Genomic DNA, 143,013 nt, shown 5'->3' with positions numbered 1-143,013 from the left:
CACCATACGTAGTCAACTGTGATAACCGGAGTCATTACCTTTTGTTGTACATACGTATTTTGAAATTCATTCGCACCTTCCGTAGCCAAACCGTGCTAACCGAAGGTGCTAATCGGAGGTGTTCTGTACTTATTTGGCTAAATTCCAGCTCTAAAAATTAAAATACCGTACAGTATTCGTTCGAGAGTCATGTGACGACCATTACTTTCATATGGCAGAGCTGGTGGGAAAGTGCTGCCCGCTATCGTGTGTGGAATAGAGGTCACTTGAAGGAGGGATCTCGGAGGTAGCTCTGTGACGTCCGCTTCCGTGGGCCGTTCTCTTAACATGAAGGGACACGCACCGCTGCGTGACAGATCCGAACGGGTTCTTGGTCTCGCGATGCCACTGTCGGACAATCGGGATAGAAATAATACTGCACCAGTTTGTGTGAATATTGGCCTAGTGATGAACAGTCTGTGCATGTTGAAACGGTGTTTATCTGAGGGTGCATGCTCACAAGCATGCATACTACAGTAATTGTGAAAAGTAGAACCGAGTGCTACTCTTTCGCATGGCGATGGTAGCAGCAGCAGCGTGTTCGGGAGCTTAATGACAAAAGTCGAAGCCTGCTGGCCACGAGAGGGCTTCAGGAGAGAGTTCCTGTAGGTTTGCTCCTCCATTGAAAAAGCGCAGACTACAGTGGGTTTTGTGTATGCTCCACAGTGTGGGTTGCATGGCCACAAGCGCACTGCTATTGGCTTGTCTTGAATTTTCCATTCGGTTTGTACATTTTCCGATGCGGTTGTTGATTCCACCAGTGTCTTCGAGGAGGAACGTCAAAGTCAGGAGGTTAAACGATGTTTGTGTCTCGAACGAGGCGTTGATTCCGGACTCCCGCGTTCCACTCTTTTCTCCAGCGTTCTTCCGGATCTGGGCGAGATTCTTTGGGGGTTGGAAAAGCGCGATCCCAGACAGGGGGATTGGGGACTTGAGTAGAGCGGCGACGAGGTGACGTTGTTGAGGTGTCGGTTGGTGGCTGGGTTGTCGTCGGCAACAAAAGCACGGGATAAACTCCCTCGCAGTTTGCGTGAAATACCCCTCGTTGCTCTTCGTAGGATGACGAAGCGACTGCGGACCTCAAGAGAAAACTGGGTGCCGCGGAGCTGGAGGTCAGGACCCTCAGAGATTCCCTCCTGAAGGTCCAGAACGATCACTCGGCGCAGCTCAAGAAGATGGAGGAGAAGGTGCTGCACGTTTACCGAGGAAACGTTTGCAGAGCGGTTTTAGTGGCGTCGGTTTTTTTTAAGTTAACGCCCAGCAGGTTTTTTTGTTTTCAGCAGCCAGGGTTACTACGGTTGATTCATTTTGGGTTTTGCTGACTTCCTGATTATCGTTCCGATTCATTCAATCACTTTGTGTCCATCGCACCCGCTTATTCGTGCCTGAAGATGCTCCACGCAGCTTCAAGCGACACGCCGTATGCGATCGGCTGAATTTGGCTTTGAGAATTTCCATTTAACTCACCGGCGAGGGAAGCTTCAACTATAATAACTGCCGTGTTTTAAACACTCGTACACGTGACGCTTGATTCGTTTGACCGTGTCGGTAAAAAGGAGTTCCTAACGACACGAATGTGGTCAGATTATTACGTGGCCCTCACCTCCTTCTTGTCGTACGGCTGCTGACGTAGATGCAGAGGCAACGACTACAATTTCACATTCAGTCGGTCAAGCCACAGACAACAGCGTCAGCAGCAGCAGCGGAGTGCATCTTTAATGTAGTGGTTCTTAACTTTTACTGCAGCCTTGCACCCCTTTGGTTCTCAATCGTAAAAAAAAATATGTTAATAAATACATAGAGTTTGATTAAAAAAAAGTGGTTGTAACGTACGTGCCCATACTTAATTTGTGTTTTGATAATTTATCTTCTAAAACAATCTGCCCATGTCTGGCACCCCCAGGAAGGGCATATCGCACCCCCAAAAAGTGCAGCGTGTACCTCAGGTTAAGAACCACTGCTCTAATCTCTCCTTTGTATTTTTTGGATCGGGTATTGCATCATCATACGTTGTACGGTTTGTTCTGGATGACCGCAGTGGCCTAACCAATCAATTATGAATCAATACCCAAATTCACCCACAATGCAATTTTATCTGTTTTTCACTTGCAGGGCTCTTCGTGGCAAACGCTAAACCTCACTGGTTTTTTGTGTGCAGCTTAGGCCTTGCTTGGCCCGTGTGAACAAGTGCATGTGCTCCCAACAGATTAAGAACAGAGACAAGCACATGGAGTCCCTGAAGAAGCGCTGCCAGAAGAGCGCGGAGGAGCGTGACGAGAAGGAGCGGAAACTCCAGAGCATGGACAGATACCTCTCGGCGTTGCCCACCATGGAGGACCACCAGCGAGACCTTCAGCAGGTCAGCTGGACAATTAGGGATGTTTAAAACGATCAGAGCTATCGTCGTTTATTTGCTCGTTTACCCACGGAAACCTCGAAAGACTATTTCGGTCTTCGCAGCAGTAGAGGGATATGTTCGTGCCCTGTGCGATACCACTTGAGTGATTTGTAGGTTTACTCTTCAGCATTGGGATGTATCGGCCATACCAGTTACATTGTATGGGTTTGTATATATATTTATATATATATATTTATATATATTTATATTTAGCAAGCTATAACAGGAAATTCCAGAACCCGGAGGAAGCCCGTTCAGAACAGGGGGAGAACGTGGAAACGGCACCTGGAAAGGCACTCGAACTTTGGATTCGAACCCAGGGCCCTTTGCTCAGCGAGTTGATTCCTCTTCGCCGCCTCCACCCAGCCACTCAAAACTCCTCTCTAGGGGCAAACGGCAGAAGGGTTTTTGCGTGAAATGTACAGCCCTTTGACAATGCACTGCTGGATGAAGGCCTCCACACATCAATGGCACAGTCATACGTTGTTATTTGATCATTTTATTACGCTGGTCGGGTGAATTAATGAGCAACGTGCTTAAATCCCCGTGCCTCTGTCCACCCTGCAGTATGTACGTTGAACTTCTATCGCACCGTACGTAGCCAACCACGCTCATCGGAGGAGTCGTACGGTGAGGGTGAAGTGCGGGTAACTCCCCACCTCTTCCAAGCGTGGAAGAGTCGGCCAAAATACCCTCTGGAGGGAGAAATTTCTGGCAGCAGTGGTGTGGGCTAGCGCCTGCGTGGGCTAGCGCCTGCGTGGGCTGCGCTTGTGCCTGGAGAAAGAGAGGAGGGGGGTCACCGTGCATCGCCACGCGTCGGCGGCAGTTACGCAAAAGTCGCCCGCTTGGCTTGCGTCGCCGACGTTTTGAACGTGCCCCCCTCGGCGTCGCGTTCGTTTTCATCGCCAAACAGATGACGGAGCTGGAAACGTTGAGGTCGAGTTTGCAACACAGGGTGGAGGCCCTGGAGGGAAGGCTGCGCGACAGGGATCGCGAAATCCTGGACCGAAAAACCAAGGAGGAGGAGCTGATGGCCGCAGTGCAAAGGTACGCGCCGCTCGGGGAGAGAGAGAGAGAGAGAGAGGGCGTTCGTCCGTCCTCCACCGAGGAGGAGAGGAGGCACAACGGTCAGAAGTTGGCTCGGGCGCAGGCGCCGGGGTGGGTCGTTACGCCGCAGGATCGCGAAGGGGTGGTGTTGGCAGCGGCTTGGGAGAGGCCTTCCATCCAGCAGTGGATTGACCATGTTCTGATGATGATTTTGTCTGGCAGAAAATAGTCCTCGCCCAAGCCCATTAATCAAATGCTGGATGAGGGCCTCCCCATGAAGCGCGGTTCGTGGGGGTGGTTATTTGACGATACTGCACCATGCCGGTCAGTACGGGTTGGTGAAGATGGGTGGTGCGTAGCGGTTTATTGACGAAGGTCTGTTGGCTATTGCAGTTCTTTAAGTAACACGATGAGTGCTTTGTGCTTCACATGTGTGTTTTGCAAACCTGCAGCCTTCAGCACAAGCTGGACTCACTTGAGCAGTCAAAGAGTCCCCCGTCTGGAGTGGACGTGACGCAGCTACGGCAGGAGAACTGCAACTTAAAGAAGGTTCGTGTTCCCCATGTGCGTCACCTTCATGCGTCTCTCGCGTTGCAGACGCGATCGAAGCCTGCGGCCTGAGTCCGGGTCGGCTCCCGGGGCGACCGGTTACGTGACCGCATCTCCCGCGTAATCGCGCAGGTCAATCGTCGCCCGCAAACGCTTTGTCCACGTCCGAGCCAGCGGAGCGGCAAGCAAAGTAATCGGCCAATCGCAGCACGCGCGAATGTGTCACATGATGACGCACAAGCGTCGCCGAGCGGATGGAGGCTTGACAGCAGAGTCTGTCTCCACTGCGAGCAGCAACCGGTTGCGTGCAACTGCTCGCAACCGGTTACAGAGACAGACGTCCACACGTGAGCGGTTCAGTTGCGTCAACCGATTTGCATGCAACCAGCTGATGGCTCCGATGTTGGACCTGGCTCTTTCGCAAAAGGGTCGGTGCCGTCACGCGTGGTGTGCACATTCAGGTGAAAGTACAACGTGAGTGCCACGTTCCCTGGCAGGAGATTGTCGTGTGTGACGGCTGTGTTTGCGATCGTCTTGGTTGTTTGTAAGTGAGTGAGAATGGAAAACGTTGGCAAAGGCTGGCCGCCTCCGACCACTCTCACTCTCAGCTCCGTCGGAAGCTGAGCAGGATTTTGAGCCTGGATAGCGGGTGGATGGGTGCCCAACCTTGCGTCCGCTGCTGGGAAGCGACACTCTGTGGACAGCGCTGCACTCCCTACAGCCCTCGCCTCTACAATCCCCCGCCAGCGGCAAACCGCGTCGACTTCCGTGGTGGAGTACGGCCCTCATCCAGCAGCGGATTGGCGGTGGCGCCGTGCGTGCGGACGCTGGCACCCGCGGCGCGATGCGGCTGCGTTGCCGTGGCGGCGGTGGATGCTGCTACGCGCTAACCCCGCCGCGTTTTGTTTGCCAGATCGTAAACATTTTAAAGAAGAAGCTCGAAGCCCTCACCGAAGAGCATGGAGATAAAATCAGGGTGCGTGTTTTCAACCTCGTGGCTTTACCCTGCAAGTGCGTGTGTTCAGAGTGCATGTGTGTGTGTGTACTGTAGTTTGCTCACTAACAGCACTTGCCCCAACACTTTGTCAAGGCTATATGGGGGTTCTTTGTCTTTGCTTGTACTGGAGCGGTTAGCGCGCTGCGCTACAAACCCAGCGATCCGAGTTCGATTCTGGCTCACGGTCAATACCGGTGATGATTATGTGAACTGGTCCTGGGCCTCCCCTAGGTCGACTCAGCCTCAAATGAGTACCTGGTGCGGTGTGTAAACATCGCCACTGGGGAGACAAAGTTGACTGGGCGTGGTGCTGGCCACCCACCCCCTTGTATGCCGTGCAGGCCTTCATAGGTGCTCACAAACAGCACTTGCCCCAACAGTCTTTTTCAGGCTATATGGGGGATCTTTGGGTTTGTCTTTGTTCTGCAGTGGCATGCCGGATCACACACACACACTTTATTGGAACTCCCTTGTTGGCATTGAGGTCGCCATCGCTAAAGAAGCTCCCAGCTCGTGGGGCGAAACGTTGGACATCGGCGGATGCTCGGTGACGGTCAACTTAACACACAATGATTTCGCAGCCAATACGATTCATATTGCCCTTTGGGTTTAGGCTACAATGATCTGGTCAAATGTGGTTCGTAAGACCCTCCACCACCCAACACGTATTAAATTGTCACGTGGTGCACAAGCGTTTAACAACGCAGACGATTGTTATTGTTTTAGGTCCCCGACCGGTGATTTACGTTGTAATTCTCACGGCCACATTTAGCAATTGAGTATACGACGTTACGTCAAGCGTCATCAGGATAGAATCCAAAAAGTCAGAATAGCCATGTCACCTGACCCGGATTTTTAAAATTGGTGCCATAATTTCACAAGAGCAACTTGTTTAACGCGTTGGAACAACCAATCGGATTTCAGGCAGATATGAACCACTACGAAAGAATGCATCTGCATCCTAAGTTGTGTTGAGTGCGGCGGGTTACGTCGGCCCGACCCATAATTATTCACTGCTGTGGCCTTGTGCACGCTCTCCAGCTCTTAGAAGAGCAAGTGGTGCACGAGGAAGAGGAGAATGCGGCTCTAAGAGATGCGCTCGGGGAGAGAGACAGCGGCCTGCAGGCCCTGCAGAGCGCCGTCAAGGAGGTGCGTGAAATTACAGCGTCGTGTCAGCGTGGCGTGATGTCAGCGCGACGTCGCGCCGTCGTGTCGTTGTTGCGTCGTTGCATCGTGCCATTGTCATCTTTCCATTGTGCCATTATGCTATTGTTCCATCGTGCTATTGTTCCATCTTGTCATTTTCCATTGTGCCGCCATTCCATTGTTCCATCGCGCTGTCGTGTCATCGTTCCATCTTGTCACCATATGATCCATCGTTCTATCATTCCTTTGTGGCGTCGGCCCAGCGTGACAGCGGTGTCATCGTCGCACGATCCGCTGCGCCTTGAAGCATCCGCAGGCCACGTAGCCACAGTGGTAGTCGAGATGGGAGGCCCTGTGATTGCTGTTGTGTTGTTGTTGTTTTGCATCAAATTGCTTCACTTGCTCTCAATCCCTTTCAAAATATTTCCACCGTGCTTCGCTGGGTCAGTGAACTCACCGAGGCCAGCTGCAAGTCAAACAACTGGGAGGGTCTCTCTGCTCAGTAGTTGGGGTGTGCGTTCATCTCCGCTGGCAGTCCTGTTCCAGTGAATAATTATCACGTTTCTCCGCCACCGAGGGACGATGCCTTTGGAGATGCGTTGATTAATAATTATAGGTCTTTAGTGCATTTGGTATTTGTTCTGCTCACATAGCGCTGGGCTGCTACGAACGAATGCGCTGTGTTTCACAGATGGGTATCGTCGGCCAGAAGGAGGGCGATGTTGATATCTGGTGTTGCTACCTTAAAGTAGGCCACGTGTTGTGATATTTGATGTTGCTACCTGGTGTTTCTCCGTTGAGTAATTTGAAAGTGATTTTTTTTATTTGGACCGGTGACGCCAGCACACGTGGCCTACTTTCCTCTTTATGATGATCGTGTCTTTGATTTGTAACGAAATTTTGGATTAGGCCACGTTCATGATCTGGGTCAGTTTTGTGTCGTTCAGACCCCTTGACCACCCGACACGACCAAACAAATGAAATGGGTGTGCGTGGTCAAAGCGTTTAACAACGCGATAATTATTATTGCTTCAGCTCCCTCACCGGTGAGTTGAAGTGCAGTTCTCACAGATTTAGCTCCGTTGAGCTCGGTGGTTCTTAACTTGGGGTGCATGCACCCCCTGGTGGTGCCAGATGCCCTTTCTGGGGGTGCGAGGCAAAGTAAATAATTGAAAACACAAATTAAGCACAGGCACGTAAGTTACAACTACTTTGTTTCATCGAACCTATGTATTTATTAACATTATACACTTTTTTTACTGTTGAGAACCAAAGGGGTGCAGGCTGCAGTAAAGGTTAAGAAGAACCACTCGTTTAGATACGAAACGTTTCACTTGCCACTCTGCCCAGGACAGCATCCAGGAGTTCCGTTATGACTTCCTGATGTTTGGCCTAACCCCCAAAAGACTCAACAGCGAATCGTAGCCTTGGCCGTGAAAACCCACGTGGTTTTTGTCGTAGTTATTGTTGGTGGTGTTGTTGGTGTTGTTGTTGTTGTTGTCGTCATCTCACGCATGTGTGTTGTCAGCTCGCGGCTCAAAACCAGAAGCTGCTGGACGGGCACTTAAGCTTGAAGGAAGAGCTGCAGGAGACGATGGACGTGTCGCGCGATCACGATCGGCTGAGCCAAGTCGGCAGCGAACTCCAAGCGCAGCTGAGCCACTGCTTTGACGAGCTGCGGTCGCTGTGCCGGGTGGTGTGCCAGCGAGTCCACGGGCACGATCCGAACCTGTCGCTGCTGCTCGGGATTCAGAGTGAGTGCCCGGAGGGAGCGTACGCAGCGGCGGGGTCCGTCCGTGTGTCTGTGTGTGTGGTGGTGGCTGGTCACCCACCCCCTTGTGTGCCGTGCTGGCCTTCATAAGTTGCTCGCTAACAGCACTTGCTCCTTTAGTCTGTTCAGGCTATATGGAGGATATTTGTATTTTTTTGGTGGTGCTGGCCATCCACCCCCTTCGGGTGCAGTGGTCGGCCTTCATAGGTGCTTGCTAAAAGCACTTGCTCCTCCAGTATGTTAAGGCTATACGGGGATCTTTGTCTTCGTCTGTTTTTGTACCCGGGAGTGGCAGTGTAGGGGAGCGGTAGTAGTTAGCTGCGCTACAAAGCCGGCGATTCCTGCTCACAGCCAACACCTTTGACGCTTATCTGAACCAGTCCTGGGCCTCCCCTAGGTCGACTCAGCCTCAAATGAGTACCTGGTGCACTGTGTAAAAAACATCGCCACTGGGGAGACAAAAGCGGCCGGGCATGGTGCTGGCCACCCACCCCCTCGTGTCCTGTGCCGGCCTTCATAGGTGCTCGCTAACAACACTTGCCCCAACAGTCTGTTAAGGCTACATGGGAGGGGTAGGAGGAGGGGTCTTGATGTCCCCAGGACCTGCGGAGTCGAGACGCTCGCGTTGAGCACCGGAGCGCTGCACCAGCGGCCGCTTCGGGGTGGCGGTTGCTCCGTGCCGGCGTGTGACGCCAGCGGCGGTGAACACGAAAACCGGAGATCTCGCCAAATGTCAACGGTTGTGCCGATATGGGAGGACTTTAGTTGAGGCGGCGTTTAGCTGGAGGTAGTTAGCCGGGCCTACTGTTGCACGCTGGGCGGGCCGAACGTCTCGGAAGAGGAGGGAGTATACCCACACTATAGTCCACCGAGATGCGACCTGCGGATCGGCTAACTGCGATGAACCCGTGCACACCGCTGGGTGGACAGAGGCGGCAGTGAGGGGGAGTTGGAGGCGTGGGGGGGGGGAGATTTAAGAAACTTGGCACCGTTGTCTCAGCTGCCACGCCGGGAGATGGGATCGAACCGGTAACCTCCGAGTTGCAAGCCCGGTGTTGGAACTCCGTTCCTCCGCTGTGGCAGCGCCCCCCAGTTAGTCGTCGGTCCTGGCATTGGGGGGGACCTCGTTACACGTGGCCATCGTGGTTTGCGATTGGCGGCTCCTCTTCATAGGGCGTGCGTGTTCTCTCACCGCCCCCCCCTCCCAGGCCTCGCGCACGATGAGAGGGACGCCGCCGGTGGCGGCGGTGCCGACCGTCGCTCGGCGAGCTCCCCGCCCATGCCGCTCGCGTCCACATTGGACGGCGTGCGGCAACTGCGGCGCGAAGTGGATGAAGCGCGTGCCGTGCTCTCGGAGCGCTACGCCGAGGACGTGGGGGAGAACTGCGCCGTGCAGTAGGCGCCAACGCCGGTGCCACCATGCCGGTGACGAGCGAAGGGGTGCTTTTAAGAAGGTTTGGAGAAATTATCATTTGGATTAAAAAATATTGGGTTTCAGTCTTTGTTTGCACCTTATTTTAGTGATTTAATAATCCCCCGATTTGCTTATTAAGATTTCATCCTGCCCCGGTGGTAGCTCGGCGGTCAAGCGAGCCGCTCGGCAGCGGAAGGTTGCGAGTTCGACTCCTGGTTGGGGGTCTGACGCAGCCCATCATCCTTCTGGGATCATCAAAATGAGTACCACAGTGTGGCGAAGTTAAGTGGATGCGTCCTCTGGATCAACATGGCCCCTGCAATAGGAGTGTGGAATTTCCACGGTCACTGGCTCTACAGGGCAATAAGCAGGTCAGCGCACCGGTGCTCGTTTGAGCAGCAGGAAGTCGCTGACTTTTGCATGACGTATTTAAGTAACTTGTTTTTGCAGCATGTCGACAATAAAGAAGTGCGTTCGTACGATTTAACACGGTGACTGGAGTGCTGCACCGTCACTCAATGCGTCTGCGACTCACAATTTGCCACCAATATTTGGGAACGGGCCCCAACCCTGTGTTGGCTGCGGACGGCCGTGCCCCGGGTTAATATGGTGACGACATCGGCGCCATGTGCAGCTTAAGAATCGGAATGTTCATTGATACCGGACGGAATCCCATGAGCTATGGAGCTCTTTTCCACAGACGACCAGTCGGGGCGGGTCACTGACATCCTACCTTCTGCCCACATCGCCCCTGTTGGCACCATCCCAGCGGTCGGCGCGCTTGCGTTTGTGGCTGCCCCACAGGGCCGTATTATCCAATAGGCCACAGTAGGTACTGCCTAGGGCCTACGGAAACTAAAGGGGCCTACGAAAACTAATTTTGCCCGTGTTTTTTTGTTGTTGAATGTGTGATCTGTGATGAACGCCATCCTTTTAAAGCTGCGTTATCCAATTAAATTTTCGCTTAAATGTTTAGGCTTTCTTTTTTTCTTCAATTTAAAATTAAATCTGCTTGTCTGCGGGTCACAGCGCTCTCCCATCTAATTAGGGCACAGACTAAATAATGAACATAATCAGCAGTGATGACGTCCAGTGGCTGGACGAAGTACCGCGTCAGAAACAAGCGGATTGACAGCGGCAGTACCAACTCTATAAAGTTTACACCTTTGGAACCTCCTTTGCCAGTAGCAAAATATGATCATTTTTTTTTACCCTTTTATCTGGCAACAAAACTGACACCTTTTTTACAAGGAGTCATGTTTGCATTGACCACAATACCTGCGGTCGGATTGCAAACAAAAAACACAACTCTGATAATGTATGCACTGCAGATATTTTGGTCAATACAAACATGACCCCTTGTAAAAAAGGTGTCAGTTTTGTTGCCAGATTAAAGGGTAAAATAATTATTATTATTTATACAGTGTATCACTGAAGGCCTACGAATTAGAAGTGCCTCGGGCCGACAAGAACCTTCATCCGGCCCTGGTCCGCCTGGAGGTGTCTCTCCTGGTGGTCTGTCCAGCACCAGCTGTGGTGGGGGGGGGGGTCCCCCCATCTTGCCGACTCGCAGCACCGAGAGCCCCAGCCATGGAAACTCCTCCGCTCTCTCCACGACTGCCCCTATCGCTTGTGGCGAGTTGAGGGGGTGTAGTTTTTTTCGATGACGCAAAATACCCGGGGAAGGTGCTTCATTTTTGGTAGGGCTGATGGTAGCCCCCCGCTCCCCACCTCTTCATGGCACGCTTTAGGTTCACCCCAGGCATCGATCAGCCCTCCCACTGGTATCTGTACCAGATGGAAATACCTCTGGTACACCCATGGAAAGCTTCTGGAACTGCGCGGGCGAAAAAGATGTTCAATAATGTAGGAGCTAGAGGACATCTCTGTACCCGAAGGTGAACAGGGAATGGCTGTTCTATCCCGGATCACGCAGCTTTACCCGGGTCTGCCCACCATCGGCAATGTGAGCGTGGGTTGATGCGACGCATAGCTGGTAGTGGTACTTATTAATGGACTGACCACGTATCTGCGAAACGACGTTAAAGGGGGAAGACATAAATCGAGGTATTATTGCAATTCAGAATCTGAATATTCATACTGGAGGAATCCGTTGAGCTGTAAAGCTCTTTTTCACAGACGTCCAGCAATTGAGTTGCAGGTGAAGGGGTCACCCCCCACCCCTTCACACCCTTCCAGAGCCCTCATTGGCCACTGGTGGCCCTGAGGGTCACTGCTGGTTGAGATCGGCCTCCACCCCAATGGGATTGCTCAGTCACCACAGCGTTACCGACCGTCAAAGGAGGTTTTTTTGTTTTGTTGCCAAGTCATTACAATAACCCAGCGAAACAAACATCCGTCGTCTCCGAAGTTGTTTTAATTTGTGTGTATACTCTGTAAATGTGGTGCAACAAAACTAAACCGTAGATTTACAACCAATAGTGGATAACACGAGAGAGACGATACAAGATTTGTCCAGCCGCAGCGGTGTCGGCACCAGTCACCTCGACCGCCAGTTCTCTTCTTTTTCTTCTTCTAAATCGGCGACATTTCCTCTTCACCGTCGCACCGTGTTCTCATTTTTGTCTCGGCGTTTCCGTTTGTTCTGTTGACCTCGAAATGTCAAACACAACTTCACTTGCACAACTCTTAATAGATTCTCGCACGCACCGGTTCGTGGTGTACCCGCGAGCGGGAACCACTGCCATGTGGTTCCCACTCGTGGGTCCGTGGAATGGGCTCTGTGACCTGACGATGCCCCGTGTATGGTTACAGACGACGAGTGTAAATGTTTTGGGAGTTGTAAACGTATTTACACACGACAAATTACAACCGATACAATAAAAAAAACCTTTACACAATGTCACGTGTAAAAAAAAAAACATTCAAAAGAACATTTTAAAAAAGAACAAATTGTATTCACTTTGTGACCTTATTTAAGAAAGACAACTTTTAAGCCCACGTGGTCACAAGCGGAGCATTGGAGCAGATAAGTGCAGACACAGCATCAACATGGCAGGAGGGAGAACCCTGTAGGAGGATGAAACGCCCCCCCCCCGTTCCTGACCGAAAATTGTCATCGTCTGCGTCGCAGAAATGTTTGCTGGGTCGCGCCCGCTCGGAGTGGGTGGCATCGTGGCCACGACTTTGGCAAATGGGTGCGGTTGGTATTCTGTAGTGCAGGTGGCCGCGAGCATCAATCGTCACGGTAGGAATCCTCGTGAGTCACGCCAAAGATGAACCTCGCGGCACTCGGAGTCCGTCCGTTTGGGGGGGCAGGAGGAACACGAGAAATGTTCGGGCGGGGAGCGGTGGCGCAGTGATGAAACAAATAATAGGTTTTACCCTTTCTGGCAATGAAGCAGGTGTTAAGATGTTCAAACGTCAAATGGATACAGATTGCATGGCATCAAGTCCGCATTAACCACACACAGTACCGGTACTTGTTGCAAAAACAAAACAAACATGCTCTGATAATAACACGATGTAACACAATTTTTGTTCCTGGGTAGTAAGTGTTATTTCCTAATTGCTTATGCCTAAAAAGTAATAAAAATGGCTATTATTCCCCACAAACTTTGCTTTTGTGACCAGGACAGTGATATTTTGAAATGTACCTATTTTCAATGATTAAATGTGTCTTTTCGTTAACATAAATCAGAAAAAAACATGAATCAAAATTAACATGTATTTATACTAAAGTAATACAAAAATGACTTTAAAATATTTAGGAGTAGTTTTTCGAGATTTACGATGATACTGTAAATCACTTTAACGAATCAGCCCCTAAATGTGGCCTTCCATCGTGTTCTCGTCATACTGTCCTTGGTAGCGGCGTTCAAAGTCCAGTCTATCCTGGTGGAAGTGCTCGCCTTGCTCCTCCCGAGTATGCTCCCATGTTCTTGAATTTATCAAGATGAGCATCAAGGATATGGACTTTGAGGGACATCCTACAGCCCCCATTGTGCCGTAGTTCTTCACCAGAGTTTCAACCAGCTCCACATAGTTTTCGACCTTGTGATTGCCCAGGAAGCCACGAACCACTGCGACAAAACTGTTCCAAGCTGCTTTCTCCTTACTAGTGAGCTTCTTGGGGAATTCATTGCACTCCAGGATATTATTTATCTGTGGTCCGATGAAGACACCGGCTTTGACCTTTGCCTGAGACAGCTTAACGAAGAAGTCTTGAAGGTACTTGAAGGCTGCCGACTCCTTATCTACAGCTCTGACAAATTGTTGAATAAGGCCCAATTTGATGTGCAGTGGTGGCATCAGCACCTTCCAGGGGTCCACAAGTGGCTCCCACTTGACGTTGTTCCTCCCCACAGAGAACTCGGTCCACTGTGGCCAGTCCCGCCTGTGGTAGTGCATCTTGGTGTCCCTGCTGTCCCAAAGGCAAAGATAGCAGGGAAACTTGGTAAAACCGCCTTGGAGACCCATCAGGAATGCCACCATTTTGAAGTCTCCGATGACCTCCCAGCCATACTCATCATACTTCAAGGCGTCCAGCAAGGTCTTGATGCTGTTGTAATCCTCTTTGAGGTGCACCGAGTGAGCCAGGTGAAGAGACGGGTACCTGTTACCAATATGGAGCAGCACGGCTTTGAGGCTCCTGGATGAGCTGTCAATCAAGAGGCGCCACTCATTCTGGTTACAGGCGATTCCAATTGCCTCGAACAGACTGGTCACATTGTTGCAGAAGCAGAGCCCATCTTGACGGGTGAAGAAGCTGCAAAAAGGTTGGTGACGCTTCCTCTGATCTGCGACTTGCACACTTTTATCCAACAAGTTCCACTGCTTGAGCCTAGACATCAAAAGCTCGGCATTGGACTTGGTGAGACCAAGATCTCTGGTCAAGCCATTGAGGTCTTTTTGGTTGGGGTAGTATGGGTTTCTTTCCTCAGCCCCACCTCTGAAATTGTCATCTGGATCTACGTCTTCCTCGGTCTCCGACTTGCTGCTCTCTTCTAAAGACGGCTGCTCTCCGGAGGAGTGGGTACGGGGAGCTCATGGCAGTCTGGCACCGGGGCGATGGATTGAGGAAGGTCCAGATACGTCCAATCCGACGTTTGGAAGGGTCCACCATGTAGAAGTAGCAGTTGCTTGAGTGGTCAGTGGGTTCCCACCAAATTATTGGGATAGCGAACTTCATGGCTCTCTTTTCCCCTCTGTACCATCCTATAAAATACATTTCACCCATGACTAATGTGTAAGAGATTCTCGCAACATTTTTCATATATGATATATCTTTTCAATAACGTTGAAATTGTAAAACATTTTAAAATTAAAAACTTTTACAATTTTACAAATTTTAACACATTTTCTAACATAAAATGACGTGCAACAATTGTCCATCTTACCATCCAGAGTTTTTTTGCATTGCTCGCAGGTGAAATGAGGTGCCCAGGGTTTGTCTTGATCCCTGACAGGCATGCCAAAATATGCCTTGTTGGCCTCGCACATCTTAGCAGATGCTTCCACAGAGTGACTTTTTCACTCGTCTTGATAAATTGGCCGCAGACATCGCAAAATGCGTCTGCCGGATGCTTGCAGCCTCTTGATGCCCTCTCAGAAAAATGCAGATATGTATCCACTTAGGCAGCTGGAACTAAACTGAACTGGTGGGCTTAAGGCCCCTGTATTTATACCACTTTATATTACTGAAACGTTCTAGATTGTTCTAGAAGTTATTCCAAGTTTACTCGGCACTGAATCTATCTGGAATGTTCTGGTAAATCGGTACATTTCTAAATAGCACTGTCCTGGTCACAAAAGCAAAGTTTGCAGGGAATAATAGCCATTTTCTATACTTTTGAGGCATGAGCAATTAGAAAATAACACTTACTACCCAGGAACAGAAAATAAATAAACGTGTTACACATTGTCTTTGAAACTGATTGGCCTACAGCAGAAACAGCCTTCTTTATGGCCGAGTATCAATACCGGCGTTCGCCAAAACGCGATCAGCACAAAGGCAATGCACCTATCCAGAGCACGAATAGCTTCGGGTCGTGCAGTTATATCGATGGGTCCCTTTTTGCCGGAATCAAAATGACGAGAAAAAATGAAAAAAACAATACTCTATAGGTGTTGAGATGTTAAAAGGTCATTTTGATCCTAGCAAGAAAGGTCCCATAGGTGGGGCAGCCACAGGGCACCACGAACCCGGCGACCTGCGTTCGACTCCCAGCTGCGACCAGCAATGGGTAGGGCAAGTGGGACCTGTGAACCCGTTTGGGGATGACAACCAGACTTGAATAAACCCACACTGACCAGCGTGGGGAAGTATGGTTCAACGATCCCTGTGACAGACTGTGTGGGGAGGTAAAAAACTATTACGATATCTTACTACTGGCAAAGGAGGTCTCATAATGTAAATGCTTACCCCGAGCTCTCAATACTCTGATGGTGCGATGTCTTTGAGTTGTGTGCCTTTTGGCGTCATCTGGTCCAACACCATGTGAGACTAGTTTCTAAGAAAAGCTGTCTCAGGTGTGGACCAATCAATTTCAAGGACAGTGCATACATTATCAGAATTGTCTTTTTGTTTGCATTTTGACCGCAAGTGTTGTGGTTAATGCAAACATGATCACTTGTATAAAGGTGTCAGTTTTGTTGCCAGATAAAAGGGTAAAACAAACGTACTACTGTGTGGGGAGGCCTTCATCCGGCAGTGGATTGACAAAGGGGCGTAAATAATTATGATTGTTATTCGTCAATTTCAGACTGTTTGCAAATAAGATCTAACGGTGTGTGGCGTTAAGTTAAGACGACGTAACTGCATAATACACATTACATTCCATGTTAAATAACAATTCCTATGCTTATCCTATAAACAATGTTAATTTTTTTTTATTAAAGGGATCCCTTGGACATCTGCAAAATGCATTAATCCTACTTCGATGAAAAGTTTTTTTTACATTTAAATATTTAATGTTTAGAAAGTTTTGTTGTTAAGCTTTGCAGTTGCTGATAATAGCAACAGCAGGAGCAATAAATGCCAATTGGAAGAGGCGGTGGTGGTTGGTGGATTCAGCCTGAAGGTGACCGGCCGATGTCGAAATGCAAAGTACCGTGAACGTGACCACATGAAGCGTGCGGCTTACTGACAGCTGTGCACGATGTCTCAAGAGCAGAACATAATTATCCATAATACAGGTTTTTTTTTGTGTTAGATCGCGTAAATATATAAATGTGCCATTAAACCCACCACCACCTGACACAGCCAATTAGTGTAAACAGAACGTGCCAATTCGTTATAAGTGCAGCACAACGGTCTGTTGGAGAGCAAAGCCACAACATTCATAATCCGAGTTCGACGTTTCACCAATAATTACAACTAGCTTCATCAGGCAACAAGCCAAATTTGTGGGGAGATCCTCCTGTTTCGTTCCTGAAATAGAGGAAGATATGTGATGATTATCACTTGTGTGCCCTTCTTGCGCGAAGTGGGATGAGGGGAGGATTCATGAATACATATAAACCTGCATTATGGATGATACTGGTCGCGAAAGCCTACGTGTTAAACAGAAGGTAATCACGTACGCATGCTGTATGCATGTTGAACTTCTCTCGCACCATAGGTAGCCAACCGTGCTAATCGAAGGTGCGGCGGAAGGACAAAGTAAACACGAAAAGCAGTTATCAAGAAATGAGTTTGTCAATCTAAATGACGATGATTTAAAAGTGCATGAGCCCCAGCGGCTTCCTAAAATCGGACGGAAGAGCGTTCCAGACGGCTGCAGAAGCGCATCTCAAAGTGCGCGATGCAGTCGCCATCTTTGTTCGATGGACTTCTTTTGCACCGTACGTAGCCGTATGTGCTTGTTTTTTTTTACTTTCAGCGGCGTCTTGTTCATAAGTGCACCGCAACAAGCCTGTGAAGTATTATTGCAGCCTTAGAGGATGGTTCGAAAATTGTCAAAAAATAAGTGCCTTTTTTTAAAAAACAAGTGTCTTTTTTGACAAAGACTGGATTCGAGATCTGATTCTTAGATTGATCCGAGAACCGGGCCCAGAAAACAAGTCGTTGTTGTTGTTGGCGTTGCTTCCGCGCACTTTTCCACCCGAAAGCGACGCACCATTGGGGGGCGGCGCCGCCTTTGTTCGAGAGCGTGTTCTTCACCAATTTTAAGTTTCCCCCAAAAAAGAATGGTCCTCAACAATCCAATTATCGGACAAAAAATAAAATCTGAAACGCTTGCGACGCATCCGAAGCGCCCGTCCCGTGGCAACGTGGCAAGTGGAGTCGGACGTCGCCGGCCTCCATGGATTGCAGTCTCGCTCCCGAGAATCACTTCAAGTCCTGGGTGGTGGCCATGTTGGTGCGCAGGGGAAGGACGCCCTCCACCCACTCGCCGGGCCGAGACACCATCTCCTCGAAGAGGCGCTTCTCCTCCCCGCGCGAGTCCATCCACTCCACGAGCTGCCCGTAGCTCATGCCTGCCAAGCGTCGGCACAGGCGACAAACGCACAACCACGCGGTCATCGTGCAGCCATCGGTAGGCCACGCAGCCATCGGTATCGGTGGCTCACGGGTGAACAGGGAAAGGCCCCAGCCCCGCTCAAGAGGCCTACTCCTCTCTTTCCACGCCGGCCGGACGTCTCTCGCGAGAGTACCCCCACACTACAGCCTAGAGCACGCGACCTGCCCGATCGGCTGCCACGTACCCACTGGGGAATTAGGAGTCCCGTGCCCTTGCGGCAACTGCCGCGTCAGGAGATGGAGTTGAACCGGCGAAGTCCGGCGTGTTAACCGTGACACCGCTGTGGCCTTCACAGTTCTCAGACCAGCCTGTCAGGGTCAGGTTTGGCGCTGGACATGTCTGCTGGGTGTGGCAAAACCGCTTCCTCTGGTTACAGGTTCTGCAAAACAAACCAATTCTAACGACCCTAGCATCCGCCCAGGACACTGTAAACTTCAACCATAGGAGGCTAGAGTCGTCTTGGTGGCGGCTACGCACGCCTGTCACCCAGCGCTGTGGAGGCAAGCGAGGGTTGGTGGATTGCGCAAACGTTGCGTCTGTGTTACGGATGATATGGATGTCTATTGTGTTGGTGAGTTGATTGGGTGGGGGAGAAGAACATTCACAGCAGGTGGCGACTGATTTAGGTGGCCCAGTAAGTTCTTGAGTAGGTCCAGGTGTGGCAGCACCTATTGTGGAGATGAGTATTTAAAGCGAGCTGCGAACAGAGCTAGAGGATGGAGGAAGGCAGCCTTGGAAGGGGCCTCTCTCCAGCAGCGCACCCTCGAAGTAAGGCGAGCACCCCATGCTCTACCGCGCCCTTGTGGACTCCCTTTGTGGAGCGACGCCAACATCTGTAACCGGCTGGCTACGCACGCCTGTCACCCAGCGCTGTGGAGGCAGGCGAGGGTTGGTGGATCGCGCAAACGTTGCGTCTGTGTGGGATGAAATGGCTCCTCTGGGCCGCTCCGATTTCCTCCCATTTACTTTACTTGGCCTCAAGCACCTTAATATACAGGGTGCTTACATTTTTTTTAACACTTCTGAGAATTTGCAACAATACTACGAGAAATGTGCCTTCGGGCTCTGGAAACCACCTGGAGAAGATTCCAGGCAATGTGTTGACAATGATGGCCAACAAGTGGAGATTGACTTTTTTAAGCTATTAACATGACATTTGTTATCACGTTACAGTGTATCATTATTATCCGTTCTTTTTCCATTACAAACGATAGTCCCATATAAGTGTTAACATTGTTTTGAAGCACCCTCTATAGAGAGGGCCGCAGAGCTTGGGCACCGAGTGGCTGCCACCTTCCCAGTCGTCTGTGGTCCCCCCCCCCTCTCTCTAGGATGTAAAACGAATGTCTTTAGAACTTCTCTGCGTTTAGTTTGTCGATCCTTCCCCCACACCTCCAAAATAGCACGGTTGCCTACGCACGGTGCGGAAGAGGCTCAGCATACACACATACATAACAAGTGCGTCACAAGCGGACATTATTACTACTAGGGTCAATCGTCGATTCATCTGGCGGCTTCGCTGGGTGGGGGCGCCGGATTTATATAAGTATATAAATGTGTTGTTAAACCCGCCACCACCGGACACAGCCAATTAGTAAGGCTTGTCACGTAAACAGAACGTGCCAAGTCGTTACTAGTACAGCACACCGGTGTGTTGGAGAGCCAAGCCACAACACTTATAATCCGAGTACGACGTTTCGCCAGTCAACTAGCTTCATCAGGCGACAGCCACATTTGTTGAGAGGTCCTCCCTGTTTCGTTCCTTCGACTGTATTATTGCTCTTTGCGAGCGTGACCCCCCCCCCCCCTAAAAGGATTGGTGTGCGGGCGGGAGGGCGGGCCCGGCGCTCACCGGTTCCGTTGCCGAGCCGCACGCCGCCCAGGAACTGGTTGGTGGAGAACCGCTCGTGGTCCCAGACGGTGAGCTCCACGCACGCCTGCAGCACGTCCTGGTTGCGGAAGCCGTCGTACACCATCGTGTGGTTGTACTCCGGGTTTATCGACTTGCGGATCACCCGCGTCTTCTGGCGGCTCTTCCGGCTCGTGTCCGGAAGGATGTAGCTGAACGTCGGGAAGAGAGAAAGAGCGCATGTTGGGGTAAATTCAACTTTTTGTTGTTGTTGAAGATTCGAAGCTTAAAATCAACAGGTGAAAAATACGCGGCCGTCGTTGGGTCGGCAAGTCGGGAGGCAAGGGGGTTGCCAGATCACCACACCAATGACGTGAAACTCCCCGTGAGGGTCTTAGGAGATGCCCAGACCCCTGGCTCACCAGGAGAAGGTGGTACAGCAAGCGAATGAATCGTCATCTGTTTCTATCTGTATGGGTTTTATTTTGGTCCTCCGGTTTCCCTCGTCTTAGGATGTGCAGTAAGTGTGCCATTTGATGCGATAAACACGCTAAGAATATCCAGCACAATTGTGTGTGGACACACGGCTGGGACGGAGGGCTGGGGCGGGTGTGAGGGGGGGGGGGGGCGTAATGTCGGCGCACTAACCGGCCGTGTGCATGGCCGCTGCCCACGGTCGCGTGTCGGGACTCACCACTTGACGAACGAGTCGACCCCCTGCGCTCGGTGGGGCAGCACGTTGTTGGCCTGCTTGATCCAGATGTGGATCTCGCCCGTGGGTGGACTCTGGCCACCTGTCGCCGAGGGAGGAACAGTTAAAAGTCAAGGCGCCAGGAGGGCCCTGCAATTATCCCGGCTCGTGCCTCTGCTGGCCAGCAGAGGATATTTTTTGGGCCTAGTCTGCCACGCTGGTTAGCACCTTATTGGAAGAAGAGATGGGAGTACCCACACTTTACCTCATCACACGCGAGCTGCCTGTCGACCTAACTGCAGTTAACCCATTTGTTTTGACACTGCTGGGTGGACAAAGGCGTTGGGGCAGAGGGGGGAATTTAAGAAACTCGCCGCCGTTGTCTCGACTGCCACGCTGTGAGATGGGAGTGAAAGCAGTTCTGCTGACCGTTACACGGTGTGCTTGGTGGTAGTCGCGATGATGTTTCTGAAAATCTTTTCAGAGTTATGTGCGGATGTGTGGATATGGTTGATGTTGTCGGCGAATAATGCTTCTGATTCTGAAATAAAAAGTGGCCATTTGGCTTTTTAAAAGTTATAATACAAGTGGTTTTTGTGAAGGCTTGGCAGCATTGAGGGTCAACACAAGAGGTAGATGGTCGGACCTAAGGGCCGTAAAGACTTTCTAGTCGATTGATGAAAGGAGGTTTCCTGACGCTATTGAGATATCCGGTGAGGACGAAGGGCCAGGTGACGGAACTCTGGTTTGATTCGTTTTATTGATTACCCCATAGGAGGAGCCGTTCAAGATATCGGCAATGAGGTCACCACGTGCATTTGAAAGGGAAGAGTGCCAAAGTTTGTTGTGGGCATTGAAATCTCCAATAACAATTGAGTCAAATTTCGATTTAAAACTTTTGTGACTGCAGGGATTCATCTTCTTGGTTCTTTCGGTAAAGTCACGTAGAAGGGAAATAATAAAATTATAAAAATAAAACATAATAAAATAATTCTCACGATGTTTCGGCCACAACGCAAGCAGCCGTCCTCAGGTGAAGAACAGATGCCGCGACTCTAAGACCTGTTCTTCACCTGAGGACGGCTGCTTGCGTTGTGGCCGAAACGTTGTGAGAATTATTTTATTATGTTTTATTTTTATTTCCCTTCTACGTGACTTTACCGAAAGAACCAAGAAGAACAATTGAGTCGTTGTTTGGTAAAAGTCGATTTATATTGAACTGATATAGTTGCAAGGGCAAGAACTGGTCGGTGGGATGTAGACGTTGATTATAGTGAGTGGGCCTAGATGGGATTTTATACGGACGCTTAAAACTTCTGTGGTGATATCAGAAGGAGGCATTTGGATTTTAATTTCTTCAAATTGAATGCTGTTATGGATAAGGAAAGCGAGACCGCCACCAGCTATTGGTCGGTTTCGACGGAGGAAAGTGAAATTTTGAAAGTTGGGCAGGCGAGAAGTGGATTTTAATTTAGTTTCTTGGATGGGGGCTATATTAATGGAGTTTTGTTGTAGGAAGGTGCTGAGTTCAAGAGATTTGTTGTTGATGCCGTTGATGTTTAGTTGAAGGATTTTTAGGTCGTTTTTGTTGTGGACGTTTTGTTGTGGTTGAAACGGTGGTTGCAATGGATGAGGTGGTGGTGCGAGTGTGGTTGTGCAAGTAGGAGTTGTTGGAGTGGATGATGTACAATATTTGCAGAATCAGCTGGAATTTGAACTGGGGATGCAGGCTAAAGTACTGCAGCGTTTGTGTTACCAAGCTTTACAAACGTTGCATTGGATAGAATTTGCATTGACGTTCTTGCCGCAGACGCCACAAGGGAAAAACGGGGCCTGGATTCAATTCGACGTCCCCAGCAATAATGAGAAGCCAGCTCCAGTATTTCGGGAGGCCTGGGCTTGGCTGGCGAAAAAACAGGAAAGTGCGAGGAGTGATGTTGCCATTTGCAAGTGCTTTCGTAGTACTTGGTCTCTCTACTTCGAACAAGCGGCAACACTGGAGAGGCGTCATCATCATCGTCGTCGTCGTCATCGTCATCAGCCATGATCTATCCACTGCTGGACGAAGGCCTGCCTGAGCCGTCCGCCACCTGGTGGTGTTGCTGTCGATTCCCCGTCGGAGCGGTTTCAGTGCGGGTCGCGGATTCAGTGCTTACCAATAGAATTTGCCGGAATGAACTTGAGCCCAATGAGGATCTGGCCCCTGGTCTCTGCCGGCTCTGTGCTTGTGAAGTCCTGAAACGGACAAGGCAACGTCATTCTGTTTAACATGTAGGCTTTGTCAATGTTGCAGTGGGTTTTACTCTCCAAAACATACCGGTTTAGTGCTGCACTCGTAACGAATCGGCACGTTTTGTTAACGTGAGAAACCCTCACTAATTGGCTGTGTCGGGTGTGTGGTGGGTTTAACGACACTTTTTTTTTACGCGATCTAACCCAAAATCCTCTTGCTCTGCTCACCGTCATCATCGAAGGAAGGCAAAGATCCACCATGCGGCCTAAAACGGACTGTTTGGGGCAAGTGCTGTTGAGGGAGCAGCCCCCATGAAGGGCCAAACCTCCGATGAGTACGGTTGGCTACGCAGGGCGCGAAAGAAGTTCAACATACGTACTCACAAGGCTGGCGCGCCACACAAAGTGGTGGGTGGCCAGCACCACCACGCCTGGCCGCCTTTGTATCCCGAGTGGCAATGTTTACACACTTTACCAGGTACTCGGTTGAGGCTGAGCCGACCATCAAAATGCCCTCTACATATTCATCTTACAAACCCTGGTTAGGAGGGGGTGGGTTGACTCAGCCCACATCATCCCTCCAGGGCGAGGAAGATCAACAGTAGTTGTCCCCACCCACCATAGGAATGTGGAATTTCCATCACTGGCTCTGCAGCAGGGTTGTAAACGGGAAACGGACACCTATGCCTCGATGCGGCTCATTTGAATGGCAGGGCATCACCGACTCGACCTTTTACCATAGCACGTGGGTGTGTATGTACGTTGAACTTCCTTCGCACTGTACATAGCCAACCGTGCTAATTGGAGATGTGCAGGGAGGGGAAGGATGATAAACTAAACACAAAATGCAGTTCTAACATCGGGAAGGTAGAGCGTTCCAGACGGTCGCGGAAGCGCATCAGAAAGTGCTTGCGATGCGGTGACCATCTTTGTTCGGTGGTCAGCCAGATTCCACGGAGAGGATGAAATGCGCACACAAAGCAGGAGGGCCGCTTATGTCTCGTGGTGGCGCACGCATGCACGCACGCACGCACACACCCGCGCCACCACGCCTCACCTTTGGCTGCAGCGTGTACCAGTTCATGACGTGGTTGGCCCAGTCCCAGCTGTTGAGGATGAGGTTGACCTCCCCCAGGAAGATGTTCCTGCCGAACGTGTCGTTGTGCCACACCGACAAGTTCAGCACCCGCTTCCTCAGCTCCGTTCTGTCCACCTTGTACTGGCGCGGGGTCACACACAGTGGCAGTGGCAGCAGCAGCGGTAGCGGCAGGGTTACGTTGCTTGCCAGCTCCCATTTAGCAACGACGATGTCAACTTGTAACGCTGTGCCGCCGCCACACAGTGTCCGCTCACTCTCGTAGAGAGAGAGGGTATGACTCAGAGGCGCCAGGAGGAGGAACCTCACCTACCCACCCATTCAGTCACCCACCCACCCACCCATTCAGTCACCCACCCACCCACCCATTCAGTCACCCACCCACCCATTCAGTCACCCACCCACCCACCCATTCAGTCACCCACCCACCCACCCATTCAGTCACCCACCCACCCACCCATTCAGTCACCCACCCACCCACCCATTCAGTCACCCACCCACCCATTCAGTCACCCACCCACCCATTCAGTCACCCACCCACCCATTCAGTCACCCACCCACCCATTCAGTCACCCACCCACCCATTCAGTCACCCACCCACCCACCCGTTCAGTCACCCACACACCCATTCAGTCACCCACCCATTCACTCACTCACTCACTCACACACCCACCCATAGACGAGCGAAGATGCAGCAGCAGCTACGCAGTGGGTTATCGGCCAATTCATATGGGAGGAAACCGAAGCACCCACAGAAACCCCAGGCGTGCGAGAGGGAAACACTCTATCCCATACAGACGGAGCAGGTGGAGTCCACATTTTTGCTGTGCCGCCTTCTCCTGGCGAACCAGGGGTACAGCTCCTCCTCGACGCACACGGGAAGGGAGTTTCACAACCCATCTGCGTGCGATCCACCAACCCTCACTGCTGCATGGACAGTGCTGGATCACAGGGCAAGTGCAGCAGCAGAACCACCATCACCCATAATCTCGAGATTACAAAATGCCTCAAAGTAAGACCACCCCCCACCCCCGAAACGTACGCACGGTGTCAATAAAGTCACACAAATCTGGTCTCACGCATGCACACCAATATCCGCTACTAAGTGACTGACGTCACCACGGCACCTGTGCCAGGCCAGGTGCACTTTGAGGCCACATGAAGTGTCGAAGGCTCGCTGACAGAAGGTTTCGGGACAGACCCAGGTGCCATGGGTTGCCTGACTGAGATGACCGGTAGATGTACCAGCTGTACCCCGTACTGTGCCAATTTGCTGTATTTTATCCGCCCGGTGCTCCGCTCGTTGTTGTAAGCATCACTCCTCTGCCCTCCGTTGTTGCTGGAGGGCGACTGCCTCCAACTGCCCAGTAGCGTCCTTCACGAGCCTCCTCCACAGAGGCCGATGTTGACACCACTGGAACCAGTCGTCGGCAAGTCCACTCCGCTCCACATCCTCCCGTACCACATCACTCTATATCGTGCCTGTTTAGCCCCCTCAATGCGGATAAACAGAAGCTGCTTGGGCATGTGGTGCCTGGGCATGCGGGCAACATGACCCAGCCAAAGGAGGCCTTGCCTGCCGAAGGAGCTCACGAATGGGAATGTGTCCAGATTTTTCAAGGATTTGTAAGCTCCTCACACAATCCAGCCTGGTTAAACCCAGTTTCCACGCACACACACACGCACGGACACATACACACATGCACACACAGGCATGCATGCACGCATGCACATGGCTATCGATTATAAGACACATCCCAAACTCTCACTATAGAATACGGGGAGAAATGTGGATAATCTGGAGGATATGGTAATTTGTGGTGGTGGTAGAGTTGGTGGTGGTGAGGTGGTTGTTGTGGTGGTGGTGGAAGCGGTGGTGGTGGTGGTTACGCACGCGCAGAACTTCGCTGTACATGGGCTCCAGGGTTTTCTTTTTCACCATCGTCTTGCGTTTGCTCTGCCGCGATTTGTCTGGCAGGAGGTAAATCTTCACGTAGCTGTTGGCAAGGGGGGAGAGGGAAGAGGCATCTCATTGTTCCTCTTGTTGTGGCTTACTCAGGCACACAGTCTCGCCGAGTCTCAAGACTCGTTTTCACGAGGGTCCAGCCAAACGTGATTCTAGTAAGCGGACTGCTCCACTCAGCTACCCCAATACAACCACGTGCACTCTGGTGGAGCAAGCGAACTGCTCCATTCAGCTACCTAAACACAACCACGTGTACTCTGGTGGAGCAAGCGAACTGCTCCATTCAGCTACCTCAACACAACCACGAGTACTCTGGTGGTACAAGTGGACTGCTCCACTCAGCTACCCCAATACAACCACGTGTACTCTGGTGGAACAAGCGAACTGCTCCACTCAGCCACCACCCCGGATGCCGTGGAATGGCTCACATTAACCACACGACCGTAGCCCCGCTGACTCCATGAAAACACCAGGGCACTCCGCCCCAGCCAGTGTTTGGTTAACGGTGTAATCATTATATTTATTCACTGCTCCTATGAAGTGAATGTTTATTTTATTCAGCAATGAGTACCGTTATTGTGATTTTGCTCATTTGGTCGTGGTGACGGTGGTGGCAGTGGCGGTGGTGGCAGTGGTCGGGGCGCGGCAGTTACAGTGTTGGTAGTGGTGGCGGTAGTGGTGGTGGCTGTGACAGTGGTGGCGGTGGCAGTGGCGGTGGTGGTGGTGACGTAGGTGGTGGTGTTGGTGCTCACGGGTCGGAGCGGTTCTTCTTGCCGTGTGCGGCTGCAAGGCCACGGCAGCGGTTCACGTGGACAAGCAGCTCGCCGCGGCGGTCCTCATAGGAGAGCGAGAACTCCACCTCGCCCGTCACGCTCACGCTCCCAAAGTCGCCCGCCTCGCTGTACAGGCTCATCATGCTGCTGCTCACCTGCACACCGCGTGCGCACCGCACACGATCTCAGCATCATCGTCCTTATTAATTATAATTCGTTATTTTTATGCTGCGGTTAATGATGTGTGATGATGATCCCGCCTCACGCCCCGCCTCACGCCCCGCCTCACGCCCCGCGTCACACCCCGTGCGTCTCACCGACGCTGACGACGACGTGAAGCTGGACACGGTGTGGCTCGTCACGGTGCTGCCGGTCTTCCGGTGAAGTCGGAAGTTGAAGTTCTCCGTCATGGAGTCGGTCTCGTCGTCCTTTTCACTCTGGGAACGAACACACAATCACCGTCGTCACCATCAGCCTCCCCCACGCCGCCGTCGCCACCTCCCATCTTCATCGTTCCATCTCCGCGGGGGGCGTCCGCTAGGCCGCCACTCCGTCATCGCGGCCAGCGGCGCGCGTCCGGTCGTTTAAAACCTGCGTGGCGTTGTCTCGTCCATGAGCTTCGTGACCGGCATACACCGCCGTGACATCACACCGGTGTGCCGCCGTGGCAAAGTACCTGGTGTGACGCGACATTTTGGGAGTTACACAGGCAAGGCAGAAATCTCGCTGTTCACTCGGACAGACGGACAGATGGACGGACGTACGATCTCTCCCCCGTGCCACTCAGGGTCCAACCCAGTACCAAGATGCCGATGCACGATTGCCGACTCTTTTCCAACGGCGTTGCCAGGACACTGACGTCCGCCGCTGCATAACAGCAGATAGCAGATGTAGGGGTTTGCGGTTAACGTAGCTGCTGCAAGAACCGCTCGGCTACATTGAGCACATCCCAATATTCGTTTGCCACATTGCACGCTGGGCATTTGTTCACGAGTTGTCATTTGGGAAGACAAGTTTCAGCCGTTCCCAACGAGTCTTACCTCGTCCGATGCCAACAGATCTGGCACAGATCGGCTCAAATTCACCGATTCCGCAGGCTCCGGGTCTTGGCCGTTACCTGAAATGCAAAATAACGAGACGCTTATATTACCGTCATCATCATCGTCGCTGCCGTCATCGTTATCATAATCATCATCATCGTCGTTATCATCGTCATCATTGTCATCATTGTCGCTGTCATCATCATCATCGTTGCTGTCGTCGTCATTATCAATCATTATCATCGTCTTCGTTGTCATAGTCATCATGATCGTCATCATCATCGTCGCTGCCATCATCATCAGTCATCGTCATTGTTGGCCATGGTCAATCCACTGCTGGATGAAGGCCGCGCATCGCGTTTCAGCTTTCATTCCGCTCTGTTTTGCGCACGGCCACGTTCCTCGCACGGCTGCCGACGTATCTGCGTGTGTGTGCGAGCATGCGCGTTGAACTTCTTTCGCACCGCACGTAGCCAACCGCGCTGATCGTGTGCGTGCCGAGCGCCGTGCTCACCCGTGGCGGCCGACAGGTCCTCCACGCTACGCGTCAGCAGCTGCTTGTTGTTGGTGTTGCTCTTGTTCGCCCGAGCGAGCATCCTCGCGACGGGGCTCATGCCGTTCCCTGCGGCATAACGCACACAACGGACGCGGCGTCAACTCGAGGCTAAGCTCACACAGATACTCAACACATGCTGTGGCAAGCGGACGCGTCTTGATAGGGGTCGCCGCCGGAGCACGGCCACGAAGCCACAGGGTGCCTTGCGCGATCCGGGATTGTGCACGTCGGGAAGCTCTCGGCTCCACCGAGACGCCGGCGCAGTGGACACAGTGGCGGCGTGAACGGCCGTCGAGAAACTCACAGCGGCGGCGGCTTTTGGCTGACCACCATCGCGAGCGCTTTCGGATGCGCTTCCGTGGCCGTCTGAAACGCTCTTCCCTTCCGAATGTTGGGAAGCCACTTGAGGGCCATGCACTTTTAAATCATCGAGATTTACAAACTCATTTCTTTAGAGCTGCTTTTTTTGTTTAGTTTGTTGTCCTTCCCGCGCACCTCCGATTAGCACGGTTGGCTACGTATGGTGCGAAAGAAGTTCAACACACACAAACATAAACAGACCCATAGACTCACGCAGAGACCCATAGACTCAAGCAGAGACCCATAGACACAGAGACCCATAGTTTGTTGTCCTTCCCCCGCACCTCCAATGAACACGGTTGGCTACATACGGTGCGAAAGAAGTTCAACATACACGGTACATATGTAACGGGTTCCGGAGACACTTGTAGAGGTAACTCCTTTATTACAATACAACACTCCAACAGTCCTGATACTCTGTTACAGCCTAGGTACACAGCCTAGATACTCTACTCTGGCTACGCTCTGGAACTCGCCCTCACAAGGTCGTCGAGTCGGGAGTTCCAGAGTCCCACCACTGGCTCTCACATCGTCCCAGGGTCCTCAGATGGCTGGTCTTGGGTCTTGGGTCTTGAGCTACGACTGGCCCCGATCGTCCAGGGAGCTCCGCTTTTATAACTAGTCCCCAACGAGGGGTGGGGCCGTGTGCGCCCCCAGATCTCCCACAGAGCACACACAGCCCCCCCCTTTGGCGGCGCCAAGGGGATTAAGCGTCTGAGAACCCAACGCCTGGTGCCAAGGGGCTTAAGCGTCTGGACCCGCCCGGGAACCCAACGCCTGGTGCCAAGAGGCTTAAGCGTCTGGCCCACCCAGGGTCCCAGAGCCCCCAGCAGCCCCTCCCCTCCCATGTCACTACACATACTAAAGCTCAACAAGGCCTCCGTGGAGACACCGGGACACTCCGCGGGGCCCCAGCCGATGTTTGGGGGGGGAGGGGGGCGGTGTAATAACGACGTTCCGTTAACTCCGTCTAACAAAGCCAACGATTATTTCGGCCGGCAGCGTTGTTTCTTACCGACGCTCGCCCTGCCCGGCAAAGCCTCGGCCAGTCTCAAAGACTCGTCATTAGCAAGATGTCCTGTGAGGTTTTCACAGCAGGAGGCGCGGTGTTTGCTGCTGTGCTAGTGCGATCCCAGTTGAGCAAGTTTGCAGATCATCTCTCGGCATTGTGATGTGGTTTGGGGCTCCACGGTGGCTAGGAGATGTTAACTACCTCGCCTGGTATACAGGAGGTCGTAGGTTCGATCCCAACCATGACGCCTGTTTTGGATTTGGAGTTTACGGTCTCTTTCCCCCCATTTAGATTCAACGTGCGTTTAACTGCTATAAATTTGTGATAAGCCGCTTCATTGTGCTATCATTTGTGATAGCCAGGTCGCTTCTGAAAACGAGCTACACAGCTCAATGGGGCCTTACCTGGTAAAATGGTTTAGTCAAATGGTTTTGAGATGTTTTTTTTGGTTTGTGATAGGATGAAACTGGAGAATCCGGAGGAAAATCTATGCTGAACAGGGGGAAGAAAATACAAACTCCACACTCAACGGTCCTTTTCACAGACTGTTGGGACAAGTGCTGTTATAGTGAGCACCTATGAAGCCTGCTGGCACGGCACACGAGGGGGTGGGTGAACCAGGCTGAGTCCGACCTCGGGCTAGGCGCAGGACCGGATCAGACATTTGTCACCGGTGTTAGATGAGCGTGGGAGTTAAACTTGGCTCCCTCGCACTCACTCTGCAGAACTGGTGGAGAACTGGTGGAGAACTGGCGGAGAACTGGCGGAGAACGTGCACGTACCACACAGGAATGGTGCCGGGATTTAAACCCGGGTCATTGTCTCATTCAGTGCCACATTGCCATCCCGATCAAGCCACAGTGCCGCGCCGGTCACCGACACATTCAATACCATGATGCCACCCTGCCGCCCCGATCACAGATTCATTCAGTACCATGGTGACACCCTGCCGCCCCAGTCACGCCAAGGTGCTACCCCAGTCACCGACTCATTCGCTCGGTCAGCCTCACCGGACACCTCGACCGGTCCACTCACCCATGACGGCGCTGCCAATGTCCAGGGTGCCCGCTCTCGGCATGCATCCCGGCCTCCCCGGCGCTGCCAGGTCGTCGTCATTGTCCGACGCATCTCCAGGCAATCTGTGGTGGTTGGCAACTTCTTCAAAAAACATCACATTTCTCTCGGCACGAGCGAGGGGGCTGCGCCAGTAGCGTCGTAACGAAATCCTCAGTGGCATAGTCGCTACATTATCAGTGGCGTAGTAACTACATTATCAGTGGCGTAGTAACTACATTATCAGTGGAGTAGTAACTACATTATCAGTGGCGTAGTAACTACATTATCAGTGGCGTAGTAGCTACATTATCAGTGGCGTAGTAGCTACATTATCAGTGGCGTAATAACTACATTATCAGTGGCGTAGTAACTACATTATCAGTGGCGTAGTAGCTACATTATCAGTGGCGTAGTAACTACATTATCAGTGGCGTAGTAGCTACATTATCAGTGGCGTAGTAACTACATTATCAGTGGCGTAGTAGCTACATTATCAGTGGTGTAGTAACTACATTATCAGTGGCGTAACTACATTATCAGTGTTGTAGTGATTACATTACTCGTAGCATAGTAACTACATTATCAGTGGCGTAGTAATGAAATCTTCAGTGGCGAAGTAACTACATTATCAGTGGCATAGTAACTACATTATCAGTGGAGTAGTAACTACATTATCAGTGGTGTAGTAACTACATTATCAGTGGCGTAGTAACTACATTATCAGTGGTGTAGTAACTACATTATCAGTGGCGTAGTAATTACATTATCAGTGGCGTAGTAACGAAATCATCAGTGTAGTAACTACATTATCAGTGGTGTAGTAACTACATTATCAGTGGCGTAGTAACTACATTGTCAGTGGTGTAGTAACTACATTATCAGTGGTGTAGTAACTACATTATCAGTGACGTGGTAACTACATTATCAGTGGCGTGGTAACTACATTATCAGTGGCGTAGTAACTACATTATCAGTGGTGTAGTAACTACATTATCAGTGGCGTAGTAACTACATTATCAGTGGCGTAGTAACTACATTATCAGTGGCATAGTAACTACATTATCAGTGGCATAGTAACTACATTATCAGTGGTGTAGTAACTACATTATCAGTGAGGTAGTAACTAGATTATCAGTGGAATAGCAACTATATTATCAGTGGCATAGTAACTATATTATCAGCGACGTAGTAACTACATTATCAGTGGCATAGTAACGACATTATCAGTGGCATAGTAACGACATTATCAGTGGCGTAGTAACTACATTATCAGTGGTGGAGTAACTACATTATCAGTGGTGTAGTGACTACATTATCAGTGGCGTAGTAGCTACATTACCAGTGGCGTAGTAACTACATTATCAGTGACGTAGTAACTAGATTATCAGTGGCATAGCAACTATATTATCAGTGGCATAGTAACTATATTAACAGTGACGTAGTAACTACATTATCAGTGGCATAGGAACTACATTATCAGTGGCATAGTAACTACATCCTACAATAGGAATGTGGAATATCCACCAATTGGCTATAGAGGGGCTGCAAATGAGATCAATCGGGGACAAGCGATAGCACTGCCTCAATGTGGTTGATGTGAGCAGCAGCGGCGGCACCAGCGGCGGCAGCAGTGACAACAGCAACAACACCAGCAGCAGTGACAACAGCAGCAGCAGCGGCGGTGGCGTTGGTGGCAGCGGAGTGGTGACGGGCGCTGTCGGTGTCCATGAGTCTCAACGTGGCCGCTCTTTACCTGGACGCAGGAGAAGCCTGCGGAGGAGTCTCCTTGGCGTTGCTCACCGTGATTTCCGGCACACGACGGCGGCGATCGCCGTGATCACGGCCACCATCGTGATTACGGCCACCATCGTGATCACGGCCACCATCGTCGTGATCACGGCCACCATCGTGATCGCCGCCGCTATCGTCGTGATCGCCGCCGCCGTCTCGGTCGTAACGGGCGACCTCGACGTCGTCACGTCGTTCTGATCTCTTCCCCCGAGCATCAATTGTCGCATCACGCTCCTCAACGCTGCCGCCTGGTGAGGGTGCTCGACGAGGGTCGTGGGCCTGCCGCGAGACGGTGCTCCTCGCTGCATCGCTCGTCTTCGTCGCGCCGCCGCCCCTCACCGTAACATCCACCTCCTCCTCCACCTCCTCCTCTACCTCCTCCACCTCCTCCACCTCCTCCACCTCCTCCACCTCCTCCACCTCCTCCTCTACCTTCTCTACCTCCTCTACCTCCTCTACCTCCTCCACCTCCTCCACCACCTCCACCTCCACCTCTTTCTTCACTTCCTCCTCCACCTTCTTCTTCACCTCCTTCTTCACCTCCTTCTTCACCTCCTTCTTCACCTCCTTCTTCACCTCCTTCTTCACCTCCTTCTTCACCTCCTCCTCCTCCTCCTCCTCCACCCCATCCACCCCCTCCACCACCTCCTGCTCCAATTCCTCCTCCACCTCATCCACCTTCTTCTTCACCTCCTTCTTCACCTCCTTCTTCACCTCCTTCTTCACCTCCTTCTTCACCTCCTTCTTCACCTCCTTCTTCACCTCCTTCTTCACCTCCTTCTTCACCTCCTTCTTCACCTCCTTCTTCACCTCCTCCACCTCCTCCTCCAACTCCACCTCCAACTCCACCTCCTCCTCCGAGACAAAATCTCCTCTCTCGTCTGGAGACATGGCACGCTTGCCTTTTGGAGAATTCCCGCTCCCGATGCTCGGCGCGTCCAGAATCGCTTTCGCCATCATCACTTCCACCTTGTCTAGGAGAGATTCGACGTTTTTGGAAATCATCTTTGGCACGAGCGGAGCCGGAGCCGCCGCCGCTGTCCTACGTTTAACGTTCCGAACGACCGGCTCCCCGTCTTGCCCGAGCGCGCCCTCCCTCAGGGAGCCGGAAGGAGAATTCCCACCAAAGGCATCGCTCCGGATGCTCACGCTGGCCGGGCGCGCATCGTTGGCCGGACGCGCGTCACTGGCCGGATGCGCGTCATCATTGCTGTGGCGTGACCTGTGCTCCACTTCGTACTCGACTGCAGGTGATATCGCCTCAACCCTCAAGTCGCCTTTTTCTTCAAGCGTCTTGGCATGGGACTGCGATGATTTTGCTTTAGAATCCATGATCTCAGTCGTTGTCTCGCTCTCCTTTATTCCCCTGGAATCACCTCGTGCCGGCAGTTTGGATTTTCGTTCTGCTTTCAAAGGCTCCTTTCTTGGATACTTTCTGGAATAATCATCATCATCGGCCACCACCACCTGCATTTCTTTCGGATAATTTTCCCCATTTCCTTCTTCTTCCACCGCTTCGTCAGCGGTGGAAGCCCAACGTGACCCACCTTCCCGACGCCTATCGTTTGCGTGTTTCGTTTCCCCATTGTAATAATCTCCGTCCCTCTGCCGCGCCAGCGAAACACCGATGACGCCACCTTTTGGCGCCGCCTGCGGAGCCTTGGAGCGATGTTCATCCTCCTCCGCCGCCGCCCGCACTTTACGCACCTCTCGATGACAGTCGACCCGGGGTCGCGTCACGCCCTCCACTCGGCCGTCGTCTGTGCCATCGGGCTCTCCACTCCCTGTCGCCTCCGCCGCCGCCGGTGGTGGTCTCAGTTGACTGCTGGAGACGTCTCCTCCCGACGCTTCATCGCGAGGCCGACGAGGCCGCGGCACCGGGGCCGCCGGTTTCGGCAGCGCGACGGCGTCAGCGTCGTCCATTCTGCCGCCGGGCGGCGACGGCAGAGATTTGTTCAAATGGGGCGTCGCATCGGGGAACCGATGTGCGGCGTCGTCTTCGTCAGGACGTCCGACTATATCTTCCGCACGCGTTTTGCTTTCGACGCGGCAAGGCTCGTCCGAGCGAGAGTGGTCTTGCTGTTGTCTCGGAGAGGATCGATGCCTCTCGCTCGATGCTTGTCTGGTTTTCTCGCGGTGGCGCAGATCTGGTAACGCCGGCTCTGCTGGCGAGTGGCCACCCTCCTCCTCCTCCTTCAAACCCCCACGACTTAAGGAAGTTCCCGCAGCTTCATGGGGAGACTTCCCGCATTCCCGGCGCGTGGGAACGCTGGGGGCGACGGTCCCCACGTCGGCATCCTCGCGATCCGCCGATGGCTTACTGGCGGCTCGCGGGCGATTGCGCTCGGAGTCGCCGCCTCCGTCGCCTACGGCATTTGCTGAAGGATCAGAGGCGGCGGTAGAGCCTCGTTCATCGGAGCGACCGGGCGACGATTCGCCCCGACCAGTTTCGCGTTTCTTGAGCGCCTCCGACTTTGCTGCCGCCTGTGCGAGCGGTGGATGTTTGTCTCTGACAGGAAGCTGTCCGCCAGAAGGTGGTCGACTCGGCTGAATATTTTCTCCCTCTTTGCGGCTCGCCCCTGTCCGATGTTTTTGCGGAGTCTTCCCGTCGTTGCTCTCTGGAAGTTTGGCGGCGGCGGCGGTGGCGGCCCGCGGTGATGGTGCCGACGTCCTGGATGCTTCTGACGAAGGCCGTGATGGTGGCGGAGACAAGCGCGGCCTGGTCTCGCGTGGAGGGACCTCGCCGGCGTCATCTTCCGAGAAACTGGACGCTCCGATTCCGTCAAACGGATTGCTTCTCATCTACAAGCCAGACGTCGCAGTCACCACACATGCAGGACAGACCAACCTCAAGGTCATTGTTGCTCAACCGACCGGCGGCCCCGTTACTCGTCTGACACATCGACGGGGTCGGGAAGGCAAATGAAGATATGCGAAGGCGATAATTTGCATTTGCACATCCACTGCTAGATGAAGGCCTCTCAACGCTATACGAGCTGATTCCGCCACTCCATCTCTGGAGCGGACGAAAAAACCACCATCGCTTCCGATGATTCGGCCCTGCCCAGGTGTAGCTCGCCCTCAAGCCGACGAGATACCTCCGCTCCACGCCGGTTCTGTGGCCGCGTACGTGTCCCTCCCGCCATCGGCCGCGGTTGCCAGCACACTTTTCTCGGTGACGTGCGGCCAACGTGGCATGATCACCGGAATGTTACTTGCTCATTATCAAATTTAATTCTCCCAAAAAACCTCCTCCCCCCCCCCTCTTGCCCTACTCTCACCTCGCCTCGTCAACAGGTGCCCTGGGGGCATCCTCCCTCCATTATTTCCGTCTGTTCAGGGAACCTGTTTTCTGCACGGACTCCGTGTTGCTCCTCTCTACCAGCAGCCTTCCCCCTGCCAAGTTCCTCCGATCGCTCCCCACACCTCGTCACCATCACCCCACCTCATCACCTCACCTCCTCACCCCAATATATATATATATAAAAGGAAAAAAAATTGAGTTTGTGGGTTTGTTTGTGGTCGCTCGCTTGGCTCTCCAACGGTGGGGTTTGTGAAAAAAAATAGCCAGGCACCACGCCATAAGTCCCCCGGTCAGCAAGCGCTATTCCTTTTTCACACCCGTCAACTTTCAATTAGTTTAATTAGCGATTTAGTGCGATTTTTTTGCGCTAAAATATTATTTTATTACTTATGACGTATGCACGACCATACCAACTCACACGCCTTTGGTGGGGGAGATGGCCCATACCAAGTCGCACGCCTTCGGTGGGAGTGAGGGGGACTTTTTCTTTTGCGTTAAAATGATATAAACGCTCACGTAAATTCTTAACTGTGTGATGTCCCCCCCACCCAGATGCGTACAGTTATTACTACTATACAGTCGCTAGATGCTACCACTATAGGCCGTAGATATTACTGTCAGGGGTAGCAGCCCAGCCCGCCAAGGTGCCACCTCGGCCAGCTGGACAATCTAGGCGAGGCCTGAGGCTCTGCACCGAACTAGGCCTCACCACACCACTCTGTCAAGTGAGTACTTTGTGCTATAGAGTCGATAAATACTGCCATAGAGTCAGCATGTACTACTGTAGTGATAGCAGGTACCACCACAGTCGGTATGCACTGCTGTAATCATAGCAGCTACCACCACAGTATGCACTGCTGTAATCATAGCAGGTACCATCACAGTATGCACTGCTGTCATCATAGCAGGTACCACCACAGTATGCACTGCTGTAATCATAGCAAGTACCACCACAGTATGCACTGCTGTCATCATAGCAGGTACCACCACAGTATGCACTGCTGCAGTGAAAGCAGGTACCACCACAGTATGCACTGCTGTAATCATAGCAAGTACCACCACAGTCAGTACGCACTGCTGTTACATTTTTAAGAGGAGCTTTGAAATATTTTTAAGACCCGGGCAACGCCGGGTACTTCCTGCTAGTGTGATGAATAAAAAAGCATTTTTTTCATTTTACCATGTAAGGCCCCACACTCACTAAGCTATTGTAGCTCTCTTTTAAAAGCGACTTGTCCACAAAAGCATTGCGGTGATGTCACCGCCACTTGGCAGCAAACGGCTGTTGGTGTTGTGAGAGGGGACGTGTGTAACGTCGTAACGCTGTGGCCACCGGAGCACAGACGCGCTTCGCCACGCGTCGCTGTCACGCGTTTCCGTCACGTGTCGCCATCACGCGCTTTGCTACGCGTCGTCACATGTCACCACGTATCGTCACGCATCGTCACGTGTCATCACGCGTTTTCATGCATTGTCACACGTCGCCACACATCGTCACACGTCATCACACGTCACCACACGTCGCCACACATTGTCACACATCGTCACCCGTCATCACACGTCGCCACACGTCATCACGTGTTACCACATATCGTGACACATTGTCACGTGTCGTCACGCATCGTCACGTGTCGCCAAGCGTTTACCTGCACGGCAATGGGATCGCTCACGATGATGGGATGCCCCGCGTCCCGCTTTGTTTTTGTCGCGATGGATCTGTTGGGAAACGCAGCACAGCTCGTCGCACACGTGTGCATGCACACACACGTAGCCATGCTGCAATCCTATGCGTTCCATTCTGGCCACCAGCCCGGTGCACGACCACCCAGGTTCAGCTCCGCCTAGCTTGCATGACCCTGGTGAGGCCGAGCGAGTTGCTCGCCGGTTGACAACCGGTGCGGAGCGGAGGCCGTGACACCACCACCGCGGCTACCGACGAGACAACAACGCAAGCGCCAAGTTTAGTAGTAGTAGTAGGAGGCTTTCACGACCAATATTATCCATGAGATGTTTTTTTTCGGTTAGGTTGCATAAAATATAAATGTGTCGTTAAACCCGCCACCACCGCCAATTAGTGAGGTTTGCCAAGCAAACAAAACATGCCGATTCGTTACTAGTTCAGCACTAATCAGTTGTTGTGTTTGAGAGTAAACCCTTTACAACATTTACACTTTGAGTACCGTGACGTTTCGCCGGTAATTACAACAACCACAACCACCAGCATCATCGGGCGACTGCCAGAGTTGTGGAGAAATCCTCCTCCTTTGTTTCAGGCCTTAAATATTGTTGGGGGATAAATGTGATGTCGTCACTTGTGAGCCAATCAGGTGGTAAGAACAGGGTGGGGGGGGGTTAATGTAGTCATTAATTACAATGGATCTCTATGATTGGGCCGGGAGCTTACGGTTCATCGGCAGCCTTGCGAGGAACCGGCTTCCTGTGCCGGGGAACGTCACCGACCGCCGCTCCGTCTCCACGACGCTGGGGTCCTCCTGGGGACACGAGGGGGCACGCGCACACACACACACAAGGCAAAGATCCCCCGTGTTGCCTTAACAGACTGTTGGGGCAAGTGCCAGCACCAGGCCCGACCGCCTTTGTCTTCCAAGTGGCGATGTTTTTACACACCGCGGCCAGGCACTCGTTTGAGGCAGTCGAGCTAGGGGAGGCCCATGACCGGTTCAGACAATCGTCACCGGTGTTTGCCATGAGCGGGAATCAAACTCGGGTCACTGGGTTCATAGCGCAGCGCGCTAGCCACTACTACACTACCGGTCTCCCACAAGTGGTAGTGTAGTGGGGGGGTGAGGAGGGGGGCACACGCACGCACACACACACGCGCGCGCACGCACACACGCGTGCACACACACGCGCACAACAACATGCAGGCGACATGACCCAGCCAACGCAGCCTTGCCTGCCAGAGGAGCTCACCGATGGGACTTTGTCCAGATCTTTCAAGGATTTGTGAGCTCCTCACACAATCCAGCCTGGTTAAACCCAGGAAGGATCATAGGCAGGCCAACCTAAATGTTTCTAACTGGCGAAGATGTTCCATTAGGGGAGTCCACGTTTCGCAAGCATAGAGAAGGTAGGAAATGACCGTGGCCGAGAAAACCTGCAGCTTCGTGCGGAGCTACAGACCAGGTAAGCTTCCACATCGTGTTACGCAACCAATGAAAAGATAATGGCGCTCGACTGATTCGGAGTGAGACCTCTGCTGTCAAACCGGAGCTGGTGATGAGCACACTGCCCAGGTATGGGTAACTCTTCACTCACTCCACAACTGCCCCATCACCAATTGGTTCTGATGATGAGAGTAGGCCTTTCAAATTTTTTCAGCCATCCTGAACACCTCCATCAGCCAAGGTATCTCGGGAGGTCTGGACCATGTACCCAAAGCAGCCATTGCAGCTGCATGAGTCACAGTCCTAAACCTCGCCCATTTCCCCTCGACATCTGGAGGAGTGGGGGACGATGCCAACCCCAGCCGCAAGCGATGATTACATTTTCGCTTGCAACTTTCATCAGCTAGCTGACACCAGGTCACCTTGGGTTTGAATGGGGTCCTGGGTGTACACCCACCACCAGAGTTAAAGAATGGCAGGCGCATCTTACAGATGACAAGTCGATGGTCACAGTGGGCAGATCAGCTCCACAGTAGGTCCTGGTATCAAGGACATGGGCCCACATCCGCTGTTCCATCACTACGTAGTCCAGTAGATGTTCTTGGTTGGACCCGGCATGCATCCATGATGTTGTGTGGATGTGCCGATGCCAGAACAGAGTGTTGGTAATTATAAGCCCATTGGCTGCACAAAAATTTAGCAGCCTCCTACTGTTGTTATTGAGCTGATCTGACCCATGTCTTCCAATTACTCCGGCCCAGGTGCCAGCATCATGACCAACTCAGGCATTTAAGTCGCCCAACAAGATGACTCTATCCCGAGGGGCCACTTTAGCTAGCACCTGTGACAGGAGGCCATAGAAGCCACCTGACTCATCGGCCTTGCCTGTATCCCCTTCACGGATGTTCGTCTTTGGTGGGGGCATAAGTAACCACGACCACCATTCCTCGCCTCCGGTTGATGGGAAGGCGAGCCCAAAGTAGTCTGGGGCTTACCGCTTCCCACACTTCACCGCCACGCTCCAACTTCCCCCTTCATTCTTTTGTTCAGAAGAAGAGCCACACACTGTTGTTTGGCAGTCTCCTGCCCCGAGTAGAGGACTGTCCACCCCTCATGGTGGCAGGAGCCAGAGCCGGTCGACCAGACCTCCTGAATAGCACAGAAATCCAGGCGGTACCGGTCCAGCTCCCGACAGAGGAGTGGCAGCCTCTACTCCACAGTGAGTGTTCGAACATTCCACGTGGCCATCCGAAATGACTTTTTGTTCTATGAGATCTCTTTTACCAGTGGCAAAATATAATAGTAGGTTTTTACCCTTTTAACTGGTACAAGGGTAAAAATTCAATCTCCTGGCTCCGCCAAAAGGGATTTGGCCAGGAAACGTCATAGACGCCTGTCCCCCAGGGCCTCCGGCACTAGCTTATTAAGTAGATATTTTATACGTGGTTTTGTGGTAATTAATTGAAGGTGGAGGGGTTACCAGCCCCTCGCACCCATCCAGAGCCCCCATTTGGCCTCTGTGGTGGTTACAAATGTCATGAAGGGAACGGTCAATCTAAATTGGCCCTCCTCCCATGGCACTGCCCACCACAGCATTGCCATCCGGCACCGTGAGGAGGTCGGAGGTTGTTTTTGCTGGACACACGCACACACCAATGCATATGCGCACACATGCACACACACACGCACACGCACACATATGCGCGCACATACACACGCACACGTGCACACACACACGCGCGCACACACACGCACCCACACATGCGCGCACACACGCACCCACACATGCGCGCACACACGCACACACACATGCGCGCACACACGCACATGATTGCGTTCCCTCGACAACCCCCCGATCCCCTCTCTCCCCCCCCCCCACCACCACCGATTTTTAGCCAAAAGGTGAAAATGTGCGGGCCCCCCCCTTGCAGTCCACACTCTCTCACCGGGTGAGGAGGCGGCGGAGGAGGCGGAGGAGGCGGCGGAGGAGGCGGAGGAGGCGGAGGAGGCGGCGGCGGCAGTGGCGGTGGCAGTGGCGGTGGCGGTGGCGGAGGAGGCGGCGGAGGAGGCGGAGGAGGAGGCGGCGGCGGCAGTGGCGGTGGCGGAGGAGGCGGCGGAGGAGGCGGAGGAGGAGGCGGCGGCGGCAGTGGCGGTGGCGACTTTGGTGTCGTCGTGCTGCAGAGAGACCTGGACGAGGTCCGTGGAGGGCGTCTGGTCGAGGGGGTGGTGCCGGGACTTGGTGACGTTGAACCAGTCGCCACTCACCTTCCATCGCTCCTTCCAGCTGGCAAGCCGCCCCTGCTGTTGCCTGCAGCAGCGGTAGCAGTGGCAAGTGGCAGCAGCAGCGGCAGCAGCAACACAAATTTAGCACCGAGAGTGCTGTACTAGGAACGAATTGGTAAGTTCTGTTTAGGTAACAAACAATTACTAATTGGCTGTGCCGGGTGGTGGCGGGTTTAACAGACGCATTTATATTTACGCGATCTAACCCAAAAAACCTCTATTATGGACCAATTTATATCATTACATTAACCCCCGTCCGCCTCCAATCTTCGCACCCGATCGGCACACAGTGATGCCATCATCTTGCTCCATTTAAACATTCTGGCAAATCGCCTGACGAAGCTAGTGGTTGTTGTAATTGTAATAAAGGACTCGATCACTGGGTCTGTCTCCGTTGTCCTTTATTTGGGTTCCTTACACTTGTCCCACACGGCCCTCGCTCAGAGCCTCCCCGCTTGGCAGCTCCACAGCTGCCTTCGCTCCCGTAGCCTTTTGCGCTCCTGCAGCTCCGCTGCAGGTCCCTGGTGCGGCCCTCCGGCTGCTCTCACTGCAGCTCCACCGCTGCTCCCCGTTCCTCCGTGAGTCTTACTGTGTGTGTGGCGATCTCGCCACTCTCCAACCTCCACCCTGCGTGGCCTCACTGTGTCTCTGTCCCCAACACTCTCCCGTCTCTTCCGGTATCTCTCCCTTAAGACCTCACCCCTCTCTCTCACGTGACCTAACTCCTCCCCCCCGTGACGTCATATCCGCGAGGCCGTTTACGCCCGCATTACATAATCACTGGCGAAGCATGGTGCTTGAATTGTAAAGGTTGTTGGCAACGGTTACATTTTGTTGATGTGACAAACCTTACTAAGTGGCTGTGGACTCTCTCTCTATCTCTCTCACCTTCCCCGTGAACACTCTCTCTCACCTTCCCCGTCACGCAGTGTACCTCGGGGTAAACACTGGATCGTATACTCAGCGACAAAAGGCACACTTTAAACACCAAAGCCAAGGTCAACACGCGAAACAACATTATGCGAAAGCTTGCAAAAATTCCAAGTGGGGAGCACATCTATCCACTCTACACAACACCGCATTAGCACTTTGTTTCTCTGTGTCTGGATATGCATGCTCCACCTAGGGACGCTCAACCCACAGTAAACGTGTCTACACCGCCCTAAACGACACGTGCAGAATCGTGTCAGGGTGCCCGAGAGCCACCCCTGGTTCCCTGCCTATCTGGCAACTATCTGGCACAGCGCCCCCTAGCATCAGCAGGAGGGTAGCAGGTGACCACGACCGGCAAATGGTGGAGGGGTACAATCGTCATCCGCTACGTGGTCATTGGCCAGCACCACCACCACCGTCGTTGTCTGTCATATCGAGAAACAGCTTCTTGTGGTCCACCGTACCACTGACACCACATCACCGGAATCTGCTCGAACTTCCCTCTGACAAAAAGAATGGGAAACATCAACCTCGCCCCTGGCTCCAATTCCGAATGGCTCACATGGCAGAGCCTACACAGACTGAGACTGGGTTTCGGCAAGATGCAACTCTCTCATGAAATCATGGGGGGGGGGGGGGGGGGCTCATCGCAAGCGAACAATGTGCACTTGTCAGGAGATGCAAACCGTGGATCATCTCCTGAGATGCGCTGCAGCACCCACAATGCACCTGTCAAGATTTGGCAATGCCAACACCAGGAGCGGTGGCCTGTGCAGAATATTGGGAAAAGATGATTTCGGTTGGACAGGAGACACGAAGAAGAAGACCTTCCCCGTGAACTCTCTCTCCATCTTTCACCTTTCCCCATGAACTCTCTCTCTCTCTCACCTTCTATGAATTCTCTCTCTTTCTCACCTTCCCCCATGAACTCTCACTGACCGTTCCCCATGAACTCTGTCTCTCACCTTCCCCAATGAACTCTGTCTCTCACCTTCCCCGTGAACTCGCTCTCTCTCGCGCGCATTAATTTCCCCTCTCGCGCAATACATTTCTGTAATGATTAACGCAGTTTTATTCCTATCAAAACGTCGCCGCTGCTCGGAATTACATTGGTGACCTGCCAACGGGCCTAACCAAGAGGGTTTTGAATTATCCGCGCAGAGTCGTCCCACGTGGCGACTTCTCCCAGTGAGCGCGGCAACGTTACTCCGACGTCGGCATAACGTTCGCTGGGATATGGACGCAGGAAACACGAGGCGCCGACAGGGAAGGTGGACCAAAAGCTGAAGAAGGTTGCATTCAGCAGTGGATAGATCACGGCCGGCACCGACGACGGAGTTACTCACCGGACCCTCTCCTCCTCCCGTTTCCTGAGCTCCGCGTCGCGATGGAGCACCTCCAGGATGACCGCCCGCTCCTCTTCCGACAGGAAGCTCAGGTCGAGCATCGCTGAACCTGCGAGGGGGGGGAACCACAGAATCCTGGTATTGGGGGCTGACTCGATAAAACGATCACCACTTTGTTGAGAAGCTAACAATGGTTGTCCTCTTCTGAATAGGCCACCATCACCACTGAGATAAACACCATTTACCACTGCCACTACCATCACCCACCATCACCACCACCACCACCACAACAACAACCACCATCATCCACAGCGCGGATGACAACGTCTGCGTTTCCGCCCGACATCGTCACTGGGGAGAAATGCGGTCGTGTGTTGTGCTGATGATGATGATGTTATTACCCAGTACTTATGGTAATACGGCTGATGTTGATGTTATTAGCCAGTCAACATGGTAATGATGATGTTAGCCAGTGAAGATGGTGATGATGATGTTAGTCAGTGAAGATGGTGATGATGATGTTAGCCAGTGAAGATGGCGATGATGATGTTAGCCAGTGAAGATGGTGATGATGATGTTAGCCAGTGAAGATGGTGATGATGATGTTAGCCAGTGAAGATGGTGATGATGATGTTAGCCAGTGAAGATGGTGATGATGATGTTAGCCAGTGAAGATGGTGATGATGATGTTAGCCAGTGAAGATGGTGATGATGATGTTAGCCAGTGAAGATGGTAATGATGATGTTAGCCAGTGAAAATGGTGATGATGATGTTAGCCAGTGAAGATGGTGATGATGATGTTAGCCAGTGAAGATGGTGATGATGATGTTAGCCAGTGAACAAGGCAATGATGATGTTAGCCAGTGAAGATGACAATGATGATGTTAGCCAGTGAAGATGGCAATGATGATGTTAGCCAGTGAAGATGGTAATGATGATGTTAGCCAGTGAAGATGGTGATGATGATGTTAGCCAGTGAAGATGGTGATGATGATGTTAGCCAGTGAAGATGGTGATGATGATGTTAGCCAGTGAAGATGGTGATGTTGATGTTAGCCAGTGAAGATGGTAATGATGATGTTAGCCAGTGAAGATGGTAATGATGATGTTAGCCAGTGAAGATGGTGATGATGATGTTAGCCAGTGAAGATGGTGATGATGATGTTAGCCAGTGAAGATGGTGATGATGATGTTAGCCAGTGAAGATGGCGATGATGATGTTAGCCAGTGAAGATGGTGATGATGATGTTAGCCAGTGAAGATGGTAATGATGATGTTAGCCAGTGAAGATGATGATGTTAGCCAGTGAAGATGGTAATGATGATGTTAGCCAGTGAAGATGGTAATGATGATGTTAGCCAGTGAAGATGGTGATGATGATGTTAGCCAGTGAAGATGGTGATGATGATGTTAGCCAGTGAAGATGGTAATGATGATGTTAACCAGTGAAGATGGTGATGATGATGTTAGCCAGTGAAGATGACAATGATGATGTTAGCCAGTGAAGATGGTAATGATGATGTTAGCCAGTGAAGATTACAATGATGATGTTAGCCAGTGAAGATGACAATGATAATGTTAGCCAGTGGAGATTGTAATGATGATGTTAGCCAGTGAAGATGGTGATGATGATGTTAGCCAGTGAAGATGGTGATGATGATGTTAGTCAGTGAACAAGGCAATGATGATGTTAGCCAGTGAAGATGGTGATGATGATGGTAGTCAGTGAACAAGGCAATGATGATGTTAGCCAGTGAAGATGGTGATAATGATGTTAGCCAGTCAAGATGGTAATGCTGCGTATGATGTTGACGATGATGACGGCCCGGAATTAGCTCTGACGAGACGTGGACGCAAACATCATCAACCTCGTCAACAACATCAACATCAAACATCTACATCTCGTGAGTGGCTCTGGCTGCGTAACAATGTCTCACCTCGGCGTGTAGACATGGAGACGCGGAGACGAGACGCACACACAGGGTGAGACACACAAACACAGAGACACGGACAGAGGGAGAACACGGACACACACGGCAAGACGCACGGTGACACACACAGTCACGGACACACACAGAGAGAGAGAGACGGACACACACACACACAGGGTGAGACACACACACACAGAGACACGGACACACACAGAGAGACACACGGACACACACAGAGAGACACACGGACACACGGGGGGAGAGGGAGGGGGTAGGGGAGAGAGAGAGACGGGGAGATGGCTTCTGGCGGAGGAGGCGCCGCGCACCTGTGCGACAGGAAGAAATCTGCGCAGCTGCGCGTTGGTCGCGGTGGCGGTGGGGGCGGGGACAGGTGAGCGGTGACGTCACGGCCTCGCCCCGTCCAGGTGCGCGCCTCTGCCGCGGACGTCATCGGCCGAGGACGACGCCCCGCGGCTGCGCCCTCTCCCAGGTGACTGCGCCTCGCAAGTGGCATCGACTCCATTCGACCGCGACGGAGGCTTCTGCGCTCGCTGCCCCGTTTCTCTTTAGGCGGCCGGTAACAGCCAGTGCCGTATGAAGCGAGTGCGGGGCCTGTAGCAAATGTTGTTATAAAGGGGCCCAATTTTTTTTTTAAACACAAATATTAAAACACAATTTTTTTTAACTTGCATAGTAAATTGTGTGTTTTTTTCATTTGCTACACAGCCAGATAATACGACATATCGCTAACCTTGAACACCCAGTCGTTCGTGAAAGTTGAAGGCGTTATAGTACTCTAGTAATAGTGCAAGTGCAGAATCACTGAACCGGAATTGATAGCTTGGAAGCATTTAGCGCGGGGCCCTTGAAAGTGCGTGGACCGTAGCTACATATGTGTAGTAGCTACTTGTGTGTAGCTACTACACATATGTAGCTACTTGTGCTACTAGGATCATCCGACACTGATACCAGCGATATAATTTGTAACGATGATGATGGCGAGTGGCAGTCCCGTGATGGTGCCGGGTTTATCGAGCGCTGTGTGTAGTCGACTCGTGTTGAGCCGAGTGACTGCGTCCGTCACGACTTCATACCGTGGCTAAGGGGCCGTCCATAAATGACGTCACGCACCTGGGGGGGGTGGTGTCAGACATTTGTGACGATGTGTGACGAGTAGGGGGGGGGGTTGAGAAATGTGACGTCACATCAAAATGCGCAACTTTAAATGAATATAGACAACACGTTCTACTTAATAAAATATACTTTTTAATAAATGTTTCTCCTACAACATCCGAGTGCAGCGCCACATTGAATACGCACTACAATGACAATAGTTTAATGCGATTTGAAGCATGTTTTATTTTTTTTGAGGGGGGGGGGCAGAGCTTTGTGACGTAATATTTGAGGAGGGGGGTCTGACTTTTTGTGACGCCGTGTGACGATGGGGGGGGAGGGGTGTCAAAAATCGTCCAAAATCGAGTGACGTCATTTATGGACGGCCCCCAACCCATGCGGTGTAACGCCGTATTCCTGTGCAGGGACATTGTATGTTCAGGTCCATACGGCGTGCAGCCGCTTCAATACCGATCGAGATTTGAAGTTTTCGTGACTGCAGGGATCCATACTCTTTGGTTGTTTCGGTAAAGTCACGTGGGTAGAAAATATAAAATAAATTAAATGACGACGTTTCGGGCGTAACACAAGCGCAACACGAGCGCCCGAAACGTCGTGATTTAATGTATTTAATTTTTTACCTATATACGTGACTTTACCGAAAGAACCGAAGAGTACGTTTTCAATACCGGTAACGATTTGATTGTTTTGTCTATTTTATCGTGTTTTATTCCTTGTGATGGGACTTTGTAGGATGAACGTTGAGATTTATAAAGGACACGGGGTGACCAATACGGTCTGAATTGGTGTGTAGTAAGGTAGGGCGCTGATAAGGCGTTGACAGGAATGGGATGACGATTGGTATTTATTACCACATCAGCAGGAACTGATTGCTGCCGCTGTGTGTGTCGTGTGTGTGCGTGTCGTGTGTGGGTGTGTGTGTGCGTGTCGTGTGTGGGTGTGTGCGTGTTGTGTTGGTGTGTGCGTGTTGTGTGTGGGTGTGTGTGTGTTGTGTGTCTGTGTGTGTGTGTGCGTGTGTGGGTGTGTGTGTGCGTGTTGCGGGTGTGGGTGTGTGTGTGCGTGTCGTGTGTGGGTGTGTGCGTGTTGTGTTGGTGTGTGCGTGTTGTGTGTGGGTGTGTGTGTGTTGTGTGTCTGTGTGTGTGTGTGCGTGTGTGGGTGTGTGTGTGCGTGTTGCGGGTGTGGGTGTGTGTGTGCGTGTCGTGTGTCGGTGTGTGCGTGTTGTGTGTGGGTGTGTGTTGTGTGTCTGTGTGTCGGTTTATGCGTGTTGTGTGTGGGTGTGTGCGTGTCGTGTGTGGGTGTGTGTGTGTTGTGTGTTGGTGTGTGCGTGTCGTGTGTGGGTATGTGTGTGTTGTGTGTGGGTGTGTGCGTGTCGTGTGTGGGTGTGTGTGTGTTGTGTGTTGGTGTGTGCGTGTCGTGTGTGGGTATGTGTGTGTTGTGTGTGGGTGTGTGCGTGTCGTGTGTCGGTGTGTGTGTGTTGTGTGTGGGTGTGTGCGTGTCGTGTGTGGGTGTGTGTGTGTTGTGTGTTGGTGTGTGCGTGTCGTGTGTGGGTATGTGTGTGTGTGGAGCGGTGCTCGCTAACACCACTTGCCCCAACAGTCTGTTAAGGCTATACGGGGGAGAAGGGGCTCCTTTGTCTTTGTAGGGATCGCTAGTGGAGCGGTTAGTGCTGCGAAACCTGCCCGAGACCCGAGTTCGATTCCCGTTCTCGGCCACAGGCACCGGTGACCTCAAATGACCTCCTCGGCGTGTAACCGTCGCCGCTGGGGAGACAAAGGCGGCCGGGCGTAGTTCTGCCCACCCACCCACCCACCCCGCCCGGCTCATCACGTGACGGATTTAACTCCATGCTCTCGTGCAACGGCGGCCACCTCAGGCTGAGCCGCACCTGCTCCTAAAGGGGCCGTCCATAAATGACGTCACGCACCTAAATGTTTTCTCCTACAACATCAGAGTGCAGCGCCACATTAAATACGCACTACAATGACAATAGTTGAATGCGATTTGAAGCATGTTTTATTTTTTTTGAGGGGGGGGGGGGGGGGGCAGAGCTTTGTGACGTAATATTTGAGGAGGGGGGTCTGACTTTTTGTGACGCCGTGTGAATGGGGGGGGGGGGGGGGTGTCAAAAATCGTCCAAAATCGAGTGACGTCATTTATGGACGGCCCCCAACCCATGCGGTTTAACGCCGTATTCCTGTGCAGGGACATTGTGTGTTCAGGTCCATACGGCGTGCAGCCGCTTCAATACCGATCGAGATTTGAAGTTTTCGTGACTGCAGGGATCCATACTCTTTGGTTGTTTCGGTAAAGTCACGTGGGTAGAAAATATAAAATAAATTAAATGACGACGTTTCGGGCGTAACACAAGCGCAACACGAGCGCCCGAAACGTCGTGATTTAATGTATTTAATTTTTTACCTATATACGTGACTTTACCGAAAGAACCGAAGAGTACGTTTTCAATACCGGCAACGATTTGATTGTTTTGTCTATTTTATCGTGTTTTATTCCTTGTGATGGGACTTTGTAGGATGAACGTTGAGATTTATAAAGGACACGGGGTGACCAATACGGTCTGAATTGGTCTGTAGTAAGGTAGGGCGCTGATAAGGCGTTGACAGGAATGGGATGACGATTGGTATTTATTACCACATCAGCAGGAACTGATTGCTGCCGCTGTGTGTGTCGTGTGTGTGCGTGTCGTGTGTGGGTGTGTGCGTGTTGTGTTGGTGTGTGCGTGTTGTGTGTGGGTGTGTGTGTGTTGTGTGTCTGTGTGTGTGTGTGCGTGTGTGGGTGTGTGTGTGCGTGTTGCGGGTGTGGGTGTGTGTGTGCGTGTCGTGTGTCGGTGTGTGCGTGTTGTGTGTGGGTGTGTGTTGTGTGTCTGTGTGTCGGTTTATGCGTGTTGTGTGTGGGTGTGTGCGTGTCGTGTGTGGGTGTGTGCGTGTTGTGTGTTGGTGTGTGCGTGTCGTGTGTGTGTGTTGTGTGTGGGTGTGTGCGTGTTGTGTGTTGGTGTGTGCGTGTCGTGTGTGTGTGTTGTGTGTGGGTGTGTGCGTGTCGTGTGTGGGTGCGTGTTGTGTGTTGGTGTGTGCGTGTCGTGTGTGTGTTGTGTGTGGGTGTGTGCGTGTTGTGTGTTGGTGTGTGCGTGTCGTGTGTGTGTGTTGTGTGTGGGTGTGTGCGTGTTGTGTGTTGGTGTGTGCGTGTCGTGTGTGTGTGTTGTGTGTGGGTGTGTGCGTGTCGTGTGTGGGTGCGTGTTGTGTGTTGGTGTGTGCGTGTCGTGTGTGTGTGTTGTGTGTGGGTGTGTGCGTGTTGTGTGTTGGTGTGTGCGTGTCGTGTGTGTGTGTTGTGTGTGGGTGTGTGCGTGTCGTGTGTGGGTGTGTGCGTGTTGTGTGTTGGTGTGTGCGTGTCGTGTGTGTGTGTTGTGTGTGGGTGTGTGCGTGTTGTGTGTTGGTGTGTGCGTGTCGTGTGTGTGTGTTGTGTGTGGGTGTGTGCGTGTCGTGTGTGGGTGCGTGTTGTGTGTTGGTGTGTGCGTGTCGTGTGTGTGTGTTGTGTGTGGGTGTGTGCGTGTTGTGTGTTGGTGTGTGCGTGTCGTGTGTGTGTGTTGTGTGTGGGTGTGTGCGTGTTGTGTGTTGGTGTGTGCGTGTCGTGTGTGTGTGTTGTGTGTGGGTGTGTGCGTGTCGTGTGTGGGTGCGGGTTGTGTGTTGGTGTGTGCGTGTCGTGTGTGTGTGTTGTGTGTGGGTGTGTGCGTGTTGTGTGTTGGTGTGTGCGTGTCGTGTGTGTGTGTTGTGTGTGGGTGTGTGCGTGTCGTGTGTGGGTGCGTGTTGTGTGTTGGTGTGTGCGTGTCGTGTGTGTGTGTTGTGTGTTGGTGTGTGCGTGTCGTGTGTGTGTGTTGTGTGTGGGTGTGTGCGTGTCGTGTGTGGGTGCGTGTTGTGTGTGGGTGTGCGTGTCGTGTGTGGGTGCGTGTTGTGTGTTGGTGTGTGCGTGTCGTGTGTGTGTGTTGTGTGTGGGTGTGTGCGTGTTGTGTGTTGGTGTGTGCGTGTTGTGTGTTGGTGTGTGCGTGTCGTGTGTGTGTGTTGTGTGTGGGTGTGTGCGTGTCGTGTGTGTGTGCGTGTCGTGTGTGGGTGCGTGTTGTGTGTTGGTGTGTGCGTGTCGTGTGTGGGTGCGTGTTGTGTGTGGGTGTGTGCGTGTCGTGTGTGGGTGCGTGTTGTGTGTGGGTGTGTGCGTGTCGTGTGTTGGTGTGTGCGTGTCGTGTGTTGGTGTGTGCGTGTCGTGTGTGGGTGCGTGTTGTGTGTGGGTGTGTGCGTGTTGTGTGTTGGTGTGTGCGTGTCGTGTGTGGGTGCGTGTTGTGTGTGGGTGTGTGCGTGTCGTGTGTGTGTGCGTGTTGTGTGTGGGTGTGTGTGTGTTGTGTGTTGGTGTGTGCGTGTCGTGTGTGGGTATGTGCGTGTGTGGAGCGGTGCTCGCTAACACCACTTGCCCCAACAGTCTATTAAGGCTATACGGGGGAGAAGGGGCTCCTTTGTCTTTGTAGGGATCGCTAGTGGAGCGGTTAGTGCTGCGAAACCTGCCCGAGACCCGAGTTCGATTCCCGTTCTCGGCCACAGGCACCGGTGACGATGACCTCAAATGACCTCCTCGGCGTGTAACCGTCGCCGCTGGGGAGACAAAGGCGGCCGGGCGTAGTTCTGCCCACCCACCCACCCCGCCCGGCTCATCACGTGACGGATTTAACTCCATGCTCTCGTGCAACGGCGGCCACCTCAGGCTGAGCCGCACCTGCTCCTAAAGGGGCCGTCCATAAATGACGTCACGCACCTAAATGTTTTCTCCTACAACATCAGAGTGCAGCGCCACATTAAATACGCACTACAATGTCAATAGTTTAATGCGATTTGAAGCATGTTTTTTTTGGGGGGTGGGGCAGAGATTTGTGACGTCATATTTGAGGGGGGGGTCTGACTTTTTGTGACGCCGTGTGACGAGGGGGGGGGGTCAAAAATCGTCCAAAATCGCGTGACGTCATTTATGGACGGCCCCATACCTGTCAACCCCTTATCAGACCAATTGAGACCTTACTGGTCACCCGGTGCCCTTATAAATCTCAACGTTCATACTACATCACAAGGGAGAAACACAAACAAATAGACATGGGCTGGCAGGTATGGTACAGGTCTCTACTTTGTAATTCTACCTTCAGGTAGTCGCCTCAAAGCCTCGTAAGTGACGTACCTCTTCGCCACGTGGCGCATTTGTCCAGCCACGTGGGTTCGGTTTGTTACGCTCACCCCGAAGGCGCCGTTCAATAGCCTCGTTGGGCAATTGTCTCGCTCAGACGTGGACAAAGCAGGAGCTGGTCGCTTTGTGTGGCACCTGGGTTCCTCCACTCGATTCGTCACGCGAGCTGATTAGATCTAACTACCCTAGGGACAATGATTTTTAGGGTGCTCGTAAAACAACAAAAAAAGACATGGGGTAAAATACGCAAACCAAACAATTGCCCAAGTTTCGTGGCCCTACAATTGCAATATTGGGTCAACTCCATAAATGAGTTCCCCTAGATCATCGTTTATCCGGCGGGGATGGGGCGCCGGATAATCGCGAATCATCAATAATTAAAATAGATTATTTTTGCACATTCTTGTATGAAATTATGTTTGGAGGTGTTGTGTTTACATGGAATTTTTTTTATCCTACTTTAAAAAGTTACTGTATTTATTGCACCGTACTTACCACTCCAATCTCGAAGACTCTTCATGGGGTGATGTAAAAACACGTGAAGCATTTGCAATAAGTTGTATGTAGTGTATAATGTAGTGTATATCATATTAGACCCTGAAATCAAGCGTAGCGACTTGTTATCTGCCACACACGTGGTGCCCATCGCCGGACCTGGCTACAGCCTTTAGAGCGGTTTTGCCGAATTCGCCGGATCGGCCCCGGGACCGCCGGGTAACGTTGGAAGCAGCCAGATAACCGATGATCATCTGCAGTTGATACACGGCAGTAGACGGTCGCACGTTACGGGCAGCCCACAGCCCAAAGCGACGACCAGGTATACTGGGACGTGGTGTGCCGCGCACGGAAGTATATTCCGAGCCGGTGACGCCACAGACAGACGCAGCTGGAATGAAGTTTTTTTGCTCGAAAAAAATATCTGAAACGCGCTCCGCTGGCCAGGTGGAACGTGACATTGTCGGCAATCCTGAACACAACGTACTGAGATTTCTAATGTGCACTTTCTATTGAGGGACGACTGTGTGTTTGTCTTGGTGTGGTCTGTGACTGCTGTCGTTTTACTGCCCTTTCCGAAGCTTGGGAATTGATGATGCAATTTGAACTTGTATACTTTGTTTTTTTAAGGGGCGCAACTGTGGTGTGATGTTAACTCCCTCGTCTGGTATGCAGGAGGTCGGGTGTTTGATCCCGACTATAAATGTCCAAATGATAAGCCGCTTCGTTGAGCTACCATTTGTGGCCAGGTCGCTTCTGAAAAACAAGTTAATACCCCAGTGGCCTTTGCCTGGTAGGATGGGGATGGTTTAGTTGTATGTGTTTGGGTGATTTGTTTACCTTTATTGTAATAATAATGCCATTTACATCGCGGCTTTTCATAAAGGATCTGAAAGCGCTGCATAAGACACAGCAGCAGACACTCAGCATAAAATAATTATAAATCGATTTGAAGAATCCATTTACGAAATGAACTAAACGTTGAATAAATGGAAGTGTATATAAACCGTTTTTAAGACGCATTTTAAACATTTCCAGTGGTGAGCGTGATGTCGGCACGCATTAATAACACTGTTTTCACAGTCAATACGATATGTCAATAAAATACCAATATTCGCTGGTGTTGAGGGGGGATGGGGTGGTGGGGGGGGGGCTTATTCCCCCACCCCCTTTGCCCCCCCCTCAAATCCACCACTGGTATGTACAAGATACCAGTTGTGTGGGATATTGGGTGTTTGTTACTACTACACGGCACCTGGGTCTGTCCCGTGACTTCTTGTGAGTGAGCCTTCGACACTTCACGTGGCCTCATTGCACCTGGGCCCACTACGGACGCTGTGCTGGCGTCACAGTCACTTAGTGACGAATGGTTATTACTGCTGCTACTGCACAGCAGTGGACCTTTGCTGCAGTTGCCCTCTATTGCTACACCGTGACATTTGTCGCCACGGGTCTCTCCAACGCCGAGAGGAGGAGCTCCTCATTCGACACCACCATCTGGGGCCTGTGTGGGCCTGTGGCTCGCACACTAACCCGATGTTGGAGCGTCGATATGAAATCCGGAAGCAAGCCCCAGCGACTGTCGGGCTCCGACCAGTCACACTCAGCCTGGTGCTGTTCGCGGAGAGTGATGGCGGATAGTGATGGCGGACGAGAAGCCTCTCATCCAGGAGGAGGCCTGGCCAGGGACGGATTATCCAATAGACTACAGTAGGCACTGTGCCTAGGGCCTACTCACTCACCCATTCACTCACTCACCCACCCACCCATTCACTCACCCACTCACCCATTCACTCACCCACTCACCCACCCACTCACTCACCCATCCACTCACCCACCCACCCATTCACTCACCCACTCACCCACTCACTCACCCACTCACCCACTCACTCACCCACCCACCTACCCATTCACTCACTCACTCACTCACCCACTCACCCACCCACTCACCCACCCACCCATTCACTCACTCACCCATTCACTCACCCACCCACCCACCCACCCACCAAATCACCCACCCAATCACCCACTCACCCATTCACTCACCCACTCAACCACCCACCCATTCACTCACTCACCCATTCACTCACCCACCCACCTATTCATTCACTCACTCACCCATTCACTCACCCACCCACCCACCAAATCACCCATCCCAATCACTCACCCACCCACCCATTCACTCACCCACTCACCCATTCACTCATCCACTCACCCACCCACCCATTCACTCACCCACTCACCCACCCACCCATTCACTCACCCATTCACTCACCCACCCACCCATTCACCCACTCACCCACCCACTCACCCACTCACTCACCCACTCACTCACCCACTCACTCACCCACTCACTCACCCACTCACCCACCCACTCACCCACCCACCAGAGCCGTGTTATCCAATAGGCCACAGTAGGCACTATTCCTAGGGCCTACGAAAAACATGTGACCATGTTTTAGGTTGTATGATAAAAAAAATGTAACCAAGATATTGTCTCGAATCAACATATATATAGCAAGATTAGGCACAGTGTATACACAAATAGGCTGAGTCGTGTCAATCGGTTTTTTTTCATAAGGTGAGAGAAATGAACACCGGAGATGAACTTTTCGAGATTATTTTCCCATTGAAAAATTAGCAAATGACATCTTCGAACGGTGTTTTTTTGACAATCTCACTCTCAATAGAGAGCAGTTCAAGGGAAGACAAGGCGGCATTATTGTCCTATGGTTGATCGGAGGCAGTTTTTGTCTTCGTCAGCGGCTGTAATAATCATCGGGCAGCAACCACCAATTATTGGAAAGTTATCACTGAAGGCCTACGAAACACAAGTGCCTAGGTTTCGATTTAAAGCTTTCGTGACTGCAGGGATTCATCTTCTTGGTTTTTTTCGGTAAAGTCACGTAGTGCCTAGGGCAGGGGTCGGCAACCAAAATAACAAGAAGAGCCATTTCTTTCCAATTCGGTACAAAATTCAGTATTTCAAGAGCCGCAATGCATCTATGTACATACGTACATATCGTCAAGAAGCAGCCCGTAAAGAGCCGCATGCGGCTCCGGAGCCGTAGGTTGCCGACCCCTGGCCTAGGGCCTACAAGAACCTTAATCCGGCCCTGGGCCTGGCGATGGGCAATGGGATCGCAGCACCTGGAGGAACATTCGATATTGCGACGTCTCTGTTCATGGCTTAGCAACCACGACTAACGAGTGTCCATCGGCATACCCTACGAGTCATCACGTTCGATGATGCGGAAAATGCCTATCGTACGAGAGGGTATGGCTGACTGCCTAGAGGATTGCAGAGCTTGGGCAATTGTTGGTGGCTGCTGCTGCCCGCCTGCTCCTCATCTGTGGTCCCCTCGTGGCTCGTCATCCTCTCTCCAAGAGAGCGAAGGATCATCGGGCGCGTTCCACGCTGAAGTTATTGTTTATTATCCAGGCCCCTTAAAAACCCACGTAGCTTCCGACATCTTGGGTCATCAGGCCGTGGACTCAGTTAGGCTGGGTCAGGGCTCATTCACGATAATCATGGACCCCCCCCCCCCCCCTCTCGTGAACTCAGTCCAGCTGGGTCAGGGCTCATTCACGATAATCATGGACCCCCCCCCCCCTCTCGTGAGCTCAGTTCAGCTGGGTCAGGGCTCATTCACGATAATCATGGACCCCCCCCCCCTCTCGTGAACTCAGTTCAGCTGGGTCAGGGCTCATTCACGATAATCATGGACCCCCCCCCCCCTCTCGTGAACTCAGTTCAGCTGGGTCAGGGCTCATTCACGATAATCATGGACCCCCCCACCACCTCCCGCTGTATGGTGGTAGTAGTAATTACTGTAGTAGGCACCCATCTTCGTGTATCGTCACCGCCGCGAATAGCAGCCGGCATGCCTCCCGTCGCGATTCATAATGCCGGGGTTTGAGTGTATCTCGGTGCGTGCGGAGGGAGACGCGGGACCCTTTCTGTTCGTCTTCCAGTACAACAGTTTTATTATGACCCCACCGCCTCAACCCCACCACGTGTACTGGTCCAAATCGCGCGCAACAGAAAGTCACGGTCGCCGAGTTTTGGGGAGACGTCACACGTCGGAGGGTACGCCACAACCGGGAGAGAAAAGCTGAACAATGCCGTTAGACGTTTGAAATAGCGTAGACTGATAATTATATAGCGTGTCCCGCTTATAACGCGGGGGTGGGGGGGGGTATGGGGGACTTGCAATTAAATTGGAAAGTCTCGCTCCCGAAGCTCAATAAGGAAGCATCGCTCCGAACTGCGTCTCCACCCCGTGGAACTACAGCAGTAGAGACGGCTGTAAGACTGTTGTAGTTACAACAGTGAATACTGCTGTAGTTCTGTACTCCACGATACAGCAATAGAGACTTGCTGTAGCGTGGAGTTCGAGGAGAGACTACTGCAGTAGAGACTGTTGCAGCAGCGAGTGTGGAGTGCAGGTCTCGACTCGGCCGGCTGCGAGTTGGCGTTATCTTTGTGTTACCTGCTGCCAGTGTTACCTGCTGCCAGTGTTACCTGCTGCCAGTGTTACTTGAATGTTGCACGACTTGAAGGTTGTTTTCCTCCAATGTGTGTTTGCTCCTCGGTGTCTGCAATCTTGTGATTCATTCGTTTCCGTAAACTGCCTTTCGTTCACCGAGCTTCCGCCGCGGGGCAATTCTTGTCAAACACAACTTAAGGCTGAATGTTTGTTTTGTTTTAAGCCGCGTATAGAAAAAATAAATGTAAAATAAAAAATGCGCACGCACAACATGCTGGTGAAAACACGTACAAAGTTAGTCAAGGTTTCGGCCGAAAAGTCTTCAATGAGACTGCAATCGACGGAGACGTTGACTAATGTTACACGTGTCTCCAGTTGGGATCTCGGCCAATCCGGTGGCCGCGCGCTCTCCCTCCTCATTCGCGGCCGCGAGCGCCGCGCCGGTTGGTTGGCTGGCTGGCGGCGCACGTGCACCGCAGTGTGGCAGCGACGGGCGCGCGTGATTGGCCGGCTTGGTGGAGGTGGACGAAGTCACGTGTCCCTGCCTCCCTCCCCTCCTCTCCCCCCCGTGGCGTCAAACGTGATTCGGGCCAGCGGTGAAGAATCCACGTTCGCATGCCGGGGCGAGTGCGTTATTAGGACGACTGTTGCTTTCCCCCACTTCCCTTACAACAACACAAATCATCTCAACGCATTCCTTAATTAGGACTGTGGCTTTAAAAGGAAAATACTATGTAAAAAACAGGTGACTATAAAAAACAACAATGACCCTTCTTCATAGCACTTCCTTCATTGGTGTTAGTATCGCGAGTCAAACGCGTGAACTCGACTTCAAATCACAATTGTCGCCTTACGAAACGAACTGGAGCTGGCCATGGGAACGCGGAGTTACCGTGGATAAATCTCGGAGGCTCTCTCGCTGGGGGTCTGGCTCGCCGGTCTTGCAATCGAAGGTCATTGCGCGCGCCAGGTCAAGTGGTCCTGAACATTTCACAATTTCGCTTTAGAACTGTTGAAGTATTCAGAACCACTTAACCTGCCGGCGATCAGAGGCGAGCTCCTCCAGGCACGTGTCCATCTGTGCACCCCTCACCCACCTGATGCAACAACACCAAAGACAAAAGACACCCCACACACACGTATAGCCTTTAACAGACTGTTGGGTCAAGTGCTGTAAGCGAGTAGCATTTATGAAGGTCGGCACGGCTCACGGAGTGATGGGGTAGCCGCCTTTGTATACCCACGTGCTCATGTTTACACAACATACCAGATACAGTGCTCATTTAAGGCTGAGTCGACCTAGGGTGAGGGGCTAGGCCCACCAACCCCGGTTCAAATATACGACACTTTTATTTGTCGTGGGCGGGAACCGCCGGTTTTGTAATCCAGCACTGCTCCACCAACCTTTTTCAACAACAAATACATTGCAAAGTAGGGGCATAACAGACTTTCGGGGCAAGTGCTGTGAGCGAGCACATATGAAGGCCGGCACGGCACACGTGGTGGTGGCTTGACCAGTACCAAAGACAAAGATCCCCCGTATAGCCTTTTGAAAGACTTGGGACAAGTGCTGTTCGCGAGTAGCACCTATTCATGCCGGCACGGCACACGAGGGGGTGGGTGGCCAGCACCACGCCCGGCCGCCTTTGTCTCTCCCCTGCTGATGTTTTACACACTGCACCAACTACTAGTTTGAGTCGACCGAGGGGCAAGCCCAAGTGCGGTTCAGAGATATTCGTCACTTATGCTGGCCTTAGCCCAGCAGTCTATTACATGGCGACACCGATGGTCTGTGTTTGTGTACGCGTGTTTGTGTGTATATGTTTGAATGGTGTGTGTGTGTATATTATGATGTCAAATACCATAACAAATACCATGGCACCGTTCACCGTGTCACCCCACAACAGACGCGTGAGTCAGTGTGAATACAGGTCCACACAAAGACAAAGATCCCCCGTATAACCTTGCCATACTTTATGGGCATGTGCTGTTTGTGAACACCTATGAATGCCGGCACTGTGGCACACGAAGGGGTGGGTGGCCAGCACCACGCCCGGCCGCCTTTGTCTCCCCAGTGGCGATGTTTACTACGCACCGCACCAGGTACTCATTTGAGGCTGAGCCCACCTAAGGGATGCCCAGGACCGGTTCAAATATTGGCTGCCACTGTTATTGGTCGTGAGTAGGAATCGAACTCGAGTCGCCAGGTTCGTAGCGCGGCATACTGACTGACCACTGCACTACCGCTCCCCACACACAAAACACTCGCACATTCACGGTCACACGACACGTGCGCACGCAATCACTCACAGAAACACTCACACAGACACATATACACACACCTACATAACATACACAAACAAACACACAGGTACACACAGACATAGACACCCAACACTCACACACAGTCACAACACATACTTGTGCGCACACATGCAATCATACACCCAGAACATAGACGTACACACAACACACACACATATACACCTTTATACACAGCGCGCACGCATACAACACACATAATATGCATACACCACACACATGCAACACACATACTCACCTATACATACACAAAGAAACACGCAACACTTACTGCACACATAACACAGCCAACACACACAACACCATATGCAACACACGTACACACAAAGAGACAGATCACCCGTATAGCCTTAACAGACTGTTGGGGCAAGTGCTGTTAGCGAGCAGCATCTATTAACACACACGCGCGCGCACACCTGTGCACGCACGCACAGACCAACCGGGCAGGTGAGCTGTCTCACTCACCTGCACCGCTCACCTGCCCCACTCCCCTGCCCCACTCACCTGCCCCGATCACCTATCCCACTCACCTGTCTCACTCACCTGCCCCACTCACCTCTCCCACTCACCTGCCCCACTCACCCGTCCCGCTCACCTGCCTGCCCCACTGACCTGCCCCACTCACCTGCCCCGCTCACATGTCCCACTCACCTGTTGCGGCTGCTGCTGCTGCAAGTCGCCGCGCTGTCCGTGTCACCAGACATCGCACCTTATATCGCTATCCTCCTCTTCCTCCTCCCCCTCCCTCTCGCCATGCGGGTTGTCACAACACGCGGTGCAGCTTCACCAGGTGAGGGAGGTGAGGCGGGTGGCGGGGGGGGGGGTGAGGTGAGGCGCTGCCTCCTCCCACCCGGAGCTGACGGTAGCGGCCGGATCCTCCCAGGCCTGGCTCGCTCCTCACCTGCACCTTACCTGTACCTCACCTGCACGTGTACCTCATCCGCACCTCATCTAACCTGCATCATCTCACCTGTTTTACCTGCCACTCACCTGCACCTCAACTCTTCGACTTGCAATCTCGCCCCTCCTGCGCCACATTTCACCTGCACCTCACCTCATTGACCTGTAGCTCACTTCATCTCACCTCGCTGACATCACCTCGTACCTCACCGGCACCTCACCTGTACCTCACCTGGTTGACACTTTTCAATGTGCGTGATTGGCACCGCCAGGTGTGGTGCCTAGCCCCAGGTGTGAGACCTAGCCCCAGGTGTTGGACCTAGCCCCAGGGTGGTGCCTAGCCCCAGGTGTGTGACCTAGCCCCAGGTGTGGTGCCTAGCCCCAGGTGTAGGACCTAGCCCCAGGTGTGGTGCCTAGCCCCAGGTGTGGTGCCTAGCCCCAGGTGTAGGACCTAGCCCCAGGTGTGGTACCTAGCCCCAGGTGTGTGACCTAGCCCCAGGTGTGGTGCCTAGCCCCAGGTGTGTGACCTAGCCCCAGGTGTGGCGCCTAGCCCCAGGTGTAGGACCTAGCCCCAGGTGTGGTGCCTAGCCCCAGGTGTGTGACCTAGCCCCAGGTGTGGTGCCTAGCCCCAGGTGTGTGACCTAGCCCCAGGTGTGGTGCCTAGCCCCAGGTGTGTGACCTAGCCCCAGGTGTGGCGCCTAGCCCCAGGTGTGGTACCTAGCCCCAGGTGTAGGACCTAGCCCCAGGTGTGGTGCCTAGCCCCAGGTGTGTGACCTAGCCCCAGGTGTAGGACCTAGCCCCAGGTGTGGTACCGAGACGGGGCCCGTGAGCGCTCTCCACCTGAGTTCTCTACACGGTGCGGGCCGTGGTGGGTGGGAAGGGTGGGGGGGGGAGTGCAAACACCGCGGGGGGTAGAGCCCCCACCCCCCGCTCCCGAGGATGAATGAGTGACCGTGTCAATGTTATGAGCGTGGGGACGCTGCCGCCACCCGCCGCTGTGAGCGAGCACCTATTAAGGGCGGCGTAGCACGCGTGCCAATGTGGGGGAAGGTGGCGGGGGAGTCGTGGGGGGGTTGCAGATGCCACGCGCACCCACGCGCGGCCGCCTTTGTATCCACGATGTTGATTGGCGCGCCACGTCAGCCCGAGTAGAGCTCGGAGTGCGGGCAAGCCCGCCACTAATGTTAGCCGTGAATCGAACCTCTCGGGTCCGCCGGGCTCGTAGCGCGGTGCGCCAACCGCTGCACCGCCGCTCCACCACAGCAACACACCCCCGATAGCCACCGGGTACTCGGTTGAGGCTGAGTCGACCTCGGGGAGGCCCAGAACCGGTTCGGATATTCGTCACCGGATGCTGGCCGTGAGCAGAGATGGAACTCGGGTCCGCCGGGTTCGTAGGGCAGCGCAGCACACACAAAGACAAAGATCCCCCGTGTAGCTTTAACAGACTGTTGGGGCAAGTGCTGTTAGCGTGTAGCACCTATGAAGGCCGGCACGGCACACGGAGGGGGTGGGTGGCCAGCACCACGCCCGGCCGCCTTTGTCTCCCACGTAGAGATGTTCACACACCGTACAAGGGACTCATTTAAGGCTGAGTCGACCTAGAGGATAGGGTGCGGGGGGGGGTCGGCTCCGAACCGGTACATCACTCGCCACCGATGTAAATAGCCGTGGCCGGGAATCGAACTCAAACGCACACACGTTGCCTGCCGCCACTGTGTGATGAGTGGTTGAGTCGCACAGTGGGCGCGGGTGGCGGTGGTTCTGCACGTGGCTGCCTGTGATCCACCTCCCATCAGCACGGTTGGCTACGTATGGTGCGAAAGAAGTCCAACACACATCCAGCGCTGTGGAGGCAGTGGCGAGGGTTGGTGGGTCACATGCAGATGGGTTGCGAAACTCCCCTTCTGCCCGTGGTTGTCTAGGAGGTCCCATACCCTGGCTCGCCGCGAGAAGGCCGTGCGGCAAGTGGACGCGTCGCCGTCTGTTTATTCCATCTGTACGGTGGGAATAGCGCGTTGCTCCCTCGCGCAAGGGCGTTGCGCATTATCTGCGTGCTCCGTTTTCCCCGCCTCCCTAACGTGAACAATGAACACGGCTCGTCACCAAGTGGCTGGGAACAGCTCCAAATGAAACCCCAACGTAGCGGCAGCAGCGGCCGCGGCAGGATCCTCCTGAATAGATGAGTGTTTTTCTATCTCCGATCCACTCTGATGGTCAAACGAAGCCCATCTGATAATAAAGGTTTTTGGGTTGGATCGCGTAAGTATAAATGTTGCGTCGTAACACCTCCACCACCCGACACAGCCAATAAGGTTTGTCACGTAAACAACGCCCACCGGTGTGTTGGGGAAATTGTAAAAGTCGTGGATTTACTCTCCAACACACCGGTGGGCTGAAGTAGTAACGAATTGGCACGTTTTGTTTACTTGACAAACCTTACTGGTTGTGTTGGGTGGTGGAGGTGTTACGACACATTTATACTCACGCGATCTTACCCAGAAAACTTTATTATGAAAAATATTGGTCGCGAAAGCGACCAATATTTTGGCGATGCTGCTGCTGCTGCTGTGTTGGCAGTATGCACGTGTTTTGGAACTTCTTTCGCACCGTACGTAAGCAACCGTGCTAATCGGAGGTGCGGCGATTCACAACCACCGTCCGAAACGTCACCTCTTGTACACTTCAGTGCCTCTCTTTTAAGGCCGCAGTGTTATTGACGAATGTGTTGAGTTTTTTGCGACTTCCATAGTGCTGTTTGTCGCTGGCCGTCTGACGTTCTGGGCCTTTGGGCCTGGGCACGGATGTCTACGCTTCATCAGTCACCCATTCCCCCTGTGCCCTGGCCACTCGACAGTAGCATGGCCGGGATCAAGGACCTTTCCTGGTCCCCGTGGGACCACCTAACCCTGCGTATCCCCGACTGACCCCGTGTGACCCCTGACCCTGCGTAGCCCCGACTGACCCCGTGTGACTCCTGACCCTGCGTATCCCCGACTGACCCCGTGTAACCCCTGACCCTGTGTATCCCCGACTGACCCCGTGTGACCCCTGACCCTGCGTATCCCAGACTGACCCCGTGTGACCCCTGACCCTGCGTATCTCCGACTGACCCCGTGTGACCCCTGACCCTGCGTTTCCCCGACTGACCCCTGACCATGCGTAGCCCCGACTGACCCCGTGTGACCCCTGACCATGCGTAGCCCCGACTGACCCCGTGTGACTCCTGACCCTGCGTATCTCCGACTGACCACGTGGGACCCCTAACCCTGCGTTTCCCCGACTGACCCCTGACCATGCGTAGCCCCGACTGACCCCGTGTGACCCCTGACCATGCGTAGCCCCAACTGACCCCGTGTGACCCCTGACCCTGCGTATCCCCGACTGACCACGTGGGACCCATGGCCCTGCGTATCCCCGTCTGACCCCGTGGGAGGCATGAGAACCCCGAGCGGAGCGGTCTGGGTCTGGCTTCGTCAGGGCTCGGAGTCGAACCGGTTCCGGCCACCTCTCCGGCTCCGTCCGCCTGAACCCAGGCGAGGGGATGTGCGGGTAGAGGGCACGGGGGGGGGAGGGTGGGAGGAGGGGAGGGAGGGACAGGATGGGATCCACGACAGCACGTGGGGAGACGCATTTGGCCGGGCGGTCAGAGGCACGGCTACACACACACGCCGGGACGCAATTGCGCATCTCTATCCCCGAACCGGTGGTGGACATTCCCCGTTAGTATGGCACGGACGGGTATGTCCTTGAGGCAAGCGCCCGACTGACTTCGTGCAGGGTGACATTTGTTTTTAGCGGCAGGGCAGCGATGATTGGTCGACTTTTTATTTTTTATTTTGCTGCTATGAATGTCCAATCGATAAGCCACTTTTCGATTTAAAGCTTTCGTGAATGCAGGGATTCATATTAGCCCCACTTCAGCAAAAAACATTTTCTTGCTGTAGTTTTCACACCTGATGATGATTGCGTGTGTTGCAATCGAAACGTCGTGAGAATTTTTTTATTATGTTTTATTTGTATTATTTTATTATTTCCCTTCGACGTGACTTTACCGAAAGAACCAAGAATACGATGGGCCACTTTGTTGAGCTATCAATTGTGGCCAGGTCGCTTCTGAATAATAAGTTATAATGCCTCAGTGGGCTTTGTCTGGATGGGATGGCGATGGTTTAGTTGTTGTATTTGTTTGTGTTTGCGTGATTTGTTTGTCGTTGTCACGCTCCTACCCCTTGCCCAGACTGAACATCTGTAACAAAAGAGCTTCATAACTCATCGGATTGCAGCTGCAGAATAAATAAATATTCCGATTCAAATTCTGATAGTGACGGGCCTGAATTGACCGACCATTGCCCGAAGAAGACCCATTGCCCGAAACGTCACCCATCATTAAAATATTTTTGTAACTTTTAAGACCGAGCATGTAAATGTTTGTGTTGATATTTTATAGTTTACACCAACCAGGGAAGAGGACGCCAGGCTGAGGACGATGGGAATAATGATGGGGGGGGGGGGCGCGGCGCTTGGGTGGAGCGGTGGGCGCAATGGTTAGCGCACTGCGCTCAGAACCGGTCTCCCGAGTTCGATTCCCGGCCACGGCGAACGCCAGCTGATCCTGGCCCGGCGCGTCACTCCATTCGCCAATCCGCACTGACCTGCGCGGTGAAGTATGGTCAAAAACCCCCGCTTTGACGTTCCACTGCTGGACGAGGGCCTCCGCACGCCGCGCGGGCCGTCGGGGGTTAATTGACCATACTTCACCACGCTGGTCAACGCGGTGAAGGTGGTGGTGGGGAGCGGTGGTGTAGTAGCCTTCAGCGCGAGGCGCTGCGAACCCGACGACCCGAGTTCCATTTCCGCTCACGGGCAACGCCCAGTGACGATCATCTGAATCGGATCCTCCCCTAGGTCGACTTAGCCTCAAATGAGTGCCCGGTGCGGTGTGTAAACATCACCACCAGGGCGACAAAGGCGGCCGGACGTGGTGCTGACCCCCCCCCCACCCACTCGTGTGCGCTACTCGCTAACAGCACTTGCACCCGTCAGTCTGTTACAGCCTACACGGGGGAGCTTTGTCTTTGGCGGGGAGAGGGTACGGACCAAACAATGAATCTTCGCTGCGACGCCCTCTGTTCCACCCATCCGAGCGCTCGCCAGGCTCGAAAAACATCCTCCTGCTGAGCTTACCCCGAGGTCGTGGCGCGCGCCGCGTGGGAGGTTCAAGATGCCTCGACTCATGGGGGGCGAGACGCCACCCACACAACAAAACTAGACTTTTGTTTTGATTTCGGTATTAAAAACAACTTCCATGGTAAACTGAACTCCCATGGTAAACTGGACTTCCATGGTAAACTGAACTCACATTGTAAACAGGACTCCCATGGTAAACTGGACTCCCATGGTAAACTGGACTTTGATTGTAAACTGGACTCCCATGGTAAACTGGACTTCCATGGTAAACTGGACTCCCATGGTAAGCTGAACTTCCATGGTGAACTGGAATCCCATGGTAAACTGGACTTCCATGGTAAACTGGACTCCATGATGAACTGGACTTCCATGGTAAACTGAACTCCCATTGTAAACAGGACTCCCATGGTAAACTGGACTCCCATGATGAACTGGACTCCATAGTCAGGGGCCGATAAACCAACCGCCGACTCCCCCCCCCCCCCCTGAAGAGGAGCTCCCCCCCCCCCTGAAGAGGAGCTCCCTCCCCCGCCACGCGGGGTGGGGGTGGAGTGGAGATCGAAGCGCTCGAGAAGCCGTCAGGTCGCACCCACGCGGCCTTTCTGAGCCCGCGGGCCGCTCCCGCGCCTCTGTCGGACCGGACCAACAGGTTCGACACCGGGAGAGGCGGTGGCGAATTCGTGTGGTGAGGTTGAGGGGGGGGGCAATGCGCACCCTTGTTGCTATTTCAGGCCGGTTACTGCTCAGTCGAGGCCAATCCGCTCCGCTGGGGAGGGAGGGTTCGTGTGGTTATTGACCACGGGGCTGACTGACTTGAGAGACGACTGGCCGATGCACCACCCGTGCCCCTTACTGTGCCAACGTTGCCGCGTTTTATACGCCCGGCGCTCCGCTCGTTGTTGTGAGCGTCGCTCCTCTGCCCCTCCCGTCGATGCTGGAGGGCGATTGTCTCCAACTGCCCAGAAGCAGCAGCAGCAGCAGCGTCCTTCACGAGCCTCCTCCTCCGCAGAGGCCGATGTTGACACCGCTGATATCAAGTCGTCGGCGAGTCCACAACTCACTCACACGCACGATACGGTCACTCACTCGAAATGAAAGCCACGGTAGAGGAGGCTGGATCGATAGAGCGGTGGGAGGCTACGAACTCCATCAGGTCTCAGTTCGACTCCCGGCCACGGCGAGCATCAGTGGCTTTCGCCTGGTGAGTGTCTTGGAATATGCTCACTCCGTGTATGGGTTAGTGAGTTGGGGGGGGGGGGTTCTAACTTCTAAGAGCCCCCCCCCCCCACGCCACTCCCGCGGAGATTTCCATGGCTTCGGGCCACGCACTGCATTCGAGCACCGATTGAGGTGCGGCAGGGGCGGTCAGTGCCACCCACGCCTTAGATATTTGCATGGGGTTTTTGTTGTTGTTGAACTATTAGTTAGACATCCGCGGAAGTGCAGGCTACAAGCAAGACACTCGATGCTGAGTACATTTTGACGGCGGATTTAACCGATTGGATCCAAGGAACAACTGCCCTGGATTCCTCGTTGTCGCCGTTTAAAGGGAGGTTCGAACTTCCACGGATTTTTGTTTCGTTTTGTGCCGCAAGAGATCCGTGGACGCGAAATATTCGCGGACACCCGGGGAGTGTGGGCGTGTCTTTGCCCGGATCTGGTGTTGTGACGTCAAAGGGGGGGCGTGTCAACTCGTAGCCGCCATCTTGAAAATGTCCGATTTTATTTCAGATTAAACGTTCCGTACACGGAGCTAAAGGAGTTTTTATTGAGATTGTTTTGTCTGTCAGTCTGTCAGGACACGAGACGAGACTGCTATGTTGATTCGCCATGTCAAAAAAGTGTGTTATGCCTTTAAAGAAGAGTTTTTTTTAGTTTTCTACTTCGCTGCATCCGAGTGTCCGCTTTTATTTCAGGTTAAAACACGCCGACAACAAAGACAAAGATCCGCCATGTAGCCTCGACGGACAGTTGGGTCAAGTGCTGATAGCGAGCACCTCATGGAAGGCAGCAACGGCCGCATGAAGAAAGGGTAGCGTGAACACCACGCCCGGCCGCCTGTGTGCCTCCCCCCCGACATTGATAATGTTGACGCATCGCCCTCCGTGTTCCACGAAGGCAGAGTCGACCTAGAGGAGGCACACAATTGGTACTACCACGCACCGCTGATTGTTGGCCGTGGCCGGGAATCAAGCCTAGGTGGTGGGCCGAGGTTCGTTCGTAAGCGCATGGCGCGAACCACTGCACGGTCCGCTTCCAACAAACACCAATCATCGCACCCACACCCATCCGGGGTGGATAAAAACTAACATCACTGCGTTGAATTCCACAGTGCTTAAGCCGTGTTTCCGAACTGTTTCCCCGTCATGAGAACGTGGAATTTCCACCACTCCGCAGCTCCGGGGTGACGGATACGTGCGCCGCCACGTGGTGGTATCTGCGTGGGGTCGCGGGGGTCACGGGGCATTGCGGCAGTGTGGTGGGGGCTGGTCCATCGGAGGGGGGCCCTTAACAGACACACCCCCCCCATCTGTCACCCACTTCAATTCGTAAGATCCGAGTGAGATGGCAGAAGAGGAGATACAAACGATAAGAGATTGAGAGACGTGGTGAGACAACTGTGGACACGAGAGACAGCTGTTTGTGAGATGACAGACGAAGACAGGAGACACGGGGGAGGTGAAAATAAAAAGAAAAAAAAATAGAAATAACTAAATTAAATCACGTTTCGGAAGCACCACAAACACAAACTTCCACAGCAAGAAACAAAGTTACTGTCCCACCTGAAGACGGAAGCTTGTGTTGCTTCCGAAACGTGATTTAATTTAGTTATTTCTATTTTTTTTATTCTCATTTTTATTTTCACCTACGTGACTTTACCGAAAGAACCAAAGAGTATGGATCCTTGCAGTCACGAAAACTTCAAATCTAGAGAGATGTAGCCGAGATAGAGAGATGGTGACATGCAGGCGAGAGGAGGTGTAGAGATGAGATAGACGAGAGAGATTCACCGTCTCGCTCGTTGTGTTTATTCGTGTCTGAATTCGAGCTGATATATTTGACGTTTCGGGCAATGGCCCTTCATAGCATTTCACAGAAGGGCCATTGCCTAAAACGTCGTTTGTTTTTTCAGGGCAGTGTTACTGACGAATGTGTTGAGTGTCTGTGTTGTGAATGTGCACCACTGCCAACGCAGCAGCAGCAATAAAACAAAAACGTGTTTTTATTTGACCAGGGAAGGCCCCACTGAGCCAAGTGGCTCTTTCAGAAGCGACCTGGCCACAAATGAGAGCTCATCGTCATCGGGTGGCAAAAGTGCAGCAGCAGCCAACTACTCTAAATGCAATATTCTGAATGTGGAGGGAGAAAACTGTGAGGACCCGGAGACTAATCCACGCGACCACAGGGAGCGAGACACGCAAACTCCAAATATACAGCAGCAGGCGTCAGGGTCAGGATTGAACCCACGACCTCCTGCATACCAGGCGAGGTTGTTGACATCTCCTAGCCACCGTGATGATGAGAGAGACACGCAAACTCCAAATATACAGCAGCAGGCGTCAGGGTCAGGATTGAACCCACGACCTCCTGCATACCAGGCGAGGGAGTTAACATCTCCTAGCCACCGTGATGATGAGAGAGACACGCAAACTCCAAATATACAGCAGCGTCAGGGTCAGGATTGAACCCACGACCTCCTGCATACCAGGCGAGGGAGTTAACATCTCGCCACTTATGGCGCTATATATATTTTACTCTCCATAAATCCGGGGTCCCCTTGAGCTCTCGCTTTTATTTGTGCCCAGCCAACGCCGCCAACGATCGGTCGCGATCCGAGCCGCGTGGCTCTTCCTGCTGATGGGGGGCAGTGGGGGAGAGGGCTGGGCTCTAGAACCCCCCCCACCACCCGGCCACTGCACCCCGTCGCGCGCGTTATCTGTGAGATTGGCAGCCAAGGGTGATGTTGTGCCAACAGCTGGAGACACCACAAACAGCACAGACTCGCTCGACAATCTGAGCAATCTCGCTTAGCAGACACTGACCAATACTCACCAAACGCTCACCAATCTCCGAGCACGCTCGCTTACCAGACACTGACCACTCCTCAAGGGACTCTCCACTCCTCAGAGACATCTCCCAATCACTCCCCAGTCACACACCACAGTCCAAATCTCACTCTCCGTTCTCCACCACCATTGCGTATTCATCTTATTCATATTATTTTAAGCACAGTTGCCAGGCACAAGCCCGAACACCCAAAAAGTCAAGCGAACAACAGCACTGTCAAAGTTGTAACAGACAAGTGTAACACGTGGTGTGAGACAAAGCAATTGCCATAGCCTGGAGGTGAACCTTAGTAAAGGGAGTTCAGGGGTCAACGGCGTAGAGGCCGGCCCGGCAGCTGACCAAGAGGACCGGCGAGGCTGGCGAGCGGCGCTGCTGCTGCGGAGGAGGAGGATGAGGAGGAAGAGAAACTGCTCACGCCCGTGGCACCGATGTGGGTTTTTATTTTTTTGTTTTCACCGGATCGGCGATCGCGGCCTCAACGCAGCCACACGCGTTCCACGCCAACACCGCCTCGAGCCCTCGGCCCCACATCCGGCATTCGCGGCCACACGCTCACCCCCCCCCACCCCAACCTCCACCCCCCCCGTCCTCCTGCCATGACGCCCACGCTGCCCAGCGTGAGTCGCACGGAGGGCGAGCGAGCGACCCCATCGGCTCTTCCCGCACGTGCAGTTCGTCCACCGCGACGTCCTACGTCACGCGTGCCGGCGAGTCTCTTCAATTCCTTCAGTTGTCGAAGAAGCTCCACCCCACAACCCCGCCCCCTCACGCAGTGCGTGGACCGAAACGTCGGACATTGTGCCGAACTTGTACGCCGCTGCGGCACGATGCGAGAGAAGCGCGGCAGAGCAAGAGTTGCGCGAAAACGCGCGGAGCAGCGTGGCCGCGATCGGTAGGATCCGACGCCGAGGGCGCGGCGTGGATCAGAGCCGGACCTCGCACGGTCGGCGCGGGGGTCGCGCCCCCCCCCCCCTCCCCAACAGGATTTGGTCAGGAGGGTTTGGCCCGGGCGAGAGGGGCCACCACAATTAAACTAACAGACAACACGTAGCCCTCTGCCAACTGTTCCACCACCGGCTGATTGAGCGTCCGCTACCTGTGGGGAGTTGGGGGGGGGCTTCCTGGCACTCGTGAGGAGGGTAAACAGGACACGATTAAAAACGGGGAACAGGATTCAAAACTCGGTGCAGCGCGACGCACGGGGTTTGTAGGAGGGGGGGTTACGCATCTACGACGACGACGCCGGCAGCCGGACAGGTGACCGCGGTGCGCACACACACGCGCGCGCGCGCACCTACACACGGACGCGCGCGCGCCTACACACGAGCACACACACACACGCGCGCGCACGCTTTGTTTCGCTACCATTTGCGTTTTCGTTACAGCACGAGCAGCGTCTCCTGCGGCAAGGCGAACGCGGCCAGCGGGACGCGGAACGACGAGCAGCGCAGAGAGGACAACCGTGGCGGCGGCGGTGACGGGGGAGACGGGCTGAGCGCCAATATGGGGAGAAAACTAGCCAATCACTAGCCCTGCTCCTACGACTACCACTAGCCAATCACAGTCCTGTTCCTAGAACTACGGCGAGCCAATCACTCGCCCTGCTTCTACAACTAACACTAACTAATCACTCGCCCTGCTCCTATCAATAGCCATTCACAAGCCCTGCTCCCATCACTAGCAAATCATTCGCCAATTCTCCTATCACGAGCCAATCACAAGCCCTACTGCTATCACGAGCCAATCACAAGCCCTGCTCCTGTCACTAGCCAATCACAAGCCCTGCTCCTGTCACTAGCCAATCACAAGCCCTGCTTCTGTCACTAGCCAATCACAAGCCCTACTCCTGTCACTAGCCAATCGCTAGCCGTACTCTCAACCACTAGCCAATCAGACCGTTACCTCTACTCCTACACTTACCACGAACCACAGCAGCCAATCAGAAGCTAGCCCTACCACTTACACCATGAGCCAATGAAACAACTAGCACTACCACCTCAACACTAACGCCACATTACCCAACGAGACCACGAGCGTCGACCCCTTCACCTCCGTCGTCTTCACCGCCCCCCCCCCCCTCCCGCTGGCACGTCGCGCCCAAGCGCGGCCGTCCTTGCGCCCACCCAAGACCCCCGCCGCCAACGGCCCTCCCGCACGAGCCAAATTCTCTCTATGTACAGTGCATCGACAGCGCCTGGCGCGACGATCCGCGGCGCCAACATAAAAATATTGAGGGAGGGGAGCGGGCGGGAGTGAAATAATAACGTGGATTTAGGGGGCGGGGGGGGGTCATAGGGAAGCGGTGGTGGGGGAGAAGGGGGGGGGTCGCTAATCTGTCTTCTTGTCCTCGGGGGTCTTGGCAGATGCGTCGTCGCCCCCCCCACCGGCGGGGTCGGGCGGGGCGGCCAGGGCGGGGGTGGAGGAGGACGGGGCGTCGTCGCCCGCCCCCCCCGCCACCACGGGGTTCCCCCGTTCGTCCAACCCGCTGGTGCCGAACTCGTTGGTGCGCCGGGGGTCGACACGGTAGATCCAGCGTTGGTACAGGTAGATGAAGAACACCACGTCTGCGGGCACGTGGGGGGGGGGGGGGCACGGGGACCGCGGGGGAACGGTCACGGCAACGCCTCCTTTCCCGCCGGCCGGCACCGTCCGTGCCGCGCTGGCGCACTGCCGCCCCGAGCCAGCCCGGCCTGGCTCGCTCGCGAGTTTGTGACCCCCCCACGCAACTGCTCAGTACGGCTCAAAGGGCCAAAATATGAAATCGGCCAGCAGCAAACAAACAGCACCCAGTGTCAAAGTTCCGGATAGCAGTGTGGCACAATGAGCAAGGTAATTGTTGTTGTTGTTGTTTAAAAATAAGAATAGGCGTTTACCCTTTCGGTCAATAAAGCAGGAGTTGTGTTAAGATGTTCAAACGCCAAATAGATATTGTTTGCATGCTCACCACACGTACTGTGTGTGTGGCTTGATTCCTTGCAAAAGGTATCTATTTGGTCAGTTTAACACGGAGTCTTTGGCGACCAATATCATCCGTAATACAGGATTTTTTTGGGTTAGATCGCGTAAATATATGAACGTGTCTTTAAACCTGTTAACATGACAAACCGGTGGCGGGATTAACGACACATTTATATATTTACGCGATGTAACCCAAAAACTGTATTACGTTATTTATTTGGTGTTTGAACATCTAATCACAACTCCTATTTTATTGCCAGAAATGGGTAAAACCTATTCTTATTTTTTTACTTTTGATACTGGCAAAAAAGGTCCCATGATAGTATCATTGTCGCACGAGTGGCGGCCGTGGGTGCGTGCCCTGGGAACTCACCGTCACGCAGGCAGCCTATTCTGTACATCATGGGCATCTTGATGACGAAGGCGAAGAGGTCGTCGATGAAGGTGTTGAGCGCCTTGTAGGTGAGCATGCGCCATGGCAGGTGAGCCACCGACTTGAGCTTGTAGTTGATGAACAGTTGCGGGGTCATCGTGATGAACCCTGGGGGGAGACGGGGGGGGGGGTCGTTATGGAGGTGCGGCACCAAGGGGGTCCCGGGGACAGTGGGCCGGGCGAGACGGGGGGGCGGGGGGGGGGCAGCAGGAGAACGCAAGCGTGCTGGTTCAGTGGCGCTGTGGTACTTAATTTAAAAAGCGGACTGCGACGGAATCGCCGGCATTTCTGATATTATATTCTTAGGTTTTTTCGGTAAAGTCACGTAGGTACAAAATTTAAATTAATAAAAGTAAAATAAAATAAAAAATCACGACGTTTCGGAGGCAACACAAGTTTCCGTCTTCAGGTGGAACCGTCACAGCACGATAGCTGTATCAAGTGTATCAAGTGTATCACTTGATACAGCTATCGTGCTGTGACGGTTCCACCTGAAGACGGAAGCTTGTGTTGCCTCCGAAACGTTGTGATTTTTTATTTTATTTTTGTTAATTTTAATCTAGAATTTCTGATATTAGCCAATCGAATGAAGGGGCGCGGGTCGCATCATGACACGATCCATGAATCGCCGACGTTGCTGATAATCGCCAATCAAATGAAGGGGGGTGTGTCACATCATTACTCGATCGACGGATCGATTGGCAAATGAATCGACAATAGCGATTAACCTGAAAAATATGATCAACCTGGTATTTCTGATGTTTGTTTATTATGGATCAACTGAGTGGGAATCGACACAATGAATCTCGATTAACGATCAACAGTGACCGTATACGGGCAATGACATGCCCCAGGCCACAGCTATTTTCTTACACATATGGGGGGCAAATCTCTGATCGGTTATTTTGCTCGGGTGTACGATTTTATATTGCTCCGTTACAGCGCCGCCGGCTCCACCGGGCGGGAGGCGACAAGAGACGGTGTTCCGCTGTACGGGGTCGAGTCCTCGCTTACACGCTACAATGCGTCTTCGCTAAAAGGCGGCTCTCCCCAATCGAGGGAATCGCTTTTCGCACAACGCGAAACGTGGTATTTGAGCGGTCGACAACGAACTACTTTCTTGAGCTACGGTACACGGAAAGATACGGTACGCGGCGGCCGAACCCTCGTCTCGGCCACTTTGTCCCGCCGTGGGTTGACCGCAGGCTTGCTTTAGAGCGCAAATGCGATACAAATTTTACCCCAGTAAACAAAGTGACAAGCATCACTCGGCTAAGAATTCATTCAGAATCCTCGCAAAGCGGCCCGCAAGAGCGGACATCACGGAACCACTTCCGACGGGTTAAGTGCCGTACTGAATTGAACACGATGGGATTCCACATTGTACGGTTATTGGTGACGGGGCTCGGCACATCAACTCGCTGTACTTGAAAACCCGGTTTAATCGCAGGCGGCAGAAACTTGGATTCGAACCCAGGGCCTCGGCGGTACCGGCTCAGCACAAAGTCACGGAGACCACCTGGGTGTAAGTGTCCCCCACGCACGCACGCAGACGCACGCACCGAAGGTGAGCAGGAATCCGTAGAGCATGCTGAGCACCCAGGAGTACCAGCTCTTGTGCTCTTGGTACACGAGGCTGTAGACCGCGTAGCAGCCAAGCAGCGGGAACAGCGCCCACGACAGGTAGCGGAACGCCATCTGCACCCGCACGCACGCGCACACGGAAATGCGGCGATGAAATGAGCGCGTGCACGCGTGCGTATGCACGTATGTTGGAACTTCTTTCGCCCCGTAAGTAGCCAGCCATGCGAATCGGGGGTGCAGGAACCGGGTGGATAGCCGCATCTCGGGATCGTCCGTGACCACGATAATGCCAACGGCTCGGGACAGGGGAGGGAGGCCTTCACGCGGCAGCGGACAGATCACGGCCAGACGACGACCAAGCAGTCGACATGGGACCTTTTTTGGCAGTATTAAAGTATGAAAAAATGAGACGAGGTTTTTACCCTTTCTGGCAATAAAACAGGTGTTAAGGTAATTGTTTTATTTACCCTTTTATCTGGCAACAAAACTGACACCTTTTTTTTTTACAAGGAGTCATGTTTGCATAGACCACAATACCTGCAGTCATAATGCAAACAAAAAACATAACTCTGATAATGTATGCACTGTCCTTGAATTTGATTGGTCCACACCCGAGACAGCTTTCCTTAGAGCCTAGTCTCAGAGTTGTTTTGTGTTTGCATACATTATCAGAGTTATGTTTTTTGTTTGCATTATGACTGCAGGTATTGTGGTCTATGTTTGGCAAGCATGACTCCTTGTAAAAAAAAAAGTGTCAGTTTTGTTGCCAGATAAAAGGGTAAAAAACCAATTATCATATTTTTTACTGGCAAATGAGGTTCCAATAGGTGTTAAGGTGTTCAAACAGCACAAGTGCCGTGTGAGGTTAATGCAAACTTGATTCCTTGCAAAAGCTTTCTATTTGGTGTTTGAACATCTTAACACCTGCTGTTTTATTTCCAGGAAGGGTCAAAACCTCTTCTGATTTGTTTCAGACCAAGCAGTGGCGTGGACGCTCGCCGGCACTCACGTCGTCGTAGTCCTTGGTGGACGACTTCATGTAGGTGGACTTGTTTTCAAAGCGCACACGCGGGATGATACCCAGCAGCTTGTTCTCGCGATCCACCTGCGGGTCGAGAGGGGGGGGGTAGCCTCCTCCGTCCGTCACTCCTGGCGGGCGCCGGCCCGGCCAGCGGAGGGGGGCGGGTGGGTGGGGGTTGTGGGGGTTGTGGGGGAGGGGCGAGCTCTCACCTTGATGTTCATGACCTTGGTGACCTTCCAGAGGTCGATGAGGAGCCCCACGAAGACGCTGATCTGCACCACGAAGTTGGTCTCGTTATCCAGGATGTAGAGCAGCACGACGGCCGACTGGAACACGCCGAAGATCACCGAGCGCACCGATAGGCCCTCCAGGGACTGCCGGCTGTTCCAGAACTGGATGTCTGTTGTGAGCACGTGAAGTGAGTGTCGCACGCACGCACAGACACACACACTCCGATCACCCTCGCAGCAGCAGTAGCAGCAGCGGCGGCGGCGGCTTCTGGCTGGCCGTCGAACAAAGACGGCCACCGCATCGGCGCGCTTTCAGATGCGCCTCTGTGGCCGTCTGGAACGCGCTTCCTTCCGATATAAGGAAGCCACTGTGGAGCTATGCACTTATAAATCATCATCATATAGATTGCAAACGCATTTCGTTGGAACTTATTTTTGTGTGGAGTTTGTGGTTGTTCCCCCACACTAAAGATTATCACGGTTGGCTACGTATGGTGCGAAAGAAGTTCAACATACATATATACATCAGACTTTAGGGGCAAGTGCTGTTAGCGAGCACCTATGAAGGCCAGAACTCCCAACAAAGGGGGCTGGTAACCAGCACCACGTTCGACCGCCTTTGTCTCCCCGGTACTCAAGTAATAATGCCGAGCCGGCATGTTATGGGAGGGGAGACACGAGGAGAGAGAAGACACGAGGAGAGAAATATGGAGAGGAGAGAGAGGCGAGAAGACAGAGAGGATGGAGAGATCAGAGAGATAAGAGCTCTAAGAAAGAGAGAGTGAGAGATGAGAGATATAAGCGAGAGAGGGAGGAGGGAGAGATAAGAGTTATGAGAGGAGGGAGAGATGAGAGTGATAAGAGAGAGAGGGAGAGACAAGAGATGGAAGAGGGAGAGATAAGAGAGAGAGAGAAAGAGGAGGGAGAGATGAGAGATAAGAGAGAGAGAGGAGGGAGAGATAAGAGATACAAGAGAGAGGAGAGAGAGATGAGAGATACAAGAGAGAGCCGCACCGTTCTTGAAGGCGAGGAACTCGAAGATGCTGTGCACGATGGAGACGACGATGGTGATGCCCAGGAGGTAGGGGTTTGTCTCCAGCAGCGCCACCTGTAGCCACGGCAACGCAACGCGTGGGGTACAGCAGCAGCAGCAAACACAACAACCACAACAACAAAAACAGCGACTGCATCAACAACCACAGCAGCAGCAACAACCACCACCACAGCAACAAAAATAGCAGCAACAATAACAACCGCAGCAGCACAGATAGCAACCACATCAACAACAATAACATCGGCAACAACCACAGCAACGAAAATAGCAACAACAATCACAGCAACATTCACAACCGCAACAACAACAACCACAGTAGCAGCAACATCAAAAACAGCGACCGCAGCAGCAACAATAACAGCAACAGCAGCAACCGCAGCAGCAACAACCGCAGCAGCAGCAGCAACATGTGAAGACCTCGAGGCTATGCCACCACAAGCTGCTGTCACTTCCTTCCTGCTGCCAGATCCCTCGGCTCCCGCACAGCTGAAACCCAGCCCAGATTTGCTTTCAGCGTTTCATCAGCAGCATCGCTTTTTATTTGGGTCATCCCCTCGTTACACAATCGATGATGCAAAGTGGTGGCGAGGATGGCAGTGAGTGGTTACCATGGTTATTATGGCAACGGTAATGATGGTGATGATGAGAGTGGGTAGTGATGATAGCAGTGATGATGATGAGAGTAGGAATGATGGTGATGGCAGTGAATAAGATGACGATAACAGGGCGTGGTGGTGATGAAAATGATGAGAGTGGGTGGAGATGATCGTGATGATGACAGCGGGTGGTGACGACGATGATGATGATGATAGTGATGATGAGAGTGGGTGGAGAAGATGGTCATGATGAAGGTGATGATGAGCGTGGGTAGTGATGATGGCAATGATGATGACAGTGAACGGTGACGATGACGAGTGGGTCAAGGCGATGACGACGATTGTTTGCCCGGGACGGCATCGCGACGCCGACAGTTGGTGACGCCCCCCACCCCCACCGCACCTTCACCGAGTCCTGCTCCTCGTCGGACTGGTCGTAGATGTCGTCGCCGAGGATGTTCCAGGCGGAGCGCGTCGACTGAGCCGCGTACATCTGCCAGCGCCAGAGCGAGAGCGGCGAGAACGTGACGTGCAGCGGCAGGCTGCGCAGCGAGCTGTTGATGGGGTAGAAGTCCTTCTGCAGGTTCCAGTAGTCGTTGAAGAAAACCACGGGGAAGTAATCGCCGCTCACCGCGTCGAACTTCACGTCTGGGGTGCGGGGGGACACGGGACGAGACGGGGACACGGGATGAGACGGGGACACGGGCCGAGACGGGGACACGAGGTGGGAGACAGGGACACGAGACGAGACGGGGACACGAGGTGGGAGACGGGGACACGGGACGAGACGGGGACACGGGACGAGACGGGGACACGAGACGAGACGGGGACACGGAGACACGGGACGAGACGGGGACATGAGGTGGGAGACGGAGACACGGGACGAGATGGGGACACGAGACGGGGACATGAGGTGAGAGACGGGAGCACGAGGTGGGAGGACGGGGGACACGGGATAGAAGACGGACGTGGAACGAGATTAGGTTAAGCGAAGGGCACACGTGTCTCATGCTCCCATGTGTTATGTAACCACAAGCACCATGTCCTATGGTGTCACATATCCCTGCATGCCGACACAGGTCTCGTATCTCCACTCGTCTCGTTTCCCGACTGATCTCCCGTCTCCTTCCCCCCATGTGCCGCCATGCCTCCCCGGCGCGTCTTCCCTGCGCGTCCCCTGGTGTTGGCGTGCGGACGGCCGTCGCAGCTCACACTGGTCGAGCGGGGGTGGCACCGATCCCTTGACCCAGGACGTGTGGTCGTCCACGATGTTGATGGTGACGTTCGGGTGCCAGTGCGACAGGATCTCCACCGGCCCATAGTCCTCCGCTCGCTACAGTAGCAGCAACAGCAGCAAGTGGCAGCAGCAACAGGAGTAGCAGCAACAGCAGCAGGACCAGCAGCAATAGTAGCAGCGACAGCAGCAGCGGTAGCAGCAGCAGTGGCGGTAGCAGCAGCAACAACATAAGCAACAGCATAACCAACATCATCATCACGATCATTGCCATCGTCAACAACATCTCTCATCAGCAGTTTTAGCGGCACCACCACGAGCTGCAGCAGCAGCTGCAGTGGCGGCAGAATGATTTAACCCGGTCACCAATGACTGCACAAAAGAACCCATGAGGCTACTTGTGGTTCTGCACTAAGTTGGCTTGACTCCAGCTCTGCAGGGTCCACAGTGAGGGTGCCACTGCAGCTGCCCATTCACTATTTTAAGAGGGACAACACTCGGTGGTTGTGCAGCGCCGTGCTGGGCTGCTCGCGCCTTGCATCAAGTAGGTGCTGGGTAGAGGCCGACCGAAATTCGGTTTCGGTGCCGAAAGTTGTCAATTGGCCTCTTTCGGTTTACTTTCGGTTTCAGCCGAAAGTCAATTTTTTACTTTCGGTCTGGTTTCGGTTGAAACCAGAAATTCAGTTTTGGTCGGCCTCTAGTGCTGGGTTTGATTCCCGACTTGAGCGCCATTCTGCGTGAAGTCTGTATGTTCTACCCATGTTCTGCAGAGTGTGTGCAGTTTGTATGTCCTCTCTCTTCTCTGCAGAGTGTGCGAGTGTGAGCGATTACATGCGAGAGGGCGTGGAGCAGCAACGTCACCCCCTAACCGGGCGGTGGTGGGGGTGGCTATCCACGTGGCCATCCACGTGGCCTGTAACCCAACACTGTGGAGCAGCAGCAGCGAGGGTTGGTGTATCACACAGAGATGTTGCGAAACTCTCTTCCCGTGGGTGACGCAGAGGAGGAAGTCTTGCCACGGCTTTGCCAGGAGAAGGCATTCCAGCAAAAATATGGACTCCACCCGTTTCATCTGTGTGGGATAGAGTGTTTCCCCCCCTCGCATGCGTGGATTGCGCCGTATGCTCGGGTTTCCTCACACACGTAAACGCTCGTTAATTGGTGGATAACACCTTCATAAATAAAGGACCGCAGACCCTAAGCAATTGTTGGCACCGGCTCATCGCGTGGCCGCCTTCCCTCCCCGCACCTCAAAGTCTTCAAGAGAGAGAGAAGAACTTTGCGGTGGCGGCAACATTGTCGCAAAAGCGCGGCAGGAACCTCCTGCACAGGGAGTCTTGAGGCTCAGCGAGGCGTTGCTGGGCGAAGAGGAGGGGTGACCGTGAGGGCGGCACGAGGGCCGGAGAACGGTGCCCCACCTTGATCATCTCGGGGCTGGCCTCCGTCTCGCCCGTCAGCAGGTTCTTCGTCTTGAGGAAGCGACGCTTCTTGTACTTGTTCAGCACTGCGCACACGTCGTCACACGTGGCATCGTCACACACACCGTCACACTGCACACGCTAAACACACGGCATCACACGGCACATGCTAAACACATGGGGTCACACACGGCATCACACGGCACATGCTCTTCTTTCTTGTTCGTCCATCAAAGTTGATGATGACCAAGGCACGTTTGTCATTATGTTGGGTTTTGATGAGTGCGCAAATGGCTGAAGAGGCCAATCCGAGCCCGGAATTCCCTGTGGCACACTGGACAGGTCAGGGAGGATGCAGAGCTCTGAGGTGCAGCCACACGTCCTTCCTTGGTAGATTTGCGCTGCTGCCTCTTCAAGATAGCACACGGCACATGCTAAACAGATGGGATCACACATGGCGTCACAATGTACACACTAAACACACGGCATCACACTGCACATGCTAAACACATGGGGTCACACACGGCATCACACTGCACATGCTAAACACATGGGGTCACACACGGCGTCACACTGCACACGCTAAACACATGGCGTCACACACGGCGTCACACTGCACACGCTAAACACATGGCGTCACACTGCACACGCTAAACACATGGCGTCACACACGTCATCACACACGGCGTCACATTCCACACGCTAAACAAGCGGCATCACACACAGCGTACCATAAGTCACAGTGTCACGGCACACACAGCATCACAAATAGCGCACGCACACAGTGTGTCACACGCTGCACATACAGCAAACGCAGCGTCACATACTGTCACACACCTTACTGTGTCACACAGCAGAATGCATGACGCAGAGCAAACACTCTGGAATCCGCCGTGAATGAGTAACTGGTGCGACGTGCAAAATATCACCAATGGAGAGACGAAGGGAGCTGTGAGTGGCGCGGACCACCCACTCCTTCGTGTCCAGTGCAGGCCCTTATAGGTGCCCGCTCACAGCACTTGCCCCAAAAGTCTGTTGGGGCTATCCGGGGGATCTTTGTGTTTGTCTGTCTCGTACGTACTGCGGGAGATGTGCGTGGTGGCGAGGCGCCGGTACTCCTCCTTGCGCGCGGGGTCGGGGTGGTGACCGCTCTTAGTGAAGAAGATGTGGATGTAGATGGAGCCGTTGTTCTGTACGTTCTGTACACCGCAACCACCACCACCACCACGATCACAACTACCACCGCAACCACCACCACCACGATCACAACTACCACCGCAACCACCACCAACACCACCACAACTACAACCACCACCATCGCGATCCTATCACCACAAGCACCACCATGATCACAACCACCACCACTGTGATCACAACTACCACCACAACCACCACGATCACAGTATTACCACTATCACCACAACTACCAATACCACCACAATAAAAATATCACCAACTACCACCGATACCAAGGTCCGCTCTTACCATTAGCACCAATACCACCGCTATCACTGTGAACACCACAACCACCGTTATCACTTCCGTCACCACAACCGCCGCTACCTCCACAACGTGAAAGAGGGGGTGAGTGGGCGGGCGAGTGAGCGGATATGTGAGTGGGCGAGTATATGGGTGAGCAGGCGGGCGAGTGGGCGAGTAAATTGGTGAGTGAAGGGGTGAGCGGGTGGGCAAGTGGACGGTTATGAGAGTGGGCGACCAAGCGAGCGAGCGCGGTGGTGAGAGAGCGGTGGTGAGAGCGTGCCTCTGAGATGTCGATCTCGTGGGAGCTGGAGAAGGAGCCGTCCCCGTTGGGCCCCGAGGCCCAGTCCCCGTAGCCAAGGTCCAGCAACTCCCACACGAGCACCGAGCTGTCGTTAAACTGCGTGAACAGCTCCTGCTCCGACACGTACACGCGCATGTCCTGCACGCACACGGACACACGCGGGGACACACACGTCGCAACGTCACGCGACCACCATCGAGGCGCACACACACACGTACATGCAGGTGTCCTGCACACGAACGTAATCAACACGCACGCGTGGCGACATCACGCAATCGCCAACATGGGCACGCACACGCGTGTCTAGCGTACAACACGCACCGCTCCGTCGGTTCGCTGTTGTCAGAGAGCGGAGAGTCATTGTCTAGCGCAGTGGTTCTTAACTTGGGGTGCACGCACCCACCGGGGGTGCGAGATGCCATTTAAGAAAACCAAAGGGATGCAGGCTCCCGTAAAGGTTAAGAACCACTGGTCTAGAGAGACACGGAGTCGGCCATCCATTCCGTCTGGGAAAAGGTGTGGGCGAGGCCATGACTGCACATAGGGGAGGGGGCACGTGGGAGGAGGGGGGGGCTGTATGTGCGTGCGCGTGTCCGCACCATGAGCTGAGAGCACTGATACAATGGTTAGCGCACTGTGCTACGAATTTGCCGAGTCTATGTTCGATTCCCACTCGTGGTAAACGTGGCGGTGGTGAATATCCGAATTGCTCCTGGACCTCCTCGAGGTCGACACCAGCCTTAAACAAGTCCCCGGTGCGGTGCGTAAATATTAGCGCTGAGGAAGACAAAGGCGGCCGACACACACGCCACCCCCTCGCAGATGGGTGCGCTTTGCCCCAGCGGCGTGCGCGGGCTACCCGTGGAGACCCTTTGTCTGTGTGCGTCGTGTACCATAAGCGTGTCCTTGGGAAATAGGTTGCGGCTGGGCGGTCGCATCACAGCCGCCTCCCCAGGTGCAACCCCCTCCTGCGGCGCCGATCCCCGGCGGAACCAACTGCTGATCACCCAGATGATGAAGATTCTGACGGAGCGGCAGCAGCAACAGCAGAAGCAGAATTGGTTACAAGATGTACGCTCTGCATCAGAGAGGTCACCGAGTATTCTTATTAAAAACACGTAATCACGCCACACTCATCGTCGTAGCTGCGCCTCAACGCGTTCACAGCGCGGACGGGAGAGAGCGTGTGCCGGCGGGGCGACTGGGCAGGCACGCTGACCACCCTGGCAGAGGCTGGGGGATCGTGGGGTGGGGGGGAAGCAACAGTGGGGGGGGCACGGCTATGGAAAGGGAGGGCGATCCGCGAGGCCTACCGGAAGAGCACGCCCTTGATGACCTGCCACGCATTGGGCTGCGGTGGCGGCGGCGGCTGCTGCTGGTTGTTGCTGTCGTTCGGCGCCGGCTCCACGGCGCCGTCGGCCTGGCCGCCGTCCACCAGCGCAACCTGCGTGCGTTCACACGGCACCGGCTCGGTCTTAATCCTCGTCAGCGTCGTCGTCGTCAGCATCATCGTCCACGCTCACAGAACACGTCCAAGTCAGAGTGATTTCCCACTACTTAAATGAGCCACAGAGGCGTTGATGCTAATGTCCCGTTTACAGGCCTGCAGGGCCAGTGATGGGAAATTCCACATTGGCACGTGCAGGTATTTTTGTTACATTTTTTAACAACTTTGCTGAGCACAGGTCCAAAAGCCCAAAACGTCAAGCAGCCGGCACGCTTTTGAAATCGAGCAAGGTTATTGTTGTTGTTGTTACGAGAGCTTGTGGGAAAATAAGACGACGATGTGAGCAGTGCTAGGAAAGAAGGAGGAGAAGCGAGGTGACCTGCAGTGTGGCGAGTGGGTGAATGAGTGGGTGGGTGAGTGAATGAGTGGGTGGGTGAGTGGGTGGGTGAGTGAATGAGTGGGTGGGTGAGTGGGTGGGTGAGTGGATGAGTGGGTGAGTGGGTGAGTGAATGAACGAGCGAGCGAGCGGATGGGCGAGTTAGTTCGTGTCGAGCAAATTACCGAAGTGAGCAAATTAGTGAGCGAGCGAATGAGTGGGCAGATCAGAACTGCCTCACACGCGCACACACACTAACATGCACATATTAAACACACAGACAAATCGGATTATAAGATGCACAACGACATCTTGATTATATGGAGGGGGCAAAAGTGTGCCTCAATATCCGGAGAAGACGGTTTTGCCATTGCACCACCACTGGGTGTGCAGCAGCGATGTTGAAACGGTTCGAGCACTGCGCTTCGAGCCCAGTGATCCAAGTTCTATTCCCGGCCCTGTTCAGATGGCAGTACAATAACGGACTGGCCCAATCTGTGTGCAGCGTTCATGGTCACCCATTGCATGGATCTTCTCCATACAAGACACTTGCCATGGTGGGGAAATCGTTCGCAGCACGCTGTGACTTCGAGCAATCGCCGGTTCGATTCCATCTCCCGGCGTGGCGGTTGAAACGATGGCACGGGTTAGTTAGCTCCTCCCCACCACCTCTGTCTGCCCAGCAGCGTGAACGGGTTTCACCGCGGTCAGTTCATCATCCGGTTGCTTGTGGTCGGGTAAGGTTTTGGGTTACGCCCACCTCCTCCGACGTGCCTGGGTCAACATGCAAGAGTAAGGCCAAAAGCCCTCGACAGCCTGCTCTCGCAGAGAGTCTCTTCTGCCGGCAGTGGTGCGAGAAGAAATTGCAGGGCCGCACCTTTGGCTGGCGTTTCCGCTCACGCGAGGCCAAACATCAAGACCACAGAGCTCACGCGAATGAAAATAACTCGACACCCACAGTTCCTCGAACACTCAACTCGGCGCACTTACACACGCACTCGCTCACTGACACGCACGAGTAGATCCGGGGAGAGATAATGAGATCACGAAGACACCCACCCCCCCTCCCAACCTCCACTCGAAGCGAGTGGCACATTCCGTAACGGGGACATCGCCGGTGCGAACGCGGGACTCGTTCCATCCTGTGCGGCAGCGGGGGCGGCGGTGGGGTGGCGAGAGGAGTTCGGACAGCTGCTGTTGCTGTGGTGTCTGGGTCTGGCCCAGCTCAGTCCGGCCCAGGAATGGACGTTCACATAGGAACCAGAGAGAACTGCACCGCCGCTCGGAGACGACCGCCGAGAACACGTCTCGCTCGCCACAGCAGCATGCACGCACGCACGCACACACGTACATCTGCGTGCCGGGTGGCCTCCACTGACATCAAGTCGTCCGCTTCAGGGCAGGTCCCTTGGCTCGAGCTCTCTCCATCTTGTCCGATCACGAGCTTCCTTCTTCACAACGCTGCGCGGCCCCCTCTCTCCCTTCGTGTCGTCGAGCAGCGTCCGTCACGCCGTGCGGGGAGCCCTCCCCCTTGGCCTCTTTCCCAACATCCCAGAACAACGCTTCGGCAGGAAGTCTCGTCACCAAGCTCTGAACCGCTCAGAATGCGGCGGGTGTGCGCACAGATTCACGTCCCGTTCCTTCTCATTCCGATGACGTACGCGCTCATGCTTATGGATGCGTGCGTTATCGGTTTTTCTTCGGAATCCGTTCCGATGACGCGCGTGCGCATAATTAAAAAACAAAATCCGGGAGAAAAACTTAAATAGATAACTTTATCGGTACCGAGGTTACCACAAGGCCACGTGGCAGAGCGCGAGTGGTACAGTGTTAGCGCCAGCTGCTGTAGGGCGCGGCGGTGTGATGCTGGGATGTCGACGATGCATTCAGGTCTACGTGCGTGTCAAACCATTGTACAGATAACCAATATCAGCTCTATATATAAAATCATTAATTACCTTTAAATTTAAACTCCACGTGCATTATTCTGTGGGGCTATTTCGTGGAAAGCAGAGCACCGTGGGGAAAATTCAATGTTGTACTGTACTCTGCTCCCACACCTATGTTCCCTGCACTGACAAGAGTGATGCGTGGTCAAGGGACCACCACGGCCCGCACTGTGTGGGGAGGGACCCTCATCCAGCAGCGGAGGGACTTAGGGCCGTGCGGCGTGTACGGTTATTGTTATTCTGGTGATTGTCACTTTCTGGCCGAGATTGCATCATTCGCGGAACTGCCGAGCAGTGACGCTCGCTGCCAACCTCTCCCTTGTCATCTCACTCCACTCCCTCTCCTACTTCTCCCTTCTCATCTCACTCCACTCCGCTCCATGCACTCCCCTACCTCTCCCTTCTCATCTCACTCCACTCCACGCACTCCCCTACCTCTCCCTTCTCATCTCACTCCACTCCCTCTCCTACTTCTCCCTTCTCATCTCACTCCACTCCGCTCCATGCACTCCCCTACCTCTCATCTCACTATTCCCCTCCACACCCTCTCCTACCTCTCCCCTCTCATCTCACTCTACTCCACTCAACTCTACACTCTGCTCCACAAACCAAGTCTTTCTGTCGAATCCCCCTGTCAATCTTCGCTCAGTGGGACATCACCCATTCATTCTACTCCACGGACCCCAGGGTCTGGAACTCCTTTCCCGCAGCCGTCCGTGCCGCTGATGGCTCCCTGGCCCTGTTCAAGTCCAGGCTCAAGACCTTCCACCGCATCTCTCTGCCTGTAAAATACACGTGCCCCTCCCCCCCCCATTTCTGCACAGCGCCTTGAAACGCAGCCGTATCCCGACGCTCCGTCAATCCCCAATGCAAATTGTGACGTGCAACGGGCGCTCAGCGCAGCTGTAACCGTGGGCGTGATCCCTGCGGGAGTGCGGGTGTTCTATTTTCAGCTCTCTCATTTTCTGAGCCGCAGGTGGCATGGATATATATATTTTAACACAGTTGCTGAGCACAGGCCCAAGGGTTAAAAATGTCGCGAGACCAGCGACTAACTGCGCTATCAAAGTTGTCGTCTATAACACGGGTTTTTCTTTTTATTGAGCGAGGTCGTCATTATTATTATAATAAGGGTTTGGAAGAGAGACAATGGGAGGGTATTAAAGACACGGAAGCGCGTATCCATGAACAACCGCCCTCTCTATCCAATCGGATTCACACGACAGAGCGAGTGGGAATCGTGGAGGACACGTTAACGCAACCTTTACTTGTGCCTGCTCGCAATCGCCAGCAGGGTCAGGGACACAACATCGCCTGCTGCCCTATGCCCACCAAGCCGCCTCTGCTTTCGGTCATCCACTGGATCTCCTTACGCTGGTCACCCCGCACGGCAGCAGTAGCACCACTCAACCTCCTCTTTACGTCGAGGGCCAGGAGCATGGTCACTGCTGGGCATCGTTTCTCTGTCTGGAACGCGGCCATCATCATCACCACCACCGTCATCATCGTTGTCGTCCCGCTGCTGCTGCTGCACATTCATAGCAGCAGCAGCAGCAAAGTTGGTGGCAGCCCCAACAGTCTGGAACGATATCCCTCTGCACATTCGCAGCATCACCTCAATCGCCTCCTTCAAGAGACACTTAAAAACTCACCTCGACAATCATGCTTTCGAGCGACTCTGAGCTTGTCTCCGCGCCCTCTGAGTTGCGGCCACTACGTCTGCAAATTTGATCGCGTTACAAATTGAACTATTATTATTATTAAAGTTCAATCCACACCAACTTCTTAAGAGACACTGAAAAGGCCTCACCCTCTCTCGCCTGGCTTTCAAGCGACGCCGAGCTCAGCTCCGTATCTTTTGACGATCCTTTACATCTGTGAAATACTGTGAACGTTACCACTTGCATTATTACCATCTCTTGCAATTACAGCAAGTGCATAAGACCTGTGCAGTACGAGCTATATGTATATTTACTTATTAAAACATTCTATACATTACAATTTTAAATAATAAACAAGCTTTTGTCAGTTCACTTGTAGATAAAGCACTCCCAATGCCATGTTGGTCATGGAATTGTTCGACCACACTTCCACACGCTGGTCAGTGCTGGAAGTTTAGGCGTGGGAGCACAGAAGTACGGTACAACAAATCTTGCTACACCAGCAGCTGCTGTCCGATATGTCCTCCCACAAGCCCTATGGTGAACGCCTGCCTAAGCACTGTTATCCAGGCTCAACCTGCTTAGCCTCTGAGCGTTCTAAGGTCATTTGGTCATAATCCGATGGAGTTGAACTCCTTAAGAAAACATCTACAGCCTCCTTGATCGATTTACTGCCGGACTAAAGGCCTTCCCGTGGCGTGTGGTCATGGTGGCGGTTACGAGGCCGAGTCTAAACTATTTATAGGTAAGGCCCACTACTCAGCTACGTAGCTCTTTTTCAGAAGCGACCTGTCTTTTCACGTATTCTAAACGCACGTTTATGAATGTGGAGGGAAAAAACCGGAGGACCCGGAGTAAAATCCACACGACCATTGGGCGAGAGAGACATGCAAACTCCAAATACACAACAGGCGTCAGAGTCGGGATCAAAACCCACAACCTTCTGCATACCAGGCGAGGTCGTTAACATCTCCGAGCCGCCGTGGCGCCCACGCTGGCCGGCGCGGGTCGGTACAGATGGGGTTCGCTCGCCCGCCGATCCGGCTCACCGGGCTACACCGTGCGACCTCAAGAATTACAACAAAAAAACTTGCGACGCATCACCGGCCGAGCGAGACGCAGCCAGAACCCCCGGACTGTGAGGCAAGCGCGCGGGCGTGCGAGATCGGTCGCACGTGCAAAGCCACACCGGTTCTCGGCAACGGAAGCCAAAATCGGTTCAGAAGCGGCGACGGGCAGGACGGTTGTTACCGAACACGCCACCATCCCCGGCGTCTCTCAGATTTTGCCACGAATAAAGCAGGGGGGGGGGGGTGCTGTGTCGCAAGGGCCCGTTGAGGTCACCGCAACACAAGGCGGCCGGGTGGCTCAGAGGTCAGAGCGCTGAACCGGCACCGCTGAGACCCTGGGTTTGAATCCGGGTTTCAGCCACCGCCTGTGGTTAAACATGGCTCTCAAGTGCAGCGAGTTTACGGTCTCAGCCCAGTCATTTTTTATTTGGTTCTGCCCTTCATTATATTCCAGCTCTGAGAAAAAATATCAGTTCTTCATGAATGTATGTATGTTGAACTTCTTTCGCACAGTACGCAGCCAACCGTGCTAATCGGAGGTTCGGTGAACCTCAATATCACGTGCAAAGTGAGTGAGATTGTGCTCTCTATCGCGTAGATCACAGGTCACTTCAATAGATCTCGGAGGTAGCTCTGTGACGTCCGCTTTCCTTGCACTGCTCTCTTAACATGTGATACCATGTGCTGCAACACACGTAACCACGTGCACCCGGACACGAGCCCGTGCTACGTGTCCCCGTGTGCCAACCATGCTGCCAGTGATAGACACAAGACACTCGCTGGGGACGATAAGACACGTTCGTGACGCGATGCAGACCCGGCACGTGGTGACGTAGCGTGCGACACCGTAAGTAAGGACACCGCGGAAATACCGCGGAGACACTGGAAATACCAATGGCAGTAGAGACACCATGGAGACACCGTAGATCACAAGGGAGACGCCATGGAGACATGGCGGAGCCACTGGAGACAATGTCAAATCACATGCAGAAGTCATGGAAACACACCATGGGCACACGATAGACATGATGGAGATAGCAGACACCATGGAGACACCGTAGATCACATGTAAACACCACGGAGACAGTAGACACCAGAGAGACACCGAAGTTCACATGGAGACACCGGGAAGACTGTAGACACACCATGAAGACACTGAAGATCACACGGGGACACAATTAAGACGCAACGGAGACAGTAGACACCATAGCCGTGGAGACACGGCGGAGACAGTGGAGTTGGGCGTGTTGCCCACGCAGGTGCCCCGTGCTCGCGATCCGCGCGGTGCAAAGTCCACGTGGCCGTCTCGCCCTCGCTACTCGCCACCAACCCCCCACCCCCGTCCCTCCGGCTCACTCGGCCTCAAACACTCACAGCGCTCACTCGCCCGCAAAGCACTCGGCCGTCACGTGGACAGGCCGAGCCTTCGAGTTTTGTCCCCGTGGTTTTAATTTTATTCAATTTGATGGAACATCTGGCTTGCAACCACGTGTGCCATGGTGCCGCCTGACACGCGCAAAGCAGACGCGTGATAGCACCGCTGTGCTACCGGCGGCGGCGTAGTGGCGACGGACAAAGAATCCGTTCGTTCGAAAGCCTCGCGTAATAACGATAATCATTGTTAAGACGAAAGTCGCTGTTAATGATTATCTTCTTGCAATTGGTGTCACCAAGAACCCATTTGAAAAATCTCACAACAGCTTTGCAATCATTTGCGCTGGAAAACGGCTCACTGAAGCGGTTATCACAGAGTTGCTTCTGAGGTCCCTTCAAGTGACCTCTAGTCCATCCATTAACGGGGAGCACTCTCTCGCCCGCCCTGCCAGAGCCATGCCCGTCACCCTACAGTAAAACTCACAGGGCTGGCTGGAATTTATAGACACATTTAAACAAATCAAGTGCAGAACCTTCATCTACCTACGTGACTTTATCGAAAGAACCAAAGAGTATGGATTCCTGCAGTCACGAAAGCTTCAAATCAATGTTTTTTTTGCACCAGTCATTGGTGACTGAGCCAAGATCATCAATTGACAATATTTGAGGAACCTGGTTTTTAACCACAGGCGGCCGAAACGTAGATTTGAAGTCAGGAACTCGGCGAGACCAGCTCAGCGCTTCGACCTCCGAGCCAACCCAGGGTGGTGGGTGGCGGGGCAGGGAACGTCGGCGCGTGGTCATGGGGCAAACGCCATCGCCCACCCACCCCACGCGCTCTACACTCGGGGTCATTGCAGGCTGGCCTAACGTGGTGGGGGGGGCGGGGGAGCACAGAAATCACAATTAACGCAATTTCAGAATCGTGTAGCAGCGTCACCAAACGCCACTGCCAGGCGCTCACAATTTTCTATCCGCGTGGGGGGGCAAACCCGGAGCACGCACGCGCACCGAGCCTGGCGCAGGGATCCAGAAATGCGTGCCTCTTGGCGGATGGTTAACAGAGCATTGGCGACAATGCGGCATAATTAACGAAAACGCACGAACCCGCACGCTCCCAGTCTCGTTGAATTGTGTGGGTTGGCGATAATAATAATTGTTATTACCACGTTTAATTGGGCAAAGAAAAGGCCTTACTGTGTCTCAAAACTCTTTTTCAGGAGGGTCCTGCCAAGTGTCATATAGCAGGGGGAGCAAGCGCTCTGTATTCTCCCAGTAATTTGAGGTTTAGATTTTTATAAGCTGGCAACATTTTCGTGCCGCGACACTGGCACACAATGGCTTACCCTACTTTGAACAGCCTCATGGGATCTTTAACGTCCACCGTCCAGCAGACGGCAAGTGGTAGTTATTAACAGTTGGTTACGCCCGCGGGCATTAACCGGGGCGGCCGCAGGTCTGGAACTGCGAGCCTCTGCAACGAGCGGCAAGCGAGCGAGAGACCCCTGGGCCTGCGATGGGTTTGAGCAGCAAGCAAAGCGGCACGCGGCGCTAGCGTGCGTGGGCCCACGAACGCGCCATCGGCCCTCGCGGCACCCACGTTCGCACACGCACGAGCATGACGCGGCACGAAAAAAACTCCGTCTCCTACCCCCCTCCGCGCCCGCGTGCCCCTATTACAGAAGGGAACAAAATGTTGTGAGCGAGTGCCTGTTAAGGCCGGCACTGGGGCGTTCATGGTCAGAACCGCCTGTGCCAGACCACCTTTATTTTAGCGTGGCTCAATGCTGATTTCACACAGCACCAGGTGTGCGAGTTGGCTTGAGTCGACCGCAGGGAAGGCGGTCCCGCCAGGTTTGAATGAACTATTGGTGAAGTGAAAATACACGTCAGCATTCTGTGTGTGAACAAAAACACCTTCATTATGCCATGAAGGAAACTCTCTGCTATGAAGAAGGGCCACTGCCTAAAACGTCACCGAGCATATACACGTTTTCCTCTGAGGGGCGCAGTCGTCTTCACGAATGTGTTTAGTAATTTAAAAATATATACACGTACCCCACTGCAAAAGTTAATTCCATTTTTCAGGAAAAATATAACTTCATTATATGTGCCCATAAAAGTCTGTGACGAAATCACACGGAATGCACCCGATCTTGTCACATCTCTTAAATCTGCACAGGGACGAGCCTGGATTGCGCTTGAGAGGGTGAATAACATGCCTGGCAGGTTATACGAGGCGGTTGCATTGTAAGTCTTTATCCACACAGAATGAAGCTATCATCCAGCAGTGGATTGGCATAAACAGCTGTATGTGAATAAGTAGAGTGACAGCCGGATGTCTCTGTGGTTAGGTGCCATATGACTTGCGATCCGGTTTCAAATTCAAATCCCTGTCATGGATAGACTCGGCCCATCATCCCTCCTTGGGTGGATTAAATCAGCACCGCTTTGCGGGAAGTCAGGAGTAATGGGACTGAAAACTGATGGGCATCGCTCCACCAAACGGCCAGAGTTATGAAACCACTTCAACACGACGGTGTTTTTCCACACACATCCCTGCTTACCACAAGCAACGATGAACATGACCTGCACTTGCCACTGCTGCGGCTTTGGCACAAACTGGACCCCCCCCCCGCCCATTATAAAACACTCGGTCACTAAACGACACGCAATAAAAAGGGATTCCAATAGAGCCGATCTATCTTCCCGGCACGGTACCAGGGTTCATACGCTTGCTGTGCCCAGCGCTAACCGCGGTCCAAAGACCCGCGATAAGGCCCCACGGATGAATGTCACTGACGAGTCCATGCGAGTGACATGAGTCAAGTTCACCCCGTCTGTCACTCACCCGGCCACGCGGACGTCTATTGATTTGGGGCCAGTGAGAGTTGTTGCACCGTTGCGTACAAACCGCGTTGGGTAGTCGGTGGACAATAAATTGCTCAGGGTCAGAACCTGCGACGGGTCCGATATGCGATGTCGGACTGTCCTCGTAACTTGCAATGCTAAAAATCCCGATTCGCAGTCCGGCAACGACCAGTGATCCTGGACTGTCCCACATCCCCCTTCGGTGTCAGTCAACCAGGGCCGTTCGACAAAAGACGCCCAGAATCCCCAACGACGTCCTCGTGATGGAGACCTTTTGTAAAATGGTGCAAAAAATGGTGCAAAGAGCCCGGAACCATTCCATTGCAAGGTAAGCCGGATTGAGCCTGTGGCCAATGGCTTGTTGTATTACTGCGGGTGACCGCCGTGTCTAACAGGATGCCGTGGAAGCTGCCGCGAGGTTGTAGACAGCAGAGGGCGGTGCAGCATTGTTGTCCCATACTTCTATGCGCCCCCCCCCCGACCCCCACCTTCACCAAAGGCGCGTTCACCGGCGTGGTCGGGACGTGGCGGGGGGTGGGGACAGAGACACAAAAAGGGGCCCAATATGACTGAGGCACTGCACCACTGCTACCCACGCAGAGCCGTGGCTCCGTTTGCTATTGGTAACGGTGCCCGCGCGTTGCCCATTGTGAACCACGCCTACTCAGTGACCAGGGCGATGGCAGTACAGCAAGTGGGTTCTGACCCATCTGTGCATGCCGGCGGCGTGCGATGCCGGTATTTGAGTGGGGTGTTAGCCCCTCACAGAGCTGCGAGTTAGGGGTGCGATGCCCCTTACTTCACAATCATCATCAGCAGCAGCCACCATCATTCCACTGCTGGATGAAGGCCTCTCCATGCCGTAGCCACCGTTCACGACCATGCGACTGAACGATGCTACACTTTTCAGTCCAAGTTTGGGGAAATCGCTCTGTCTGGCATTGACAAATCCATGATCAATCCCGGAAGGCTGGATTGATCGTGGACTTGTCAGTGACAGACTAAGCCCCGGATCAATCCAGCAGTGAATCGATCATGACCGATTTCCAACGAAAGACTAAGCCACGAGTCCACTGCTAGATTGGAGGCCTCCCTTTAATAAGCTGTTGCCAGCCACCGCAATGCCGGACGCATCTCAAACAAATCCCAAACATCACCCCCCCCCCAACCCCCATTCACGTCACCATCACGCCATGCTCACTCCACTGCTGGGTCATGGCCGTTCGAGTCAACGGCAGACTTAAACCGTGATCAGGACAAGAGTTAATGGGGTGGGGAGGGGGGGAAATCCCTTAGTCTCGCCACAGGCCACGATCACCGCTCAGGGCCGGCCCGAGGCATAAGCGAACTAAGCGGCTGCTTGGGGCCCCCTGGCCACCAGGGGGCCCCCGAATCGTTTTTTTTTCCAAGCTCAAATTGATAAAAACATATTTGAGATCATCAATGGCCCAGGAAAGACTAAGTGGACTTGCAGTCATTAGTATTAATAACAAAGTTGGCCAAGCAATACCATACAATGATGTCATTAGTGACTTTGCCTCCAGAAAAGCTAGGAAGGAACGATTTTGAGGTCATTGTTGTACAGTTGACATTGTTGAACCCTTGCTGTTCTTATGTTTGCTTTCATTATTTAAGTATCTTTTTTTTTGTAACATTCTATTTTTGATTAGATTAATGTTTGTCTATTTTGGTTTTATTTAAAAGATTGCACATTTAATGCACATTTGCAAATAATTTATTTAATATGTTTTTTGTGACCGTTTGTATTCAGAAGTTTTAATAAAAGAGTGAAGTATTTTAAGTGTTGTTTTTATTTTTTATTAATACATAACCTCACTGTATTCGTTTATAATATTCGCTATAACATTATAGTGTGACATTTGTGTCAATAATCTTCTAGCACAGATGAGTCTGCGTGGTGGGAGGGGGGCCCCCAAATCAAATTCTGCTTAGGGCCCCCAAGAGGCTCGGGCCGGCACTGTCACCGCTAGACGAGGGCACAGACGCCAGTCCCGTGACCCGACTAAACAGCGCACATCGTGTGACGAGAGAGGCCGGCCCCCATGAGGCCGCATTGTCTAGGCCCGAGCAACGACAACCCCTCCGGGGGGGGGGGGGGGGGAGCCGCCGTGACAAGGGAGCCAGACGGAGCCAGACGGAGCCGTGGCAGGAGCCGTGGCGGGAGCCGGGGCTTGGGGCGGAGCTGGAGCCGCACGCTGCCGGGAGTCGCCATACCTCCCCATTGCGCAGCGCCACGCGTTGATCCTCAGTAGCCGAATCCTCGACTTCTCCCTGCGCCGACATCTTGGACTGGGAGGGGGGCGGGGCAAAGAAAGACCGGGGGGAGGGTGCGGGGGCTTACAAGTGGAAGATGGGCGTGGCCACAAGGGCCTTATATCGATTGTGGGAGGAGCTATATGGCGAGGGGCGTGGCCACGGGGCCTTAATATGGGTCGTGGGAGGAGCTATACGGCGAGGGGCGTGGTCACGGGGCCTTATATGGGTCGTGGGAGGGGCTATACGGCGAGGGGCGTGGTCACGAGGCCCTTATATGGGTCGTGGGAGGAGCTATGCGGCGAGGGGTGTGGCCACGAGGCCCTTATATGGGTCGTGGGAGGGGCTATACGGCGAGAGGAGGGTCACATCGCCTATTATGGGCAATAGGAGGGGTTATTTGGTGAGGGGAGGGGTCACGTAGAATAATATGGGCAGTGGGAGTGGCTATCTGGCGAAGGAAAGGGTCACGCCGCCTATTATGGGCAGTGGGAGGGGCTATATTGTGAGGGGAGGGGTCACGTCGCAAAATATGGACCGTGGGAGGGGCTATGTAGGAAGAGGAGGAGTCACATCACCTTATATGGGTTGTGGGAAAGGAACTAACTGGCGAGGGGCGGGGTCAGGTCGCCTTGTGTGGGCTGGAGGCGGGGACTATTGTACCTGAAGGCGGGATGATTCCGACCTTATTTGCGTGGAGGGAAGGGCTACGTTACCTGATGCGGGATAGAACCAGGGGCTGTCACATTCAGGGGCCGTCCATAAATGACGTCACGCGATTTTGGACGATTTTTTAACCCCCCCCCCTCGTCACACGGCGTCACAAAAAGTCAGACCCCCCCCTCAAATATGACGTCACAAAGCTCCCCCCCCGCCCAAAAAATAAAACATGCTTCAAATCGCGTTAAACTATTGTCATTGTAGTGCGTATTTAATGTGGCGCTGCACTCTGATGTTGTAGGAGAAAACATTTATCAAAAAGTCTATTTAATTAAGTAGAACGTGTTGTCTATATTTATTTAAAGTTGCGCATTTTGATGTGACGTCACATTTCTCAACCCCCCCCCCCTCGTCACACATCGTCACAAATGTCTGACCCCCCCCCCCCTAGATGCGTGACGTTATTTATGGACGGCCCCTCAGAATATGTATTTATGCTGGAAGAATCCGATAAGCGACAACGCTATTTTTGCACAGATGCCCAGTAGGAGCGGGTTTACGATACATTATATGGGATTTCTGGTGAAGCTTTGTGGCGAGCGGCGTGGTTACGAAGTAGGAGCGTGGCTCCAACGAATTGGGGGATCATGGATCCATATTCTTAGGTTTTTTCGGTAAAGTCACGTAGGTAAAAAATTAAAATTAATAAAAGTAAAATAAAAATAAAATAAAAATCACGACGTTTCGGAGGCAACACAAGCTTCCGTCTTCAGGTGGAACCATCACAGCACGATAGCTGTATCCATTGTTGTGATAGCTGTATCAAGTGTTGTGATAGCTGAATCAGCAATTGTATCAGCAATCGTTCTGTGACGGTTCCACCTGAAGACGGAAGCTTGTGTTTGCCTCCGAAACGTCGTGATTTTAATTTTATTTTTATTTTACTTTTATTAATTTTAATTTTTACCTACGTGACTTTACCGAAAAATACTAAGAATATAGGTCATATCGGCGATTGCATTCCGGTTCAACACGTCGGAGGCTTTCGCGATCAATATTATCCAGCACCCGACACAGCCAATAAATACCTCCTATAATCACCCAGGAATGTCTGTCCTTAACGCTCGTGACGTCACTCCACATCGACCAGCCCCCCTCATTAATATTCATGAGCAGGTGACGTCACTCTAAATGAACACCCCCCCCCCATTTTCTTTCGGTAAAGTCACGGAGATAGGTTCAAAGAAAATAACAAAAAATGTACAACTATTTTCTTGCACCTATCCACGTGACTTTACAGAAAGACCCAAAGAATATGAATTCCTGCAGTCACGAAAGCTTGAAGTCAAGATTTACATGGAGCACCCTCCCCCCTCATTAATAATCATAAACAGGTGACGTCGCTCCACATCGAACAACCCCCCTCATTAATAATCATGAACAGGTGACGTCACTCCAAATGGACACCCCCCACCCCATTTCGTCACTCCAAATGGGGGGCGAGGCGCCTCCTCCCCCCTTCTCGGCGTCAACTCACAACCCTCACTGCAAAGGCAGAATCCTCACGTCACGCGATCTCCGTGACGCTGTTGAGACATCGAAGTAAAAAGGACGTCATGATGAACAATGGATTATCACCTTAAAATGAAATAGGTCTGTGTCACCGCGCCCTTACAAATTGCATTGATTTCTGAAAACTTCAAATCAAGATAGATCATCGGTTGCATTGCAGATTGCCAATGTGGCTGGCAGGGGTGCAACGCGGTGGTCAACAGATGGCACTGCAGCACAACCGCCCCACCTCACCCCCACGTCTCTGTGCTCCAGCACCTCCAGAAACCCGGGCCGACGACCCAACGTGGCGACACTTCAGGACGGCGTGGGGAGGGACCTCATCCAGCAGTGGGTAGACCATGGGATGCCTCAACCCCTAGACACGTGGGAAACTGCACACGCCAACAGCTGACGAGCAAATGCTATCCTTGAATTGCAATAATTTATCAGTGACAATTTTTTTGAAAAAAAATTGCCACTCCCATCACAAAGGACGTTTGAGTTGAATTGTGTTTATTCATACGTATAAATTGCACACATCACAATGACTAGGAATTTCCGAGTAGTTGCAACAATGCACTGCGATTCAATTAATATCGATACGTGTCAAATCGTGTAAAAATGTCGATTCTGATATATGCAGTCGGTTTAATTGTTCCCCTACAGCCACTTCAACGTCGTTATCACAACGATCTTTAAAAAAATCAATTGCACGCAACCTTTTAGAAGTATAGTAGTCCCTCGGTAAACGGTGACATCGGTTAACCGTTTTTCGGTTAAGGGGCCGTTCATAAATGACGTCACACACCTAGGAGGGGGGTCAGACATTTGTGACGATGTGTGACGAGGGGGGGTTTGAGGAATGTGACGTCACATCAAATGCGCAACTTTAAATAAATATAGACAACACGTTCCACTTAATTAAATAGACTTTTAATAAATGTTTTCTCCTACAACATCAGAGTGCAGCGCCACATTAAATACGCACTACAATGACAATAGTCTAAAGCGACTTGAAGCATGTTTTATTTTAAAAATGTAAATATGGTTTTGGAGGGGGGGGGGCAGAGATTTGTGACGTCATATTTGAGGGGGGGTCTGAGTTTTTGTGACGCCGTGTGACGAGGGGGGGGCGGTCAAAAATCGTACAAAATCGCGTGACGTCATTTATGGACGGCCCCTAACGTTTCGCCTCCCACAAGACCCCCATGGTTTCAACTGAAGTTAACATTTTGATTAACGGTATGTTCACGTTACGCACGCGGGCACCAATTTCGGCAAATTCGAGCGCTAAGTAGATCGAGCCATACCCTCAGCCAATCAGCGACGCCGATTTATGAGCCTTTTGAACTCGACTGGCTTTGTTTACATTCTTGGTTCTTTCGGTAAAGTCACGTAGGAGGGAAATAATAAATTAATAAAAAATAATTAAAAACGTATTTTATATTATATAAAAATGTATTTTGTATTATTTTTGGTGTTCTTTTTATAATTTTATTATTTCCCATCTACGTGACTTTACCGAAAGAACCAAGAATATGAATCCCTGCAGTCACGAAAGCTTTAAATCGAAATTTGTTTACACTGTTTTCTGTTTTGGCAGTGAAAACAGCTCGCTTGCAGATCTCAATGATTCTTACTTATTTTTTTCAACTTATTAGTGAATTCGATGAACAGTTATTTCGGTTAACAGGAGTTTTGGTGGAACGGATTAAAACGTTAACCGAGGGACTACTGTACGCGACAGGGAACAAAGCAAATTTTGATTTAAAGCTTTCGTGACTGCATGGATTCATATTCTTGGATCTTTCAGTAAAGTCACGTAGAAGGGAAATAAGATAATAAAAATAAAACAATTAACTAATGTTTAAATAATATTGTTTTTAATTTTTTTAATTTTATTATTTCCCTTCTACGTGACTTTACCGAAAGAACCAAGAATAGGGAATAGAGCAGTATCACATCGACCGCATCATCACGCTGATCTCTCACAAACAAGGTGAGCGTGTTCTCGTGCCCTCGAAGGCAAGGCGGCACCACTGCTCCAGAACCTGTCCCTCGCCCCAATGGACTGGATCCTGCAGCGTCAGTTCACAAAGGCCTGCTGGGAGCAATCTAAGGCAACGAGGTGATTCGACAGACAATGTGTGCCTTCTAGATATGAAGCTTTCGTGACTGCAAGGATTCATACTCTTAGTTTTTTCGGTAAAGTCACGTAGGTAAAAAATTAAATTAAAATTAATAAAAATAAAATAATAAAAATCACGACGTTTCGGAGGCAACACAAATCAGGTGGGATCGTCACAGCCAGATTTGCTGTACAGCAAATCTGGCTGTACAGCAAATCTGGCTGTGACAGTCCCACCTGATGACGGAGACTTGTGTTGCCTCCGAAACGTCGTGAAATAAAAATTAAAAAATGAAATAAAAATGAATCAAAATAAAATAATAAAAATCACGACGTTTCGTAGGCAACACAAATCAGGTGGGACCGTCACAGCCAGATTTGCTGTACAGCAAATGATGACGGAGTCTTGTGTTGCCTCCAAAACGTCGTGATTTTTATTATTTTATTTTATGAATTTTTATTTCATTTTTTACCTACGTGACTTTACCGAAAAAACTAAGAGTATAAATGTGTGTCTTGCCAGCTGAAATGCTTAAAGGTTTACGGCTAGCACTTGAGATCATGCATAGTGAAATCCTCCCAGTTGGCCTGTAAAACAGGACCCTGTGGGGTGGGCTGGTAGGACCGAACAATTGAATGGCTATAATAAAATGAAATGGCAAAAAATGGCCGCCAATAAGTGGATGCCCCGTGGCCCCGCCCTCCACCCGCGTAACCCCGCCCCGGCCACCCGTGGCCCCGCCCCATCTCGGTGTCCCCGCCCCCAGCTCGTTGCCCCGCACCTTACCGCCGTAACCCCGCCCCAACCCTGCATAGCCCCGCCCTCCACCTCGTGCCCACGCCCCCTGCCGCCGTTGCCCCGCCCAGCCCCGCATAGCCCCACCCCCTGCCGCTGTAGCCCCGCCCAATACACCCCGAGCGGGGGAGAGATTCCCAGGCCTGGCTCGGCTGGAGAGCCGCCGAAGAGGTGGGGGTAGGGAGTTGTTTTTAATGTAAAAGCTTTAAATTTAAATGTTTCTATTAAAAAACATCAGAGAATGTAACATTGTTAAACATTAACTCTCACACACACGGGGGAACTATACGAAGGGAGAGCTTGAGGCCTAGGTCTAGGCTTTAGGCCTAGCTGTAGGCCTTAGGCCGCCGTGAGTTAATTGTTAATATAAATGTTTTAATTATTTATGTAAAAGCTTTAAATGTAAATGTTGCTATTAAAAAACATCAGGGAATGTTACATTGTTAAACATTAACTCCCTTTCACACACACGGGGGAACTATAAGAAGGGAGAGCTTGAGGCCTAGGTCTAGGCTTTAGGCCTAGCTGTAGGCCTTAGGCCGCCGTGAGTTAATTGTTAATATAAATGTTTTAATTATTTATGTAAAAGCTTTAAATGTAAATGTTGCTATTAAAAAACATCAGGGAATGTAACATTGTTAAACATTAACTCCCTTTCACACACACGGGGGAACTATACGAAGGGAGAGCTTGAGGCCTAGGTCTAGGCTTTAGGCCTAGCTGTAGGCCTTAGGCCGCCGTGAGTTAATTGTTAATATAAATGTTTTAATTATTTATGTAAAAGCTTTAAATGTAAATGTTTCTATTTAAAAACATCAGGGAATGTAACATTGTTAAACATTAACTCCCTTTCACACACGCGGGGGTACGATACGAAGGGAGAATTTCAGGCCTAGGTCTCGGTTTTTGTAGGGTCATGCCAAGTGTTTGCAGTAGGGGGCGATGTTGCTACACGGACGGACGGATGGACGATATAATCTATTGGTGGCTGGTCCACTTCGTTCCTACCAGTATAAAACCAAAATATAGACCACTCATGAGCAGCCACTCGACTAGACTGAAGAGCAAATAGCGGGCAATCATGTTGAAGTAGTAAAAGTTCACTTATCTCAGCTATAATTTGCAATATACTGGAAGATGCGAGGCCGAAATTAAAAGGAGAATCTCAATTACACGTGAGCGTAAGAAACAGCTCAAAAGATACGTCTGGTGCTCCAACATAACAGCAGCAAAGATCCGCCTCTACGACGTGCACATCCTTCCCATACTGCCGTACGGCTCAGAAACGCGGTCAACGACAGCGCCACTCAGCTGGAAGCTGGACGCCTGCGACCGGCGGTGCCTGTGACAGATTCTCCACGTTCACTTCGGCGAGCACATCACCAAGGCCCGGGCCCGCCTTCAGACAGGGGTGCCCAATGGTGTGTTGATAGACCGAGCCAGACGACTTTGGTTTGTTGGACACCTCAGCAGATCGCACCAGAGCCCTGCGCATGACAATCGACGGCCCACCAGGGGATTGGAGACGAACCCGGCACAGGCCGTGGCTGACATGGACACGTACGATCGAGGCTGATCTTCACCACCATTGCCTTGGCCTGGATACAGTGTGGCGGCGAGCACAGGATAGCAGCCTGGCGGCGTCTCACGAAGACCGCTACGCCTCATGATGATGATGGTGACGTGGCCATTCATTGAATTGCGAGGCAAATGGCAAATTGTTCATACGCCTTGCGCCTACAATTAACACGTAGGCATCGCTCTATTTGACCCTATAAAAAAATCTAGATAAAAATTTGTGTAAATGCGAATTGAACGTAAAGTATATCGCATTAACTGCCCAAGTTATAAGTTACGTAGTGAAATTCCGCATTTTTAGTTGCCGTATAACGAGGGACGACTTACCAAAAACAAATGACTTTGACTGAGGCAAAGGCTCTAGGAGAATCGAGATCAAAGAAAGGCATTATCCTTTTAGCTCCTGACAAAGGCAGATCCACGGTTGTGATTTCCTGTTTGGATTATGATGACGAAATCAGAGATTTACTGAACTAGGGCACTAACCTTAAAAAATAATTCTAGATTTGAAGCTTTCGTGACTGCAAGGAATCATATTCTTAGGTTTTTTCGGTAAAGTCACTTAAAAAATAAATGAGCGGCAAGATCACCGCATCAGCCCTGGTTATCGGCAGAAACATTTAGCACCCTGCAATAGAAGCCCGTCTGCCCATCTTGCATGGTGACCGAGTGGAAAAGGCAGACTGGCTACGTCGAAGGCGGACCATGGGAAGCATCGCAGCGACACAACGGACGAAGCTGAGGCTGGCATTCACAGCAACAATCTCCGGTCAGCCTTTGTGGCTGTCAAGCTTCGGGCGGGTAGCAAAGGCTGGCCCTCGGAGACTTACAAGAACGGTGCAGCGGCCGTCACCTGCAGCCACGACGCGCAGCCATCGCGGTTTCAAAGTCCCTGTAGCTCACGCGCCCGTCTAGGTCCCGGTCGGTCTCTCTGCAAAACACAGCGTGGGTTCAAATAGCGGCACCTTGAGTACGGTCACATACCACGACGCCGTCTCAAAGTGCTGGGCGTATTTATTTTGAAGAGAGGCAATCAGTCATCGGCAGAGGGAACAGAGGATGGTCTTGAGCTTGGACTTGAACAGGAAATTCAGTTAATTGATTAAGTACGAACCAAATCATAGGTAATGTGGGACCTTCTTCAGTATGGCCTGTGAAGAGATTCAATTGTAAGTGATTTATCCGTAAAAAGATTTTTGTCTCAGAGTTAGTGAATCAGACACAGGAGTGTCTCTGATTTTCCACTTGTGCACGAGTTCCATCAACTAACGACGCTTGAGAACCCGGTTTAATTACAGGCGGCTGCCTAGATTCAAACCTCGGACCTCAGTGGTGCCAGCTCAGCATTCGGACCTCTAAATCACCCCGCCACATGCAGTGAGGAATAACACATTCCTTGCAGAGGGAGCTGGTAGGAACGTTGGGTTGCTCGGTCGAAGACCAGGGTCAACGGCGGCGTGGTGTATTCCGCAAATATGGCCGACTGTGAGGGCGGGCACAAGCCGGCGTGAGTAGGTTAAATGTTGAGTTTTATAAGGGCACCACGGGGTGACCAGCCCCTCCCCACCCAGACACACTCCTCCCACCCCCCACCCAGCCCCACCCTCCCCACCCAGCTCCTCCCCACCCTCCCCTCTCCACCCAGCCCCACCCCTCCCATTTTTGGATGCACGACGGATGGACACAATAATCCCCTGTGGGCTGGTGTAACCAGGAGATTCCTACCAGTATTATTTGTCATTGTGGGCTTTTGTAATGGCAATGGAAGAGGAAGGCTCACCGGAACGTCTCATGGATGGTTTGCCCCGAGAGGTGTGGGGCGACGAGAGAGAAGGCCTTCCTGAAGTCCTCCACCGTCAAAAACCCACGGCCTGACACACGACAGCACAGCCATCTCTCTCAGAGCTGAACACACGCAGCTCTGCGAACGCAACTGAGGTTCTTTATTTTTCGTAGTAGAGACCAAAAGGCTCGCACAGAGACCTATTTAGGGATATACTGACTGAAGTGATGGAAGTGGGCAGTGGCGAGACTGTGTGGTACATAGTTTGAGATTGGTGATGTAAGTCACCACAGTCACACCGTGGGCTCGTTTTAATTTTCCATCGGTTAACATCTCGCCACGGTGGCGAGATGTTAACTACCTTGCTTGGTCTAGAGGAGGTTGTGGGTTCGATCCAAACTTCGACACCTGCATATCTGGAGTTTGCATGTTCTCCCCGTGGTCGTGTAGATTTTTCTACGGGTCCTCCGATTTTCCCCTACACATTTAGAAACATATTTTCAGAGTATTTGGCTGTTATACATTTTCACGCGATAAGCCACTTCGTTGAGCTATCATTTGTGGCCAAATCGCTTCTGAAAAATAACTATATAGCTCAGTGGGCCTTATGTGATTAAATAAAAGTGTTCTAGCTCACAGCTGTGGCTATTGACCTTAACGCTACGCACAATACACTGGGCAGCCCTGTAAAAAACACACACGTGTGTGTGCACCCTAACATAGCCATGGCAGCTTACTGCAATCAACTTGCACAATAGGGATCGCCGGCCAAACGTGAACTATGACGATGGCTTTATTGCCAAAGGATAACACTGGTGATGCAATATATTAAGTAATGACTTAAAACTTTCATGACTGCAGGAATTCATATTCCTTGGGTCTTTCGGTAAAGTCAGGTATATAGAAAAAAGAAAAGTAAATAAAAACTACGACGTTTCGATCACAACACAAGCGATTGTCATCAGGAGGAAAAAGGGGGCAAGGCCGCTGAAGGCGAGTTATTTTTAAAGGTTTAAAAATGGGCTTGGCACAAGCATCCTGGTATCAGAATGAAGTGGGCGGGGCATAAGTATCCTGTGGTCAGGGAGCACCATGGGTGCGGTACGAGAAGTTCCAAGAAAGACACGGAAGGTGACAAGAAAGATACATCACACCCAGTTATGACTTAAAGTGGTTGATAACGTCCTTCCAATGATTGCTGTACTCAAGGACGTCATCAACCACTAAGTCATGACTGGTTGCGATGTTTCTTTCTTGTCACCTTCCGTGTCTTTCTTGGAACTTCTCGTACCGCACCATGGCGCTCTCTGACCACTTGATACCAGGACGCTTGTGTCACGCCCATTTTTAAACCTTTAAAAATAACTCGCCGTCAGTGGCCTTGCCCTATTTCCTCCTGATGACGATCGCTTGTGTTGTGATCGAAGTGTCGTAGTTTTTATTTACTTTTTCTATCTACGTGACTTTACCGAAGGATCAAAAGAATATATGAAGTAATGCACACACTTTACAGTATAATACTATCATCATATTTCATCGTAACTATGCATGTGACGTGAACAAATAACTTATCTGCATCTGCTGCAAATTGACAGCCTAGGTAGGACATTAAAATGCAAACTATCGGCCAAAAGCATATAACATCACGGAGATGGAGTGATGAAATTGGCTTGTGTACAGGAGCTGGATGGATTTTTACTATGTCTCAAGGTGTTTTGTATACCACTATATAACTATGTATTTCACATGCACCACACAGGTTGGATCATAACCTGAATTTGATATTCACTCAGGTAAATCATCACATCTCTGCATTGAAAAGCTCAAGCGCGCCTCTCATCATCATTGTCATCTGACAAGAGACCCCACAGCTCTGAACCAGAGTTGGTCGCCAGAGGACACGCCGGGCATTGTGGGTCGACGTACAGCAAGTGTCGAATGCCGTGAAGATTCGTCGAGTTTCATCATCGAAGTCCACGGACGCAAGCCTTGTGGAGACAGCTCTCCGGAACTCATCAAAAGGCATCCCTGCACCGGGAAAGACGCGCAAGGGTTATGCCAATGTTGTCTTCGTGGCAACGCTGGATTTACGCGCCCTAACGAGCACCAGGTACAATCATGCTTTATAAGTGTGCGCTTACCGGGTAGATTTTTTTCCTTAACAGACGCCATCAGGTGATCCGTTTCAGTCTGTAAACAAATGATGACGTATTACTGGAACCCATAGCAATAATAATTATCTCATACACACACAGGATTTAATTCACAGGTGGCATCGCACACATACACACAAAGGCTTGGTGATACAAGACAAACATCTTCTATAGCAACACACGCTGTTGGGGCAAGTTCTGAAAGTGAACACCTATTAAGTCCTGCACAGTCAACTAGGGTGTGGTGTAGCTACTATCATGGCCAGCCACCATTGTATCCCCAGTGCTGATATTTGGTAGACTGCACCAGATACTAATTTACGGTTAAATGGACCAAGGAGAGGTCTAGGACCAGTTCATATATTCACCACCTGATTGAACTCAGAGGGAGGATGGAACACACTTTTGGGCTGATATACACACACGGACTTGAGCCCAACGACCCAAACAGGTTTGATCCTGATACTGGCAAAAAGGTATCCCATGATACAGCTGCTCACCCTGATCTATAAATGCTCGGATGAGTGCATTGCCTTTGTACTGTTCGCCTTTTAGCATTGTGCTCTGCTCTGACACTGGTGGTGAGAGTCGGCCGGAAAGAAGGCTGCTGTGTCAGGTGTAGGCCAATCAGTTTCAAAGACAATGCATATGTAGTGTTTTGAATCACGGACGAATAAACTCCTTTGAGGCAAACACTGTTCATTGTCTTTCTTCCGACACAGTCCCTAACACACAAGGGGTATACGGTCCCCTTACCCGTTAACCTGAGGAGGTAGCCTCCGGGCTTGGCGGGACCTACACAGCCTACCTGCTAACATAAGGAGGTACAGCCTCCAGACTTGGCGGGAACTATACTCGAGTTTAACCGCATAACCTAGCGTCCTCCGGCTGGGACCTAGGGGAGGCTAACTGACCCACCGCTGGCTCGGTGGGTCCCCGTCCTCTGGTCACGAAGAGCCTCAGCCCTCAGAAGGGCTGGAAGGCTGGGACCCAGGGTCCTGCCTATCCAGGACCTATTCTCCCCTGACTGCTGGAACACTCAGCCTTAGCTCTTAGAAGAGCTAGAAGGCTTGGTCCAGGGTCCTGCCTATCCAGGACCTATTCTCCCCTGACCACTGGAACGCTAAGCCTCAGCCCTTAGAAGGACTAGAAGGCTTGGTCCAGGGTCCTATCTTCTTCAGCCCGGGCTTCGGTCTTCTTGTGTGGTGAATTGAGCCAGAGCTCTCAGCGCTCTGGCTTTAATACTGGTTCGTGGCTGGGTTTGTCCAATCCCACGCTACTTTGTGGACCCTTCTGATTGGTCCTTCCAAATCTGTCGTTTGGATCCTCTTTCCACTTAGCTGACCCTTGGCCGTTTGTCTGGCGGGAATCTGTAAATACGATCCGCTCTCACCTCCCCCTGACTCCGACCGTTTACTGAGGGAGGCAACGCTGTACCCTAGGTCCCTGAATAATGTGTAACTATCACCTCTACACATATATGACACTGGTCTACAGCCAAAATGCTTCCGAAATTAATGTAGTCCAACTTTACTAATTCTGGGTCACTGAGAATGATGCTTAAAATTGTTGAATGGCTCTAATTTTCAAGATATGCTATTGGATCAGTATATACGGCCCTTGACTTGGGAATGGTGGATAAGGGAGTTATAGAGGGAAGGGATCTCAATTTAAACCAGAAATGACTAAAATACATCTTTGACTGGATCTATAAATACATCTATGACTGGGTTTGGACAGTACTTGATTTTTGAGCAAAACAATGAATGGTGCAATCTGAACCTGGTTAACACCCCTCTGCTGAACAAATTGCTCTATATCAGCTCTGTAAATCATACAGTGTCATACTCTCTTATTTGTCAGTTTTTGATTGTGCAAAGGGACACATTTCTATTTAGCCAAAGTGAGCAGAGATGCCTCATACTTGTGTGAACAAAGCAGATAACTTCTGATATGTTTGTGGCGAAGTGATTTTTGCATCACAAACGTGCAGTATAACCACTATGGTTAAGAAAGCCTACCCTCTTTATTTTGGCTGCAAAATTGGAGATCAGGACAAGATGTGGGCCCCACACACATGCTGCAACACTTGTGCAACAAATCTTCGCCAGTGGTTGAACAGGAAAAGGAAATCTATGCCTTTTGCAGTGCCAATGATTTGGAGAGAGGCAACAGATCATATCAACAATTGTTACTTCTGCATGGTGCTTCCAGTTGGGAAAGGTGTGTCAAAGAAAAAAAAGTGGACCGTGCATTATCCAAACATTCCATCAGCTTTAATTTAATGTATTATTTTATCTTTAGACGTGACTTAACCGAAAGAACCAAATAATAATTCCTGCAGTCACGAAAGTTCTAAAATTAAGATTCCATCAGCTATACGCCCAGCACCCCACGGAGAAGGACTGCCGGTTCCTGATGCACCAGAATCATTCTCACTTGAGTCAGACGAGGAAGAGGATAACACTTCTGGTCCTGAACCATCAAGGTCACATGACCCATATTTTCTCCCATCCTCCTCCTCTGAACCACACCTCATAACACACGGTGAACTGAAAGACCTTGTCAGGGATTTGGAACTACCCAAGAGTAAGGCAGAGCTGTTTGGCTCGAGACTGCAGCAGTGGAATCTCCTGGCAGGTGATGTTAGGGTTTCCATGTTTCATGCCCGTCAAAAGGATCTCGTCCCATTTTTCTTCATGAAAGGTGATCATGTAACCTGAAACAACATCGATAGTGTGATGGCAGCCCTCAACATCGTTCATGATCCAGATGAGTGGAGACTGTTAATCGATTAATCGAAGAGGAGTCTTTAAGCTGTTTTGCTGCATAATGGAAAGGTTTTGCCATCAATTCCAGTTGGTCATGCAGTCCATATGAAGGAAACCTATGACAACATGAAACAACTTTTGAGGTGCATAAACTATGACCAACATCAGTGGCAGCTTTGTGGCGATTTGAAGGTTGTTGCTCTCTTGCTTGGTCTGCAGACTGGATACACAAAGTACCGCTGTTTTCTCAGCGAATGGGATAGTCGTGCGAGAGATTCCCACGACATCCAGATAGATTGGCCACTCCGACAGTCCTTGGAGCCTGGGAGGAAAAGTGTTCAGCATCCACCGCTTGTTGAATCAAGGAAGATTTTGTTACCACCCTTACACATGAAGCTGGGTCTGATGAAGAACTTTGTCAGAGCCATGGACAAAACACAAGCAGCTTTCAAGTACCTCCGTGGAAAATGTCCAAGGTTAAGTGAAGCTAAGATAAAGGAAGGTGTCTTTGTTGGTACTCAGTTTCGTGAACTTCTTCGAGATGATGCATTTCACAGTGCACTGCGTGGCAAGGAAAAGAAGGCATGGGACGCCTTCCAGTTAGTGGCAACACATTTGCTCGGAAACAACAAGGCAGACAACTACAGGGAGTTGGTGGAAAACCTCCTCAAGGCATACAAAAGCCTTGGTTGCAACATGTCACTAAAGATAAATGTTTGCACTCTCATCGAGATTTTTTCCCACCAAACTGAGGAGCAGTGAGCAACGAGCATGGCGAGCGATTTCACGAGGACATTGCAAAAATGGAGAAACACTATCAGGGCCAATGGAGCCCATCAATGCTTGTAGACTATTGCTGTACAGTGATAAGAGATGGTTCATTTTATGAATACAAGAGACAAGCCAAGAAGCGCCGAGTAGACACTGAATAAGGACTAAACTATGTACTTTTTTTACAATCGTTTTTTGCCTTTTGTTTCATAATACATTTTATTTATATAAACTTTTTGCAAATTTTTCAAGTGTTACATGAACAGGACAGGTGACAAGTTATCATGTAAAGCAACCATAAACACATGACAAGACCTAAGGTTACAATTTATGAGTAAAACTCTACTATCTACACAATATACATCGACACAAAATGTAAAGCCAATCAGTTTCATTGTCATATATGAATTCAGCACATTAAAATCCGTAATAAACAGCACATTTCATCTCTGAAACAAACGGCGTCTAAAAAATTGTAGACCAGTGTTATCAGAGCATGTTTGTTTGCATGTTCACCACAAATACGTGTGGTTAATGCAGACTTGACTTCTTGCAAAAGGCATCTATTTGGTGTTTGAACATCTTAACACAACTCCTGTTTTATTGCCAGAAAGGGTAACACCTATTCTTATTTTTCATACTTTGATACTGACAAAAAGGTCATCCCAAACACACGCAAACGAGGCACCTTGGATGGCTTGTACCCACAGAGTGACAGCACCGCCACCTTGAAGTCCTCCCGGCTCAGGTATCCGTCCCCATCCAAGTCACACTCGATAAACGTCTGTTAATCAACAGCAATTAAACCATTTTACTCAGCAGATAACAAAACGCATGCGGCACACTTGTTTAGTTCGAGAGGTGATTAAGAACAGTGCCGATGAAGCTATCGCAGCTCTTAATCATTTCCTAAACGGACCACTCTAACAAGATCGTTATATCTTGATTTGAAACTTTCGTGAGTGCAGGAATCCATACTCTTTGGTTCTTTCGGTAAAGTCACGTAAGTAGAAAATAAAATAAATCACGACGTTTCGGGCGCAACACAATGGTCCATCATCAGGTGGGACAACCACAGCAAGAAACAATTTGCTGAAGTGGGCAAAAGGGCTGCTGTAACAAGAGGCTATACAGAAAAGAGAGAGGATCGTTATACGCATTCGAACATTGCACGGCAGATGCAGCTATCTCCTACACACGATGGTGGACATTAAATAATGTCAGAAGTGCGACTGTGGCCAGTCACCCGTTACAAACTACAGGACGACGCCACGGTCCAAATTCGAACATCTGCCGGCAGCATTCGGAAATTTGTCAGGCTGAAGCCGTTCACTAGCTCACTCACCAACCTCGACATTAAAAGTTTTGCTCATTAACTCCCCACCATAAGGAAGAAGATCCAAGGCACCATATGGTTTTAGATTTTCCATTGGTTGCCAATCTCTAGGTCTCTTACGACCTGTCCCAGCATTCTGCCCTCTTCCATCAGTCAAACTGCAGTACTTCATAATGGTAGGAACCACCTGGTTCCACCAGCCCACAGGGGATTATTGTGTCCGTCCGTCCGTCGCGCATACAAAAATGGGAGGGGTGGGGCTGGGTGGAAAGGGGAGGGTGGGGAGGGGCTGGGTGGGGAGGTTGGGGCTGGGTGGGGAGGGGCTGGGTGGGGAGGGTGGGGCTGGGTGGGGGGTGGGAGGGGTGGGGCTGGGTGGGGAGGGGCTGGTCACCCCGTGGTGCCCTTATAAAACTCAACGTTTAACCTACTCACGCCGGCTTGTGCCCACCCTCACAATCGACCATATTTGCAGAATACACCACGCCGCCGTTGACCCTGGCCATTGACCGAGCAACCCAACGTTCCTACCAGCTCCCTCCGCAGGAATGTGTTAAATCTCGAGCCATAATTGGAAGTGGTCGTTCTTTTATACTGTAATCACGTAATGTATCGGCGAGTCATTTATGAGACTGCCCTGTTGCTAATTGATTCAATGATGCCTTTGAGCCAGGTACAGAACTCATTGAAACAAGTTGGAGAGAGCTCAACATAGACACACAGATACACACCACAGACACACAGCGAGAGACACAAGATAGACACACAAGATAGACACACAGACAGACACACAAGCAGAGAGAGACAACACAGACACACAGAGACGCACAACATAGACACACAGAGACAACACAGAGACACAGAGAGAGAGACACACAACAGACACACAGAGAGAGACACAACATAGACACACAACATAGACACACAGAGACACAACATAGACACACAATATAGACACACAGAGACACAACACAGACACACAGAGAGAGACACACAACACAGACACACAGAGACCCAACATAGACACACGCAGAGAGAGACACAACATAGACACATAATATAGACATACAGAGACACAACACAATAAACACAGAGAGAGACACAAAAGACACACAACATAGACACACAGATACATAACATAGACACACAGAGACACAACATAGACACACACAGACAGATACACAAGCAGAGAGAGAGAGACAACACAGACACACACAGAGACACACAACATAGACAAGAGAGAGAGACAACACAGACAACACTCTCAGTGTGTAACCACAGCGGAGACGGAGTGATGTGTGCGGGTGCGAGGCGGAGTGTCATGCTGCCAGCTATGGCTGCAAGTTTGGTCGTACACGTTATGTTTATCGTTTATTTTTTGATTTAAAGCTTTCGTGACTGCAGGGATTCATATTCTTGGTTCTTTCGGTAAAGTCACGTAGAAGGGAAATAATGAAGTAATATAAATATATTTTTTATATTTAATCAGGTTTGTTTTGTTCCGATTTGTTCTGTCGTCGTTCTGATGACCTAAGGCTTAAATATAAAACAATATATATTTTTTTATTTCCCTTCTACGTGACTTTACCGAAAGAACCAAGAACATATATCGTTTATTGTTCAATTTGAATCAGTTCATGTTACTGTTGTTACATTGTTTTTATAGCTTTATTTTGGTGATTTCGAAAACATGGTTAATCTAAATCGTCTCATGGTTATTATTGTTTGACTTGCACCACATTGGGATTTTTGCACACAGCGTTTTAATACTTTTTTTTGGGAAGATTTGCTGGTTTATTCCAGGATGTTTCTGTTCCGCGTCGTCGCTTTAAGATGTTCTGTGTTCAAATTTTGTTTGTTGCGGTTGCACCCGACTTAAGAGCCACACAGCTCACAGGGCTACACCAAATAAACCACAATAAATGAAACTTGAACTCTCCCACCTGAGTCCCTGTCCCGGGCAAAGCTCCCAAATCAGGAGCGGGCTCATCCCTGGGCCACTCGCTTCACCAAGCCGCACTGACCGGCCTGGAGTACGACCAGACAGCCCACTGTGACCGACACGGAGCGAGGAAGCCTTCGTCCTGCAGTGGACGGACCACGGCTGCTGAATTCAGACGAATTCGAAAGCCCCACGGCAGCTGCGATCAAGTTAATTTATTAGGTGTAGCCCTGCGAGCCATTCGGCTCTTGAATCGGGTGCAACCGCAACAAACAAAAAACATGAACAAAAAACATCTTAAAGTGAATATGTGACTAAGTGCAAACAGAAAATCCAAGAAAAGACAGCAAAATATTGCAGAAAAAACACCGTTACACACCAACGCTGTGTGAAAAAATACCAGTGTGATGCAAGTCAAACAACAACAACAACCACAAGACAACTTAGATTAAGGCCATCAGTCTAACTCCGTACTACAACAAACAAACATGGCTAAACCGATACACTTTTCGAAATCACCAAAATAAAGCCATGAAAGCAATGAAAAAGCAATCATAGGAACTGTGACGGAATTTTCACAATAAATGGCATAAACAGCATGTACTACCAAAACCCTGCAGCCACAGCTGGCTGCATGAGTCACTCCACAACAGCAGGAGCATCAGTCGGAGTATTATAAGTTTTCAATGCACCTTTAAGATGCGTCAAGAAACCCAAGAAACCCGCGTTCCCATGGCGACCGTGCGGCCTTGCCGTACCCGTCGAAGCCTTTCCGCCCCGGCGCCTCCCCTCTGAGCCGTGCTCCTCGCTCCATCGCGAGGAGCCGCGCCCTTGACGCCGTCTCCCCGAGCCGCGCTCTGCTCGCCGAGCCACGGGACGCGGCTCCCGCGGAGAGGAATCGGCGAGAGCCGAGGCGCGCCCGCGGCTGCCATCGTTGTCCCCGCCGCGAGTTCTCTCCACCAACGAGCGCGCTGATTGGTCCGGCGGGATTCACCGGCTGAGCAAGCGGCACTGTGATTGGCTCTGATAGCCCTTTACAAAGGGGCGGGGTGTATAACCCCTCACGCATGGGCGCGAAGTCCCTATACCCCATCCCCATTGCCGACAACGGGACTCGCAGCGCTAAGGGGTATAGGGACTTCCCGACCTGAAGGCGATACGATCAAATGTAGCCACTCTGCACTGCTGAACACAATTCCTCTGCTTGATTGTTTCTGTCACTTTGCGCTAATTTCGCGTCAAACTTAACATTGCGCAATAATACCCGCTGTCGTGTTACCAAAACGGGTAACACATATTCTTATTTTTCGTACTTTAATAGTGGCAAAAAGGTCCCATGATAGTGGTTTACTCTGTTGTCTGTATATAGTAAGGGATAAACGAGTGTAGCCCACGGGAGAGCAAGCCACCAAGGGTAATAATAGTATCGATAGAGTTCAGGGGCAGTCCATAAATGACGTCACGCGATTTTGGACGATTTTTGACCCCCCCCCCTCGTCACAGGCGTCACAAAAAGTCAGACCCCCCCTCAAATATGACGTCACAAAGCTCTGCCCCCCCCCCCCCAAAACTATATTTCCATTTTGAAAACAAAACATGCTTCAAATCGCTTTAAACTATTGTCATTGTAGTGCGTACTTAATGTGGCGCTGCACTCTGATGTTGTAGGAGAAAAAATAATTACAAAGTAAATTAAATTTATTAAAAAATCTATTTAATTAAGTAGAACGTGTTGTCTATATTGATTTAAAGTTGCGTATTTTGATTTGACGTCACATTTCTCAAACACATCGTCACAAATGTCTGACCCCCCCCCACCCCCTAGGTGCGTGACGTCATCATAGACGTCCCCTTATACGGAGGTGGCTTCCGGCATCGCGCAACCAAAAATGTTGATCCACCCGATCCGGCTCCAGGTGTGGGGGGGGGGATGTTCCATCACTCTCACGGGGTGAAGGGGGTGAGTCTCAGATTGTGTACTTTTTGTAAGTTTAATTTCGCTCTAAACACGTCTTCTTCTAGTATACGAACAGCAGTTGGACAATAACAATTCGTCTGGATCAGCTGCACCAAAAAGCCACCTCCCTCCACCGTCGTGCATCAGTGACACCCACCCCCCTCACCCCGCACCCCGTCACGCCGAGTGGTAGAATCCGGCATGCGTTCAAGTGGAGGATTTCCCCGGGCTAAGGGCGGCTCCTAAGCTCACTCAGCGCAGTAGCAGCAACAACAACAGCAGCAGCAACAACAGCAGCAGCAGCAGCAACAACAGCAGCAGCAACAGCAGCAGTAGCAGCAACAGCAGCAGTAGCAGCAACAGCAGCAACCACAACAGCAGCAACCACAACAGCAGCAACAACAGCAGCAGCAAGGGGAGCGATCCGAGCGGACAGACCCCGGCCAGCGGAATGGTGAGTGGCAAACACATTGCTGCGGGGACCAGCAAAGACAAATATACCCCGTGTAGCCTGTAACAGACTGTAGGGGCAAGTGCTGTTAGCTAGCACCTACGAAGGCCGGCACAGCACACGAGGGAGTTTGGGTGGCCAGCACCACGCCCGGCCGCCTTTGTCTCCCCAGTGGCGATGTTTACACACTGCACCAGGTACTCATTTCAGGCTGATTCGACCTAGGGGAGGCCCAGGACCGGTTCAGATAATCGTCACTGGGTGTTGGCCGTGAGCGGCGGTGTGGGTGGTGGGTAGTGGGTGGTTAGCGGCGGTGTATTTATAACAAAAAGTCGCGTGGATGTTACTGCCCCCCCCCTCGGCCCTCCCCCGTCACGAGAACGTGGAATTTCCAGCACTTTATTAAGCCTCGTTAAAGGAGTCCGCGAGAATGGTGGTTATTGAGTCGCTTATCGCAAGTTTGAACACGTCTCCATACCCCGGGTAACTTTTGATTCGTGTTGTGCAATGGCTTATCTACTGTACTTGTAAAACTGTGTGGGGGGGGGTGGGAGCGATTCTTCCGCTATGTTTTTGGAGGGGAGAGAAATGTTTATCTACACAGCAGGCGAACGCAGTGTCACGCACACACACACGCACAGAGAGGGCCCAAATCACTCCCTAGCGCGCCTCGAGCCAGAATCATCGCTACGGTCACGAGACGCTCTGTGTGAGACTTGGAGACGGACAGCTTGAGAGACGTGGAGACAGACTGAGAGACGTGGAGACAGACTGAGAGACGTGGAGACAGACTGAGACACGTGGAGACAGACTGAGAGACGTGGAGACAGACTGAGAGACGTGGAGACAGACTGAGAGACGTGGAGACAGACTGAGAGACGTGGAGACAGACTGAGAGACGCGGAGACAGACTGAGAGACGCGGAGACAGACTGAGAGACGCGGAGACAGACTGAGAGACGCGGAGACAGACTGAGAGACGCGGAGACAGACTGAGAGACGTGGAGACAGACTGAGAGACGCGGAGACAGACTGAGAGACGCGGAGACAGACTGAGACACGTGGAGACAGACTGAGACACGTGGAGACAGACTGAGACACGTGAGACAGACTGAGAGACATGGAGACAGACTGAGAGACGTGGAGACAGACTGAGACACGTGGAGGGAGACAGACTGAGAGACGTGGAGACAGACTGAGACACGTGGAGACAGACTGAGACACGTGGAGGGAGACAGACTGAGAGACGCGGAGACAGACTGAGAGACGCGGAGACAGACTGAGAGACGTGGAGACAGACTGAGAGACGTGGAGACAGACTGAGAGACGTGGAGACAGACTGAGAGACGTGGAGACAGACTGAGAGACGCGGAGACAGACTGAGAGACGCGGAGACAGACTGAGAGACGCGGAGACAGACTGAGAGACGTGGAGACAGACTGAGAGACGTGAGACAGACTGAGAGACGTGGAGACAGACTGAGAGACGTGGAGACAGACTGAGAGACGCGGAGACAGACTGAGAGACGCGGAGACAGACTGAGAGACGCGGAGACAGACTGAGAGACGCGGAGACAGACTGAGAGACGCGGAGACAGACTGAGAGACGCGGAGACAGACTGAGAGACGCGGAGACAGACTGAGAGACGCGGAGACAGACTGAGAGACGCGGAGACAGACTGAGAGACGCGGAGACAGACTGAGACACGTGGAGACAGACTGAGACACGTGGAGACAGACTGAGACACGTGAGACAGACTGAGAGACGTGGAGACAGACTGAGAGACGTGGAGACAGACTGAGAGACGTGGAGACAGACTGAGACACGTGGAGGGAGACAGACTGAGAGACGTGGAGACAGACTGAGACACGTGGAGACAGACTGAGACACGTGGAGGGAGACAGACTGAGAGACGCGGAGACAGACTGAGAGACGCGGAGACAGACTGAGAGACGTGGAGACAGACTGAGAGACGTGGAGACAGACTGAGAGACGTGGAGACAGACTGAGAGACGCGGAGACAGACTGAGAGACGCGGAGACAGACTGAGAGACGTGGAGACAGACTGAGAGACATGGAGACAGACTGAGAGACGCGGAGACAGACTGAGAGACGCGGAAACAGACTGAGAGACGCGGAAACAGACTGAGAGACGCGGAGACAGACTGAGAGACGCGGAGACAGACTGAGAGACGTGAGACAGACTGAGATACGCGGAGACAGACTGAGAGACGTGGAGACAGACTGAGAGACGTGAGACAGACTGAGAGACGTGGAGACAGACTGAGAGACGTGAGACAGACTGAGAGACGTGAGACAGACTGAGAGACGTGGAGACAGACTGAGACACGTGAGACAGACTGAGAGACGTGGAGACAGACTGAGAGACGTGGAGACAGACTGAGAGACGTGGAGACAGACTGAGACACGTGGAGGGAGACAGACTGAGAGACGTGGAGACAGACTGAGACACGTGGAGACAGACTGAGACACGTGGAGGGAGACAGACTGAGAGACGCGGAGACAGACTGAGAGACGCGGAGACAGACTGAGAGACGTGGAGACAGACTGAGAGACGTGGAGACAGACTGAGAGACGTGGAGACAGACTGAGAGACGCGGAGACAGACTGAGAGACGCGGAGACAGACTGAGAGACGTGGAGACAGACTGAGAGACATGGAGACAGACTGAGAGACGCGGAGACAGACTGAGAGACGCGGAAACAGACTGAGAGACGCGGAAACAGACTGAGAGACGCGGAGACAGACTGAGAGACGCGGAGACAGACTGAGAGACGTGAGACAGACTGAGATACGCGGAGACAGACTGAGAGACGTGGAGACAGACTGAGAGACGTGAGACAGACTGAGAGACGTGGAGACAGACTGAGAGACGTGAGACAGACTGAGAGACGTGAGACAGACTGAGAGACGTGGAGACAGACTGAGAGACGTGGAGACAGACTGAGAGACGTGAGACAGACTGAGAGACGCGGAGACAGACTGAGAGACGTGGAGACAGACTGAGACACGTGAGACAGACTGAGAGACGTGGAGACAGACTGAGAGACGTGGAGACAGACTGAGAGACGTGAGACAGACTGAGAGACGTGGAGACAGACTGAGAGACGTGGAGACAGACTGAGACACGTGAGACAGACTGAGAGACGCGGAGACAGACTGAGAGACGCGGAGGGAGACTGAGAGACGTGGAGACAGACAGCTTGAGAGATGGGCAGGAATAATTGGGTATTCCATGGTGGTGAGATGTTAGCTACCTCGCCTCGTATACAGGAGGTCGTGGGTTCGATCCCAACCCTAACGCCTGCTGTATATTTGGAGTTTCATTGTCTCTCTCCCCGTGGTCACGTGGATTTTCTCCGGGTCCTTCGGGTCTTCCCTTCGACATTTCGAATCAACATCACGCGTATTTGGCTACTGCTAGAAATGTCCACGTGATAAGCCACTTTTGTTGAGCTATCATTTGTGGCAGCCAGGTCGCGTCTGACAAAGATCTACATCGGCTCAGTGGGCCTTACCTGGTAAAATACAAAGTTTAGTTTATCTCTGTCTCGCCAGTTTCAACTTGTCTTTCTTTGAGGTGGGAGACGCGGTTTGAGGTGGGAGACAGAGTTTAAGGTGGGAGCCGCGGTTTGAGGTGGGAGAGAGACTGTTTGATTTGGATGGAAGACACTGACATCTGACAGGTGCTGCACGAGGTATGAGAGCGCCATGTGGCTGTGCGCGTGATGGGTGTGGTGATGCGAACCCATCCCCCGTTCGCTAAGGGGCAAGGGGATGAATCACACAGAGCGTCCCCAACCGTTGTCAATGGGGTTACAGCAGCACAGCAAGTAGGTTTGCTGAGCTATCCGTACGGAATGCAGCGAGTCATGTAGCCGTATTGGTTCCTCCCACGCGGCGCTGTCGCGGCCTGTTACAACACACACACCACACGCGACCACAGTTGTGGTATTGATGACGACGACGATGATGATGATGCCGCCGTTGTGTATGTGTGTCTGCGCGTGTGTGCGTGCGTGTGTATTCCGCAGGACTTTTCCGTGAGTACCACTTGACACCCACTCCCCAGAGTCGCGCACGTTGGGTCGAGCGCGGGTCGAGTCCCCCGGACGATGAGGACGAGGAGGAGGAGGTGGAGGCGGCGGCGGCGACGCCACCGCTGCCCCGCCGATCTTACGAGACGCTGACGGACCGCTCGACGCACGGCCCAGCTCGGCTGTGCATTGAGCGGGTTTTATATCAGCACCATGTCAAGCAGGGTGGCACAGTGCTCGCACGCGACCTTGGTTCGATGCTCGACTAGGACGCATTTTTGTGTGGAGCTTGAATGTTCCTCCCACTGTTCTACGGAGCGTGTGAGGAGTGAGCGGTTAGGATGCTGCACTATGAATCCAGCGACCCGAGTTCCGATTCCCGCTCAGGGCCAACGCCAGTGACGATGATCTGAACCGGTACTGGGCCTCCTCTAGGTCAACTCAGCCTTTAATGAGCACCTTTTGCGCTGTGTAGTAAACACCGCCACTCAGGAGACAAAGGTGGCCGGGCATGGTGCTGGCCGCCCACCCCTTCTCGTGTGCCATGCCGGCCTTCATAGGTGCTCCTTGACAGCAATAGCCCTAACGGTCGGTTAAGGCTATAGGGGAGCGATCATTGGAGTTTGAACCGTGCTGGCCTTAATAGGTGCTCGCTAACAGCACTTGCTCCGTCATCCTGTGTAGGTGTACACACATGCGTGATGTTGTGTGCGAGTGTCGAGGCGTGGCTGTGGGGATGAGTGGAGGAGGCATCGTGTCCTTGGCTGTTGAACCAGACAAACCGGTTCCCCTATGACCCACGAGCACGTGACCTGCTGGAACACATCCCAGCAGCTCGCGGCCTCGGCACCCGGCCACTCGCCAACACCCGGTACCACCAAAGATCCCCCGTGTAGCCTTAGCAGACTGTCGGAGCAAGTACTGCTGTGAAGGCCGGACACGGCGCGAGGGGGTGGGTGGCCAGCACCACGCCCGTCAGCCTTTGTCTCCCTAGCGGCGATGCTTTTACACACCGCACCAGGTACTCATGGACATTTGTCACTGGTTCTGGCGGTGAGCGGGAATCGAACTTGGGTCGACGGGGTTCGTATCGCGCTGCGTTAACCACTCCGCTATCCGCTCCCCATACAGCCACCCGACACACACCTGACTACAGGCACACGCATCCATCATGAGGAAGAGGCGACATGCTGCCTCCACTCTCCCATGCCTACATTCCTCACGTGCCCCTACAAAGACAAAGATCTCCCATGTAGCATTTGCAGGCTGTTGAGGCAAGTCCTGTTTGTGAGCACCATTTGAGGCCAGGGTGTGGGTGGCCAGTACCATGCCCAGCCACCTTTGTCTCCCCGATGCTGATGTTCTACACACCGCACCAGATACTCATTTAAGGGGAGGGTGGGGATTCAGGACCGGTTCAGATATTCGTCACCGATGTTGGCAGTGAGCGGGTATCCAACTCGGGTTTATTGCATGGCGCACCACCCGCTGAGCCGCCACACCCTTATGTAAAGACAGACGCACCTTTACGACCGACGCGCACACGGGCGTTTTCAGTTCACCTTTAACACCAGTAAAATGTGGCATGTATGATGCATAGTCATCGCAAAGTGAAATGGAGAAATGTGAACGGCATTTTAAGTAGATTTACCACCATCTCATTAAGCCAGTGCTCACCAGGTGCATCGATCCTAGCCCTATAGTTGGTGACTTTAACAGCCACCGTACTATGGTGGGGCGATGCAGTAGATCAGGCCGACGGTGAAGACCTCATCGGCAGGATGTCCGCCGAAGATCTGCACCTGGTTTTCGATCCCGAAAAGCAAAGTAACTTTCCACTTTGCTGCACAAGACGACTGCAACCCGGACCTCGCCATCGTTTACAAGCATCAAAGTGGGGACCACGCTTCACGCATCCTGCAAAATACTCCCACGCTCTGCCGGAAGTCAACACAGGCCCTATCATCACCCACATCGGTATCGAAATCCCCGTGATTGTGTCAAAACCATTACCAAAGCTGACTGTGACCATCATAAGGAGGCTGTCGAAAGAGAGTGGTGAGTTGATTCCCGCGACACCGGAATGTTATCACCGTCTTGTTAGCCTCCTTGCTGCACCTGCTAAGAAGAGCATCCCCTGATGCTTTAGGAAAGAGTACACTCCCTGCTGGACAAAATAGACACAGGACCTGCTCACAAAGGCCTTACTAGAGTCTAGACTCGGCCAGACGTCAGCGGTGGATTGAGTGCATTGAAGGCCTGGACTGAACACACCCTGACCACCATGCCTGGGCCCTACGACGACATCTGGGTGCTGCTAACACAACAGAATACCGGACTGCAAGAGTCCTGCCCAACCCTATAGCTTCCAAACTCGTGGAGAACACAAAAGGACCGCTCGACAAAAACATAAAGCGAGATATCCATCGCCAATTACACCAGACGTTGACCTCAATTTGTTCACAAGACCCCGCCACCGTCAGCACAGAGGAAGTGTGGGAGGGTCTGGCTGAAATGACGAAAGGGAAGGCTGCTGTCAGAAATGGTGTCCCCCAGAATGTCTCCATCGTTCTGGCCCGACGGGACTGCCAATGGCTGGCAAACCTGTACACCAAAACCATGAAAACTGGATGCTTTCCCAAACCATTGTGGGAGGCAATGGTAATTGCAATACCCAAACCGGACAAGCCAATCGATAACCCGGCAAGCTATGGGCCGATATCACTCCTGTGCATGACCTATAAGCTCCTGGAACGCATCATCCTCAAGAGAACCGGCCCGCTCAATGAGACGGTGATGATCCCTGAAGAAAAATCGGGATTCTGGCCCAGACACAGCTGCTGTGACCATGTTTTGGCCCTTGCGACGCACACAGAGTCCAGATTTCATAAGAAATCTAAGACTGGCGCAGCTTTTGTGGACTTGTCATCCGCCTATGACACAGTCTAGATTAAGGGCTTGATGTTGAAGCGTGCAAGGACCATTCCCTGCCTCGAAACAATCGGCATGATATGGATGATGCTGAGCAATAGGCAACTGTGTGTTTTCATGGACGACAAAGCCAGCTCACCCCGGTTTCTTAACAACGGATTGCCACAAGGTTCATTACTCGCCTCTTCGATGTCTATACGAGTGACATGCCGACAACTGGATCATGCAAATTTGCCTTGCCAGCCACTTTCAGCGACATCATTTAATCTACTCTGAATCGAGAACTAAACACCATCGGGGAGTATTTTCTGAAATAGAAGCTCAAGCCAAATCAATAATCGGAGCACCAAGCGCACTCCGAAAGTGACCTGCGGCAACACTGCGACACGACCCCACACCAACCTATCCCGGAGTGAAGCTGGACTGTGCGCCAACCTTCCATGACCACCTGAAAAAAGTAGCCGTCAAGTCCGCGAGTGTCACGAAGTCGCTTAGCGGCAAATGGTGGCTGGCGCTGCTCTCGTGCGTCTGCCAGGCGCCATCGGAGTGGAAAGATGGCATCGTTCTGTCTTCGTATGAGGGAAAACGTCCTCGCACTGATTACGACCGTTACCATCCGATCTCCCCTCCGTCCACGCCTGGGAAAGTCCTCGCCCACGCGCTGTCGGGCAAGGCTGACCCCACCTCTCTCCAAATGCCGACGTCCGCAACAGTTGGGATTTACCGCCGACTGTTCCTCGATGGATGTGCTTGCCCCTACGCCTGTTGTCGGGAGTCGCGCCGTGAGTTTGATCGCCCGTCGCATGGGGATTCTGTCGAAAGAAGCGCTCTGGCTCGCACCGATGAAGGGGGAGGTGTCTCAGAGCTCCTTCTGGACTTTATTAGGAAGCTGCGCGTGTGAAGAAGGCGGGGGGGGGGGCTCTCGTTCGCAGTGGCTCCAACCCATCGCCACGCTTCGGCGCCATATCCGGCATTGGGCAAGGCTGCATTCTCACCCTTGGTCTCTTTTGCCGTGGAATTGACTGGCTCCTGGGATCAGCATCTCCCGCCCTTAGAATCTGGGGGGAGGGGGGGTGGTGACCAGTATTTTTTATTTTTGAGGACCTCGGAGCCAATCCCCCTGAACCATACCGCGGTGTATTCACGAACAGCATGGAGGCCGTTGAGGACCTCCTCTTATACTTGGGTTCCGAATTGCCCTCCGACAGTCGTTGTCAGCGTGACATCCTCCGCTTTATTTGGCACTGCGGTGTCGAGGATGAAGCCGTTGGACCACGTCCGAGCACAGCGACGGACACAGACGAGGGCTTACCAAACGTGTGCCATACCTACCTTGTCGTATGGTGCCGAGACTCGGCCCATTGCACAATCCGGCTTCCAATGGGCCGCGGGTGATCCCCATGTGCTGCTCAGCGACGACTGCTCGGCGTCACGCGGCTTGACCTGCAATTTGGGAGATTTCCAGCAGGGGAGCGGCTTTGCCCGATGCTGGCAGCGTCGTTCGCTCAGGGCGCACGCGACAGCTTGCTCGTGTCGCGAAAGCGGGCGAAGACACGGGGGAAAACGGCACCTTGCAGCTTCGTGGCGTGGGCCACGGGCGGGTCTCCGTCCATTCCCTCCGTGGCGTCGCGCCATTGGCTGGCCCAGGGGTGAGTGCGTGCGACAGATTCGCCGGGACGCCCGGAACTCTGCGTGGCCTACAGCGGTGCCGACATCGCCCGAGGACGCCCAACGGTTCTGGTTGACTTGGCGACCCGGACCACGACCGCTCAAAACCTGGCGTCGTACTGCACGCGTGTCACGTGACGCCTCCTGCTGCTGTGCATGTATGCAAGGGCAGGAGTTTTCGTTTTTTATAATACAGTGGTTATAAACCACACGCGCACTCACAAATCGATCGCGACCACACTCCAGCAAATGAAAAATGCGGTGCAGCCTTCACTCAGGCCTCGGTGCCTCCAGTCTAATTTTCAGAAAACGCCTCCTTTATGTCGCTGTGAATGACGTGGGTGAAAGCGTGCGCCACCTTGTCCGACTCCCCTTCAAGCAATCTCACGGTGGCGATACCAAGTTAAGAGAAACAACGAATGTTGTCGTCGTTGGTACGGGGGCACTGTTGTTGTTTGTTGTTATTCATTGCTGCTGCTGTTGTTTGCTTTTGCGATTGTCGTAATTTTCCGCTGGTGTAGCCGCCGCCGTCGTCACCGCTGTTTCTCGTCGTTCTGTTTCTCCGCGACGCAGTTGGACGACGCCTTGGATGACTCCCCAAGCGCCGCAGTCAACCAGAAGCCGGAGCAACACGGCCCCGGCATGCAACCCGGGGGAATCCCTGCCGGGGGATTCCCTGCCGGGGGGTTCCCCGCCGGGGGATTCCCCGCTGGGGGATTCCCTGCTGGGGGGTTCCCTGCCGGGGGATTCCCTGCCGGGGGGTTCCCTCCACAAGCCGGAGGGTTCCCTCCACAAGCCGGAGGGTTCCCTCCACAAGCCGGCGGGTTCCCTCCACAAGCCGGCGGGTTCCCTCCACAAGCCGGCGGCGGGTTCCCTCCACAAGCCGGCGGGTTCCCTCCACAAGCCGGAGGGTTCCCCCCACAAGCCGGCGGGTTCCCCGGACCCTTCCCGGCTCCCGGAGGCTCAGCTCAGAGTGTGCTGGTGAGTGATTGAGTGGGGGAGTGAGCTCAACGCTGAGCTGCTTTTGTCGTTTGTCCCACTGCTGGAGTTTCTGAAGGAGAAGGATGCTCGGTGCTCTAAACCGATAACTTGGAGCGCTGAGACGAATGGATGAGCGATGTAGCACACGAGCTGTGTGACACGCACACAGTGACACGCGCATGTGTAGTGACTGACTAAGAGTAGGAGGCATTCTGCTTATTAAACGGCCTTAACAGTTCACACTGGGTAACTACGGCTCCCAGTCAGGACAGCTGGTAGACTGCCCGACTGGCGACGTCGAGATGGTGAGGACAGAGACGACGGTTAAGACTCCAGTAGCACCACGGAATCTCGCTCCACACGACAGCCCTGAGGTCCCCTCCCGGGCCCTCCTCTTATACTGTCAGCATGGCCTGGCTCCGCCCCCGGCCACGCCCCCCTTCTGGAACCAACCAGCGGGTTCTCGATGGGCCCCTTCCGTAACCTTTCCCCTACATCCCTCTCTGGTCTATCACGTGACCTGCTGTCAGGCAGGGCTGCTGTGAGCTGCAGATCCCCTTCCCTGCCAGCAGCCAGCGCTCTGCTGCTATGTGACCGATTCTATGTCACTACACATGTGCATGCACTGTGCGACACACTGTGACACACGCTGTGTGAAACTGTGACACGCACACACACTGTGTGAAACACGCAGTGACACAGAGACACGCGCTGTGTGATGGTGACATGCGCACGCACTGTGACACACAGTGACACGCGTACACACTGTGTGACACACACAGTGACACAGTGACATGTGCACGTACAGTGTGACGCATACACAGTGACACGCACAGTGACAAACAGTGACACGTGCACGCACTGTGTGACACATACACAGTGACACGTGCACGCACTGTGTGACACACAAAGTGACACAGTGACACGCGCACACACACTGTGTGACACGCGTACGTGCCGCGTGTGCGTCGTCCCCAGCCCGTGCCGTTCCAGCAGCCGTTCCCGGGAGGACTTCGGCCTGGCATGCGTCTCGCCGTGCGTGGCGTCGTCAAGCCAACACCCTGGAGGTTACCCCCCCACCCCCTTCCCTCACCCCTCCCTCCATTCCCTCCCTCCAGCTCTTTCCATCATATTGTTGCTAATGCATGTACGTTGAACTTCTACCACACCGCACGTAGCTAATCGGAGGTGCGGTTGGCTACGTATGGTGCGAAAGAAGTTGAACATGCATACATTGTTGAAAGCATGGATGCATCGGCTGTGCCTGTCCCTGTTTGTAACGTGGGGTCACGGTGAAGTGACTGTGTCTGTGTGTAACGTGGGGTCACGGTGAAGTATCTGTGTGTAATGTGGGGTCACGGTGAAGTGACTGTGTGTCTGTGTAACGTGGGGTCACGGTGGAGTGACTGTGTGGCTGTGTGTAACGTGGGGTCATGGTGAAGTGACTGTGTGTCTGTGTAACGTGGGGTCACAGTGAAGTGACTGTTTCTGTGTGTAACGTGGGGTCACCGTGAAGTGACTGTGTGTCTGTGTGTAACGTGGGCTCATGGTGAAGTGACTGTGTCTGTGTGTAACGTGGGGTCACGGTGAAGTGACTGTGTGTCTGTGTGTAACGTGGGGTCACGGTGAAGTGACTGTGTGTCTGTGTGTAACGTGGGGTCACGGTGGAGTGTCTGTGTGTAACGTGGGGTCACGGTGAAGTGACTGTGTATCTGTGTAACGTGGGGTCACGGTGAAGTGACTGTGTGTCTGTGTGTAACGTGGGGTCACAGTGGAGTGACTGTGTGTCTGTGTGTAACGTGGGGTCACGGTGAAGGGACTGTGTGTCTGTGTGTAACTTGGGGTCACAGGGGAGTTACTGTGTGTAACGTGGGGTCACAGTGAAGTGACTGTGTAACGTGGGGTCACGGTGGAGTGACTGTGTGTCTGTGTGTAACGTGGGGTCACGGTGAAGTGTCTGTGTGTCTGTGTGTAACGTGGGGTCATGGTGAAGTGTCTGTGTGTAACGTGGGGTCACGGTGAAGTGGCTGTGTGTAACGTGGGGTCACGGTGAAGTGACTGTGTGTCTGTGTGTAACGTGGGGTCACGGTGGAGTGACTGTGTGTCTGTGTGTAACGTGGGGTCACGGTGGAGTGACTGTGGGTCTGTGTGTGTAACGTGGGGTCACAGTGAAGTGACTTGTGTGTCTGTGTGTAACGTGGGGTCACGGTGGAGTGACTGTGTCTGTGTGTAACGTGGGGTCACGGTGAAGTGTCTGTGTGTCTGTGTGTAACGTGGGGTCACAGTGAAGTGACTGTGTGTAACGTGGAGTCAGTGAAGTGACTGTGTGTTTGTGTGTAACGTGGGGTTACGGTGAAGTGACTGTGTGTCTGTGTGTAACGTGGGGTCACAGTGGAGTGACTGTGTGTCTGTGTGTAACGTGGGGTCACGGTGAAGTGAAATTGTGTCTGTGTGTAACGTGGGGTCACGGTGAAGTGAGTGTGTGTCTGTGTGTAACGTGGGGTCACGGTGGAGTGACTGTGTCTGTGTGTAACGTGGGGTCACGGTGAAGTATCTGTGTGTAATGTGGGGTCACGGTGAAGTGACTGTGTGTCTGTGTGTAACGTGGGGTCACGGTGGAGTGACTGTGTGGCTGTGTGTAACGTGGGGTCATGGTGAAGTGACTGTGTGTCTGTGTAACGTGGGGTCACAGTGAAGTGACTGTTTCTGTGTGTAACGTGGGGTCACCGTGAAGTGACTGTGTGTCTGTGTGTAACGTGGGCTCATGGTGAAGTGACTGTGTCTGTGTGTAACGTGGGGTCACGGTGAAGTGACTGTGTGTCTGTGTGTAACGTGGGGTCACGGTGAAGTGACTGTGTGTCTGTGTGTAACGTGGGGTCACGGTGGAGTGTCTGTGTGTAACGTGGGGTCACGGTGAAGTGACTGTGTGTCTGTGTGTAACGTGGGGTCACGGTGGAGTGACTGTGTATCTGTGTAACGTGGGGTCACGGTGAAGTGACTGTGTGTCTGTGTGTAACGTGGGGTCACAGTGGAGTGACTGTGTGTCTGTGTGTAACGTGGGGTCACAGTGGAGTGACTGTGTGTCTGTGTGTAACGTGGGGTCACAGTGAAGTGACTGTGTCTGTGTGTAACGTGGGGTCACGGTGAAGTGACTGTGTGTCTGTGTGTAACTTGGGGTCACAGGGGAGTTACTGTGTGTAACGTGGGGTCACAGTGAAGTGACTGTGTAACGTGGGGTCACGGTGGAGTGACTGTGTGTCTGTGTGTAACGTGGGGTCACGGTGAAGTGTCTGTGTGTCTGTGTGTAACGTGGGGTCATGGTGAAGTGTCTGTGTGTAACGTGGGGTCACGGTGAAGTGGCTGTGTGTAACGTGGGGTCACGGTGAAGTGACTGTGTGTCTGCGTGTAACGTGGGGTCACGGTGGAGTGACTGTGTGTCTGTGTGTAACGTGGGGTCACGGTGGAGTGACTGTGGGTCTGTGTGTGTAACGTGGGGTCACAGTGAAGTGACTGTGGATCTGTGTGTGTAACGTGGGGTCACGGTGGAGTGACTGTGTCTGTGTGTAACGTGGGGTCACGGTGAAGTGTCTGTGTGTCTGTGTGTAACGTGGGGTCACAGTGAAGTGACTGTGTGTAACGTGGAGTCAGTGAAGTGACTGTGTGTTTGTGTGTAACGTGGGGTTACGGTGAAGTGACTGTGTGTCTGTGTGTAACGTGGGGTCACAGTGGAGTGACTGTGTGTCTGTGTGTAACGTGGGGTCACGGTGAAGTGAAATTGTGTCTGTGTGTAACGTGGGGTCACGGTGAAGTGACTGTGTGTCTGTGTGTAACGTGGGGTCACGGTGAAGTGAATGTGTCTGTGTGTAACGTGGGGTCACAGTGAAGTGACTGTGTGTCTGTGTGTAACGTGGGGTCACGGTGAAGTGAATGTGTGTCTGTGTGTAACGTGGGGTCACGGTGAAGTGACTGGGTCTGTGTGTAACGTGGGGTCACGGTGAAGTGACTGTGTCTGTGTGTAACGTGGGGTCACGGTGAAGTGACTGTGTGTCTGTGTGTAACGTGGGGTCACAGTGAAGTGACTGTCTGTGTGTAATGTGGGGTCACGGTGGAGTGACTGTGTGTCTGTGTGCAACGTGGGGTCACGGTGAAGTGACTGGGTCTGTGTGTAACGTGGGGCCATAGTGAAGTGACTGTGTGTCTGTGTGTAACGTGGGGTCACAGTGAAGTGACTGTGTGTGTGTGTAACGTGGGGTCACGGTGAAGTGACTGTGTGTCTGTGTGGAACGTGGGGTCACAGTGAAGTGTCTGTGTGTAACGTGGGGTCACGGTGAAGTGACTGTGTGTCTGTGTGTAACATGGGGTCACGGTGGAGTGACTCTGTCTGTGTGTAACGTGGGGTCACGGTGAAGTGTCTGTGTGTAACGTGGGGTCACGGTGGAGTGACTGTGGGTCTGTGTGTAACGTGGGGTCACAGTGAAGTGACTGTGTGTGTGTGTAACGTGGGGTCACAGTGAAGTGACTGTGTGTCTGTGTGTAACCTGGGGTCACAGTGAAGTGACTGTGTGTGTGTGTAACGTGGGGTCACGATGAAGTGTCTGTGTAATGTGGGGTCACGGCGGAGTGACTGTGGGTCTGTGTGTAACGTCGGGTCATGGCGGAGTGACTGTGGGTCTGTGTGTAACGTGGGGTCACGGTGAAGTGACTGTGTGTCTGTGTGTAACGTGGGGTCACGGTAAAGTGACTGTGTGTCTGTATGTAATGTGGGGTCACGGTGAAGTGACTGTGTGTGTGTGTAACGTGGGGTCACGGTGAAGTGACTGTGTGTCTGTGTGTAACGTGGGGTCACGGTGGAATGACTGTGTGTAACGTGGGGTCACGGTGAAGTGACTGTGTGTCTGTGTAACGTGGGGTCACGGTGAAGTGACTGTGTTTCTGTGTGTAACGTGGGGTCACCATGAAGTGACTGTGTCTGTGTGTAACGTGGGGTCACGGTGAAGTGTCTGTGTGTGTGTGTGTGCAACGTGGGGTCACGGTGGAGTGACTGTGTGTCTGTGTGTAACGTGGGGTTACGGTGAAGTGACTGTGTCTGTGTGTAACGGGGGGTCACGGTGAAGTGACTGTGTGTCTGTGTGTAACGTGGGGTCACGGTGAAGTGACTGTGTCTGTGTGTAACGTGGGGTCACAGTGAAGTGTCTGTGTGTAACGTGGGGTCATGGTGGAATGACTGTGTGTAACGTGGGGTCACAGTCAAGTGACTGTGTGTCTGTGTGTGCAACGATGGGTCACAGTGAAGTGACTGGGTCTGTGTGTAACGTGGGGGCACGGTATCTCTCGTGAAGCTGATCCGATACGAGTGGACCTTCAGTGTGTCGAGGCTGTGTCGCTATTCGGGTCTTGCCCGAGAGAGACAGCCGGCCACGTTGCTCGGGTGCGGACCCACTCAGAATAACGGTTGCCAGAACCTGCTAACCCCCGTGTGTGCGTGTACATACGTGCACATACGTGCGTGGTGCTGGCCACCGGTGATGATTATCTGGACCGGTCCTGGGCCGCCCCCTCGGTCCACTCCGCATCAAACGAGTACCTGGTGCGGTGGGAAAGCATCGCCGCCGGAGAAACAAAGGCGGTGGGGCGCCATGCCGGCCACCCATCCCCTCCCTCGTGAAGCCGTTCTGGCCTTGATAGGCTGCTGCTACCCGCCAACACCACTTGCTCCAACAGTCTGTTAAAGTTCTAGATAAAAAAAAAATTTACATTAAAATTAATAAAAGTAAAATAAAAATAAAATAAAAAATCACGACGTTTCGGAGGCAACACAAGCTTCCGTCTACATAACAAAGGCTCGGTCCTTTGTTATGTAGACTAGCCGTAGCTTCAGCCGCACCAACCTTTTCATAATAATAAAAAAACTCCTATCCAGGGGCCTGCCCTGGCTCCTCCCCCCTCAACCAGTATATATATACGGGGTCGGATCTCTTGTAATTTCTCATTTACTTGATACAGCGAGCGTGCTGTGACGGTTCCACCTGAAGACAGAGGCTTGTGTTGCCTCCGAAACGTCGTGATTTTTATTTTATTTTACTTTTATTAATTTTAATTGAATTCTGTTTTTTAACCTACGTGACTTTACCGAAAAAAACCTAAGAATATGAGTCTGTCTCCATCCAGGTTCATGATTGACCTGGGCTGCGCCCCCGGGAGGGACGTGGGCATGCACATCAGCGTGCGTTGGGACGAGCGGCCGAACGTGGTGGTGCGGAACCACATGGTGAACGAAGGCTGGGGCCGCGAGGAGAGGACCCACCCGGCGTTCCCGTTCCGCCCGGGGCAGCCGTTCGATGTGTGTGGAGCATGCAGCGCTCGCTCGCTCACTCACTCGCATGCTCACCCGCATGCTCACTCACACGCTCGTTCACTCGCTCACACACTCACTCGCTCACTCACTCGCATGCTCACCCGCATGCTCACTCACACGCTCGTTCACTCGCTCACACACTCACTCGCTCACTCACTCGCATGCTCACCCGCATGCTCACTCACACGCTCGTTCACTCGCTCGTTCACTCGCTCACACACTCACTCGCTCGCACACTCGCTCAGACACTCACTCACACCCTCACACACTTGTTCACTCATTCCCTCGCTCACACTCGTTCACTCGCACACTCACACGCTCACACTCGTTCACTCGCACACTCACACGCTCACACATTTGTTCACTCATCTCGCCCGCCCACACTCGCTTGCTTTCACATTAACTCACACACTCGTTAGCTCGCTCACACACTCACATACTTGCACTCACTCAGTCACTCATTCGCACTCGCTCGCAGTCACACAATCATTCGCTCGCACAATCACTCGCCTGCACAATCACTCCCTCGCACAATCACTCGCTCACACAATCACTCGCTCACACAATCACTCACTCACACTTGCTCGAACCCATTTGTTCACACACTCACTCACACAATCACTCGCTCGCTCAATCACTCACTCACTCAATCACCTACTCATCGCTCACATACTCCGACACTCGCTCACACGCTCATACACTCGTTCACTCACTCACTCGCTCACACACATACTCACTCGCTCGCACACTCTAACTCACTCGCTCGCTTACACAATTACTCGCTTACACACTCATTCACACTTGCTCACGCACACTTACGCTTGCTCACAAGCTTGCTCGCTCGCTCACTCACACTCAATCACTCACTCGCACCAATACCCGCCATTCATCATTAAGTGACGGTGACGTCACCACGGCGCTTGTGCCAGGCGCGCTTTGAGGCCACGTCAAGTGTTAAAGGCTCGCTTGCAGGAGGTCGCAGGACAGACCTAGGTGCCATGGGTTGACTGAGATGACTGGCAGATTCACCAGCTGTGCCCCCTAATGTACACACTGCCTAACTCACTCACCATATGATGATGATGATGCTGATACTGCTGCTGCTGCCTCCCGTTGTGGTCAACAGCGGTAATGTCGTGGTTAGCGCTATGCTGCACTGCGAACCCGGTGACCCGAGTTCGATAAACTGCTCACGGCAAACACCAGTGACGACGATCTGAAAACGGTCCTGAGTCTCCCCAAGGTCGACTCGGTCTCAAATGAGTACCTGGTGCGATGTGTTGGCCACCCACCCCCTCGCGTGCCTTAGGCGGCCTTTATAGGCGCTGCTACTCGCTGCTACTCGCTAACAGCACTTGCCCTGACAGTCTGTTAAGGCTACACTGAGGGAGGGGGTGGATCTTTGTCTTTGGTCAACAGCTGCTGCTGCTGTGCACGGACGCCGACGTGAAGGTGGCCGTGAACGGCGCTCACTTCTTCGAGTTCAAGCACCGAGTGCAGCCCATCTCGCGCATCACGGCCTTCACCATCAGCGGGGACGTCTCGCTGAGCCAAGTGTACCTCACATAGCCGCCCGGCATCCCCCTCCACCACCACCTCCCATCTCTCTCGCTCAACACTTCTCTCGCTCAGCCGAATGATCTTCACATAGCCGCCCGGCATCCCCCTCCACCACCACCTCCCATCTCTCTCGCTCAACACTTCTCTCGCTCAGCCGAATGATCTTCACATAGCCGCCCGGCATCCCCCTCCACCACCACCTCCCATCTCTCTCGCTCAACACTTCTCTCGCTCAGCCAAGTGTACCTCACATAGCCACCCGGCATCCCTCTCCACCTCCATTTCTCTCGCTCGGCCAAGTCTGTCTTGCGTAACCAATTAACGCTCCACTACCACCTCCCTGCTCACTCCTCCATCTCACTCGACTCTCCTATCGCTCAGCCAAGTCGGCGTACCTGCGGCACCTTGGCACGCTTTACCTGCCGGCCGCCACCGACGTCCGACCGGCGACGGAGCGAGCTGACGTGCGGACCCATCGCAGAGATGATTTGTCCTGCTCGCCAGCGCACGCCAGGCCAAGCCGCGGTGATGTCACACGGCGGTGCGTGTCGGATCGCTCGCTAGGGGGGTCACCATTCAAGGATCCCAACTCGGGGTTTTGGTTTCGGAAAAGCTTCCGGTGTCTTCGTGAAGCCGAATTAAGTCTCCCCCGTGCGGTTGTTGTCGCGCAAGATAACTACATCTCGCCTAGTATACAGGAAATCGTGGGTTCGAGACCCCGACCCTGACTCCTGCTGTATATTTGGAGTTTGCGTGTTTTTCTCCCCGTGGTCGCCGTAAATTTTTCTCCGGGTCCTCCGGTTTTTCCCTCCATTTCTAATCAACGTCGCACGTTTCGAGTCTTTGGCTGCTGTGATTTTCCATGATGATGATGATAACTTTGTTGAACTATCATTTCCGATAGCCAGGTCGCTTGTGAAAAAGAGCTATAACAGCTCCGTGGGCCTGACCTGGTAAAATTAAAAATGCAAAACCAACAAAAAAAAGATTCCTGGATAATTAAAAGAGAATAAAATCTACTGCTCAAAATCGAAATCGGCCACGTGGTCAAACTCTTCCACACACCGCACACTCTCTCGCAATGTCCCAGGATCGCTCCGTTCTCTCGGCTCTCGTTTGTGGCAGGCAGATCGCTTCTGAAAAAGAGCTCCATCGAGCTCGGTGGGGCTTACGTGGTAACAATAAAAGTGTTTTTAAGTGTACAGGCAGACTCGTACCCACCGCGTCAACGTGTTAGCGCGTGAGCGCGTGCTCCTGCCAATGTCAGTGGTTCTTGAGTCAGACTTTTATTTTATAGCGTTCACGGAGGTCGGAGAGTGCATCGGAGAGTGCATCGGGGAGTCGTGATGAGAGAGGGAGAAGAGCGGTGCGGATGGCAGTCGAGTGAGATGAGAGGTATGGGAGGGAGTATTGATGGGGAGTAAATTGAGATGAGAGGTAGGGAGTGTTGATGGGGAGTAAAGTGAGATGAGAGGGGGCGAGTGCGTGGAGCGGAGTCGAGCGGTCGGAGAGCGCATGTCTGGGAGAAGTGGGATCATTCTCTCCCGAGTCTCTCTGGCCCTGTGCGTGTGTATCACTCGGCGTGCCGAACACACAACTAACACAAGCCAATGCTGCGTTGGAGGGGCGTGTACGCTTGAGTGACGGGCGGCTGATAGGCGCAAGTGAAAAATGCGAATCTGCTGCACTGCCTGACAGTCGAGCCGACATCGGTGTCAATATCAGCGACAGGCACGTGAATGGAGGGGGGTGCTGGGTGGGTGTGGGGAGACGCTGAGGATAGGAAGTCGCCCTCTTTCTCGCGTCGTGGGCTATAAACCTCGCCAACCCTGGTTCGATTCCCAGCCATGGCTAACATCGGTGGGCGAGCGATATTTGAACCGGTGGTCCTGCGTGGCTCTTGCTGCTCCCCTCCATCCACGAACATCATCGACGCTTCAAGCAACATCCACGCCAGACACCTGCAAGAGCACGGGGCGCTCTTGAGGTGATGAACCCAGCCCACTTTAGCCGCAGCTGCAACCTGAGGGAGCATGGTTGAGCTACGATCGAGCGGCAGCAGCAGCGCACCCGAAGATGTGCACCGCTGTTACAGGGAGAGGGCGTACGGCATTAATTACACTGGTGAACACACTTTTTCTGGCATAAGGTATTCCAACGGTTTTAAGGTGCTGATTACAAATCTGGCATCAGTTTTTGTCTATCACATCAGGTTTTTGAGATATCAAATATTGAATTTTCAATAAAAAAACTGCAGAAGAAAAATATTAAATAAATGTGGATATCTACATAAAATGATATTATAAACACGCTATCCTAAAAATACGACACCATATTTTAACACTAAAGCAGTCACTGACTCGCAACAACTTGCAATCAAAAGTGACAGAGTTAATTTCGGGTAAAATAAATGAAAATGGGGTATGCCGATAGCATAAGCAGGTCCCTGCGGGGTGGGCTGGTAGGAACGAACAAATGAATGGCTATAATAAAATGAAATGGCGGGGGTACGATACGAAGGGAGAGTTTGAGGCCTAGTTCTAGGCTTTAGGCCTAGCTGTAGGCTTTAGACCGCTGAGAGTTAATTTTGAATTTAAATGTTTTAATAAAAAACTATCTCAGAGAATTATAAGGGAATGTTACACTTGTTTAGCCAGGAAAGCCTCCCTGAGTCTAAAGGTTTTTGTAGGGTCCTGCCAAGTGTTTGCAGTAGGGGGCGATGTTGCTACACCTAATCGGACATCGGACGGATGGACGGACGATATAATCTATTGTAGGCTGGTTCACTTCGTTCCTACCAGTAAAATGATTTGATAGAGCAAATCTGAGATCAGATATGGAATCGGCACCCTGAAATGAGTCTAAAACAGCTGCAAAAGTCCAGGCCAGAAAAAAGTATTTTTTTGTTGACCAGTGTTAGTGGAGACTCAAGCTCCCCCCCCCTATCCCATCCTCAGCCGACTCTCTGACCCAACACTCATCGGCTCCGTTGTATGAGGACTCAGCCTTAGCCAGTTCTGCATCCATGCAGCTTCCTCTGCCAGACGGTCTGTTATAGGCAGGCGAGAGCTGCATCTGGGTCACCTGAGAAGGAGACGTGTCTCGGTGTCGTTGGTGTACCGATGGAACTGTGCCCCATGCCTCCGGACACTACCTCCCAGCGGCCTAACATAGACATTGAATAAAAGTGGAGATCAGACTGACCCCCTGACCCCCTGAGGGATATCGTGAGGTGAGGAGGATCCAGCAGGAGACACGTGGGGACCCCAGGCCACCTGCTGGGTCGTGCCCTGCAGCAAAGATCCAATCCACCGCGGGCGTTGCCTCCAATTCCTACCAGGTCCCGTTGGTGCTGCAATAAACCCCCCACGATCGATTGCGTCAAAGGCCGCCGACAGGTCCAACATACCAAGGGCTGAAATACAGCCCCTGTGCATCGCCACGAGGAGATCGTCTGCCACGCAACGCCACGATGGGCCCTGAGGCCTCGTTGAGTGACATCAAAGAAGCACTCGGTCTCAAGATACCACTCCCAACTGGAAGGAGGCCACGCTTTCTAAAATGTTCCCTAAAAATGGAGCATTGGAGATCGGGCAATAGTTATCCAGGATATCCACATCCAGCCCCGTTGTGTTTAGAAGTGGTCGCACTAAGGCCTCTTTCAGGGGTCCCGGGAGCACTCGTTCTGAGAAGGAAGAGTTGACCAATTCGGCCACCATCGGCCTCTTTAAGAAGCCAAGAGGGACGGCAGGGATATACATCACAGGTGGTCCATTTCATCCCGCATGAGTTTTGGATGAGGTTTGCAGGCAGGACCAGGGAAAAAAATCCTCAAAGATGAGAGGAGCCCTTGGGTCCAAGCGAGAATCAGAACTAATTGCTGGACAGATACCCTCTCTAATGCGATCGATCTTAGCAAAAAAAACTGATGGAAACCTTTGCAGCGCTCTTCAGAAGGAGCGACCTTTATGGACGTACAGTCTGGGTGAATCAAACTGTTGACCATCCTGAACAGCTCAGCAGGGCCGTCCCTTGCCGAGTCAATCATGGCGACGGACTTTTTTGATAGCCAGTGCCGGATGATCCTCGTAGCAAAAGTAGCTACATATGCTACGGGCCCCGCACTTTCGAGGGCCCCGCGCTAAATGCTTTCAAGCTATCAATTCCGGTTCAGTGATTCTGCACTTGCTCTATTACTATAGTACTATAGCGCTTTCAACTTTTATGAACGACTGGGTGTTTAAGGTTAGCGATTTTCTCGTATTGTCTGCCTGTATAGCAAATGAAAAAATACAATGACTTTACTATGCAAGTTACAAATTTGTGTTATTTTTTTAGGGCTCCTTCATAACATATGCTACAGGCGCCGAACTAGCTTAATCCGGCACTGACGATAGCCCCCCCCCCCCCCGCGTGTGTGCAAGCCCATTGACAGGCTCGTAGCGTTGTTCGATCAGCATCGTCGAATCTTCCGAAGTTTGTACTTTCAGGGCACCTGAGGTCTCTGGAATGCCGGGAGGGGGTTGCTGGTGGTAACCTGAGATCGTCGATAGCAGATTGGGGCACCAAATTGCCCCCGTCAACCACCTGATTGATGGTACCACTGTCGCAGAGGACGAGGGGTGTCATTAGCCTTTTGGGCCAAACCCAGCCTCCCTGAACTCCCCGAGACGAATCTTGATTAGTCTCGGCGATCCGAGACTGTCAGAGATGGGGTGGGGGGAAACCCTTGATCTCGGCATGAATCACCCTGTGATCAGTCCATAGTGCGGACGAACATTTTAATGGCCCCAACCGAGAGCCCCTGGGCGAATGCGAGCTTGATAGTGTCTGTGACCATGGGTCGGGCCCTGAATAAACGGGAGTAAAACCCATGGAATCCGTGGTATCCAAAGGTCTGTCGCCAAACTATCAGACGAGTCGTCCATCCATGTGTTGAAATCTCCCAGCACGATTGTGCGAGGCAATCCAATGAACAAGGGAGAGATCACCTCAAACAGCTGAGACGTAAAATGATAAACTATTTACCGTTGTATTTTACCAGGTAAGACTTGGCCAGAAATGCCAGGCCAACGAAGTGGCTTATCACGTGAAATTTAATAGCAGCCAAATACTCTAAACGCATACTCTTTGGTTCTTTCAGTAAAGTCACGTAGATATAAAATAAATAAATCACGTTTCGATCGCAACACAAGCGGTCGTTCTCAAGCGGAAAGCATATAATCCAGCAGTGTAACTGCTGAACTAGCGAGAGAGCAGCTACAACAATATGTGGTGATGGGCAAGCAAGCGGGGCCTGAGCTGGAAAGGAATTGAATCCCCAGACGCAAGCACCTCATTTGTGTTAATGGGGGATTAGGGAGAGAGGGATTTGGGAGGGTGATTAGCATGAATGAGCTTTTGTCGCCACATACCAGTATCATGCCCGCATATGTGCACACCAGCAGTGTTAATGAGATTAGCACCATGAGAGTGCAATCCAAGGACGTGAACATGAGAGTGCAATCCAAAGAGAGAGACAAGAAAGTCAGAAATATCAGCTGACATAGGCAGGGAAGATGGAAACATCACAGTCAGTGAAGACTTTACCTGGTTAATAACGTCCTTCCAATGATAGATCAATTTGTACCCATCTTCTCGGTTTAAGTTGTCTGTGTTTATATATCTGGATGGCTTCATTAACAAATCTCTGAATGTAGCCGGTAGGTTTGCAGAGTACCTCTGTCTTGGAAAAGTAAATTTCGTGTGAGCCCACAGCGTTAAAACAATGATCAGCAACGGCAGAGGTATTGGTCCTACCGTGTTTCAAATCCGCCTTGTGTTCACGAACGCGGTCCGAGACATGTCGTTTAGTTTCCCCAATGTAACTGCTGCCACAACCACAACTTAGTTTGTAGACACCAGGGTATTGCATGTCAGGAATCACATCCTTTACAGATGGGATTAAAGCACTGATTTTGTGTACTGTGTTGAAACGAACCTGGATCCTGTGTTTGTTTAAGATTTTGTAAATATTTTTGGTAACCCCTGCTATGTACGGTAAAGTGATGGTTTTGGTTGGATCCTTAGAAGGTTGTCTCTCCATGGCTGGGGAAGCAGCTTTGCGGATTGTACGGTCCGAGTATCCGTTCATCCTGAGGGCTTGGTGTACGTGCTCCAACTCACTGGCTAGGTGGTGCTGGTCGGAGATGCAACGGGCCCTATGGTGTCGTGTTGTGATGAGGGAATTATTCTGGGCTGGATGGTGGTGGGAATCCGGTTTTAGATAGGCATCCGTGGGTGGCTTTCCTGTAGACCGAATGTCCCAACGAGCCATCAGGTCTCTTCTCGATCAAAACATCCAGGAATGGTAGCTTCCCATCCTCTTCCACTTCCATGGTGAATTTGATAGACGGGTGTATGGAATTGATGTGGTTGAGAAATTGGTTCAGTGCTGCCAGGCCATGTGGCCAGATGACGAACCTGTCATCTACGTATCTCTTCCACGAGGAAGGACGTAGGGTGGATGTCTGGATGGCATCTGTCTCAAATTTCTCCATGAAAACATTCGCTACCACTGGCGATAAGGGAGAACCCATTGGGGTACCCTCATTTTGTCTGTAGAATGTACCATTCTAGGTGAAGTATGTGTTGGTAAGACAGTGCCTTACCAAAGATGGTACATCTGGATTCAGTCCTTGTTGGACGAAGTCTTCAATGATTGCAATGGTGTCAAGTACAGGTACATTGGTGAACAGAGAGACTACATCGAAACTGACAAGAAAATCATCCGGAGACAGTGAGATGTCCTTGATTAGAGAAACCAAGTGAGCTGAGTTAAATACAGCGGAGGTGGACTTGCCTGTGAAAGGAAGCAGGGTCTCAGACAGAAATCGAGCCAGTTTGTAGGTGGGCGAGTTCATGGTGGAGACGATAGGACGGAGCGGGGTACCTACTTTGTGGATTTTTGGAAGGCCATAAAATATGGAACTCTGCTTGGTCTGATCGATTAGAGAAGTCGATTTAGTGATGATATTGTTGATATTGTTGGTTTTTGTGGCTAGGCGGTTGGTGGGATCTCTGTTGATTTTGGTATAGCAGCCATCATTAAGAAGGTCCTGAATTTTGTTGTTGCAAGTGGTTTTATCCATGATGACAGTGGCATTGCCCTTGTCGGCTGAGAGGATGACAAAAACGCCCGTCCTTGCTGATGTTGCTCATGGGTTTCTTAGGATAGCAGCGATTTCAGATCTAGCAACGTCTGCCGGGATGCGTCCCAAGCCTTTGAGGGGTGACTGCGAAATTCAACCCTTTAGCTAGTACCGATTTTAGGCTGTCGGGAATTGGGATGTTACTCTGATTGATGACAATCTTGTTAACATCTAACTTTTTAATGTGGCTCTGGCTTCTTTTTTTGACAGGTTGAATTTAGTGATCAAGTTAACTTTACATTTGGTTGACATTTAAGTAGCAGAAGAGACTGTCATGTTATCTACATGAACACATGTTTATAAACGTGGAGGGAAAACCGGAGAAAAATCCACGCGACCACAAGAACATACAAACTACAAATATACAGCAGGCGTCAGGCTCGGGATCGAACCCACGACCTCCTGCACACCAGGAGAGATAGTTCACATCTCGCAGCCACCGTGGCGCCATGAAGTACAAAATGCGCCATAAGTACAGAACGCGGCTTAAGACCAACGCAGATTGACGGGTGTCCCTTTACAAACGCAACGACGGCTTTATTGAGTCACAGGCGAATTTCGACTAAACCCCGCGGACACAGACTAACACGGCCACCGCACGGTGCAGACACAACCACAGCGACAACTCATCTACCACCACAACCACCACCACAACCACCACCACCACCACAACCAGTACCACCACAACTGCCACCCCGGGGCCGCAGCGCCGCTCTCTACCGCCACGCGGAAATTTCCTGCCCACGCAGAAGAGGCTCTGGACAGCCCTGCCCACGGTAGTGCGGCCAGCTCTCCTGCGGGGGTCTGGCTCCGAGTAAACCCACCAACCCACCGTGCCTCCGAGTAAACCCACCCCAGTGTGGCTCCGAGTAAACACAACCGTGGGGAGATTGCTGCGATTCTGAATAAATAACGGATCACAAGTGGAACGTGAAGTGTTCTCACGAAGCCGGCATGGGTTGTCTTATTCACCTTAAACTAAACACGTGGTTCGTTAAGTGGCACGCAGCATGGTTGGCTTCGGGCCCCTGGTGCGAATAATGAAATGGGACCCCGGTCCAATTCACCACCAAGCTGCCACCCCCACAAACCCCCCCCCCCCCCCCCGACTCCATTGCCTAGGACCCTGGGCACTCGAGAGCTCCGCCAGCGTGGGTTATCGTGAGTTTCACTGCAAGGAACCGTGGATAGCTCCAATGGTACCCCCCTTCCACGGCGCCCTGTTGGTGGTGTGCACGTGCACAGCCCGACTCTGCAATATCCGGGCGGGGGGGGGGGGGAATTTTTAAAATCATGTACAACAACAAACAATGACGAGAGCGCTTCCGCAGATTTCCGTTGCAGCGACTCCTCCATTTGTCCCTTTTGTGAAACGGGACCTCTTCGTGTCGACGGTCTGACCGCAGCGGCGGCGGCAGTAGCGGTGGTTCCTCTCCTGCTTTTGATCGTTTTGTTCCGGCTTTAAAAAATATATATACATACACGCCGCGCAAAGAACGAGAACTCGTCGCGTAACCCGCACAGGCCGTCGGCGACGCGCAACGCGGCCTCCGCTCGGCCGCCACGCCGTGGGGGCCGGCCGTGGATTACCAAGATGGGGGTCGGGGGGGGGGGGGCCTCCTCCCGCTGCTGCCTGTGGAGCAGAGGTCGCAAACGGGTTTTGATTCCTTACCCGTACCCGGCCGCACCAGGGTCGCAAACGGGTACCCGTACCCTACCCGGCCGGGTACGGGTAGGGTACGGGTATCGGGTAGGGTACGGGTATTGGGTACCCGGTTGCGACCTCTGCTGTGGAGGGAGCACATGGCCAGTTGCTCGGGGTGCGGGAGTGCGGGGTGAGGGGTGTGGGGTGAGGGATGAGAGGTGTGGGGTGAGGGATGAGAGGTGTGGGGTGAGGATTCGGAGGGAACCACTGCTGCCATGACCACCACACACGGACCGCGCAACCCTCGCCTGCTGCGTCCGCGTTAAGACTTTGATTGACAGCAAATAAAAAAACATCAGAGATGATATTTAAAAACAACACAGACAAAATCTCACCGTGATTCGTGGTTTTCTTTTGGGTTTAGATCACCGTGTAGGTATAATGCCAATCGTCGAGTGGCCAATCTTAGAGTGACAACTCAAAATCGAGTTGTCACGTCGCGGGCAAAGGTGCCCATCGACTGGGCTTGTCAGCAAAAACCGGAGGTTTTGAAAGCGGAGCTCTCGTGCAGAGCGCTGAGCTGCCGCTCACACCCGACGATGCTGGGTGTGACCTCTGGCGAAGCGTCGCTCGAAATTGTCGAAGATATTTGCTTACTTTTGCAGCAATCCTCCGTCTTTGCTGATAAACCAAATCTAGTGGCACATTTGCCCATGGGGTGGCAACTGGATTTGATTGGCTCTGTCAGGTGGCAGAGGGTAATATATAAAAAAGAAGATCGGCTCTATACCCACGCAATCGAATCCAAAAGAAACGAATTATTAATCATAATGGTCGTAAAAGCCTAGGTATAAAATTTCAATCTCATCGTACCAAGTATATATTATGCTTTGTTCCATGCTACTCAATTCGCACAACCATGTGTTCAGCATTAAAAAAAGTCTTCTCTATTCATCAGTTTAAAGTTAATTCCAGCACGGAGGGTGGGCCCATTGTTTCCGCGCCGGGATGACGAGTCTGCCACCGTGTTTATGACAAACCAAAGACAAAGATCCCCCGCATAGTCTTAACAGACTGTTGGGGCAAGTGCTGTTAGCAAGCAGCACCTATCAAGGCCGGCACGGCACACTAGGGGGTGGGTGGCCAGCACCACGCCCGACCGCATTTCTTTCCCTAGTGGCGATGTTTTATTTATTGCACCAGGCACTCATTTGAGGCCGAGTCGACCTACGGGAAGCCCAGGACCGGTTAACATAATCGTCACCGGTGTTGGCCGTGAGCGGGAGGCGAACTCGGGTCGCCAGGTTCGTAGCGCAGCGTAGCGCTAACCGCTGCACTGCCGCTCCCCTAAACAACAACCGCCACCACCAACACCTACAGCCGCAGTCGCTGTTCGGTACATAAGCGGCGGCAGCGGCGGTCGACGGTGATTGGCAAAGACAACTCCGCGGGGACGGGGAGGGGGGTTGAATAGACAGTAGGTACAGCGTGTCCACAAAATAACATTGTGCGGGCACATCCGCGTCTCACACATACAGGGTGTTTAAAAAAGATGGAACCGATTTGAAATCGCGATATCTCTGCAACCACGAACCACCCATGAATGAAACTCTTACCACTTGAAAGGGCGGGGCATAGAGAGGGCGGGGCATAGAGAGGGCGGGGCATAGAGAGGGCGGGGCATAGAGAGGGCGGGGCATAGAGAGGGCGGGGCATAGAGAGGGCGGGGCATAAAGAGGGCAGGGCATAGAGTTGCGGTGCAGCGTGCGTTTCATCGGCGTTTTGGCATTGATCCGCCAATGTCAAAGAGCATGCGTCGTTGGTACCGGCAATGAGGAAACAGGCTGTTTATGTAAGGGGAAGAGCACAGGGTGACCACGCACCTCAGAGGAAAACGTGAGAAGAATTCAAGAGAGTTTTCTGCGTAGCCCGCGCAAGTCCACTCGTCGTGCCAGCCAAGAACTTGCAATCCCTCATACGACTGTCTGGCGTGTGTCGAGGCGACGTTTAATCATGAGGCCGTACCGGTTGCGAATGGTACAGGCTCTTCGTACAGGCGACAAAGGAAAGCGTGTGGAATTTTGTGATGCGATGTTACAGAACATGGAGGATGACGGCTTCTTGCCGCGTTTGATTTTTCGTGATGAAGCAACATTTCATCATAGCGGTAAAGTTAACCGTCACAATGTGCGCATATGGGGATTAGAGAATCCACACGAAACTGTAGAGGATGAGCGTAATTCCCCGAAAGTGAACGTGTTTTGTGCCGTTTCTCAAAGAAAGGTTCATGGCCCTTTCTTTTTCGAGGGAAACACAATTACGGGGCGAGCGAATCTCGAAATGCTGCAGAAATGGATCTTTCCACAACTTGATGAAGATTCCGATGACTTCAT

General features: G+C 52.4%; 5 protein-coding genes across 6 annotated transcripts in view; 2 read left to right on the top strand and 3 right to left on the bottom strand.

Moving 5' to 3' along the window:
* The window catches only part of LOC144948995 (centrosomal protein of 85 kDa-like), a 12,530-nt gene extending 2,482 nt beyond the window's left edge, over window positions 1-10,048 (top strand). The window contains exons 3-10 of the mRNA XM_078878779.1: window positions 1,098-1,226; window positions 2,246-2,398; window positions 3,351-3,484; window positions 3,937-4,033; window positions 4,947-5,009; window positions 6,072-6,179; window positions 7,705-7,930; window positions 9,156-10,048. Of these exons, the coding sequence (XP_078734905.1) occupies window positions 1,098-1,226; window positions 2,246-2,398; window positions 3,351-3,484; window positions 3,937-4,033; window positions 4,947-5,009; window positions 6,072-6,179; window positions 7,705-7,930; window positions 9,156-9,346 (1,101 nt within the window). The 3' untranslated portion in view covers window positions 9,347-10,048. The remainder of the gene's footprint in view (window positions 1-1,097; window positions 1,227-2,245; window positions 2,399-3,350; window positions 3,485-3,936; window positions 4,034-4,946; window positions 5,010-6,071; window positions 6,180-7,704; window positions 7,931-9,155) is intronic.
* A 7,599-nt stretch (window positions 10,049-17,647) lies between these two features.
* On the bottom strand, window positions 17,648-45,283 carry LOC144949018 (uncharacterized). Its single transcript, XM_078878802.1, has 21 exons — window positions 45,202-45,283; window positions 43,264-43,372; window positions 40,889-41,009; window positions 38,004-38,065; window positions 37,220-37,289; window positions 33,817-35,071; window positions 33,233-33,513; window positions 32,939-33,094; window positions 32,774-32,884; window positions 32,232-32,632; window positions 30,458-30,561; window positions 28,009-28,116; window positions 27,495-27,571; window positions 26,772-26,891; window positions 26,434-26,609; window positions 25,610-25,712; window positions 23,677-23,838; window positions 22,544-22,622; window positions 20,391-20,490; window positions 19,700-19,908; window positions 17,648-17,803 (listed from the first exon to the last, which is right to left on the bottom strand). Exons 1-21 carry the CDS (start codon window positions 45,215-45,217, stop codon window positions 17,655-17,657), a joined length of 3,969 nt encoding a protein of 1,322 aa, XP_078734928.1. The 5' UTR covers window positions 45,218-45,283; the 3' UTR covers window positions 17,648-17,654.
* A 24,160-nt stretch (window positions 45,284-69,443) lies between these two features.
* CLPTM1 (CLPTM1 regulator of GABA type A receptor forward trafficking) lies at window positions 69,444-94,406 on the bottom strand. The gene is made up of 14 exons (XM_078878985.1): window positions 94,318-94,406; window positions 82,648-82,778; window positions 82,228-82,357; window positions 81,314-81,472; window positions 80,633-80,750; window positions 79,552-79,637; window positions 78,112-78,232; window positions 77,303-77,547; window positions 76,264-76,357; window positions 75,229-75,419; window positions 75,008-75,103; window positions 73,977-74,112; window positions 72,355-72,522; window positions 69,444-71,587 (listed from the first exon to the last, which is right to left on the bottom strand). Exons 1-14 carry the CDS (start codon window positions 94,384-94,386, stop codon window positions 71,352-71,354), a joined length of 1,980 nt encoding a protein of 659 aa, XP_078735111.1. The 5' UTR covers window positions 94,387-94,406; the 3' UTR covers window positions 69,444-71,351.
* Window positions 94,407-99,581: 5,175 nt separating this feature from the next.
* Window positions 99,582-112,804, bottom strand: EFCAB11 (EF-hand calcium binding domain 11). Of its 2 annotated transcripts, XM_078878984.1 has the most exons (7): window positions 112,584-112,804; window positions 109,239-109,334; window positions 104,997-105,045; window positions 104,782-104,883; window positions 102,853-102,943; window positions 101,903-102,003; window positions 99,582-100,981 (listed from the first exon to the last, which is right to left on the bottom strand). In XM_078878984.1, exons 1-6 carry the CDS (start codon window positions 112,755-112,757, stop codon window positions 101,922-101,924), a joined length of 594 nt encoding a protein of 197 aa, XP_078735110.1. In that variant the 5' UTR covers window positions 112,758-112,804; the 3' UTR covers window positions 99,582-100,981; window positions 101,903-101,921. The 2 variants fall into 2 exon arrangements, with proteins under 2 accessions (XP_078735110.1, XP_078735109.1); XM_078878983.1 differs by having other exon boundaries at window positions 99,582-102,003.
* Window positions 112,805-118,292: 5,488 nt separating this feature from the next.
* LOC144949124 (galectin-5-like) lies at window positions 118,293-133,528 on the top strand. Its single transcript, XM_078878982.1, has 5 exons — window positions 118,293-118,296; window positions 123,463-123,870; window positions 124,849-124,937; window positions 130,039-130,210; window positions 131,645-133,528. The coding sequence occupies exons 2-5, from the start codon at window positions 123,532-123,534 to the stop codon at window positions 131,792-131,794; spliced, it is 750 nt and encodes a 249-aa protein (XP_078735108.1). The 5' UTR covers window positions 118,293-118,296; window positions 123,463-123,531; the 3' UTR covers window positions 131,795-133,528.
* The last annotated feature ends 9,485 nt before the right edge of the window (window positions 133,529-143,013 follow it).

The sequence above is a fragment of the Lampetra fluviatilis genome, chromosome 52, assembly GCF_964198595.1.
Source record: "Lampetra fluviatilis chromosome 52, kcLamFluv1.1, whole genome shotgun sequence".
In the NCBI taxonomy this organism is placed as follows: Eukaryota; Metazoa; Chordata; class Hyperoartia; order Petromyzontiformes; family Petromyzontidae; genus Lampetra; species Lampetra fluviatilis.
The sequence above is the reverse complement of the archived record's forward strand: the minus strand, read 5'-3'. Positions and strand labels throughout refer to the sequence as shown.

Excerpts from the sequence above, each read along its gene's own strand:
- LOC144949018 (XM_078878802.1), bottom strand. Across the intron at positions 41,010-43,263 it reads CGGGAGGAGGAGAGGGTCCG|GCAACAGCAGGGGCGGCTTG; the intron begins GTGAGTAACTCC and ends CCGCTGCTGCAG. Across the intron at positions 26,610-26,771 it reads TCACGTCGTCGTCAGCGTCG|GTGAGCAGCAGCATGATGAG; the intron begins GTGAGACGCACG and ends CGCGGTGTGCAG.
- LOC144949124 (XM_078878982.1), top strand. The coding sequence starts at position 123,532 with ATGCAACCCGGGGGAATCCCTGCCGGGGGATTCCCTGCCGGGGGGTTC. Across the intron at positions 124,938-130,038 it reads GTCAAGCCAACACCCTGGAG|GTTCATGATTGACCTGGGCT; the intron begins GTTACCCCCCCA and ends GTCTCCATCCAG. Across the intron at positions 130,211-131,644 it reads GCCCGGGGCAGCCGTTCGAT|CTGCTGCTGCTGTGCACGGA; the intron begins GTGTGTGGAGCA and ends TTTGGTCAACAG.
- EFCAB11 (XM_078878983.1), bottom strand. The coding sequence starts at position 112,757 with ATGGCAGCCGCGGGCGCGCCTCGGCTCTCGCCGATTCCTCTCCGCGGG. Across the intron at positions 109,335-112,583 it reads GGGCGGAAAGGCTTCGACGG|ACGTTTATCGAGTGTGACTT; the intron begins GTACGGCAAGGC and ends GTTGATTAACAG. Across the intron at positions 104,884-104,996 it reads TAAGGAAAAAAATCTACCCG|GGATGCCTTTTGATGAGTTC; the intron begins GTAAGCGCACAC and ends TTCCCGGTGCAG.
- CLPTM1 (XM_078878985.1), bottom strand. The coding sequence starts at position 94,386 with ATGTCGGCGCAGGGAGAAGTCGAGGATTCGGCTACTGAGGATCAACGC. Across the intron at positions 77,548-78,111 it reads GCCACCCCCGCTCGACCAGT|ACGTGAAGTTCGACGCGGTG; the intron begins GTGAGCTGCGAC and ends CCCGCACCCCAG. Across the intron at positions 76,358-77,302 it reads AGGAGCAGGACTCGGTGAAG|GTGGCGCTGCTGGAGACAAA; the intron begins GTGCGGTGGGGG and ends CCGTGGCTACAG.